This window comes from Bufo gargarizans, chromosome 1 (genome assembly GCF_014858855.1).
Source record: "Bufo gargarizans isolate SCDJY-AF-19 chromosome 1, ASM1485885v1, whole genome shotgun sequence".
Lineage (NCBI taxonomy): Eukaryota > Metazoa > Chordata > Amphibia > Anura > Bufonidae > Bufo > Bufo gargarizans.
Window position 1 is genome coordinate 737123807 of NC_058080.1, and position 137497 is coordinate 737261303.

Sequence of the window (137497 nt, forward strand, 5' to 3'; positions counted from 1 at the left end):
AAAACCAAGAAATGTAATCTCCGGAACCGCAAACGCACATTTTTCCAGTTTAGCGTACAATTTATTCTCCCGCAGAATGAGCAAGACCTGACGTAGGTGGTCCCTATGAGTTTTGAAATCAGGAGAAAAAAATCAAAACGTCATCTAGATACACCAGTACAAATTTCTCCATTAAATGATACAAAATGCTGTTCTCAAAATGTTGGAAGACGGCCGGAGCATTCATCAAACCAAAGGGCACAACCAAATTCTCGAAATGACCCTCAGGGGTATTGAAGGCCGTCTTCCATTCGTCCCCTTCCCTGACTAGGTTTTATGCCCCTCTAAAATCCAACTTAGATAAAACTTTAGCCCCAACAATCTGGTTAACCAGCTCAGGACCGCCCTATGCAGGACTGCGACCTGGCGGCGGCCCTGTTATTCCTCCTGGACGCGCCGGCGTGTCCTCTCGCGAGAGGCGAGATTTCCTGTGAACGAGCTGTGTGCGCGTGCGTTCACAGGAACCGAAGGTAAGCGAGTGGATCTGCAGCCTGCCAGCAGCGATCGTTCGCTGGCAGGCTGTAGATGCAATTTTTTTAACCCCGAAAAGATATATTAGACGCTGTATTGATAACAGCGTCTAATATACCTGCTACCTGGTCCTCTGGTGGTCCCTTTTGCTTGGATCGACCACCAGAGGACACAGGCAGCTCTGTAATAAGTAGCACCAAACACCACTACACTACACCCCCCCCCCTGACACTTATTAACCCCTTATTAACCCCTGATCATTCCATATTAGACTCCCTGATCACCCTCCTGTCATTGATCACCCCCCTGTAAGGCTCCATTCAGACGTCCGTATGTGTTTTGCGGATACGATCCATGGATCCGCAAAACACATACGGACGTCTGAATGGAGTCTTACAGGGGGGTGATCAATGACATATAGCCCATATAAACTCCCTGATCACCCCCCTGTCATTGATCACCCCCCTGTAAGGCTGGCTCCATTCATAGATCCGTATGTGTTTTGCGGATCCACGGATCGGATCCACAAAACACATACAGACGTCTGAATGGAGCCTTACAGGGGGGTTATCAATGACAGGGGGGTGATCACCCCATATAGACTCCCTAATCACCCCCCTGTCATTGATCACCCCCCTGTAAGGCTCCATTCAGACGTCCGTATGTGTTTTGCGGATCCGATCCATGCATCCGTGGATCTGCAAAACACATACGGACCTCTGAATGGAGCCTTACAGGGCGGTGATCAATGACAGGTTGGTGATCACCCCATATAGACTCCCTGATCACCCCCCTGTCATTGATCACACTGTAAGTCTCCATTCAGACATTTTTTTGGCACAAGTTAGCGGAAATTGATATTTTTTTTTATTATTTTTTCTTACAAAGTCTCATATTCCACTAACTTGTGACAAAAATTAAAATCTCACATGAACTCACTATACCCTTCACAGAATCCAAATGCGTAATTTGTTTTTGACATTTATATTCCAGACTTCTTCTCACGCTTTAGGGCCCCTAAAATGCCAGGGCAGTATAAATACCCCACATGTGACCCCATTTTGGAAAGAAGACACCGCAAGGTATTTTGTGAGGGGCATGGCGAGTTCATTTAAAATTTAATTTTTTGTCACAAGTTAGCGGAAAGGGAGACTTTGTGAGAAAAAAACAAAAAAAAATCAATTTCCGCTAACTTGTGCCAAAAAAAGAAAACTTCTATGAACTCACCATGCCCCTCACGGAATACCTTGGGGTGTCTTCTTTCCAAAATGGGGTCACATGTGGGGTATTTATACTGCCCTGGCATTTTAGGGGCCCTAAAGCGTGAGAAGAAGTCTGGAATCCAAAGGCCTTCCTAAAAGATACTCATTGGAATTTGGGCCCCTTTGCGCACCTAGGCTGCAAAAAAGTGTCACACATGTGGTATCGCTGTACTCAGGAGAAGTTGGGCAATGTGTTTTGGGGTGTCTTTTTACATATACCCATGCTGGGTGAAAGAAATATCTCTCTATAATGACAACTTTGTATAAAAAAAATGGGAAAAGTTGACTTTTAGGCCTCATGCACACGACCGTTGTGTGCACCCGTGGCCGTTGTTCTGTTTTCTGTGATTTTCTGCAGACCCATTGACTTTCAATGGGTCCGTTGAAAACTCGGAAAATGCACCGTTTGTCATCCGCCTCCGTGATCCGTGTATCCCGTCCGTCAAAAAAATATGACCTGTCCTATTTTTTTGATGGACAACGGTTCACGGACCCATTCAAGTCAATGGGTCCGTGAAAAAACACGTGTCCGTAGGCTACTTTCATACAGACGGATCCGAAGATCCGTCTGCATAAAAGCTTTTTCAGAGCTGAGTTTTCACTTTGTGAAAACTCAGATCCTACAGTATATTCTAACACAGAGGCGTTCCCATAGTGATGGGGGATGCTTCTAGTTAGAATATACTACAAACTGTGTACATGACTGCCCCCTGCTCCCTGGTAGCATCCAATCTCTTACAGGGATCTGTGATCAGCACAATTAACCCCTCAGATGCCGCACCTGAAGGGGTTAATTGTGCGTATCACAGCCCCCTGTAAGAGATCAGGGGCTGCCAGGAAGCAGGGGACAGACCCCCTCCCTCCCCAGTTTTAATTTCATTGATGTCCAGTGCGGCGCCCCCCCCCCCCCTCCCTTTATTGTATTATCATTGGTGGCCAGTGTGTTTAAATTCCTCCCCATAATGCATTAGTGTGCGGTTTATACAACTTCCTGGAGTGTGTGTGAATGCTGATCCTATTTCCCAGTCTTCTACAAGATAAGTGTTGTACATTCATTTTATGTTTGCTGGATCCCAGGTGACCCTGACTCCCTCCGTGTCTAGTGTAGGGAGCCGGTGGTCGTGTCCCCTCACTATTGTAGGGTGTTCAGGTGTTATATAGTCGAGGTACGAGGATATGCGATCATCCACCATGATCATCCAGGGAGAGTGCCAGGTCTCATGCAGGGGTCTCCCTTTTTTTCCTTAGTTTTGGATCCAGTGAGTCATATATTCATTTTGCCTTGTCTTGTTTCCTGTACACCTTCCGTGACATTATAAACCGCCAAAACCGTCTCAAGCATGGATCCGGTTTCAATTTTGACTGAACGCTTTCAGGGTCTTTCATTGGAGGTAGCTGATCTCCGTAAGACTCTTTCTCAGTTTCTAGTGACCGGTTCAGCTTGCGTTCATGGAGTTTGTTCTGAGCCTAAGATCTCGCTCCCGGATACGTTCTCCGGGGGTAGTGAGAATTTTGTGCGTTTCAGAGAGGCTTGCAAACTCCATTTTCGCCTTCTTCCCCATTCCTCTGGTGATGAGGAATGGAGGGTGGGGATCATTATATCGCTGCTCAGGGGTAACGCTCAGTCGTGGGCCTTTTCGCTGCCGGTGGGGGCACGGCCCCTCCGTTCAGTGGATTAATTCTTTTTAGCCCTGGGTCAGATATATCATGATCCGGATCGTGTTGCTTTGGCTGAGTCTAGACTACATCTGTTATGCCAGGGTAAACAATCCGCAGAGATATACTGCTCAGAATTTCGGAGATGGGCAGTTGATACTAGTTGGAATGATGCTGCACTCCGAAGTCAATTTTGCCATGGTCTTTCAGAGGGATTGAAAGATGCATTTGCCTTTCATGAGAGGCCTATCTCCTTAGACTCTGCTATGTCTCAGGCCGTTCGTATTGACAGGCGTCTTAGAGAGAGAGGAGAGATCTCTCCTTCCTGTCATACTCAGTCCAAGGACAGTGCAGCGGTCTCATTCTGTGCGCAGGGGTCTCAGTCGCTGTCAGCCCCTTCCGAGCAGGAGCCCATGCAGCTGGGGTTCATTGCCTCTGACAATAGAAGATTCAGCCCGCATGGGAAGGTTTGCTTTTGTTGTGGCGGTATAAATCATTTGTCAAATGTTTGTCCCTCTAGGAGATTCAGGCAGTTTTCTAGGAGTAATAAAGAAACAAAAAGGAAAAAATCTTTTAAAAATGTTCCATCTGTTACTATTGGCAGGGTTGAGGCGGAAATTGAAGGTTTTCCGTTTGCTTGTAGTTCCCGTTTTGTCCTGCCTGCCAGGGTGGCGCTAGAGAGCAAGAACATTTTTTGTGAGATTTTTGTAGATAGTGGAGCAGCTGTCAATCTCATTGATAATCATTTTGCGATAACTCATGGTTTCCAGGTGCGCACTTTGGGAAAGGATATTCCTGTTTTTGCTATTGATTCCGCTCCACTTTCTCAGAAATCATTAAAGGGCATAGTTCACAATATTTGTTTAATTGTGAGTGATGCTCATGTTGAGGATGTGACATGTTTCGTCCTTAGCGGATTACCTACTCCTCTTGTGTTGGGCCCTATTAATCTCATCCCAGGCGCCAAGCTGCCTAAATCTCGTTTATACAATCTTTCCCAACCTGAAAGGGTCGCTATGCGTGCTTATATCTCGGAGAGTCTGAGAAAAGGACACATACAACCCTCGAAATCACCTGTTGCCGCTGTTTTTTTCTTTGTTCTTTAAGACCTTGTCTGGATTTCAGGCAGCTGAACAGTATCACTATTCGTGACCCTTATCCGCTTCCTCTGATCCTGGACCTTTTTAACCAAATTGTTGGGGCTAAAGTATTTTCCAAATTAGATCTAAGAGGGGCATACAACCTGGTCAGGGTCAGAGAAGGAGACGAATGGAAGACGGCCTTCAATACCCCTGAGGGCCATTTTGAGAATTTGGTTATGCCTTTTGGTTTGATGAATGCCCCAGCCATTTTTCAGCATTTCATGAACAGCATTTTTTATCATTTAATGGGAAAATTTGTATTAGTGTATTTGGATGACATTTAGATTTTTTCTCCTGATTTCAAAACTCATAAGGAACACTTACGTCAGGTCTTGCTCATCCTGCGGGAGAATAAATTATATGCGAAGCTAGAAAAATGTGTGTTTGCGGTTCCAGAAATTCAATTTCTGGGGTTTCTTCTCTCCGCTTCTGGTTTTCGCATGGACCCCGAGAAGGTCCGCGCTGTGCTTGAGTGGGAGCTTCCTGAAAATCAGAAGGCACTGATGCGTTTTTTGGGCTTTGCCAAATATTACAGGAAGTTTATTTTGAATTATTCCTCTATTGTTAAACCACTCACTGATATGACCAGAAAGGCGGTAGATTTTTCTTCCTGGTCGGTAGAGGCGCGTAAGGCCTTTTCTAATATCAAGGAGAGTTTTGCTTCCGCTCCCATCTTGGTACAACCTGATATTTCTTTACCCTTCATAGTTGAGGTTAATGCTTCTGAGGTGGGTGTGGGTGTGGTCTTGTCTCAGGGTTCCTCTCCTGCCAAATGGCGACCGTGTGCCTTTTTCTCGAAGAAACTCTCCTCCGCAGAGAGAAATTACGATGTGGGAGATAGGGAGTTGTTGGCCATCAAGTTGGCTTTTGAGGAATGGTGCCATTGGCTAGAGGGAGCCAGACACCCTATTACTGTGTTTACTGACCATAAAAATCTGGCCTACTTGGAGTCAGCTAAGCGTCTGAATCCGAGGCAGGCCAGATGGTCTTTGTTCTTTTCAAGGTTTAATTTTGTTGTCACGTTCCGCCCTGGGGTTAAGAATGTGAAGGCAGATGCCCTGTCACGTTGTTTTCCGGGAGGTGGGAATTTTGAAGACCCGGGTCCCATTTTGGCTGAAGGTGTGGTGGTCTCTGCTCTTTTTCCTGAATTGGAGGCGGAGGTGCAGGCAGCCCAGTCAGAAGCTCCTGATCTTTGTCCTCCTGGGAGGTTGTTTGTGCCTCTCGCTTTAAGACACAAGATTTTTAAGGAACACCGCAATACGGTCCTTGCTGGGCACCCGGGGGCAAGAGCCACAGTGGATCTCATCGCTCAGAGATTCTGGTGGCCTGCGCTTCGTAAGTCGGTTGAGGGTTTTGTGGCAGCCTGCGAGACTTGCGCTCATGCCAAAGTCCCTCCTTCACGGCCATCAGGTCCTCTCCTTCCGTTACCCATTCCTTCCCGTCCTTGGACACATCTGTCCATGGACTTCATAATGAACCTGCCTTGTTTCTCGGGGAAGACTGTGATTCTGGTGGTGGTGGACCATTTTAGCAAAATGGTGCTTTTCATCCCTTTTCCTGGTTTGCCCAATGCTAAGACGCTGGCGCAGGCATTTATTGATCACATTGTCAAATTGCATGGTATCCCTTCAGACATAGTCTCTGATAGGGGCATGCAGTTTGTTTCCAGATTCTGGAAGGCTTTCTGTTCTCGCTTGGGGGTTCGGTTGTCATTCTCTTCTGCTTTCCACCCGCAGTCGAATGGCCAGACAGAGCGCATCAATCAGAATCTGGAGACATATCTGCGCTGTTTTGTGGCGGAGAATCAGGAGGATTGGTGTTCTTTTTTTGTCCCTTGCTGAGTTTGCTTTAAATAACCGTCGTCAGGAGTCCTCTGATAAGTCACCATTTTTTGGTGCATATGGGTTTCATCCGCAGTTTGGGACATTCTCGGGAGAGGGGTCTTCTGGTTTACCTGATGAGGACAGATTCTCCTCATCTTTGTTATCGATTTGGCAAAAGATTCAGGATAATCTAAAGAGCATGAGTGAGAGATATAAGCGTGTGGCAGATAAGAGACGTGTTCCTGGTCCGGACCTGAATGTTGGTGATCTGGTGTGGTTGTCTACCAAGAATATCAAATTGAAGGTTCCCTCCTGGAAGTTGGGTCCTAAGTTTATTGGGCCTTACAAAATCCTGTCTGTCATCAATCCTGTTGCCTACCGTCTTGATCTTCCTCAGACTTGGAAGATCCATAATGTTTTTCATAAGTCCTTATTAAAACCTTATGTTCAACCCATTGTACCCTCGCCTTTGCCTCCTACCTCCGATTATGGTTGATGGGAATCTTGAATTTCAGGTCTCTAGGATTGTGGATTCTCGTGTTGTCCGCGGTTCTCTCCAGTACCTCGTTCATTGGGAGGGTTATGGTCCTGAGGAGAGTATGTGGGTCCCAGTGACGGACATTAAGGCCACTCGTCTCATCAGGGCCTTCCATAGGTCCCATCCTGAGAAGGTGGGCTCTGAGTGTCCAGACTCCACTCGTAGAGGGAGAGGTACTGTCACAACCAGACAGCTGAGAAGCTCTGACAGATGCCTTTCAGAACCTCCTCCTTGAGCTTTCTTTGTTTTGGTTTTCAGTTCCTCATCTCGTTAGCCTCTCTCAGCTGTCTTGTAGTTGGACTGATTGCATCCCTTTAAATTCCTCCCCATAATGCATTAGTTTGCGGTTTATACAACTTCCTGGAGTGTGTGTGCATGCTGATCCTATTTCCCAGTCTTTTACAAGATATGTGTTGTACATTCATTTGTGATTTTATGTTTGCTGGATCCCAGGTGACCCTGACTCCCTCCGTGTCTAGTGTAGGGAGCCGGTGGTCATGTCCCCTCACTATTGCAGGGTGTTCAGGTGTTATATAGTCGAGGTACAAGGATATGCGATCATCCACCATTGGGGTGTTCGCATAGGCTGAGCAGTCAGGGAGAGTGCCAGGTCTTATGCAGGGGTCTCCCTTTTGTTCCTTAGTTTTGGATCCAGTGAGTCATATATTCATTTTGCATTGTCTTGTTTCCTGTACACCTTCCGTGACACCATGGCAACCAGGACGCTACTGCAGTCCTGGATGCCATTGTTACTTAGCAATATTAGAAGCATCATACTTACCTGCTGCGCTCCTACTGGTAAGTGACAGATCATTAAGAAATGCGCCGCACAGACCTGTCACTTACCAGTAGGAGGAGCTCCCGGCCGGTCACAGACAGCGCAGCTGGTAAGTATGATGCTTCTAATATTGCTAAGTAACCATGGCAACCAGGACTGCAGTAGCGTCCTGGTTGCCATGGTTACCGATCGGAGCCCCAGCGATTCAACTGGGACTCCGATCGGAACTCTCCGCTGCCACCAATGATCAAGGGGGGGAGGGGAGGCTGCACACTGGCCACCAATCATATTAATACAATAGAAGGGGGGCCGGGGGGGGCGCACACTGGCCACCAATGATAATACAATAGAGGGAAGGAAGGGGGGGGCGCACACTGGCCACCAATGATAATACAATAGAGGGAGGGAGGGCCGCACACTGGCCACCAATGATATTCAAACTGTGGAGGGAGGGGGGTCTGCCCCCTGCTGCCTGGCAGTCCCTGATCTCTTACAGGGGGCTATGATACGCGCACAATTAACCCCTTCAGGTGCGGCACCTGAGGGATTAATTGTGCGGATCACAGCCCCCTGTAAGAGATCGGGTGCTGCCAGGCAGCAGGGGGCAGTCATGTACACACTTTTTAGTATATTCTAACTTGAAGCGTCCCCATCACCATGGGAACGCCTCTGTGTTAGAATATACTGTCGGATATGAGTTTTAACAATGTAACTCAAATCCGATGGTATATTCTAACATAGAGGCGTTCCCATGGTGAAGGGGACGCTTCAAGTTAAAATATACCATCGGATTGGAGAAAACTCTGATCCGATGGTATAATAGGGACTCCTATCTTTACATTGAAAGTCAATGGGGGACGGATCCGTTTGCAATTGCACCATATTGTGTCAACGTCAAACGGATCCGTCCCCATTGACTTGCATTGTAAGTCAGGACGGATCCATTTGGCTCCGCAGGGCCAGGCGGACACCAAAATGACTTTTTCCTTCATGTCCATGGATCCTCCAAAAATCAAGAAAGACCCACGGAAGGAAAAATGAACATGGATCACGGAACTACGGAACCTGTTTTTGCGGACCGCAAAAAAAAACGGTTGTGTGCATGCGGCCTTAGAGAGATATTTCTCTCACCAAGCATGGGTATATGTAAAAATACACCCCAAAACACATTGCCCTACTTCTCCTGAGTACGGCGATACCACATGTGTGACACTTTTTTGCAGCCTAGGTGGGCAAAGGGGCCCAAATTCCAATGAGTACTTTTAGGATTAAAAAAAAACAAAAAACATCATTTTCCGCTAACTTGTGACAAAAAATAAAAAGTTCTATGAACTCACTTGTCACCACCAGACATCTGAGAAGCTCTGACAGACATTCTTCAGAACCTCCTCCTTGAGGTTCCTTTGTTTTGCTTTCGTTTTCTCATCTCGTTAGCCTCTCTCAGCTGTCATGTAGTTGCACTGATTGCATCCCTTTAAATCCCTTCCCATACTGCATCACTTTGTGGTTTATACAGCTTCCTGGAGTGTGTGCATGCTGGATGCTACTACTGAGTCTTCTACAGATAAGTTTTGTTCATTCATTTGTGTTTTCCTGTTTGCTGGATCCCAGGTGACCCTGACTCCCTCCGTATCAAGTGTAGGGAGCCGGTGGTCGTGTCCCCTCACTATTATAGGGTGTTCAGGTGTTATACAGTCGAGGAACGAGGATATGCGATCATCTACCATTGAGATTTTTGCATAGGCTGAGCAGTTACGGAGAGAGCCAGGTCTGTTGCAGGGCTCTCCCTTTGGTTCCTTAGTTTTGGATCCAGTCAGACGGATCTTCATTTTGTGTCTTCTAGTTTTCTGTACACCTTCCGTGACATCACTATGCCCATCAGTGAATACCTTAGGGTGTCTACTTTCCGAAATGGGGTCATTTGTGGGGTGTTTGTACTGTCTGGCCATTGTAGAACCTCAGGAAACATGACAGGTGCTCAGAAAGTCAGAGCTGCTTCAAAATGCGGAAATTCACATTTTTGTACCATAGTTTGTAAACGCTATAACATTTACCCAAACCATTTTTTTTTTTACCCAAACATTTTTTTTTTTATTAAAGACATGAGGAACAATAAATTTAGAGAAAATTTTATATAGAAATGTAGTTTTTTTGAAAAATTTTACAACTGAAAGTGAAAAATTTCATTTTTTTGAAAAAATTTCGTTAAATTTTGAATAATAACAAAAAAAAAGTAAAAATGTCAGCAGCAATACCTCTGAAAGAGAGGCCGTGAGGCAATTCTCTCTGCAAAAGTCACTCCAACCATTTATTTGCCTTGCTTGCCAATCAATGGTGGGGTTATATTTAGTAAGCCAGGGTAGCCCCAACACTAGAGGAGTAGGTAATCCGCTTAGGACGAAACATGACATATCCTCAAAATGAGCATCACCCACAGTCAAACGGATATTGTGAACTATGTCCTTTAACGATTTTTGAGAAAGTGGAGCGGAATCGATAGCAAAAACAGGTATATCCTTTTCCAAAGTGCATACCTGGAAACCATGTGTTATAGCAAATTGATTATCAATGAGATTGACAACTGCTCCACTATCTACAAAAATCTCACAAACAATGTTCTTGCTATCTAGCACCACCCTGGCAGGTAGGACAAAACAGGAACTACAAGCAAACGGCAAACCTTCAATTTCCGCATCAACCTTGCCAATAGTAGCAAATGGAAAGTTTTTAGAGGGTTTTTTCTTTTTGTTTCTTTATTACCCTCAGAAAACTCCCTGAATCTCCTAGAGGGGAAAACATTAGCCAAATGATTTATTCCCCCACAAGAGAAACAAACCCTCCTCTGAGAGCTGAATCCTCTACTATCAGAGGCAAGCAAACCCAGCTGCATGACCTTCTGCTCAGAGGGGATTGAGAGAGACTGAGGCCCCTGCGCACTGAATGAGACTGCTCCACTGTCCTCAGACTGAATATGACATGAAGGAGTGGTCTCTCCTCTTTCTCTAAGACGCTTGACAATATGGACAGCTAGAGACATGGCAGAGTCCAACGAGGCAGGTCTCTCATGAAACGCAAATGCATCTTTCAATCCCTCCAAAAGACCATGGCAAATTTGACTTCGGAGTGCAGCATCGTTCCAACCAGCATCAGCTGCCCATCTCCGAAATTCAGAATAATATATCTCTGCGGACTGTTTACCCTGGCATAAAATACGCAGTTTAGATTCAGCCAGAGCAATACGATCCGGGTCATCATATATCTGCCCCAGGGCTACAAAAAAATTCATCCACCGTTCGGAGAGGCCGTGCCCCCACCGGCAGCGAAAAGGCCCAAGACTGAGCGTTATCCCTGAGCAGCGAGATGATGATCCCCACCCTCTGCTCCTCATCACCAGAGGAATGGGGAAGTAGGCAAAAATTGAGCTTGCAAGACTCTCTAAAGTGAACAAAATTCTCACTACCCCCGGAGAACGTATCCGGAAGCGAGATCTTAGGCTCTGAACAAACTCCATGAACGCAAGCAGAACAGGTCACCCGAAACTGAGACACAGTTTTACGGAGATCTGCTACCTCCAGTGAAAGACCCAGCATGCGGTCAATCAAGGCTAAAACCGGATCCATGCTTAAGACGGTAATGGCGGTTTATAATGTCACGGATGATATTGCAGATCGCTGGAAGTTATGGATAAACATCCGACTGGCTTGATCCCAAACTAAGGAGCATAAAGGTGACCCCTGTAAAACCCTAAGAGCTCACCCTGACTGCTAAGCACATACAAGGGTCTCAGAGGTAGACTGTTGCATGCCCTCGTACCTAGACTGTGTGACACCTGAAAACCCTATAATAGTGAGGGGACACGACCACCGGCTCCCTGCACTTAATACGGAGGGAGTCAGGATCACCTAGAATCAAGCCAGCAAAGAAACACAATACAAGAAAGGACTTATCTAAACCAGCAGTAACAGAAGTCTCCAGCAGTGATCACTTCAATCCAGGAAGTAGTATAAACCGCAAAGTGAGGCAGTATGGGGGTTAATATAAAGGGAGGCAATTAGTGTAAATAGGTGCCAGCTGGGAGAAGGAAAGGAGATGACAAAGTGAAACCAAAACAAAGAACACCATGCAAGAGGTACAGAAGAACGTCTGCCAGACCTTCTCAGAGAGCTGGCGGTGACACAACCCTTTTCTAAAAAGGAGGTGGGGCTTAACAAAAGGGGCATGCCCTCCACAGCCCTTAGCTGGTGTAGTATTGGATTTTTGGGGCACACGGTCTTCTAAAAGATATTCCATAGTTCATATAAGACTGGAGTATAGAATGGCTCCAGTGCCTGGGAATTAACATCTGTTGAGAAAGGGTTGAGGGGACATGTAACCACTGCAGCCAATCACTGCCCATAGTGGTAAAATGTCACCTGTGTGGCATGTGACTCAGGGACATAATGAGTGGGTGACATCACTACTACAGGCAGCGATTGGCTGCAATGGTCATGTGCCTCTCCCACCTTTCCCTCAAAAGGATGATGATTCTCAGAGACCTAGGACCTGCAGAGTTAGCAATGGAACCAGGATGCATTGACACGGACAAGGTAAATATGAACCCTACTGTGGGTCTGGCAGCTCTAAAGGGGTCTATTAAAAAGTTTAAAGTTGAGAAACCCCTTTAAAATGCAGTCTAGTGAATTGAAAATAGCATTGTTCTGCAATGACATCCTGAGAAGATCTCTCGGGATGTTATTCCTGAGAAGATCCCCGTAGCCCAAAACTCAAAGTACAACTGCTGAAATTCTTAGGTCTAGAAAGGACATTCTTGGAACCACAGAAAGAAACAACAAAAAAATTTTCATAAATGATTTTTTGATAACAGCGTCTAATTTTCCTGCTACCTGGTCCTCTGGTGGTCCCTTTTGCTTGGATCGACAACCAGAGGACACAGGCAGCTCTGTAAAGTAGCACCAAACACCACTACACTACACTACAGCCCCCCCCTGTCACTTATTAACCCCTGATCAACCCATAAAGACTCCCTGATCACCGCCCTGTCATTGATCACCCCCCTGTCATTGATGACCCCCCTGTAAGGCTCCATTCAGATGGCCATATGTTTTTTACGTATCCACGGATACATGGATCGGATCCGCAAAACACATACGGACGTCTGAATGGAGCCTTACAGGGGGGTGATCACCCCACATAGACTCCCTGATCACCCCCCTGTCATTGATAACCCCCTTGTAAGGCTGGCTCAATTCAGAGGTCCGTATGTGTTTTGCGGATCCACGGATCGGATCCGCAAAACACATACGGACGTCTGAATGGAGCCTTACAGTGGGGTGATCAATGACAGGGGGGTGATCACCCCATATAGACTCCCTGATCACCCCCCTGTCATTGATCACCCCCCTGTAAGGCTCCATTCAGACATTTTTTTGGCCCAAGTTAGCGGGAAATTTATTTATTTATATATTTATTTTTCTTACAAAGTCTCATATTCCACTAACTTGTGTCAAAAAAAATCTCACATGAATTCACCATACCCCTCACGGAATCCAAATGCGTAAATTTTTTTTTAGACATTTATATTCCAGACTTCTTCTCACGCTTTAGGCTACTTTCACACTAGCGTTCGTCGGTCCGCTCGTGAGTTCCGTTTGAAGGGGCTCACGAGCGGACCCGAACGCAGCCGTCCAGCCCTAATGCAGTCTGAATGGAGCGGATCCGCTCAGACTGCATCAGTCTGGCGGCGTTCAGCCTCCGCTCCGCTCGCCTCCGCACGGACAGGCGGACAGCTGAACGCTGCTTGCAGCGTTCGGGTGTCCGCCTGGCCGTGCGGAGGCGTGCGGATCCGTGCGGATCCGTCCAGACTTACAATGTAAGTCAATGGGGACGGATCCGTTTGAAGATGCCACAATATGGCTCAATCTTCAGGCGGATCCGTCCCCCATTGACTTTACATTGAAAGTCTGGACGGATCCGTACGAGGCTATTTTCACACTTAGGCTGTTATATGCTAAAATAATGCAGACGGATCCGTACTGAACGGAGCCTCCGTCTGCATTATTATCGAACGCTAGTGTGAAAGTAGCCTTAGGGCCCCTAAAATGCCAGGGCAGTATAAATACCCCACATGTGACCCCATTTCGGAAAGAAGACACCCCAAGGTATTCACTGAGGGGCATATTGAGTCCATGAAAGATTGAAATTTTTGTCCCAAGTTAGCGGAAACTGAGACTTTGTGAGAAAAAAAAAAAATAAAAAAAAAATCTATTTCCGCTAACTTGTGCCAAAAAAAATATAAAAATTCTATGAACTCGCCATGCCCCTCATTGAATACCTTGGGGTGTCTTCTTTCCAAAATGGGGTCACATGTGGGGTATTTATACTGCCCTGGCATTTTAGGGGCCCTAAAGCGTGAGAAGAAGTCTGGAATCCAAAGGCCTTCCTAAAAGATACTCATTGGGATCCAAATGTCAAAAAATGCCCTCCTAAAAGGAATTTGGGCCCCTTTGCGCATCTAGGCTGCAAACAAGTGTCAAACATCTGGTATCGCTGTACTCAGGAGAAGTTGGGCAATGTGTTTTAGGGTGTCATTTTACATATACCCATGCTGGGTGAGATAAATAACTTGGTCAAATGCCAACTTTGTATAAAAAAAACACATTGCCCAACTTCTCCTGAGTACGGCGATACCAGATGTGTGACACTTTTTTGCAGCCTAGGTGGGCAAAGGGGCCCACATTCCAAAGAGCACCTTTAGGATTTCACAGGTAATTTTTTACACATTTTGATTTCAAACTACTTCCCACACATTAGGGCCCCTAAATTGCCAGGGCAGTATAAATACCCCACAAGTGACCCCATTTTGGAAAGAAGACACCCCAAGGTATTTCGTTATGGGCATAGTGAGTTCATGGAAGTTTTTATTTTTTGTCACAAGTTAGTAGAATATAAGGAAAAAAAAATACTCATTTTCCGCTAACTTGTGACAAAAAAATTAAAAGTTCTATGAACGCATTATGCCCATCAGCAAATACCTTAGGGTGTCTACTTTCCGAAATGGGGTCATTTGTGAGGTTTTTCTACTGTCTGGGCATTGTAGAACCTCAGGAAACATGACAGGTGCTCAGAAAGTCAGAGCTGCTTCAAAAAGCGGAAATTCACATTTTTGTACCATAGTTTGTAAACGCTATAGCTTTTACCCAAACCATTTTTTTTTATCCAAGCATTTTTTTTTTAACCAAAGACATGTAGAACAATAAATTTAGAGAAAAATTTATATATGGATGTCGTTTCAAAAAAAATAAAAAATTTACAAGTGAAAAATGTTATTTTTTTGCAAAAATTTTGATTAATAAACAAAAAAAGTTAAAATGTTAGCAGCAATGAAATACCACCAAATGAAAGCTCTATTAGTGAGAAGAAAAGGAGGTAAAATTCATTTGGGTGGTAAGTTGCATGACCGAGCAATAAACTGTTAAAGTTGTGGAGTGCCGATTTGTAAAAAAGGGCCTGGTCACTAGGGGGGTAGAAACCTGTGGTCCTTAAGTGGTTAAAAAGCATAACAAAGCCAAAAGTGCAATGTGTTGTTAAACAGTTTCTTTATTACCACCGGCCACCATCTGTTATCCATATCTATATATTTCACTGCCACTTTAAGATTGCTAATGCTGCCTTGACGATAAAACCCTACAAGACTTCAGAATGTCATTCACAATTTATTAGGGCAATCTGAGCACTGTCACTTTGGTTTGAATTTATTTGTACCCAAATGGAATCTGCTGATTTCAGAAATTTGCTCCTGCGTGACTTCTCTGATGTGTGACAAGATTCGATTTTTGTGTAAAACATTTCCCACATTCTGAACATGAATATGGCTTCTCTCCTGTGTGAGTTCTCTCATGTATAACTAGATTTGATTTCTTTCTAAAACATTTCCCACATTCTGAACATGAAAATGGTTTCTCTCCTGTGTGAATTCTCTCATGTATAACAAGATTTGATTTGATTTTAAAGAATTTCCCACATTCTGAACATGAAAACGGCTTCTCTCCTGTGTGACTTCTCTCATGTATAACTAGATATGATTTTTGTGTAAAACAGTTCCCACATTCTGAACACGAATATGGCTTCTCTTTTGTGTGACTTCTCTTATGTCTAACAAGATCTGATTTTTGTGTAAAACATTTCCCACATTCTGAACATGAATATGGCTTCTCTCCTGTGTGATTTCTCTCATGTTTAACTAGATTAGATTTATTTGTAAAACATTTCCCACATTCTGAACACGAATATGGCTTCACTCCTGTGTGATTTCTTCCATGTATAACTAGATTTGATTTATTTGTAAAACATTTCCCACATTCTGAACACGAATATGGCTTCTCTCCTGTGTGACTTCTTCTCTTATGTCTAACAAGACCTAATTGATCTTTAAAACATTTCCCACATTCTGAACACGAATATGGCTTCACTCCTGTGTGATTTCTCTCATGCATAACTAGATTTGATTTTTGTGTAAAACATTTCCCACATTCTGAACACGAATATGGCTTCTCTTTTGTGTGACTTCTCTTATGTCTAACAAGATCTGATGTTTGTGTAAAACATTTCCCACATTCTGAACATGAATATGGCTTCTCTCCTGTGTGATTTCTCCTCTCATGTATAACTAGATTTGATTTAATTGTAAAACATTTCCCACATTCTGAACATGAAAATGGTTTCTCTCCTGTGTGAATTCTCTCATGTATAATAAGATTATATTTGATTTTAAAACCTTTTCCGCATTCTGAACACTTAAACATCTCTCCTATGTGGCTTTTTTTATGTCTAACAAGATGTGTTTTATCTGTAAAGCACTCCCCCCATTCTGAACAGGAGTATGGCTTCTCTCCGATGCAAATTCTTCTATATGTAGAAAGACTTGATCTTTTTGTGAACTCTTTACCACAGTGAAACATTTCACCCTCTTTCTGGTCAAGAGAAAGTTCCTCATGATTAGGAAGATTATATGTACCATGAAGTCCTGGATGTACATTAATATTTTCTCCTGAAGAGGGCTGCATATCTTCATCTTCTACTTTATAATTTAGTGACAACAAATTTCCTTCAGAATTTGTACTGGGATTTTCTGCTAAAATAAAAAAATAAAAAATTGTGTCATTTTTAATAATCTAGAGTAGACAAATTTATAGATTTCCTATTAGGCTGGAAGTGTATCCAGCAGGAACTAGAGGTATATAGTAAGTCATGTATTTTCAAGACACTTCTGGCTTTGGTTCAAAAAGCAGCACCAAAACTGAATGTGTGACTCCAGCCTTTTAAAGTTTTCTATAACACAAAATTCAGGATTCTGGTCTACACCTAATTTTATTACCCAAATCTAGCTAAAAATCGCGAAAAACCCAACAAGCCTGTCTTTTGAGAATATATTTGACATTTCTATGCCAAGTGGGCATCACACTAATACAATAAGTTTACATAAGAGGATCTATCACGACATTCCTCATCACAAACTGCATTCACTAATAAATCAATCTTTTAGACCTGATGGACCTGGTGTTTTTACTAGTAAAATCTATACTATAATGCCCACCTATGGATTACCTGACAAGCTCTTTTTAATGTACCTCCTCCTCTGCTGCTGATATCGCACACTGCAAAACCCTTTTAACCATTATCAAAATAATAATAATAATAATCCATACATCTTTGCAAAGCCTCAATGCACAATGACAGTACACGATGGTCACTGGCGGCATGTAATTCCTGCATAAGGTACATATAACTCATCATGATATCACAGACACAAAAGCTGTGCCTGCATTATCCGCGGTGATAACTGTCAGCTGGATAAGGGGAACACTACATGATGTGATGGGGACATCTCCAATCAAAGAGCAGCACAGCAGGTGATCAGATTCTCCTTCTGCTGTGAAGACACCAAGGGCAGAATCTGAAGTCACTTTCTCCATTCATGATTCCATACCTGTGGTGATATCTCCTGGTATGTCTTCCTCCTCCTCACTCTTACACGGGGGATCACCCATCATCCTCTCTTCTTCATCCTCCACTTTAATATCAGTCAGATGTTCCCCCTGATTTGTCATCTGTAACAATTCAGTACAATACAGCGGACAGGTGGGAAATCTAACAGATCCACATGAGAGACCCCCACAATCTATGACCCCTCTATGACTGCAGGACCCCCCTATATAGATGTGTATAGGGCTCAGCTCCATCTACCTGAGGATTCTCCAGGACCTTCTCCTCTGGACAGTCCTGGGAATACAGAGGATGGGGACATCTCTCTGGTGGATTTCTCCTCCTGGATCCATCTGTGGAGACACAAGCACACAGTGACTGAATACATGGCATCCTGTAGATCTGTCTATAGATCAGACTCTTCTCTCAGCTCCTTCACTTCTAGGTTTATATATCGGGGGGAAATAACAATATTCTGTGTCTCACCACCTATGCCGAGGTCTCAGCACCTAGCAGGCCACAGGCCCAAAGTATCCTCTGGTCTATGAGAGCAAATGGCAGGCAGTGGGATGATGGCTACTTTTCCACAATAGTACATTTTAAGAATGAGCATACAGATATATATGGCTGGGGGGAGTGAATCCTTTTATGAGCCTTCTACAGCACCTGTGGACACCTCTGCTTTTGGAGGTAAATTTCAAGAGATAGAATCCACATCAAAGTACAAGGCTCACTAATGACTAGTGCGCGGAGGAGAAGACTATCTGGTCTGATCCCACAGAAGAGCTACTGAAGAACAAACTGCTGACAACATTACTGCCGACAATGATGGAAAAGGAGAGACAGACGACAGATCCTCCTATCATCTTCCGTAGGAACTTGGTTAGGGAAGAGATGAAGATCTCAACAATCATCTACTGCATCAAAAAGGGGCATCTGCACCGAGACATCCCCCAACAGCACCTGAGGGGGAATTAATTTAGCAGGAAGCCACCGGAGATCCTTCAGGTGAATGAAGCCCATCAATATGTCTGACTTACAAGGAAAATTCATGTGTAAAGAGTCTAACCTGTGGTGCTCCTCCATTACATGTCACTGCACACGTGTATACACTGCACATGACGGGTCTTATCTTGTGATATAAGAGGCTGGTGCTTCTCCATTACATGTCACTGCACACACGTGTATACACTGCACATGACGGCTCTTACCTTGTGATATATAAGGCTGGTGGTCCTCCATTACATGTCACTGCACACACGTGTACACACTGCACATGACGGCTCTTACCTTGTGATATAAGAGGCTGGAGCTCCTCCATTACATGTCACTGCACATGACGGCTCTTACCTTGTGATATAAGAGGCTGGAGCTCCTCCATTACATGTCACTGCACACACGTGTATACACTGCACATGACGGCTCTTACCTTGTGATATATAAGGCTGGTGCTCCTCCATTACATGTCACTGCACACACGTGTACACACTGCACATGACGGCTCTTACCTTGTGATATAAGAGGCTGGAGCTCCTCCATTACATGTCACTGCACACACGTGTATACACTGCACATGGCGGGTCTTACCTTGTGATATATAAGGCTGGTGCTCCTCCATTACATGTCACTGCACACACGTGTATACACTGCACATGACGGCTCTTACCTTGTGATATAAGAGGCTGGTGCTCCTCCATTACATGTCACTGCACACACGTGTATACACTGCACATGGCGGCTCTTACCCTGTGATATAAGAGGCTGGTGCTCCTCCATTACATGTCACTGCACACACGTGTACACACTGCACATGACGGCTCTTACCTTGTGATATAAGAGGCTGGAGCTCCTCCATTACATGTCACTGCACACACGTGTATACACTGCACATGACGGCTCTTACCTTGTGATATAAAAGGCTGGTGCTCCTCCATTACATGTCACTGCACACACGTGTATACACTGCACATGACGGCTCTTACCTTGTGATATAAGAGGCTGGTGCTCCTCCATTACATGTCATTTCACACACGTGTATACACTGCACATGACGGGTCTTACCTTGTGATATAAGAGGCTGGTCCTCCATTACATGTCACTGCACACACGTGTATACACTGCACATGACGGCTCTTACCTTGTGATATACGAGGCTGGTGCTCCTCCATCATGGCCTCCTTGTACAGATCCTTGTGTCCTTCTATATACTCCCACTCCTCCATGGAGAAATAGACAGTGACATCCTGACACCTTATAGGAACCTGACAACACAATGACACCGTCATCACCCAGACCCCTCCAGTGCTGTTACTGGAGAATTTCCCAGCATTCCCAGCAGTGTCACCTCTCCAGTCAGCAGCTCCATCATCTTGTGGGTGAGTTCTAGGATCTTCTGCTCATTTATCAGGGGGTGAGGGGGAGGCTCTGTGATGGGGGGAGGGGTCCTGCTCTGCCCTCCTGACTCCTGGAGATGGATGATGGGAGTCACACAGTCCACCAATGTCTTCTTCACTATTGTGTACTCCTATGGATGGAGAGAGATACTTAGAGAATAAACCCTTCAGGGGCCATGTGCTCTCCTCCGGCCCTTCCCTCCTGGGTACAACGTGCCTACTTACCTTCTCATGGGTCCTACAACATGACTATTGGTCACATGACACAGCACTCACCATATTGGGGGCTGATCTTGAGTTTCTCTGTAACTTGGAAGGTCTGGAGGCCGTTCTACAGGACCCCGGACTCTTCCTATGACTGATTTTCCCTTACTGATGTCTGACTTGTTAAAGAATACATTAAAGAGGAGAGAAATCTAGAAAAGTTTACCTCTCCGTTCAGCAGGGAGATGATCTCCAAGGTGAGGTCTAATATTCTTCTGCTGATCTCCTTCCTGTCCATCCTTGGTGGCTCATTCAGGAGAAGGAGAGAACTGGAGGAGCTGGAGGCTTCTAGTACTGCAGGTGCCTTTATGAGAAGAGAGGAAATCATCCAGGGGACAAGACCAGATGTCACCTCCAGAATCGCACTTCCTGAGACTGGAGTAGACCTGCTTCTCAGAAACCCCACGACATGGATTCCGGAGGCACCAACATGGAGATTTCTGGTGGCTCCACAGGAGATAAATGATGCAGGTCCGACCTCTGGGCTGTGCTCAGCTGTGTCCACAACTCCTAGAGAAGAGACTAAAGAGATCTCAGCTCAGGCCGGCCCCGCTCCATTCATTCTCCTCCTGAATGCAGGGGCCCCTCACCAGGACAGTCAGGGGCCAGCAAATGAGTTCAACTCCCACTATCCCCACAACTACTCCCCCCATCATACTAAGCTGAGGAGCAGAGAAGGATTCCTTGTGTGTAATGGAGGAGAATCTCCAGAGGTGACATGTCTGAGCTCTCCACCACACTGTCTCCTCACAGCTCATCTTACCTGCAGGCTGGAGGAATGGCTGATACCAGAGAGAACAAGAGCCCTGACTACCGACCAGGACCTGCCCAGTATCTGCTGCACTGCCAGAGCTGAAGGACCTGCGGTGACGTCACCGTCATGTGATCAGTGCAGGAGGCGGGGCTAGGTTGGTGAGTCACTAATCACATGACAGTGATATCATCACAGGTCCTTTAGCTCTCACAGTACATTTTAAATTGATGGGGCTTTTAATAGAATTTAGCCCCGCCCTCAAATCCTTCTGTGAACTAATGTCTAAACTTGCCGGAAAAGTCCTTCAGCCTCCATATCAGAACATCACCTCATAAAGTGTCCTAGACCTCTCCAGAGCCCATATATTGTAGGCATTACCCAGCAGCAGATACTAGGCAGGTCCTTCAGCTCTGGCAGTGCAGCAGATACTGGGCAGGTCCTGGTCGGTAGTCACTGCTGAGCCCCGCCCCCTTCACTGATCACATGACGGAGACGTCACCCCAGGTCCTTCAGCTCTGGCAGTGCAGCAGACACTGGGCAGGGTAGATGCTAGAGTGGAGTTGTTAGAACGAGGTCTGTGACGTCACTGGTCACATGCTCCTTCATGGTCACATGGTCAAGTGTGGGAAGTGCTTATAAACCCAGACTGCAGGAGCTTGTGAAGGGAGATAGGGAGCATGTGGTGTATTCTGGGGACATGGGGGGGGGGGGGGTTAATATGTGAGAGGGGCATGTGGTGTATTCTGGGGACATGGGGGGGGGGGTTAATCTGTGAGAGGGGCATGTGGTGTATTCTGGGGACATGGGGGGGGGGGGTTAATCTGTGAGGGGGCATGTGGTGTATTCTGGGGACATGGGGGGGGGGGTTAATCTGTGAGAGGGGCATGTGGTGTATTCTGGGGACATGGGGGGGGGGTTAATCTGTGAGAGGGGCATGTGGTGTATTCTGGGGACATGGGGGGTGGTTAATCTGTGAGAGGGGCATGTGGTGTATTCTGGGGACATGGGGGGGGTTAATCTGTGAGAGGGGCATGTGGTGTATTATGGGGGGTGGTTAATCTGTGAGAGGGGCATGTGGTGTATTCTGGGGACATGGGGGGGGGGTTAATCTGTGAGAGGGGCATGTGGTGTATTCTGGGGACATGGGGGGGGGGTTAATCTGTGAGGGGGCATGTGGTGTATTCTGGGGACATGGGGGGTGGGGTTAATCTGTGAGAGGGGCATGTGGTGTATTCTGGGGACATGGGGGGGGGGTTAATCTGTGAGAGGGGCATGTGGTGTATTCTGGGGACATGGGGGGTGGTTAATCTGTGAGAGGGGCATGTGGTGTATTCTGGGGACATGGGGGGGGGGTTAATCTGTGAGAGGGGCATGTGGTGTATTATGGGGGGTGGTTAATCTGTGAGAGGGGCATGTGGTGTATTCTGGGGACATGGGGGGGGGGGGTTAATCTGTGAGAGGGGCATGTGGTGTATTCTGGGGACATGGGGGGGGGGGTTAATCTGTGAGGGGGGCATGTGGTGTATTCTGGGGACATGGGGGGGGGGTTAATCTGTGAGAGGGGCATGTGGTGTATTCTGGGGACATGGGGGGGGTTAATCTGTGAGGGGGCATGTGGTGTATTCTGGGGACATGGGGGGGGGGGCTTAATCTGTGAGAGGGGCATGTGGTGTATTCTGGGGACATGGGGGGGGGGTTAATCTGTGAGAGGGGCATGTGGTGTATTCTGGGGACATGGGGGGTGGTTAATCTGTGAGAGGGGCATGTGGTGTATTCTGGGGACATGGGGGGGGGGTTAATCTGTGAGAGGGGCATGTGGTGTATTATGGGGGGTGGTTAATCTGTGAGAGGGGCATGTGGTGTATTCTGGGGACATGGGGGGGGGGGGTTAATCTGTGAGAGGGGCATGTGGTGTATTCTGGGGACATGGGGGGGGGGTTAATCTGTGAGGGGGGCATGTGGTGTATTCTGGGGACATGGGGGGGGGGTTAATCTGTGAGAGGGGCATGTGGGTGTATTCTGGGGACATGGGGGGTGGTTAATCTGTGAGAGGGGCATGTGGTGTATTCTGGGGACATGGGGGGGTTAATCTGTGAGAGGGGCATGTGGTGTATTATGGGGGGTGGTTAATCTGTGAGAGGGGCATGTGGTGTATTCTGGGGACATGGGGGGGGGGGGTTAATCTGTGAGAGGGGCATGTGGTGTATTCTGGGGACATGGGGGGGGGGTTAATCTGTGAGGGGGGCATGTGGTGTATTCTGGGGACATGGGGGGGGTTAATCTGTGAGAGGGGCATGTGGTGTATTCTGGGGACATGGGGGGTGGTTAATCTGTGAGAGGGGCATGTGGTGTATTCTGGGGACATGGGGGGGGGGTTAATCTGTGAGAGGGGCATGTGGTGTATTCTGGGGACATGGGGGGGGTTAATCTGTGAGAGGGGCATGTGGTGTATTCTGGGGACATGGGGGGGGGTTAATCTGTGAGAGGGGCATGTGGTGTATTCTGGGGACATGGGGGGGGGTTAATCTGTGAGAGGGGCATGTGGTGTATTCTGGGGACATGGGGGGGGGTTAATCTGTGAGGGGGGCATGTGGTGTATTCTGGGGACATGGGGGGGGGGGGTTAATCTGTGAGAGGGGCATGTGGTGTATTCTGGGGACATGGGGGGGTGGTTAATCTGTGAGAGGGGCATGTGGTGTATTCTGGGGACATGGGGGGTGGTTAATCTGTGAGAGGGGCATGTGATTTATTCTGGGGACATGGGGGGGGGTTAATCTGTGAGGGCGGCATGTGGTTGTATTCTGGGGACATGGGGGGGTGGTTAATCTGTGAGAGGGGCATGTGGTGTATTCCGGGGGCATGTGGTGTATTCTGGGGACATGGGGGGGGTTAATCTGTGAGGGGGGGCATGTGGTGTATTCTGGGGACATGGGGAGGGTTAATCTGTGAGGGGGGCATGTGGTGTATTCTGGGGACATGGGGAGGGTTAATCTGTGAGGGGGGGCATGTGGTGTATTTAGGGGGGTTAATCTGTGAGGGGGCATGTGGTGTATTATGGGGACATGGGGGGGTTTAATCTGTGAGGGGGCATGTGGTGTATTATGGGGACATGGGGGGGTTAATCTGTGAGGGGGCATGTGGTGTATTCTGGGGACATGGGGGAGGGGGGTTAATCTGTGAGGGGGCATGTGGTGTATTCTGGGGACATGGGGGGGGGTTAATCTGTGAGGGGGCATGTGGTGTATTCTGGGGACATGGGGTGGGGTTAATCTGTGAGGGGGCATGTGGTGTATTCTGGGGACATGGGGGAGGGGGGTTAATCTGTGAGGGGGCATGTGGTGTATTCTGGGGACATGGGGGGGGGGTTAATCTGTGAGGGGGCATGTGGTGTATTCTGGGACATGGGGGGGGTTAATCTGTGAGGGGGCATGTGGTGTATTCTGGGGACATGGGGGGGGGGGTTAATCTGTGAGGGGGCATGTGGTGTATTCTGGGGACATGGGGGGGTTAATCTGTGAGGGGGCATGTGGTGTATTCTGGGGACATGGGGGGGGTTAATCTGTGAGGGGGCATGTGGTGTATTCTGGGGACATGGGTGGGGTTAATCTGTGAGGGGGCATGTGGTGTATTCTGGGGACATGGGGAGGGTTTAATCTGTGAGGGGGGGCATGTGGTGTATTATGGGGACATGGAGGGGGGGTTAATCTGTGAGGGGGCATGTGGTGTATTATGGGGACATGGGGGGGGTTTAATCTGTGAGGGGGCATGTGGTGTATTATGGGGACATGGGGGGGGTTTAATCTGTGAGGGGGCATGTGGTGTATTATGGGGACATGGGGGGGGGTTAATATGTGAGGGGGCATGTGGTGTATTCTGGGGACATGGGGGGGTTAATCTGTGAGGGGGCATGTGGTGTATTCTGGGGACATGGGGGGGGGTTAATCTGTGAGGGGGCATGTGGTATATTATGGGGACATGGGGGGGGGTTTAATCTGTGAGGGGGCATGTGGTGTATTATGGGGACATGGGGGGGGTTTAATCTGTGAGGGGGCATGTGGTGTATTATGGGGACATGGGGGGGGGGTTAATCTGTGAGGGGGCATGTGGTGTATTATGGGGACATGGGGGGGGGGTTAATCTGTGAGGGGGCATGTGGTGTATTCTGGGAACATGGGGGGGGGGGGTTTAATCTGTGAGGGGGCATGTGGTGTATTCTGGGGACATGGGGGGGGGTTAATCTGTGAGGGGGCATGTGGTGTATTCTGGGGACATGGGGGGGGGTTAATCTGTGAGGGGGCATGTGGTGTATTATGGGGACATGGGGGGGGGGGGTTAATCTGTGAGGGGGCATGTGGTGTATTCTGGGAACATGGGGGGGGGGGTTTTAATCTGTGAGGGGGCATGTGGTGTATTCTGGGGACATGGGGGGGGGGGGGTTAATCTGTGAGGGGGCATGTGGTGTATTCTGGGGACATGGGGGGGTTAATTTGTGAGGGGGCATGTGGTGTATTCTGGGGATATGGGGGGGGTTAATCTGTGAGGGGGCATGTGGTGTATTCTGGGGATATGGGGGGGGTTAATCTGTGAGGGGGCATGTGGTGTATTCTGGGGATATGGGGGGGGGGGGTTAATCTGTGAGGCGGCGTAACATCACTTACTCATGTGACACGCCTGCTCCGCCTCCTTCATTCATAAAGTGGGCAGAGCAGGTGCGTCACGTGGGTGACATTACGCCGCCGTCAGCTCTGCCTGTTACTGGAGCGTCATTGTACGGTAAAATAAAGATGCAGTGATTAGTCTGCTGTGAGCAGCGGGGCTGTTATGGGGAGGGGGATCTGGGCACAGGGCCCCCTCGCCATAGCGGCGCGCCCCACAGGGCCCCCTCGCCATAGCGGCATCGTCCACAATTTGTTTTAATATGGCCTTTGAACATAATTTAGGCAATACGCCCTCCGATTCCGCAGCCAATAGGGATTAAAAAAATGAAGGCAAAATAAACTTCATGTCATCTGCTGTGGAGAGATGGTGACTGTCCCTGCACCGTGCTGCTGTATGAGAGGGAGCGGAGTCCATTCAGGCCCTGCATCAGACTGAGGACAGGGAGCCTAAAACTGGACCTCTGGCCGCCCTACTTTACCTGCTGAAGTAGCAAACAGCCTGAAAGAACGTCTGTCTGTCCTTTTGGAGAGCACACACAGACAGGTGAACTGATGAGCAGGACAGACAGGCCAATGTGTGTGTGGGGGTGGGGGGGGCTGTATTTTTCTAAAGCCAAGTTCAGATGACTTAGTAGAAAGGTATCCTGGCTTGTCTGTGCCGTCCCCCCAATGGCCGGGGTTTAGAAGCAGCAGCATATACACGCTGCGTAAGCGCACTGAATACAGCGACTGAACTTGGCCTCCATGCACTTGGTTTAATAACGACATCCCTCATATTTCAGTCACTTCAGCTGTCTTGCGTATGGAGGCCGGGTCACCAGGAACAAGAGGCAAATAGCCAATGTTATATACTGAGAGTATCATTAACTTTATTTTTTATTTCTTGTAGGTAAACAAACTGATCAAATTGGTAAAAGTGACATTACTTGTCTCATATGCAAGTCTGTATTTAATGTATAAAACTGTAAATGGTTCTGAAATGTTGGTAACAAACACTTTATTAATAAATGGTTTGTCACTTTTTTTCTTTGGTGTTGGGGGGCGGAAAATAGACGACCAAATGTTATTATTGGTCTCTCAGAACATGTCAACAATTTACATTAAGGTGCAGTGTTCTCAGATATACAGACACCCTGCAGTTATATCTGTGCACACACAGGACAAAGGGTATTTATTGAAAAGTTTTTAAATAAAGCATATATTTAATAAATCAAGTATGTGACTTTAATTTGTGTGTGTATATATTTCACACTGAAGGCATCAAAACTATGAATTAACACATGTGGAATTATCTACATAACAAAAAAGTGTGAAACAACTGAAAATGTCATATTCTAGGTTCTTCAAAGTAGCCGCCTTTTGCTTTGATTACTGCTTTGCACACTCTTGGCATTCTCTTGATGCGCTTCAAGAGGTAGTCACCTGAAATGGTTTTCACTTCACAGGTGTGCCCTGTCAGGTTTATTAAGTGAGATTTCTTGCCTTATAAATGGGTTGGGACCCTCAGTTGCGTTGTGGAGAAGTCAGGTGGATACACAGCTGATAGTCCTACTGAATAGACTGTTAGCTGCTTTTTTCTTGCCATAATACAAATTCTAAGTAAAGAAAAACGAGTGGCCATCATTACTTTAAGAAATGAAGGTCAGTCAGTCTGAAAAATTGGGAAAACTTTGAAAGTGTCCCCAAGTGCAGTCACAAAAACCATCAAGCGCTACAAAGAAACTGGCTCACATGCGGACCGCCCCAGGAAAGGAAGACCAAGAGTCACCTCTGCTGCGGAGGATAAGTTCATCCGAGTCACCAGCCTCAGAAATCGCAGGTTAACACAGGGCTTGACAAATTTCTTTGGAATCTAGGAGCCAGCTAAAAAAGTTAGGAGCATTTATTTTATTTTTTTACCTTATAAAGCCTTATTTTTGTCACTGAAAATAACACCTCTTAAATTAACATATAAAGAAGTCTAGAACCAAACAACATGGGCATTGTTTATTATCAGTATACTGTGACGTCACTGCGTGTATAATCCCTGCGCTGTGACGTCACTGCGTGTAGAATCCCTGCGCTGTGACGTCACTGCGTGTAGGATCCCTGCGCTGTGACGTCACTGCGTGTAGGATCCCTGCGCTGTGACGTCACTGCGTGTAGAATCCCTGCGCTGTGACGTCACTGCGTGTAGAATCCCTGCGCTGTGACGTCACTGCGTGTAGAATCCCTGCGCTGTGACGTCACTGCGTGTAGAATCCCTGCGCTGTGACGTCACTGCGTGTAGAATCCCTGCGCTGTGACGTCACTGCGTGTAGAATCCCTGCGCTGTGACGTCACTGCGTGTAGAATCCCTGCGCTGCAGCTGACAGAACGGAGATCCCTTCCCCAGGATGTTTGGTCCGGGCTCATTCATCTAATAGAACTGCAGCTATGAAATCCACAGCGTATTGCAGCAAATACCAGCAAAATGGATAAGATTTTACCAAAAATCCTCACACTTCATAAAATCCACACGGAAATGAACGTACTGTGCACATTTCCAAGCTGCACCGCGGTAATATAGGATTTCACTATGTGTAACTGATCGTGGCTTAATTCCACACGCTACATGTAGAGTTTGATAAAAATCCACAACAGGTAATCCTCTGTGGAAAATATTTCCATCGGAATTACCCCAGGAATACTGAGGGGTCTTCCAGCTCTCTCAGGGATTGTCACCAAGCTTCCTGGTCTCCTAGTCCTGAGGAGAACATCTCTAGTAAACTATAAAGCTATGCGCTCTGGGACATATGTCTTGCTCAAGGACTGTATATCTCAGATGGCATATGTTTATGTGCATGGACCCTTATTAGAATAGTGGGTGAAATAAGGTCCTCCTTCTGGAGCCAGTAATATGGTAGAATAGGAATGTTAGGAGGAGGGCCTCCTCCTGGAGCCAGTAGGATATGCTTTAGAGGTGTTAGAAGGAGGTCCTCCTCCTGGAGTCAGTAATCTGGGCCCGTTCACTATAGAATCAGCTAGAATGGAGTTGTTAGAAGGAGGTCCTCCTCTATTATCATTGCTAGAAGCTGCAGAGGTGTTAGAAGGAGGTCCTCCTTTATTATCATTGCTAGAAGCTGCAGAGGTGTTAGAAGGAGGTCCTCATCCTGGAGTCAGTAATCTAGCCTATTCACTATAGAATCAGCTAGAATGGAGTTGTTAGAAGGAGGTGCTCCTCTATTATCATTGCTAGAAGCTGCAGAGGTATTAGAAGGAGGTCCTCATCCTGGAGTCAGTAATCTAGCCTGTTCACTATAGAATCAGCTAGAATGGAGTTGTTAGAAGGAGGTGCTCCTCTATTATCATTGCTAGAAGCTGTAGAGATATTAGAAGGAGGTCCTCCTCTATTATCAGTAATATAATCTGGAGAGGTGTTAGAAGGAGGTCCTCCTCTATTATCATTGCTAGAAGCTGCAGAGGTGTTAGAAGGAGGTCCTCCTCTATTATCAGTAATATAATCTGGAGAGGTGTTAGAAGGAGGTCCTCCTCTATTATCATTGCTAGAAGCTGCAGAGGTGTTAGAAGGAGGTCCTTCTCTATTATCAGTAATATAAGCTGTAGAGGTGTTAGCAGGAGGTCCTCCTCTACTATCAGTAATATAAGCTGCAGAGGTGTTAGAAGGAGGTCCTCATCCTGGAGTCAGTAATCTAGCCTGTTCACTATAGAATCAGCTAGAATGGAGTTGTTAGAAGGAGGTCCTCCTCTATTATTATTGCTAGAAGCTGCAGAGGTGTTAGAAGGAGGTCCTCCTCTATTATCAGTAATATAAGCTGGAGAGGTGTTAGAAGGAGGTCCTCATCCTGGAGTCAGTAATCTAGCCTGTTCACTATAGAATCAGCTAGAATGGAGTTGTTAGGCCTCTTTCACACGGGCGTCATGTTTTTTGCCCGGATAAGAGGCGGGTGCGTTGCGGGAAAATGCACAATTTTTCCGCGCGAGTGCAAAACATTGTCATGCGTTTTGCACTCGCGTGAGAAAAATCGCGCATGTTTGGTACCCAGACCCGAACTTCTTCACAGAAGTTCGGGCTTGGGATTGATATTCTGAAGATTGTATTATTTTCCCTTATAACATGGTTATAAGGGAAAATAATAGCATTCTGAATACAGAATGCATAGTATAATAGGGCTGGAGGGGTTAAAAATAATAAAAAAGTTAACTCACCTTCTCCTCTTGTTCGCGTAGATGCCGGTCTGTTCTTTAGCTGTGGACTGAATGACCTGAGGTGACGTCAGATCACATGCTCCAATCACATGGTCCATCACCATGGTGATGGAGCATGTGATCTGACATCACTACAGGTCCTTCAGCCCACAGCTAAAGAACAGACCGGCATCTACGCGAACAAGAGGAGAAGGTGAGTTAACTTTTTTATTATTTTTAACCCTTCCAGCACTATTATACTATGCATTCTGTAAAAATAATACAGGGAAAATAATACAGTGAATAGACTGTCACCTAGAACCCATGCGTGAAAATCGCACCGCATCCGCACTTGCTTGCGGATGCATGCGATTTTCACGCAACCCCATTCATTTCTATAGGGCCTGCGTTACGTGAAAAACGCACAAAGAGGAGCATGCTGCGATTTTCACGCAACGCACAAGTGATGCGTGAAAATCACCGCTCGTGTGCACAGTCCCATAGAAATGAATGGGTCAGGATTCAGTGCGGGTGCAGTGCGTTCACCGCACGCATCGCACCCGCACGGAAAACTCGCCCGTGTGAAAGGGGCCTTAGAAGGAGGTCCTCCTCTATTATCATTGCTAGAAGCTGCAGAGGTGTTAGAAGGAGGTCCTCCTCTATTATCATTGCTAGAAGCTGCAGAGGTGTTAGAAGGAGGTCCTCCTCTATTATCAGTAATATAAGCTGTAGAGATATTAGAAGGAGGGTCTCCTCTATTATCAGTAATATAAGCTGGAGAGGTGTTAGAAGGAGGTCCTCCTCTATTATCAGTAATATAAGCTGCAGAGTTGTTAGAAGGAGGTCCTCATCCTGGAGTCAGTAACCTAGTCTCTTCTATACAGAGCAGGCTAGAATGGAGTGGGCAGAAGGAGGTCCTCCTTCTGGAGTCAGTAATATAAGCTGTAGAGCAGTTAGAAGGAGGTCCTCCTCTATTATCATTGCTAGAAGCTGCAGAGGTGTTAGAAGGAGGTCCTCCTCTATTATCAGTAATATAAGCTGTAGAGGTGTTAGAAGGAGGTCCTCCTCTATTATCAGTAATATAAGCTGTAGCGGTGTTAGAAGGAGGTCCTCCTCTATTATCAGTAATATAAGCTGTAGAGGTGTTAGAAGGAGGTCCTCCTCTATTATCAGTAATATAAGCTGCAGAGGTGTTAGAAGGAGGTCCTCCTCTACTATCAGGAATATAAGCTGTAGAGATATTAGAAGGAGGTCCTCATCCTGGAGTCAGTAACCTAGTCTCTTCTATACAGAGCAGGCTAGAATGGAGTGGGCAGAAGGAGGTCCTCCTCTATTATCAGTAATATAAGCTGTAGAGCAGTTAGAAGGAGGTCCTCCTCCTGGAGTCAGTAACCTAGTCTCTTCTATATAGATGAGGCTAGAATGGAGTGGGCAGAAGGAGGTCCTCCTGTATTTGCTGTGGCTTATTGAGTTAATATTGGTCCTCTCTGAGAAGTCCTTAATCTAGTCGGCTGTGACAGATAAAACTGTGAAATTAAAATACACGGAGGGTGCGCTCATGCGGTCGGCCTGGTTTTAGAAGTGGTATTTTGATTGACACTTGTGTTTTATTGGCAAAACCACAGCCATTAATGAGAGTTTTAACAAAAAATGGCCGCGCTGTGTGAACACAACTGTAAGACTCTGGATGTGATCATGTCGGCTTAGAATTACATCATTGGTGTAGGAAATGATAAATGAGCCGCCCCCCCCTCCCCCGCCATTCCTCCTTATTTAGAACTGGTGTAAGTGTCTTGGAAGTGGAAGAAGTCTTAGATTTTGCCACAAATCACCTTTGCGAAAAAATCTGCACCAAAAATACACCAAAAGGTCGTATATATTTGAAAATAAATGACCCCTTAGTTCTATTTTTATGTATTTGTGAAAACAAGCAGAATGGATTTTGTTTTATTGCATCGATAAAAATATATATAAAAAAATGATGGAGGAAATTCATAAATCTAGTAAAACAGTTTCCAGAATTAAGAATGCAAAGAATTTAATAAGTAACATGAAGAACAGGAGAACCTGCTCCTAACAACTCCATCCTAGCCGGCTCTACACTGAACAGGCTAGATTACTGACTCCAGGGGGAGGACCTCATTGTAACAACTCCATTCTAGTCTCAACCGTTCTGATATGGAGGCTGAAGGACTTTTCCGACAAGTTTAGACATTAGTTCACAGAAGGATTTGAGGGCGGGGCTAAATTCTATTAAAAGCCCCTTCAATTTAAAATGTACTGTGAGAGCTAAAGGACCTGTGATGATATCACTGTCATGTGATTAGTGACTCACCAACCTAGCCCCGCCTCCTGCACTGATCACATGATGGTGACGTCACCCCAGGTCCTTCAGCTCTGGCAGTGCAGCAGATACTGGGCAGGTCCTGGTCGGTAGTCAGGGCTCTTGTTCTCTCTGGTATCAGCCATTCCTCCAGCCTGCAGGTAAGATGAGCTGTGAGGAGACAGTGTGGTGGAGAGCTCAGACATGTCACCTCTGGAGATTCTCCTCCATTACACACAAGGAATCCTTCTCCGCTCCTCAGCTTAGTATGATGGGGGGAGTAGTTGTGGGGATAGTGGGAGTTGAACTCATTTGCTGGCCCCTGACTGTCCTGGTGAGGGGCCCCTGCATCCAGGAGGAGAATGAATGGAGCCGGGGCCCGGCCTGAGCTCAGCTCTCTCCAGTCTCTTCTCTATGAGTTCTGGACACAGCTGAGCACAGCCCAGAGGTCGGACCTGCATCATTTATCTCCTGTGGAGCCACCGGAAAACTCCATTTTGGTGCCCCTGGAATACATGTGGTGGGGGCTCTGAGAAGCGGGGCCCCTCCAGGCTCAGGAAGTGCGATTCTGGAGGTGACATCTGGTCTTGTCCCCTGGATGATTTCCTCTCTTCTCATAAAGGTGCCTGCAGTACTAGAAGCCTCCAGCTCCTCCAGTTCTCTCCTCTTCTCCTGAATGAGCCACCAAGGATGGACAGGAAGGAGATCAGCAGAAGAATATTAGACCTCACCTTCGAGATCATCTCCCTGCTGAGCGGAGAGGTAAACTTTTCTAGATTTCTCTCCTCTTTATTGTATTCTGTAACAAGTCAGACATCGGGAAGGAGAATCCATCATAGGAAGTGATAGGAAGAGTCCAGGGTCCTGTAGAAAGGCCTCCAGACCTTCCAAGTTACAGAGAACCTCAAGGTCAGCCCCCAATATGGTGAGTGCTGTGTCATGTGACCAATGAGAAGGTAAGTAGGCACGTTGTAACCAGGAGGAAAGGGCCACAGGAGAGCACATGGCCCTGAAGGGTTTATTCTCTAAGTGTCTCTCTCCATCCATAGGAGTACACAATAGTGAAGAAGACATCGGGGGACTGTGTGACTCCCATCATCCATCTCCAGGAGTCAGGAGGGCGGAGCAGGACCCCTCACCCCATCACAGAGCCTCCGCCTCACCCCCTGATACATGAGCAGAAGATCCTAGAGCTCACCCACAAGATGATGGAGCTGCTGACTGGAGAGGTGACACTGCTGGGAAATTCTCCAGTAACAGCACTGGAGGGGTCTGGGTGATGACGGTGTCATTGTGTTGTCAGGTTCCTCTAAGGTGTCAGGATGTCACTGTCTATTTCTCCATGGAGGAGTGGGAGTATATAGAAGGACACAAGGATCTGTACAAGGAGGCCATGATGGAGGAGCACCAGCCTCTTATATCACAAGGTAAGAGCCGTCATGTGCAGTGTATACACGTGTGTGCAGTGACATGTAATGGAGGAGCACCAGCCTCTTATATCACAAGGTAAGATTCGTCATGTGCAGTGTATACACGTGTGTGCAGTGACATGTAATGGAGGAGCACCAGCCTCTTATATCACAAGGTAAGAGCCGCCATGTGCAGTGTATACACGTGTGTGCAGTGACATGTAATGGAGGAGCACCAGCCTCTTATATCACAAGGTAAGACCCGTCATGTGCAGTGTATACACGTGTGTGTATTGACATGTAATGGAGGAGCACCAGCCTCTTATATCACAAGGTAAGAGCCGTCATGTGCAGTGTGTACACGTGTGTGCAGTGACATGTAATGGAGGAGCACCAGCCTCTTATATCACAAGGTAAGAGCCGCCATGTGCAGTGTATACACGTGTGTGCAGTGACATGTAATGGAGGAGCACCAGCCTCTTATATCACAGGGTAAGACCCGTCATGTGCAGTGTATACACGTGTGTGTATTGACATGTAATGGAGGAGCACCAGCCTCTTATATCACAAGGTAAGAGCCGTCATGTGCAGTGTGTACACGTGTGTGCAGTGACATGTAATGGAGGAGCACCAGCCTCTTATATCACAAGGTAAGAGCCGTCATGTGCAGTGTGTACACGTGTGTGCAGTGACATGTAATGGAGGAGCACCAGCCTCTTATATCACAAGGTAAGACCCGTCATGTGCAGTGTATACACGTGTGTGCAGTGACATGTAATGGAGGAGCACCAGCCTCTTATATCACAAGGTAAGACCCGTCATGTGCAGTGTATACACGTGTGTGCATGTAATGGAGGAGCACCACACATTAGACTCTTTACACATGATGTTAAGTCCCTGAATTTTCCTTGTAAGTCAGACATATTGATGGGTTCCATTCACCTGAAGGATCTCCGGTGGCTTCCTGCTAAATTAATTCTCCTCCAGGAGCTGTTGGGGGATGTCTCGGTGCAGACGCCCCTTTTTGATGCAGTAGATGATTGTTGAGCTCTTCATCTCTTGCATAACCCAGTTCCTACGGAAGATGATAGGAGGATCTGTCGTCTGTCTCTCCTTTTCCATCATTGTCGGCAGTAATGTTGTCAGCAGTTTGTTCTTCAGTAGCTTCTCTGTGGGATCAGACCAGATAGTCTTCTACTCCACGCACTAGTCATTAGTGAGCCTTGTACTTTAATGTGGATTCTATCTCTTGAAATTTTCCTCAAAAGCAGAGGTGTCCTCTGGTGCTGTAGAAGGCTCATAAAAGGATTCACTCCCCCCAGCCATATATATCGAACAAAAGACCGGCACTTCACTTCTTGTATCAATCTCAGCTTTATTCAAGCATAGAGGAGAAACAGCGCTGATACGAAACGTGTTTCGGCTCGAATGCGAGCCTTTTTCAAGCATACTTGAAAAAGGCTCGCATTCGAGCCGAAATACGTGTCGTATCAGCGCTGTTTCTCCTCTATGCTTGAATAAAGCTGAGATTGATACAAGAAGTGAAGTGCCGGTCTTTTGTTCAATACTGAAAGTGGGTTCTCTTACCCTGGACGCGAGCACCACGATTCTGGAAGAGGAGTGCCGACTGTTTCTATTTGATTGTAGCCATATATATCTGTATGCTCATTCTTAAAATGTACTTTTGTGGAAAAGGAGCCATCATCCCACTGCCCGCCATTTTCTCTCATAGACCAGAGGATACTTTGGGCCTGTGGCCTGCTAGGTGCTGAGACCTCGGCACAGGTGGTGAGAGACAGAATATTGTTATTTCCCCCCTGATGACTAAACCTAGAAGTGAAGGAGCTGAGAGAAGAGTCTGATCTATAGACGGATCTACAGGAGGCCATGTATTCAGTCACTGTGTGCTTGTGTCTCCACAGATGGATCCAGGAGGAGAAATCCGCCAGAGAGATGTCCTCGTCCTCTGTATTCCCAGGACTGTCCAGAGGAGAAGGTCCTGGAGAATCTTCAGGTAGATGGAGCTGAGCCCTATACACATCTATATAGATGGGTCATAGATTGTGGGGGTCTCTCATGTCGATCTGTTAGATTTCCCACCTGTCTGCTGTATTGTACTGAATTGTTACAGATGACAAATCAGGGGGAAGATCTGACTGATATTAAAGTAGAGGATGAAGAAGAGAGGATGATGGGCGATCCCCCGTGTAAGAGTGAGGAGGAGGAGATGGAGGACTTTCCAGGAGATGTCACAACAGGTATGGAATCATGAATGGACAAAGTGACTTCAGATTCTGTCTTTGGTGCCTTCTGGGCAGGAGGAGAATCTGATCACCGGCTGCTGCGCTGCTCTTTGATTGGAGATGTCCCCATCACATCATGTAGTGTTTCCCTTATCCAGCTGACAGTGATCACCGGGGATAATGCAGGCACAGCTTTTGTGTCTGTGATATCATGATGAGTTATATGTACCTCATGCAGGAATTACATGCCGCCAGTGACCTTCATGTACTGTCATTGTGCATTGAGGCTTTGCAAAGATGTATGGATTATTTTTTTTTTTTTCATAATGGTTAAAAGGGTTTTGCAGTGTCAGATATCAGCAGCAGCAGAGGAGGAGGTACATTAAAAAGAGCTTGTCAGGTAATCCATAGGTGGGCATTATACTATAGATTTTACTAGTAAAAACACCAGGTCCATCAGGTCTAAGAGATTGATTTAATAGTGAATGCAGTTTGTGATCAGGAATGTCGTGATAGATCCTGTTACGTTAACTTATTGTATGTCAAATATGTTGTCAGAAGACAGGCTTGTTGGGTTTTTCACAATTTTGCATCTAATTTTAAAACTAGATGTAGACCAGAATCCTGAACTTAATGTTATAGAAAACTTTAAATGGCTGGAGTCACACATTCAGTTTTGGTGCTGATTTTTGAACCAAAGCCAGAAGTGTCTTGAAAATACATGACTTACTATATACCTCTAGTTCCTGCTGGATACACTTCCAGCCTAATAGAAAATCTATAAATTTGTCTACTCTAGATTATTAAAAACGCCACCAATTTTTTTTTTTTTTTTTATCTTAGCAGAAAATCCCAGTACAAATTCTGAAGGAAATTTGTTGTCAGTAAATTATAAAGTAGAAGATGAAGATATGCAGCGCTCTTCAGGAGAAAATATTAATGTACATCCAGGACTTCACAGTACATATAATCTTCCTAATCATGAGGAACCTTCTCTTGACCAGAAAGAGGGTGAAATGTTTGATTGTGGTAAAGAGTTCACAAAAAGATCAAGTCTTTCTACATATAGAAGAATTCGCACCGGGGAGAAGCCATACTCCTGTTCAGAATGTGGGGAGTGCTTTACAGATAAAAAACATCTTGTTAGACATGAGAGAAATCACACAGGAGAGAAGCCATATTCATGTTCAGAATGTGGGAAATGTTTTAAAGATAAATCAAGTCTTGTTAGACATAAGATAAATCACACAGGAGAGAAGCCGTTTTCGTGTTCAGAATGTGGGAAATGTTTTACACACAAATCAGATATTGTTAGGCATGAGAGAAGTCACACAGGAGAGAAGCCATATTTGTGTTCAGAATGTGGGAAATGTTTTACACGGAAATCAGATCTTGTTACACATCAGAGATTTCACACAGGAAAGAAGCCTTATTCATGTTCAGAATGTGGGAAATGTTTTGCACAGAAATCAGATATTGTTAGGCATGAGAGAAGTCACACAGGAGAGAAGCCATATTTGTGTTCAGAATGTGGGAAATGTTTTACACGGAAATCAGAACTTGTTACACATCACAGATTTCACACAGGAGAGAAGCCATATTCATGTTCAGAATGTGGGAAATGTTTTGCATATACATCATGTCTTCTTAGACATAAAAGAAGTCACACAGGAGAGAAGCCATATTCATGTTCAGAATGTGGGAAATGTTTTGCACAAAAAACAGATCTTGTCACACATCAGAGAAGTCACGCAGGAACAAATTTCTGAAATCAGCAGATTCCATTTGGGTACAAATAAATTCAAACCAAAGTAACAGTGCTCAGATTGCCCAAATAAATTGTGAATGACATTCTGAAGTCTTGTAGGGTTTTAACGTCAAGGCAGCATTAGCAATCTTAAAGTGGCAGTGAAATATATAGATATGGATAACAGATGGTGGCCGGTGGTAATAAGCAAACTGTTTAACAACACATTGCACTTTTGACTTTGTTATGCTTTTTAAAATATAAAAAAAATCATCCAAAACATCTCTCTAATGGGGTGGATGTCTGGCAGTGTTTACACTCGGGGTGGTGTCAGAAGCAATGGCTTGTTCTGAACAAGAATGCTCACTTTTTGGGGAGCAGCAGCAGTATTGTACTGAACCTGACGGACAAGGCAGGAGATGTGCATCTGTGTAGGGGTAGTAGAAATGGGAGCAGTACAATATTATCCTGACAAAGTAGGAGATCCGCAGCGGTGCAGGGAGTAGTAGTAATAGCAGCAGGTGTAGTAGTAGTTTCAGTGGCAGATGTACAGTATAAAACATGACACACAAGGCAGGAGATTTGCGCCTGTGTAGGAGTAGCAGTAGTGGCAGTAGTAGCTGTAGCAGTACGGTATTCCTGCGGCTCGTCCACTCTGTCTACTCAGAAGGCCATGAGGTCGGGGTATGTGCTGAGGAAAGGGCACAGCACAGATACAACTAAACCTGGTTGTCCAGTTGGTGTCTATCAGTTTGCTGATTTGCATCTGGTCGGTGCAGTGGTTGAATAATCTTCCATCATGTTCAGCAATCTCTTTTGGCTGCTGCTGCTGGATCTGGGCATGGCTGTACACATATCTGTCCCTGTGGTCTGTCGCAGTGCTTGTCCCCAACTATATTCACACTGGCTGCGGTGAGCAGTGGCAGTGCTTCTCTCCCCTATGTCTCCAGTGGCTGATTAGTTAGCGAGTGCATCGGGGAGATACATGAGCCGGCTTCCATCTTCTGTCTGCAGTGTACTAAACACTGAATTTGGGTTTCTATTAGCAGTCTGCAGTTTTCAAACCAGTATCTGGATCTGGATGTAATAAAAAAAATTGAATAGCCCATAACTTCCATTCAATTTCATGGACATTCCAGAAACAGTAGGGCAGGAAATTTGTTTTTTTTAAACCAGACCAGATCTTGCAGCTTGGATCTTTGATATAGTGGCCAATAGGACAAGATCAGCCCCCCACCCATTCTAAAGATAGGTGCAGATCCAAGAGGTGGACCCCACATTTCAGATATGTCTGAAATCATAATAAAAGAACTCTGCTGTTTTCATTATGTTGCACATAATGTTATGTAGCATCGCCCTGAAGTGTCCTCCATGAATGTTTAACAATAAAGCGTTTCATTTATGGAATTTTTGGTAGTTTCTTTCTGTGGTTCCAAGAATGTCCTCTCTAGACCCAAGAATTTCACCAGTTGCACTTTTAGTTTTGGGCTACGGGGATCTTCTCAGGAATAACCATGATGTCATTGCAGATCCATGCTATTTTCAATTCACTAGACTGATTTTTAAAGGGGTTTCTCAACTTTAAACTTTTTAATAGACCCCTTGAGAGCGTCCGGACCCGCAGTAGGGTTTATATTTACCGTGTCCCTGTCACTGCATCCTGGTTCCATTGCTAACTCTGCAGGTCCTAGGTCTCTGAGAATCATCATCCTTTTGAGGGAAAGGTGGGAGGGGTACATGACCACTGCAGCCAAATCGCTGCCTGTAGTAGTGATGTAACCCACTCAGTATGTCCCTGAGTCACGTGCCACACAGGTGACATTTTACCACTATGGCCAGTGATTGGCTGCATTGGTTACATGTCCCCTCAACCCTTCCTCAACAGGATGTTGATTCCCAGGCACTGGAGGCATTCTATACTCCAGTCTTATATGAACTATGGAATATCTTCTAGAGGTCTGTGTGCCCCAAAAAATCCAATACTACACCAGCTCAGGGCGATGGAGGGCATGCCCCTTTTGTTAAGCCCCACCTGCTTTTTAGAAAAGGGTTAACAGTGTTAGAAACCCACAGAAAGTCACAAATGTGCATAAAATGATGCCTACACAAAAAATTCTGTACGAGCAGGCTTTAAATAAGTTCTTTTATAATTTATAGTCTAATACTGTCTCTTGAAGGGGTTTCCTGGGATTTGCTTATTGAGGAGCTTAGGATAAGTCAACAGTATCAAATGGGCAGAGGTCTGGCACTCCTGCTGATCAGCTGTTTTCAGAAGTTCCAGCGCTGGAAACAGGCACTCCTAATTCACAGCTCTGTCTACCATGTAGTGGCCGGGCCTGCTTACTGGCTCCTCCCCCCCCCCCCCAGGCACCATCCTCCTCTGACTCTTTAGACTCTTGCTGACTTGTCTCAGATGGAGTAGCCCCCCCCTGGGAATTCATTCAGCATTGCGACTCCCTCATCTTCCTGCTCCTCGACAGCTTGATCAATGACACAACGCAATGCAAGCTCCAGAAAGAAGGCGTAAGGTACGATGTCACTGATAGCGCCCTGGCTGCGACTGACCAGTTTGGTGATCTCATCAAATGGCCGCAGAAGTCTGCATGCGTCGCGCATGAGCAGCCACTGTCGAGGTGAAAAAAAAAACAAGCTTCCCAGAACCTGTCCTGCCGCAGAGTTCGTACAGGTAGTTGTTAACGGTATGTTTCTGCTGAAGCAGCCTATAATGCATATACAAGGTGGAGTTCCAGCGCGTCGGGCATTCACAAATCAGACGACTGACGGGCAAGTGGTGTCGCTGCTGAACATCACCTAGACGAGTCATGGCCGTGTAAGATCTTCTAAAATGGATAGAAATTTTCCAGGCCTGCCGCAAGATGTCCTGGACCCCGGGCTATTTGGCAACGAATCGCTGCACGACTAAGTTCAGGATATGTGCCATGCACATGTGTCTTTTTGCCCTGTTTCAGCGCGCTCAGCAGATTGGCACCGTGGTCGCAAACCACTTTACCAACTGTCAAATTGAGTGGGGTTACCCACTGATCGGCCTGTGACCGCAGAGCTGAAAGGAGTGCAGGACCGGTGTGGCTCTTGGCTTCCAGGCACAACAGCCGCAGCACAGCATGGCAACGCCTCACCTGCACGTCGAATAGGTTTTGGGGGGCGCAGCAGAAGAGACAGTAGAAGTAGAAAAGGAGGAGTCGGACGAGGGGGAGACAGAGGATGGAGTAGGAGAAGAAGAGGCAGCCTGCATGATATCCGTGGCGGTAACGCCAAATCCACACGGGTGCCACGGGTTACATGCTTGACGGCAGTCAGAAGTTTCTCCCAGTGGGCAGTAAAAGTTATGTGCCCGCGTTTGCTAGACCACGTGTCTGTGGTCAGATGTGTGTAAGGCCCGACACAGTGTTCCAGAGATATACTAACTTGCCGCTGAACGTGGCCATATACAGACGTGGACAAAATTGTTGGTACCCTTTGGTCAATGAAAGAAAAAGTCACAATGGTCACAGAAATAACTTTAATCTGACAAAAGTAATAATAAATTAAAATTCTATAAATGTTAACCAATGAAAGTCAGACATTGTTTTTCAACCATGCTTCAACAGAATTATGTAAAAAAATAAACTCATGAAACAGGCATGGACAAAAATGATGGTACCCCTAGAAAACACAGAACATAATGTGACCAAAGGGACATGTTAATTCAAGGTGTGTCCACTAATTAGCATCACAGGTGTCTACAACCTTGTAATCAGCCATTGGGCCTATATATATGGCTCCAGGTAATCACTGTGTTGTTTGGTGATATGGTGTGTACCACACTCGACATGGACCAGAGGAAGCAAAGGAAAGAGCTGTCTCAAGAGATCAGAAAGAAAATTATAGACAAGCATGTTAAAGGTAAAGGCTATAAGACCATCTCCAAGCAACTAGATGTTCCTGTGAGTACAGTTGCACATATTATTCATAAGTTTAAGATCCATGGGACTGTAGCCAACCTCCCTGGACGTGGCCGCAGGAGGAAAATTGATGACAAATCTAAGAGACGGATAATCCGAATGGTAACAAAAGAGCCTAGAAAGACTTCTAAAGAGATTCAAGGTGAACTTCATGCTCAAGGAACATCAGTGTCAGATCGCACCATCCGTCGTTGTTTGAGCCAAAGTGGACTACATGGGAGACGACCAAGGAGGACACCATTGTTGAAAACGAATCATAAAAAAGCAAGACTGGAATATGCCAAACTACATGTTGACAAGCCACAAAGCTTCTGGGAGAATGTCCTGTGGACAGATGAGACAAAAATCGAAGTTTTTGCCAAGGCACATCAGCTGTATGTTCACAGACGAAAAAATGAAGCATATCAAGAAAAGAACACTGTCCCTACTGTGAAACATGGAGGAGGCTCTGTTATGTTCTGGGGCTGCTTTGCTGCGTCTGGCACAGGGTGTCTTGAATCTGTGCAGGGTACAATGAAATCTCAAGACTATCAAGGAATTCTAGAGAGAAATGTACTAGCCAGTGTCAGAAAGCTTGGTCTCAGTCGCAGGTCATGGGTCTTGCAACAGGACAATGACCCAAAACACACCGCTAAAAACACCCAAGAATGGCTAAGAGGAAAAAATTGGACTATTCTAAAGTGGCCTTCTATGAGCCCTGACCTCAATCCTATTGAGCATCTTTGGAAGGAGCTGAAACATGCAGTCTGGAAAAGGCACCCTTCAAACCGGACACAACTGGAGCAGTTTGCTCATGAGGAGTGGGCCAAAATACCTGCTGAGAGGTGCAGATGTCTCATTGACAGTTACAGGAAGCGTTTGATTGCAGTGATTGCCTCAAAAGGTTGCGCAACAAAATATTAAGTTAGGGGTACCATCATTTTTGTCCATGCCTGTTTCATGAGTTTATTTTTTTACATAATTCTGTTGAAGCATGGTTGAAAAACAATGTCTGACTTTCATTGGTTAACATTTATAGAATTTTAATTTATTATTACTTTTGTCAGATTAAAGTTATTTCTGTGACCATTGTGACTTTTTCTTTCATTGACCAAAGGGTACCAACAATTTTGTCCACGTCTGTAGTTCAGGGATGCCCTTCTGGGACAAATATTTCCTTCCGGGGACCTTCCATTGTGGTGTGCTAATGGCCTCTGAGTCCACCAATTTATATGGCAGCAGTTGGCGGGCTAGCAGTTTCGACACGCCAGTGGTCAGCCGTTGGGCAAGAAGATTATCCAGCATCATCATGTTTTTTACGCTCGAACATTTGGGCCACGGAAGCTTGCCTTGACCCAGATGAACGAGACGACAGCACAGTGGAAGGTGGAGGACAAATGTGAGGAGAGAGAAGAGGCAGGATATGGAGCACCAGGAGTGTGGCTTTGTGGATTCTAATGGCGTTGCTCCCACTGGGCTCAATGATGGGATGCCAGGTGCCTTCTTAAGGTGGTCATCCCTAGGTGAGTTTTGGGCTTACCGCGACTTATGCGTTGATAGCACAGGCTGCCGATGGCAACACTATTATAAGCAACTGACACGTAAAAAAAAGCCCACACTGCTGAGCCATGTGCCGGCATCCTGGGAGCGCAAGATGTGATCGTGCATGGTGGATGGCTTCCTGTGCACTGCGTGTTCTGCCTGCTTCTCCTCATAATCTGCTGATCTGTCTCTCCCTCTGAACTTTCCTCCTCTTCCTCTCTTGTGGGCACCCACGTGACCTCCATCAACACGTCATCATCGTCACCTTCACCAACACTGACATTAAAGATCTCGGAGTAGGTAGCAACAGCTGGGACCACTTTCTGTGGGCCGATCTGGGTACTGTTGTCAGACCGCTGGGTGGTGGCCGGTGCTACCTCCTCTTCCTCATCCGATGCCAAGAATGGCTGTGCATCGGTAAGGTCTGGGAATTGATGGGAAAATAATTCCTCTGACTCGAGTGGAGGGGCTATGGTGGTGGTGGTGTCTTTGGCACAGCAGAGGGTGGGTAGGGTGCAGATACAGAGGATGAGGAGGGTGCATAAGCAGAAGGCCGAGTAAGCCACTCAACCAACTCTGGTGCATCTATTGACGTAATCGGACGCACCTTCTCCAACTACCCACTTAGGCTCCGGCCTGGTGCACCTGCCCGACCCTGTGACAAAGTCCCTATAGAAGAGCAGTATTTGTGGAAGCAGGTATATAGAACCCCTTAAGTTTTTTTTGGGGGGCAACTGGTATATCACACCAGTTGCAATTAGCTGTTCCAATAGCGTTTGTCCCTCTGTATAGCTGCAAATGCACCATATAGAAATTATATTCTAGGTATATCGCACCCCTGCCTCAATCATATTTTTTGGGGGGCAACTGGTATGGTATATCACACCAGTTGCAAGTTGTTCCAATAGCGTTTGCCCCTCTGTGTAGCTGCAGTATCGCAGCAGAACCGCACACAACTGCTGCACAATACAAATGCACTATAATATACTCTCTATGTTAGAAAGTATATTATAAGTATATCACACCCCTCAGTATGTCACACCTATCGATAGCACACCTGTATCAGTCCTTAAAAGGACTTTTTTGGCCCTATTAGCTAGCGTTTGGTGTCTCTATACTCTCTAACAGTCTGTCCCTGCTCCACACAGCAACTTCTCTCTACACTGGCAAAAACTGAATGTAAAATGGCGGCCAAATCGGGTTTATTTATATGGTAGGTGGTATGTCCATGTGCTGAAATGTCTTAATTGGATGTCCTGTCCCACCTGATGGATGTGTCATGGGTCAAAGTTCTGCACAATGCAAAGAATATGGCGCCGGCTGACATCGCCATATGTTTGCCTGTTCGTCGAACAGCGAACGAGCAAAGTTCGCCGTGAAACGACTACTGGGCGATTCGCAAGGCCATCTTTACTGGAGTGTCCTCTACTTATTGAGGTAAGGCAGATGATCTCAGTGCATTTATCAATATCCTGCTGGTGTTTGTGATGGTAATTTCACTTCCATTTCGCTGTTCTGATGTATTTCACCCAGGAAATAGCCTCTGGCCAGACTTCCCCTGATGTGGAAACCTCAAGGAGATGCGGTGACCCAAAACCTCTTGTTTCAGCCGATCCAGATACTACTTGTTGTCAAAGCGGTAGGTTTGGAAGCCTCACGGTCCCACAACCTGCCCGTGGTTCCTTAATCCCCAGTCAGGGAGAAAGGTCTGAGCACCCAGATGCCAGGTTAGTCTTCTCCAAAACTGCTTTTACTCTGAACAAGCCTGGGTGGCTCAGACAGTAGAGCATCTGAGGCATGTTACTATTTGCACAAATAATTAAAGAATTAACTCGATCTCAGCAGTGCCTCCAGTTATGTTGGGGATATAAAGCAAGTGCCTTATATCAAAGAAAGGATCAAAGGAAAAATAATTATCCTTGAAACTTTTGATCCAAGGGGGATATATAAACCCCTTTAAAAAAACTATTGATTGAGAACCTAATTATTTTGTGCAATTAGTAAAAATACGGTACCAGCGTCTATGAAAAAATATAAATGACTTATTATACCATAATTTATATACAATGAATATATGACCAATAATAATGTAAAGACAATACAATGAAATGTAGTACCCAAATTGCTGACACACCACAAATTTACCAACGCTCTCTAGTAAACCAATGCGAAATATGCCAATTCTGCTTAAATATGAAAGCTATATATCAACTGATTATATGCAGAAATTCAATAAATAAAATGACGGATACGAACCCTTGCTCTGCCAAACTATGAACAAATCTCGGGGTGTTTGGTAGTATTGCATTAAACTGTCATGCACTAGGGAGAGGGGAAGAGTAGTGCACCCACTTGCTGCCTTCCACGCCTCTGTCCCTGCCTACTTAAACTATCCGTCCTAGGCAACGGGGCGTAACTGGGCAACGGTCCCTAACTTCTATAAGTGCAGAGAGGCAAAGCGGACAGAGACAGAATATAGCCAGGCAGAGGCAGTAGGAGGGAACCCTGCAGATGGATCCAAAGTCATGTAAAGTGTCAGAAGCAATACTGAAATGCCAGAGATCAACACTAACGTAGGTGACAGGGGTAACAATGATGGCAAACAAACACGCCTAGGGTCAAACCAGGATGTCACGTCAGTACACAAGGAATAGCAAGGACGGGTGAGAGTATAAGCCAAGGGTCAAACCTGGAGGTCATGTCAGTACACAAGGGCAGGCGAGGTTGGGTCAGGAACAAAAGCCAAGAGTCAAAATCCAGAGTAGCAGAAGCACTGAGTAGTAGCAATAGGCACAGGACCAAAATCGCAAGCAACCTGTGGCCAGCAGGATGCCTGTATAAATAGTTAAAGGCTAAGGTCATGTGATGTGGCCAGCGTCACATGACCCGCTCAGACACAGAAGCCGAGCACTGAGTGGTTAGATCGGTGCTTAGCCTGATACTGTTGCCAGGGGAACGGAGGACGCCGGCCGTACAGACAGCAGGAGCGCGGTCGGGTCTGCTTTGTCCGCTGTTACCTGAGAGACGGGGACGCCATGTGCATCGCCGCTCAGGGAGAGAGGCAGGACTCTGGCGGCCCAGTGCAGGAAGATCACGTCGCCGGCGCCCTGTGACATAAACTTATAAATTATCGGCTTGATATCAGACTAGGGAATATAAAGATTCCCAACAGAGAGTTTCTTCTGAAAATCAATATAATTTTTATTCAGCAATATGCATTGTTGCTGAATAGTGATAATATTGATGTAGCAACTAATCTTATCCGTCCACAATAAGCGGGGATTGGCTAAGAATCAAACCAACTAATTTATATTAATACTACATATAACAAAAACATACATTACCCAGAGGCAGATATTTTGCAGAGTCTTAAAGGGGTTCTGCACTTTGTTTAAACTGATGATCTATCCTCTGGATAGATCATCAGCATCTGATCGGCGGGGGTTGACACCCGGGACCCTCGTCGATCAGCTGTTTGAGAAGGCAGCGGTGCTCCAGCAGCGCCGCAGACATCTCACTGTTTACCACTGGCCCAGTGACGTCACAACTAATATCAACTTGCCTGGACGCGGCTAAGCTCCGTTCACTTGAATAAAGCTTAGCCTCGCCCAGGCCAGTTGAAACTAGTCGTGACGTCACTGGGCCAGCGGTAAACGGTGAGATGTCTGCGGCGCTGCTATAGCGCCGCTGCCTTCTCAAACAACTGATTGGCGGGGGTCCTGGACCCCCGCCGATCAGATGCTGATGATTTATCCAGAGGATAGATCATCAGTTTAAACAAAGTGCAGAGTTTTCCAAGCATGTCGGATGGACGTGTAACTATGATAATGGCTGATGATGTCACTGCATTTCCCAGAATACGGTTCTGTTACTGGTGTAATGATACCTACTTACAGCTAGGTGGCACTGTTGTATAAGCCATTAGCATCATACTAGAAATGGTTAAATTATATATGACTGACATTATCCTGCATTCTATACATTTGACCTTGGTACATGAAGCCATTATAATCCAGACTTGGAGGAACCAGCAAGAGTTTCCCAACCTATAAATCCATTGTTATAGATAAGAAATACAATTGAGGCCTATACTACCACAGGTGTTGGGTATCTTCTAGCTGTCTAACAGTGATTAAGCGCTAGTAATAGAATAACACAGCTTCTTCTGAACGAATCCTCATAACGCTGTTTTAGAAAGAAATATTCTTCTAGCGAGAAATATATACAAGACACTGGATACATCAAGGTCCTTCAGAATATATAACAATATAAGATAAAGAAATATATATGTCTTTTTGATTTTTTTAAACAAAACTAAGGTTGATTATATGAATACACAGATTTTCTGCTTCATTGCTAAATACCTAACTGTACAGGTAATTAGTACCAGCTGTGTCCAGGGAATTCTTATCTCCTGTCATAAATCCATGAGATGAGGTAAGAAACACTCCCTTCCAGATTGGCTCACATCTGCAAGGAAGAACCTTTATACTCAGTAACCTTCCTTTGAACCCATTTTGGCCTAAATAAAAACAAAATCCATATAGAATAGTGAACTTGATCCACCATGGCTTCTCATAGGCCATAAATACCCCTTATAACTAGAATACTGATATATAAATGTTTACACTTATGAAAAGGCACAACAGTGTATACACTGCACATGACGGGTCTTACCTTGTGATATAAGAGGCTGGTGCTCCTCCATTACATGTCACTGCACACACGTGTATACACTGTACATGACGGCTCTTACCTTGTGATATAAGAGGCTGGTGCTCCTCCATCACATGTCACTGCACACACGTGTATACACTGCACATGACGGGTCCTACCTTGTGATATAAGAGGCTGGTGCTCCTCCATTACATGTCACTGCACACACGTGTATACACTGCACATGACGGCTCTTACCTTGTGATATAAGAGGCTGGTGCTCCTCCATTACATGTCACTGCACAGACGTGTATACACTGCACATGACGGGTCTTACCATGTGATATAAGAGGCTGGTGCTCCTCCATTACATGTCACTGCACACACGTGTATACACTGCACATGACGGCTCTTACCTTGTGATATAAGAGGCTGGTGCTCCTCCATTACATGTCACTGCACACACGTGTATACACTGCACATGACGGGTCTTACCTTGTGATATAAGAGGCTGGTGCTCCCCCATTACATGTCACTGCACACACGTGTATACACTGCACATGACGGCTCTTACCCTGTGATATAAGAGGCTGGTGCTCCTCTATTACATGTCACTGCACACACGTGTATACACTGCACATGACGGGTCTTACCCTGTGATATAAGAGGCTGGTGCTCCTCCATTACATGTCACTGCACACACGTGTATACACTGCACATGACAGCTCTTACCTTGTGATATAAGAGGCTGGTGCTCCTCCATTACATGTCACTGCACACACGTGTATACACTGCACATGACGGCTCTTACCTTGTTATATAAGAGGCTGGTGCTCCTCCATCATGGCCTCCTTGTACAGATGCTTGTGTCCTTCTATATACTCCCACTCCTCCATGGAGAAATAGACAGTGACGTCCTGACACCTTATAGGAACCTGACAACACAATGACACCGTCATCACCCAGACCTCTCCAGTGCTGTTACTGGAGAATTTCCCAGCATTCCCAGCAGTGTCACCTCTCCAGTCAGCAGCTCTATCATCTTGTGGGTTAGCTCTAGGATCTTCTGCTTATGTATCAGGGGGTGAGGGGGAGGCTCTGTGATGGAGTGAGGGGTCCTGCTCCGCCCTCCTGACTCCTGGAGATGAATGATGGGAGTCACACAGTCCCCCGATGTCTTCTTCACTATTGTGTACTGTGGATGGAGAGAGACACTTGGGGAATAAACCCTTCAGGGGCCATGTGCTCTCCTCCGGCCCTTCTCTCCTGGGTACAACGTGCCTACTTACCTTCTCATGGTTCCTACATGACTATTGGTCCCTGGTCACATGATACATCACTCACCATACTGGGGTCTGATCTTCAGGTTCTCCGTCACTTGAAAGGTCTCTAGGCCGTTCTCCAGGACCCTGGACGCTTCCTATCAAGTCCTATGATGGATTCTCCTTCCCGATGTCTGACTTGTTACAGAATACAATAAAGAGGAGAGAAATCTAGAAAAGTTTACCTCTCCGCTCAGCAGGGAGATGATCTCCAAGGTGAGGTCTAATATTTTTCTGCTGATCTCCTTCCTGTCTATCCTTGGTGGTCATTCAGGAGAAGAGGAGAGAACTGGAGGAGCTGGAGGCTTCTAGTACTGCAGGAGCCTTTATGAGGAGAGGAAATCATCCAGGGGACAAGACCAGATGTCACCTCCAGAACCGCACTTCCTGAGCCTGGAGGGGCCCCGCTTCTTAGAGCCCCCACCACATGGATTCCAGGGGCCCCAACATTGAGATTTCTGGTGGCTCCACAGGAGATAAATGTCTGTTAGATGCTAGTCCCAACTCTGGGCTGTGCTCAGCTGTGTCCACAACTCCTAGTCCTCTTTCAGACGGGCAAGATTTCCACGCGGGTGCGATGTGTGAGGTGAACGCATTGCACCCGCACTGAATCCGGACCCATTCACGTCTATGGGGCTGTGCACACGAGCGTTGCTTTTCACGCATCACTTGTTCGTTGCGTGAAAATCGTAGCATGTTCTATATTCTGCAGGCCCCATAGAAGTGAATGGGGCTGGGTGAAAATCGCGAGCATCTGCTAGCAAGAGCGGATGCGGTGCGATTTTCACGCATGGTTTCTAGGAGACGATCGGGATGGGGACCTTATTTTTATTATTTTCCCTTATAACATGGTTATAAGGGAAAATAATAGCATTGTTAATACAGAATGCATAGTACAATAGGGCTGGAGGGGTTAAAAAATGTTTTTTAACTCGCCTTAATCCACTTGTTCACGCAGCCCGACTTCTCTTCTGTCTTCATCTTTTCTGTGCACAGGAAAAGGACCTGTGGTGAAAGATCATGTGATGGTGTCACGACCATGGTCGTGACTCCTGTGTCTGCATGCTGTTGCCTGCGGTCTGGTGGTGTTGTTGAGGGCCGTTAGTATGTTGCCTCACTTGTGATTGCCGCTGGCAACATGTGGTTGTTTTGCAGTATGGCAGCCTGAGCTTATGCTGGGCAACTTGCTGCAATGTGCATGCGGTTGCACCTGGTAACCTGCCTTTATATGTGTGCACATTCCCTGTTTGGTGTGTACAGGGTTTGAGTTGTGTGCACTTCTGTCACGAGGGTATCGAGAACCACGCCTGACTCCGTTATACCCGGGGTCAGGAAGTCGCAGCGGTTGTCTGCACGCTCTATTAGATAGGGCTGTTTCTTTATGGTAGCTTTCTGGGTTTGCTTTGCAACCCTTTTGGCTCACTCAGGGATCCGTAGCTCCTTCTCCTCAGCTGTTCCTTGTCCAGCACTCCCAACCTCCTTATATTCCTCTCTCACACTTCTCTGGTTGCCAGATATAGAGCTTCCTGCCTGGACATCTATTCTGACCCACTGGAGCTGTGTTGCTGCGTTCTCTGATTGTTGATTCAGAACGCTACCCTCCGGATCCCTGTTGGACCTTTGTGGACTGCTGTGTTCGCCCACCTGGGTGTATGTGTTTGTCTGTATTTGTCTGTCCTCTCCCTGGTGTTTCCCTCTTAGTGCAGTGGTGCGGACTAGCGATCCCACCGGCCCGTTCACTATCTAGGGCTCATTTTAGGGAAAGCCAGGGTTTAGGCACGTGATCGCCGCACGGGTGAGGAACCCGTCTAGGGACGTCAGGGCAGTCAGGTGCCAGCCGCAAGGTGAGTTAGGGGTCACCACCTTTCCCTCTCCCTTTGGGCAGGGCTTTCCCTGTTTTCCTCCCTGTGCGTGACGCTGGTCATTACATTATCTCTGGCCCTTATTTTTGTGTAGGTAAAAAAAAAAAAAAACTACATAGAATCCAGTATGGATCAAATTGCTGCTCTGTCCAAACAATTTCATGGCCTGTCTTTGGAGGTGGTAGGATTGAAGGCGTCGGTCCTCCAGCAACAGCAGCAATTACAACTGACCGCAAGCCCAGCGGTTGCTACTGGTAACCAGGTTGTTGCGGAACCCAAGGTCCCTCTCCCTGACAGATTTTCTGGGGGAAGGGACAAGTTTGTGACATTCCGTGAGGCCTGTAAATTATACTTTAAACTGCGCCCTTACTCCTCTGGTAATGAAGATCAGCAGGTGGGGGTTGTTATTTCCCTGCTGCAGGGGGACCCGCAGTCCTGGGCGTTCTCTTTACCTACTGATTCCCAGGCTCTTCGGTCAGTGGATGAGTTTTTCGGGGCCTTGGGTCTCATATATGACGACCTTGACCGAGTAGCACTGGCTGAATCAAGATTACGGAGACTCTTACAAGGAGAGCGGCCGGTAGAGGAGTATTGCTCTGAATTCCGTAGGTGGGCTACGGATACCCAATGGAACGACCCGGCTCTCAGGAGTCAGTTCTGTTCTGGGTTATCCGAAAGGGTTAAGGATGCGCTTGCATTATATGAGACCCCCTTTTCCCTTGATGCGGTTATGTCCCTTTCTATCCGTATAGAGAGACGCCTTAGGGACAGGTTGAAAGAACCGGAGAAATTGGTAACCCCTCCCAAGCAGCAGTTAGTCTGTACGGACTTAGACGAGCCTATGCAGCTAGGAGGAACCACTCGTCAGGTCCGTCCTCCTGAGGTTCGCCGTAGGCGTGGGGTTTGTTTTTTTTGTGGGGAGAGGGGTCATTTCATTAATGTCTGTCCTTCTTTCCTCAGAAACAAAAGACCGTCGGAAAAACTACTAACCCCAGGCTGTGTGGAGGATGTCAGCCGGGGGGTATACGTCTCCTCCATACGTACATCGCAATTTGTGTTGCCAGCGGTAATTATTTTTGGTGATAAGACGGAGACTATTTCTTTCTTTTTAGACAGTGGAACAGGGGAAAATTTGATAGATGCCCATTTTGCCCGCACTTTGGGTTTGTCTCTCTGTACGTTACAGAGACCCATTCCCATATTCGCTATTGATTCTGCTCCCCTGTCTCAGAGAAACCTCACCCACATTGTTCATAATTTACACCTTCGGGTAGGGGACCACCATAACGAGATGCTTTCAGGTTATGTTCTGGAGGGGCTTCCCACTCCGGTAGTGCTGGGTCTTCCCTGGTTGGTAGCGCACAATCCAGTAGTGGATTGGCAGGCCAGGGAGATATTGGAGTGGAGTGAGCAGTGCAGAGAAAATTGCTTAAATAGCAATTGCTTAGTCGCCTCCATAACTACCCTACCTACATTTATTTCGGATTTTGAGGATGTTTTTTCTGAAAAGGGTTGTCAGAAGTTACCACCTCATCGTCCTTATGATTGCCCGGTTAACCTTATTCCCGGCGCAAAATTACCCAAGACCAGGTTATATAATCTTTCAGGTCCAGAGAGACAAGCCATGAAAGATTATATCTCCGAGAGCTTGGCTAAGGGACACATCAGACCATCTTCTTCACCCGTGGCTGCAGGGTTTTTGTTCGTTAAAAAGAAAGATGGGGGCCTGCGTCCTTGCTTAGATTTTCGCGAATTAAATCGGATAACCATCCGAGACCCATACCCTCTTCCTCTCATTCCTGACCTGTTTTTAACCAGATTGCGGGTGATAGGTGGTTCTCCAAACTTGATCTTAGGGGGGCCTACAATCTAATTCGTATTAAGGAGGGGGATGAGTGGAAGACCGCGTTTAACACCCCTGAGGGGCATTATGAAAATCGAGTTATGCCTTTCGGTCTGACCAATGCTCCTGCCGTCTTTCAACATTTCGTTAATGACATTTTTAGTCATCTAATCGGCAGGTTTGTGGTAATATACCTAGATGATATCTTAATTTATTCGTCTGATCTGAGAACACATGAGGTGCATGTCAGACAAGTACTGCAGGTCCTACGGACGAATGAATTATATGCTAAGATTGAAAAATGTGTCTTCGCCGTTCAGGAGATACAATTCCTGGGTTATTTTTTATCTGCTTCAGGTTTCCGTATGGATCCTAGGAAGGTCCAGGCAATTTTAAATTGGGATCTTCCTGAGAACCTCAAAGCACTACAACGGTTCTTGGGCTTCGCGAATTTCTATAGGAAATTCATTAAAAATTATTCACTTATTGTAAAACCGCTTACTGACATGACTAGGAAGGGGACTGATTTTTCTAAATGGTCTGACGCCGCTAAAGTTGCTTTTTCCTCTCTAAAAGAGAGGTTTACCTCAGCACCTGTACTAGTCCAACCTGATGTCTCTCAGCCTTTTATTGTTGAAGTCGATGCATCAGAGGTGGGAGTGGGGGCGGTGCTGTCTCAGGGCCCGTCTCCTGGCAAATGGCGTCCTTGTGCTTTCTTTTATAAAAAACTATCTGCAGCAGAAAAGAACTATGATATTGGCAATAGGGAACTATTAGCTATTAAACTTGCGTTTGAGGAGTGGCGTCACTTCTTAGAGGGGGCAGTCCACCCCGTCACTGTGATTACGGACCACAAAAATCTCCTGTACCTCGAATCAGCTAAGCGTCTCACCCCTAGACAGGCTAGGTGGTCGCTATTTTTTACCAGGTTTAACTTTGTGATTACCTATCGTCCTGGGGCAAAGAACACCAAGGCTGATGCACTATCTCATTGTTTCCCTGGAGGGGGTAATGTGAGTGATCCGGTGCCCATTCTTCAAAGAGGAGTGGTTGTCTCTGCGGTACACTCTGTTTTGGAGGGGAAGGTGTTAGAGGCCCAGGGGGACGCCCCGGTCTCTTGCCCCTCAGAGAAATTGTTTGTACCGTTGAACCTACGTTTCGAATTATTAAAGGAACATCATAATTCGGCACTTGCTGGGCACCCGGGTAGTAAAGCAACCTTGGAGCTATTGTCTCGTCGTTTTTGGTGGCCAAGTCAGGATGTATTGGATTTTGCGGCTTCTTGTTCTACCTGTGCGCGCGCAAAAGTTTCACATACACGTCCTGCAGGGTCTCTATTACCACTCGTCATTCCCAATAGACCGTGGACACATCTGTCAATGGATTTTATCACTGACTTACCTTTGTCTGCGGGTAGAACAGTTATTTTGGTAGTAGTGGACAGGTTTAGCAAAATGGTACACTTCATTGCGTTACCCGCACTACCTAATGCTAAGACTCTTGCTCAGGTATTCGTCAGTGAAATCGTGAAGCTTCACGGGGTCCCCTCCGATGTTGTTTCGGATCGGGGTACCCAGTTTATTTTTAAATTTTGGAAAGCTTTTTGTTCCCGTTTGGGGGTACACTTGTCCTTTTCCTCAGCTTTCCATCCTCAGTCGAATGGACAGACTGAGCGTACCAACCAAAACCTTGAGACATATCTAAGATGTTTTGTGTCTGAAAACCAAGAGTTGTGGTCATCATATTTACCGTTAGCTGAGTTTGCCATAAATAATCGTCGTCAGGAATCCACTGGCAAGTCACCATTTCTTGGTGCATATGGTTTTCATCCCCAATTCTGTACTTTCAAAGAGGGGGGGTCTTCTGGGGTTCCCGAAGAGGAACGTTTTTCGTCATCTCTTTCATCGGTATGGCAGAAGGTGCAAGCTAACTTGAAAAATATGGGAGGTAAATACAAATGCATGGCTGATAAGAGACGGTCGCCAGGTCCGGACCTAGGAGTGAATGACTATGTGTGGTTGTCTACTAGGAATATTAAATTGAAGGTTCCCTCTTGGAAACTGGGTCCTAGGTTTATTGGCCCTTACAAAATTGTTGCCATCATCAACCCCGTGGCTTTTTGCCTGGAGTTACCTCAGACTTTTAAAATTCATAATGTTTTTCATAAGTCGTTACTCAAAAAATATGTTCCACCTCTAGAACCATCACCGCTGCCACCCCCTCCTGTTGTCGTGGATGGTAATCTAGAATTTCAGGTATCCAAAATTGTTAATTCTTGTCGGGTCCGCCGCTCTCTTCAATATCTGGTGCATTGGAGAGGTTACGGTCCCGAGGAAAGAATGTGGGTTCCTGCGTCTGAGGTAAACGCCGACAGGTTAGTTCGGGTTTTTCATGCCTCTCATCCTGAGAGACCTGGTCCTGAGTGTCCGGAGGCCCCTCGTAGAGAGGGGGGTACTGTCACGAGGGTATCGAGAACCACGCCTGACTCCGTTATACCCGGGGTCAGGAAGTCGCAGCGGTTGGCTGCACGCTCTATTAGATAGGGCTGTTTTCCTTATGGTAGCTTTCTGGGTTTGCTTTGCAAACCCTTTTGGCTCACTCAGGGATCCGTAGCTCCTTCTCCTCAGCTGTTCCTTGTCCAGCACTCCAAACCTCCTTATATTCCTCTCTCACACTTCTCTGGTTGCCAGAGATAGAGCTTCCTGCCTGGACATCTATCCTGACCCACTGGAGCTGTGTTGCTGCGTTCTCTGATTGTTGATTCAGAACGCTACCCTCCGGATGCCTGCTGGACCTTTGTGGACTGCTGTGGTCGCCCACCTGGGTGTATGTGCTTGTCTGTATTTCTGTCCTCTCCCTGGTGTTTCCCTCTTAGTGCAGTGGTGCGGACTAGCGATCCCACCGGCCCGTTCACTATCTAGGGCTCATTTCAGGGAAAGTCAGGGTTTAGGCACGTGATTGCCGCACGGGTGAGGAACCCGTCTAGGGACGTCAGGGCAGTCAGGTGCCAGCCGCAAGGTGAGTCAGGGGTCACCACCTTTCCCTCTCCCTTGGGCAGGGCTTTCCCTGTTTTCCTCCCTGTGCGTGACGTCGGTCATTACAACTTCCCCTTTAAGTTGATGTCTTCCCTTCCCTGGTGTTGGAAGGGTTAACTTCCTTCCTAGTGTGTGTGCACTGGGTGTGTCTGAGAGTGGGTGTGGCTACATGGGCTATAAAGCCTCAGTTAAGACCTGAGTTCTGAGGGGTACTCCAGCCTTGTAGTAAGCTGGAGGCACTCTCCTGGTCCCATATACCATCTGCCAGTGAGGTGCAGATGGTCATAAATTGTGATACTGTATGTTTATGTGATGTTAAGTTCATGTTTGGTGTTTAGTAGATGCTTGTTTGGTCTCTTTGATGGTGCAGCATGTGGTTTCCTGGGTTCCTGTGTGATGTCTGGTGTGTGCGGTGTCCTTTGAGTTGTTGTGGACAGCAGCACTTGTTCTTGGGTTCCAGGTTGTGTGTTTGTGGCAGGTAGGTGTAGTACTAGTCTCACTTACCTGTCATTGCCATATGTCTGTTCATGTTCCCCTTTCTATGTAGCTTGGCCAGTGAGACTCCTGTTCCTCCGTGTCTAGGAGGAACAGGTCGTCTTACCCTGCTCCTAGTTCAGGGCCACCCTGAGGGCTAGCAGGAATATCAGGTTCTGGAGTATGAGCCCTCCTACCTTCAGGGTCGGCTCATACGGATAGGAGACAGGGTCAGAATTAGGGATGTGTAGGAGGTGACCTGCTGCCTGATTCCCGTCCTGGCCTTGCACTGACCTTCCGTCTTCTGACACCGCACGGCTGAGGGTTTTACCCATCCTCAGCCGTGACAGATGGACCATGTGATGAGTGCAGTGACGTCATCAAAGGTCCTATTCCTCAAAGAAGAAGACAGAAGAGAAGCCGGGCTGCATGAACAAGTGGATTAAGGTAAGTTAAATCTCTTTATTTATTTTTTAACCCATCCAGCTCTATTGTACTATGCATTCTGTATTAAGAATGTTATTATTTTCCCTTATAACCATGTTATAAGGGAAAATAATACAATCTACACAACACCTAACCCAAACCAAACATGCCAATTTTTCTCACGCGCGTGCAAAACGCATTACAATGTTTTGCACTCGCGTGGAAAAATCGCGCATGTTCCCGCAACGCCCGTGTGAAACCAGCCCTAGAGAAGAGACTGGAGAGAGCTGAGCTCAGGCCGGGCCCCACTCCATTCATTCTCCTCCTAGATGCAGGGGCCTCTCACCTGGACAGTCGGGGGCCACCGCATGATGACTAGCCACCACTACTACTCCCCCATCATACTAAGCTGAGGAGCAGGGAAGGATTTCCTGTGTGTAATGGAGGAGAATCACCAGAGGTGACATGTCTGAGCTCTCCACCACACTGTCTCCTCACAGCTCATCTTACCTGCAGGCTGGAGGAATGGCTGATACCAGAGAGAACAAGAGCCCTGACTACCGACCAGGACTCTGGAGAGGGTAGAGTCTAAATCCTAGGCAGCTAAAGGACCTGGTCGTACTGTTGACTAGGAAATTAGCTTATTCTATATAAAAAGGCTGGATACTATAGGATAAATTACCTGGTCCTTCTTCTGCCTAGGAAATAGCTTATAATATATACAAAGGCTGGATACTATAGGATAAATGACTTGGTCCTTCTGCTGACTAGGAAATAGCTTATGCTCCCGCTCCTTACAGTATTACAACAAAGTTTTCTACGAATCCACTTCCAATGAATCATCCGAAGTCAATTTGCTCATCCCTAGATGTTAACTTTTCATCTCTGGTGTTGTAGTACAGCACCTGTAAACCCCAAGAGTGCCATGGACAAATGTGTGATACTCTGTGTACAGCACTGCAGAGTATTGCAGCGCTATCATCATTAGTCTAATTAATTAGCTGCATGAGTTAACAGCACTTGTTACCAAACAATAATGGCTCTCACATGTAAACACTATGTAGAAGTGTGTCTTGTAGCATGCCATCTAACTTTCAGAGTAGCGTTTAACAAGTGCTGACTGATATACAACATATATATTGCTTGTATAGAGAAGCCACACTCTGTACAGATCAGTCTCTAACAGTTGCTGATGGCTCTTGCAAGTACAGAACTTGAATTACTATGATTCTGAAGAACCGAGTAGAGTACCACCTACAGTATCTCCACAGTCGGAGTATGAGGAGTATGTTCCAGAAGTAAAAAAGCAGTGAAAGTTCCCCCTTTATTAGATATGGATGCTGGGCTTTGTGCAGGTTTATACACCCTGACTTCTAGGTTTTCTCTATGTATATGCTAGACGTAATGCAATAAAGGACATGGTCCCTCTGTCTGTTATAGATCAGCGCACGTTATCTTGGAACCATAGAATCTGATTTCTATCTACAAGGGCCTATATTCTAGAAGCCAGATATCACATCCCTCAGCTCACCAGTACATAAAGTAAGTGAGAAAATAACATTCAATAGGGTCTTTTTTCTCACTCGTACAGTGTTCATTTTAGGACATGGTCAGATATCATAATCCAGTATCGTAATATCAGTGAGAGGCGAAATACTATCTGACACCGATATCGGAGTTTGACTTTGATGTCTGACTTTCTTCACAGGTCAGGGTCAAATTCACGATGAGATATAGATTTACTTTTTGAACTGTGTGATTTAGCATAAAAATAAATACCTGAGTGCAAAGTGGGTTTACTTACGTTAAATTGCATTAGCGGGTTCACTTCCTTTATAATGCAATAAGCGATTCACTTATTTTATAGTGCATTGGAAGTTCACATACTTTAGGTTGCAATAGGTGTTTACTACATGTAGAGTGCAATAAAGGGTTCATTTACTTTACGGTGCAATAGGGAGCTCACTTTAGGGTGCAACAGGGGTTTGCTTACTTAAAGGGGTTGTCTCACTTCAGTAAGTGGCATTTATCATGTAGAGAAAGTTAATACAAGTCACTTACTAATGTATTGTTATTATCTGTGACGAAAGCACCTTCATCACTGGGAGTTGGAGAGGTCTGCTTGCCAGCCTCTTGCCCTGTGACTATGGCCCCTGTGACGCAATTAACAAGCACAAGGGACATTGCCTGTGACGCAATTAACAAGCACAAGGGACATTGCCTGTGACGCAATTAACAAGCACAAGGGACATTGCCTGTGACGCAATTAACAAGCACCATGGGCATTGCTTGTGATACATTTACCAAACACATTGGGCCTTTTTAAGTTAACGAACGCCCAGCGGGGCTCGGTCATCGACCTCATGGAACTATGTCCGGCCCCTTAATCCAATCATCACCAGGATAGAGAGGAGGGATTTTACTGTTTATATGGGAGTGTGTTATATCGTACTGTATATTGATTGGTCACTGTATTTTGTGTGCCTGTCCTCCATCAGGTCCCCGGGGGAGTAGCCCTTGCTGGAGGACGTGCATTAAAGGCCGTGGCCATCATAGCTGTGGCCATCAATAAAGGAGTCCTGCTTTACCCCTTCATGAAGTCTTGGCTCATGTTTGGGGAATGGGATAACTACACTCTTGCGGATTGCTATATCACAATACTCCCCTGAGTATAAGCTCTTGTAAAAGCTTGTTCCTGCTCTATGGATTTAGGAGAGGTTCACCCACTGGAAGCTAAAGCCCGATCTTGGGTCCAGCGTGGGTGGAGGACGGCGAGGAGCGACTTAATTAGGTGGTACATAGAGCTGTGCTTGCTTCTCCTCCCATTTGTTGCTTGATGCACATGGAGGTGACTAGGAGCAGCACACCATGTGTGCGGCGTCTGCGCTCCTGAACATAGAAGCCCAACGGCTTAGGTAGGTTTAGCGTAGGACCCGCCTGACCTGAGACCACCTTGGTGTTTGTCTATGGAGGACGGCGAGACCCTAATCAAGCTGCGGCGGTTTGTGGGGTCTGTGGTGGTTATGGTGTCCGGTGGAGTGCTTGGAGCCCTCTGGAAGCACTAGGAGCATCCGTCAGCAGAAGGTGCCCAGTAGGGGTGCCAGGCGTTCCGTTACATTATCCATATTGCTTCCTTTGGTTGCTGGATTCTTTTTTCCATTGCGTTATACACTGCTCGTTTCCATGGTTACAGACAACCCTGAAATCCATCAGTGGTGGTCTTGCTTGCACATTATAGGAAAAAGCACTAGTGTATGTACGCTCCCATGGACCCGGCCACCAGAGAGGCTGATGCTTTTTCCTACAGTGTGCAAGCACGACCACCACAGATGGATTGCAGAATGGTCTTTAATCATGGAAACGAGCCGTGTATGATGTGATAGAAAAATGAATCCAGACAGCAAAGGAAGCAATATGGACAATCACATGCGCATTAGGTATTGGGAGACGCGCTGAATGCAGCGTGAATCTCCGCAACTTGGGAAGGGAGTTTTGTCCTCCTTGTTCGATACATGAAATACAGCTTTAATCTCCCAGCAAGGAGTGCTGCAGACTTTCATTGTTTATTCATCATCCTGAATCGAGGGATTACCGCGGGCACCCTTCTTCTCAACTGCCAAAGGAGTGCTGCCTGACTTTTTATGGATCTACTATATATATTTTTTTTAGGTTTGTATTGGGTCTTGAACATGAAAGCTATTAGACTTATACACAGAAACCTTATCATTGCGTTATAGGCTCAGCCTGAAGTGATCATGGATCTTCTCTAGCGATGTGATTTTCCATACAAATACACAAATTCTTTTTGAATCTGACCAGTGAGTAGTCAGACATCAAAGTCAAACATCATTTCTATTTGTCTCCTAGCTTGTGCAGCACGCCAGACCTGCAGGGTATAGCGACAGTGAGGTCACGGTATGGGCAATCGAGGGTTACTCACTTTCTGGAGGACCCTGGGCAGGCATGTAGCAGTGAATGAGAGGCAGACACTAGTTCCTCTGGGGCACACTCTGGGTGTAGAGACCTGGCCTGATGTTGGGTGAGGTGCCCTGGTTGTTGCAGGTGTTTGGAGTGCCTGAGGCAAGGTCCCTTTAAGGTACGTGACGCCAGTGCCTGTAACGGTGGCACACCGGTTTTCAGTAGCAATAAGTGAGGTACACTGATGGTATGGTGAACCAAACGTTGCTTTACTTATAACAGTCCAACTTTGTACATCAAGATGGTAATACAGTCCTTTACAGTCCCAAATGCACAGCAGGTTTATATCACAGCAGGTTTCAATCTCGCTAAGATACTTGGAGGGTATATAATTAATGCTTGGCAGTGCTATGCTTCTCTATCCCCACAGCTATTCTAGCTGGCTGGATCCCAAGGCCCAGATGCCTATTCGCTGGCTTAAATCCTTGGTATGAATTCCTCCCTCCAGTATTGGCACTTGCTTAAGGTTACAATACCTTTGTTTCCTAGTTGTCTCTCTGCTTGAGGTGACAGGTGACTGCGGGTTGCTCCCAGGAGGTGCTGTCCTACTACTGGGGTATCTCAACTGAGCTATCCTTAGCCTCAGGAGCTTCAGGCTGACGAGGTAACTTGTCACAGGACGGTGTACAGGAAACAAGGCAAAGCAACATGTATAAACGACTCGCTGGATCCAAAAACTAAGGAACCAAGGGAGACCCCTGCAGAAGACCTGGCACTTTCCCTGGCTGCTCAGCCTATGCAAAGATCCGAATGGTGGAGGTTTGCATATCCACGAACCTTGACTATAAAGCCCTGAGCACCCTACAATAGTGAGGGGACACGACCACCGGCTCCCTACACAAGATACGGAGGGAGTCAGGGTCACCTGGGATCCAGCAAACAGATAATAACAGATAAAGGTACAACACTTAGCTTTGACGCAAACAGGAGGACAGAGTCAGCGTGCACACACACTCCAGGAAGTAGTATAAGCCGCCCAGAAAAGCCTTCTGGGGAAGATTTTAAAGGGAAGCAATTAGTCCAACACATGACAGCTGAGAGAGGCTGACGAGAGGAGGAGCTGAATACCACAACACAGAAACTCAAGGAGGAGGTTCTGAAAGGCCTCTGTCAGAGCTTCTCAGCTGTCTGGTTGTGACATAACTCCTCTAGTCCCCTGGAATACACTACCACTCCCTTGTCTGGGCCTTCCTATATATATCTAGGGCTCTCTAGCTTCCTCTAACGTCTGGGAGGCTAAACTGCACCCTGACAGGCCTGACACCCAGTTAACACAGGGAAAATACACAAATGCAATAAAACACATTAACTTGTGTAGTGCCCACCTTTACCTAGTGGGACACTACACTTGGGTTTAAAAATATATTTTTGTTATTAAGGTTTCTATTGGGTCTTGAACTCAAAAACCTTTGGTTTGCAATGCAGCAATCTTAACTCTGAGCTATAGGCTCTTTTATAGTTCTATCTATAACTCATTCTGACTGACCCTGACCTGTGAAGAAAGTCCGGTGTCAGAGATAGTATTTTGCCTTATATTATTCTGATACTTGACTATGATATCTGACAAGGTCCTAAAATGAACCCTGTACACTTGGATCTTCTAGTGTTTATTGGTCCAACTGTAAATCAACGCTACAAACCAATATTTCTAAGAAAACTTTTTTATTGACAAGAAAATACAGCATAAAACAATGTTCCTTAATTGTAGTGGACATAGCAAACATTTCTAAACCATACAGAACCACTGTGTTTGTCATTAATTTTCTGAGTGTACAGTATATTACTACCTAAAATAAATAATGGTGCGCAACCATGTTTCGCATTTAATAAATTACATTTTTTTTATTACATGATTACAAAAAAATCGTATGATGCAACAGATCACATTGGAATAAAGTGTGCACCAGTAGTGAAAAACATATCTATTAATTCTAATACATTAATAGTTCATATTTAGACATAAAATATAACCAAGTGCAAATTACTATATGTTGGGTCTCAAAGAAATAAAAAGAAAAAACTAAGTGCAAATAATAATAAATACTGTATTTACATATGTATATATATTTATATCCTCATAACCTACATTTAAAATAAAATGAATGATATAAATCAGAAGTGAGAATAAAGTGCAGCGAAGTCTATAGTCACCGTTAGTAGCCAACAAAATGTCCGACACACGAAGGGGCCACGAAGCTCTACAGCAATAAGCGGGACTACCAACGATGACTAATGACCGGTTGCACTTTATTCTCACTTATGATTTATGTTAATTATGTAGGTCATTATATATTTAATTTTTTTTTTTTTATTGCACTTTGTTATTGATATGGTTATATATTATGCCTAAATATGCACTTTTTAAAGCAATGTTCTTTGTTACATCATATTATATTTTTGAATCATGTAATAAAAAAAAAAAAGATAATTTATTAATCTACTTCATGAAATATTTCTTTGGGTCGTGCACATATTTTAAATTGGTTACAGTGTAGTTTCTAATGATCATTTTCGTTCAGCAGTCAGATGCGGTAAAAGCTCTGAAAACGTTCCTTTATCCCCTGCCCGCGCTATTTTCTAGTCCAGGTAACCGCGCCCCCTTCCTGCCTCTTCGCTATGACTGACAGCCGGCAGTTTGGCAAAGTCAAATACTATAAGTGGAAATCCCTTGCAGCGGGGAGTGGGGGCTCCACTCTTGCATGAGAGCCGCTGCTATTCTAACAGCCTGGACCGGCAGGAGTGCCGATCCGGGCTCTTTAACCCCTTACATGATGTGGGCAATGGCACCCATCGCATGTAAGCGGACTGCCACTGTCTCCTATCGGCACCATGAAAATACGATTGCGGGGTGCCGATGTGTGTAAAGGCTGGCCGAGGTCTGGTATAGGCCCCACACCTGCCTTGAGTGTTGTACAGCAGGCCGTGCCTCTCTGGTGCAGCCTGCTGGTCAATGTCAGTAAAGCACAGACATTAACATGCAATGATCTATAGGGTGAATATTGCTGTTATAATCCCCCTGGGGGACTATTAAATTGGTAATTACAATGTTTTATACTAAAGTATTTATTATAGAACTAATTCTAACCTTTTCTTTGTCTTCAATTCCATGATTAGTTCTAGATGCTATTTCGCCTTCTGTTTTATTTGACTCTGTGACCAGGACTAAATGCATAATAAAACAAGGAGGATAGAAATAATCGGACACACACTGAATTACCGTAGTCATTGTTACAGTTTTATATATAAAGGGATTTTTGTGGACTTGCAGACTGATGAACCGCGCTTACAACAGGCCACAATTATAACGTAGGTGAGCCCAACCCCAATAAACACTGTATCCCCTTCATTGTTAACCACCGGCATTTTCCTATTCGCAGTAGTGGCCGCGTCCGGTAATGTATCTTAGGCTACTTTCACACTTGCGTTGTTAATTCCAGTACTGAGATCCGCCAGAATGATCTCAATACCAGAATAAAACGGATCCGTTTTGATTTGCACATCAGGATGCATCCGTTTCGTTAGGATGCGGTTGTGTATAAATCAAAAACGGAAAAAAACGGGTCAGGCACTAAATACATTGAATGTCAATGGGTGACGGATCAGTTTTTTTAGTCTCCTAGAAAACAGATCCATCACCATTGACTTATATTGGTTTCAGTGCCGACCCCGTTTTTATGACCGGACACAAAACGACAGCTTGCTGCCGGGTCACAAAACGAAAAGCTGCCGGAACGGAAGACGTCCTGAACGGATCTCTTTTCATTCAAAATGCATGGGGACAAAACGGAACCGCTTTTTTTTTACGCTATTGAGATCCTCTGCCGGATTTCAATACCGGAAAACCAGAACGCAAGTGTGAAAGTAGCCTTAGACCCATTGCCTTACATTGGACTGAGCTCCAGTGTTAGGCACAGCCGAAAAATTATGAAAATGTTTTTAGAAAACAATGAAGCAAAACAAGACAACTGAGCAGCCCTCAACTTATCATCAGGAGTCAGCTATAGACCCAGATATCCCCCCACAGAACCTTACCCAGCTATAGACCCAGATATCCCCCCCCCCCCCCCCCCGCAGAACCTTACCCAGCTATAGACCCAGATATCCCCCCCACAGAACCTTACCCAGCTATAGACCCAGATATCCCCCCCCACAGAACCTTACCCAGCTATAGACCCAGATATCCCCCCACAGAACCTTACCCAGCTATAGACCCAGATATCCCCCCCACAGAACCTTACCCAGCTATAGACCTAGATATCCCCCCCGCAGAACCTTACCCAGCTATAGACCCAGATATCCCCCCCACAGAACCTTACCCAGCTATAGACCCAGATATCCCCCCCACAGAACCTTACCCAGCTATAGACCCAGATATCCCCCCCCGCAGAACCTTACCCAGCTATAGACCCAGATATCCCCCCCCCGCAGAACCTTACCTAGCTATAGACCCAGATATCCCCCCACAGAACCTTACCCAGCTATAGACCAGATATACCCCCCCCCCGCAGAATCTTACCCAGCTATAGACCCAGATATCCCCCCCCCCCCCCCGCAGAACCTTACCCAGCTATAGACCAGATATCCCCCCTACAGAACCTTACCCAGCTATAGACCAGATATCCCCCCCACAGAACCTTACCCAGCTATAGACCAGATATCCCCCCCGCAGAACCTTACCCAGCTATAGACCAGATATCCCCCCCCACAGAACCATACCCAGCTATAGACCAGATATCCCCCCCCACAGAACCATACCCAGCTATAGACCCAGATATCCCCCCACAGAACCTTACCCAGCTATAGACCCAGATATCCCCCCCACAGAACCTTACCCAGCTATAGACCCAGATATCCCCCCCACAGAACCTTACCCAGCTATAGACCCAGATATCCCCCCCACAGAACCTTACCCAGCTATAGACCCAGATATCCCCCCGCAGAACCTTACCCAGCTATAGACCCAGATATCCCCCCCACAGAACCTTACCCAGCTATAGACCCAGATATCCCCCCACAGAACCTTACCCAGCTATAGACCCAGATATCCCCCCCACAGAACCTTACCCAGCTATAGACCCAGATATCCCCCCACAGAACCTTACCCAGCTATAGACCCAGATATCCCCCCCACAGAACCTTACCCAGCTATAGACCCAGATATCCCCCCCACAGAACCTTACCCAGCTATAGACCCAGATATCCCCCCCACAGAACCTTACCCAGCTATAGACCCAGATATCCCCCCGCAGAACCTTACCCAGCTATAGACCCAGATATCCCCCCCCCACAGAACCTTACCCAGCTATAGACCCAGATATCCCCCCCACAGAACCTTACCCAGCTATAGACCCAGATATCCCCCCACAGAACCTTACCCAGCTATAGACCCAGATATCCCCCCCACAGAACCTTACCCAGCTATAGACCCAGATATCCCCCCACAGAACCTTACCCAGCTATAGACCCAGATATCCCCCCCCCACAGAACCTTACCCAGCTATAGACCCAGATATCCCCCCACAGAACCTTACCCAGCTATAGACCCAGATATCCCCCCACAGAACCTTACCTAGCTATAGACCCAGATATCCCCCCCACAGAACCTTACCCAGCTATAGACCCAGATATCCCCCCCCACAGAACCTTACCCAGCTATAGACCCAGATATCCCCCCCACAGAACCTTACCCAGCTATAGACCCAGATATCCCCCCACAGAACCTTACCCAGCTATAGACCCAGATATCCCCCCCACAGAACCTTACCCAGCTATAGACCCAGATATCCCCCCACAGAACCTTACCCAGCTATAGACCCAGATATCCCCCCCCCACAGAACCTTACCCAGCTATAGACCCAGATATCCCCCCACAGAACCTTACCCAGCTATAGACCCAGATATCCCCCACAGAACCTTACCTAGCTATAGACCCAGATATCCCCCCCACAGAACCTTACCCAGCTATAGACCCAGATATCCCCCCCCCACAGAACCTTACCCAGCTATAGACCCAGATATCCCCCCACAGAACCTTACCCAGCTATAGACCCAGATACCCCCCCCCCCCCCACAGAACCTTACCCAGCTATAGACCCAGATATCCCCCCCCCACAGAACCTTACCCAGCTATAGACCCAGATATCCCCCCCCCCACAGAACCTTACCCAGCTATAGACCCAGATATCCCCCCCACAGAACCTTACCCAGCTATAGACCCAGATATCCCCCCACAGAACCTTACCCAGCTATAGACCCAGATATCCCCCCCACAGAACCTTACCCAGCTATAGACCCAGATATCCCCCCACAGAACCTTACCCAGCTATAGACCCAGATATCCCCCCCCCCACAGAACCTTACCCAGCTATAGACCCAGATATCCCCCCACAGAACCTTACCCAGCTATAGACCCAGATATCCCCCCCCCACAGAACCTTACCCAGCTATAGACCCAGATATCCCCCCACAGAACCTTACCCAGCTATAGACCCAGATACCCCCCCCCCCCCCACAGAACCTTACCCAGCTATAGACCCAGATATCCCCCCCCCACAAAACCTTACCCAGCTATAGACCCAGATATCCCCCCAACAGAACCTTACCCAGCTATAGACCCAGAGAGCAGTCTGCAGAGCAATTCTTAGTTATGCACCCAGAGAAAAACTCACCTGTTACATTGAAAGTGCTGATAAAACAGCTGTATGCCCCCCCCCCCCTCACTGGCAACCAAACCCGGCGGTCAGCAGCACACCGCTGCTCACTGCTCCTCCTGACCTGAAGCCGCTCCCCTCCTCACTTCGCCGGCACAGTGCACGCAGGGCTCGCCTCTCAGCCTCCGCTCCGTCCCCTAGGTGATTTTAGTGAGCAACTCAGCTGTGGGCCGCGCCGCCCGCAGGTACGGCTTTACTGTGGCTCTCCTGGCTTGAGGGGGCCCCCCTGACTTAGGGGCCCGGTCGCAATTGTGACCCCTATAGCTACGCCAGTGATCCCCACTACTATTCCCCCCATCATACTAAGCTGAGGAGCGGAGAAGGATTCCTTGTGTGTAATGGAGGAGAATCTCCAGAGGTGACATGTCTGAGCTCTCCACCACACTGTCTCCTCACAGCTCATCTTACCTGCAGGCTGGAGGAATGGCTGATACCAGAGAGAACAAGAGCCCTGACTACCGACCAGGACCTGCCCAGTATCTGCTGCACTGCCAGAGCTGAAGGACCTGCCCAGTATCTGCTGCACTGCCAGAGCTGAAGGACCTGCCCAGTATCTGCTGCTGGGTAAAGCCTACAATGTATGGGCTCTGGAGAGGTCTAGGACACTTTATGAGGTGATGTTCTGATATGGAGGCTGAAGGACTTTTCCGACAAGTTTAGACATTAGTTCACAGAAGGATTTGAGGGCGGGGCTAAATTCTATTAAAAGCCCCTTCAATTTATAATGTACTGTGAGAGCTAAAGGTCCGGCGGTGATATCACTGTCATGTGATTAGTGACTCACCAACCTAGCCCCGCCTCCTGCACTAATCACATGATGGTGACGTCACCGCAGGTCCTTCAGCTCTGGCAGTGCAGCAGATACTGGGCAGGTCCTGGTCGGTAGTCAGGGCTCTTGTTCTCTCTGGTATCAGCCATTCCTCCAGCCTGCAGGTAAGATGAGCTGTGAGGAGACAGTGTGGTGGAGAGCTCAGACATGTCACCTCTGGAGATTCTCCTCCATTACACACAAGGAATCCTTCTCCGCTCCTCAGCTTAGTATGATGGGGGGAGTAGTTGTGGGGATAGTGGGAGTTGAACTCATTTGCTGGCCCCTGACTGTCCTGGTGAAGGGCCCCTGCATCCAGGAGGAGACTGAATGGAGCGGGACCTGACCTGAGCTCAGCTCTCTCCAGTCTCTTCTCTAGGAGTTCTGGACACAGCTGAGCACAGCCCAGAGGTGGGACCTGCATCATTTATCTCCTGTGGAGCCACCAGAAATCTCCATGTTGGGGCCCCTGGAATCCATGTGGTGGGGGCTCTGAGAAGCAGGTCCCCTCCAGGCTCAGGAATTGCGATTCTGGAGGTGACATCTGGTCTTGTCCCCTGGATGATTTCCTCTCTTCTCATAAAGGCGCCTGCAGTACTAGAAGCCTCCAGCTCCTCCAGTTCTCTCCTCTTCTCCTGAATGACCACCAAAGATGGACAGGAAGGAGATCGGCAGAAGAATATTAGACCTCACCTTCGAGATCATCTCCCTGCTGAGTGGAGAGGTAAACTTTTCTAGATTTTTCTCCTCTTTATTGTATTCTGTAACAAGTCAGACATCAGTAAGGGAAAATCAGTCATAGGAAGTGATCGGAAGAGTCCAGAGTCCTGGAGACTGGCCTCCAGACCTTCCAAGTGATGGAGAACCTGAAGATCAGCCCCCAGTATGGTGAGTGCTGTGTCATGTGACCAATAGTCATGTTGTAGGACCCATGAGAAGGTAAGTAGGCACTTTGTAACCAGGAGGAAAGGGCCGGAGGAGAGCACATGGCCCTGAAGGATTTATTTCCTAAGTGTCTCTCTCCATCCACAGGAGTACACAATAGTAAAGAAGACATCGGGGGACTGTGTGACTCCCATCATCCATCTCCAGGAGTCAGGAGGGCGGAGCAGGACCCCTCCCCCCATCACAGAGACATCCCCTCACCCCCTGATACATGAGCAGAAGATCCTAGAACTCACCCACAAGATGATGGAGCTGCTGACTGGAGAGGTGACACTGTTGGGAATGCTGGGAAATTCTCCAGTAACAGCACTGGAGGGGTCTGGGTGATGACGGTGTCATTGTGTTGTCAGGTTCCTATAAGGTGTCAGGATGTCACTGTCTATTTCTCCATGGAGGAGTGGGAGTATATAGAAGGACACAAGGATCTGTACAAGGAGGCCATGATGGAGGAGCACCAGCCTCTTATATCACAAGGTAAGACCCGTCATGTGCAGTGTGTACACGTCTGTGCAGTGACATGTAATGGAGGAGCACCAGCCTCTTATATCGCAGGGTAAGAGCCATCATGTGCAGTGTATACACGTGTGTGCAGTGACATGTAATGGAGGAGCACCAGCCTCTTAAATCACAAGGTAAGACCCGTCATGTGCAGTGTATACACGTGTGTGCAGTGACATGTAATGGAGGAGCACCAGCCTCTTATATCACAAGGTAAGAGCCGTCATGTGCAGTGTATACACGTGTGTGCAGTGACATGTAATGGAGGAGCACCAGCCTCTTATATCACAAGGTAAGAGCCGTCATGTGCAGTGTATACACGTGTGTGCAGTGACATGTAATGGAGGAGCACCAGCCTCTTATATCACAAGGTAAGAGCCGTCATGTGCAGTGTATACACGTGTGTGCAGTGACATGTAATGGAGGAGCACCAGCCTCTTATATCACAAGGTAAGAGCCGTCATGTGCAGTGTATACACGTGTGTGCAGTGACATGTAATGGAGGAGCACCAGCCTCTTATATGACAGGGTAAGAGCTGTCATGTGCAGTGTATACACGTGTGTGCAGTGACATGTAATGGAGGAGCACCAGCCTCTTATATCACAAGGTAACACCGGTCATTTGCAGTGTATGAACGTGTGCAGTGACATGTAATAGAGGCGCACCACACATTAGACTCTTTACACATGACGTTAAGTCCCTGAATTTTCCTTGTAAGTCAGACATATTGATGGGCTCCATTCACCTGAAGGATCTCCGGTGGCTTCCTGCTAAAGTAATTCTTCTCCAGGAGCTGTTGGGGGATGTCTCGGTGCAGATGCCCCTTTTTGATGCAGTAGATGATTGTTGAGATCTTCATCTCTTCCCTAACCCAGTTCCTACGGAAGATGATAGGAGGATCTGTCGTCTGTCTCTCCTTTTCCATCATTGTCGGCAGAAATGTTGTCAGCAGTTTGTTCTTCAGTAGCTCTTCTGTGGGATCAGACCAGATAGTCTTCTTCTCCTCCGCGCACTAGTCATTAGTGAGCCTTGTACTTTAATGTGGATTCTATCTCTTGAAATTTACCTCAAAAGCAGAGGTGTCCTCTGGTGCTGTAGAAGGCTCTTAAAAGGATTCACTCTCCCCAGCCATATACAGGTCCTTCTAAAAAAAATTAGCATATTGTGATAAAGTTCCTTATTTTCTGTAATGTACTGATAAACATTAGACTTTCATATATTTTAGATTCATTACACACAACTGAAGTAGTTCAAGCCTTTTATTGTTTTAATATTGATGATTTTGGCATACAGCTCATGAAAACCCCAAATTCCTATCTAAAAAAATTAGCATATCATGAAAAGGTTCTCTAAACGAGCTATTAACCTAATCATCTGAATCAACTAATTAACTCTAAACACCTGCAAAAGATTCCTGAGGCTTTTAAAAACTTCCAGCCTGGTTCATTACTCAAAACCGCAATCATGGGTAAGACTGCCGACCTGACTGCTGTCCTAGAAGGCCATCATTGACACCCTCAAGCAAGAGGGTAAGACACAGAAAGAAATTTCTGAACGAATAGGCTGTTCCCAGAGTGCTGTATCAAGGCACCTCAGTGGGAAGTCTGTGGGAAGGAAAAAGTGTGGCAGAAAACGCTGCACAACGAGAAGAGGTGACCGGACCCTGAAGAAGATTGTGGAGAAGGACCGATTCCAGACCTTGGGGGACCTGCGGAAGCAGTGGACTGAGTCTGGAGTAGAAACATCCAGAGCCCCCGTGTACAGGCGTGTGCAGGAAATGGGCTACAGGTGCCGCATTCCCCAGGTCAAGCCACTTTTGAACCAGAAACAGTGGCAGAAGCGCCTGACCTGGGCTACAGAGAAGCAGCACTGGACTGTTGCATGTCATTCAGAAATCAAGGTGCCAGAGTCTGGAGGAAGACTGGGGAGCGGGAAATGCCAAAATGCCTGAAGTCCAGTGTCAAGTACCCACAGTCAGTGATGGTCTGGGGTGCCATGTCAGCTGCTGGTGTTGGTCCACTGTGTTTTATCAAGGGCAGGGTCAATGCAGCTAGCTATCAGGAGATTTTGGAGCACTTCATGCTTCCATCTGCTGAAAAGCTTTATGGAGATGAAGATGTCATTTTTCAGCACGACCTGGCACCTGCTCACAGCGCCAAAACCACTGGTAAATGGTTTACTGACCATGGTATTACTGGGCTCAATTGGCCTGCCAACTCTCCTGACCTGAACCCCATAGAGAATCTGTGGGATATTGGGAAGAGAAAGTTGAGAGACGCAAGACCCAACACTCTGGATGAGCTTAAGGCCGCTATGGAAGCCTCCTGGGCCTCCATAACACCTCAGCAGTGCCACAGGCTGATTGCCTCCATGCCACGCCGCATTGAAGCATCCTGGGCCTCCATAACACCTCAGCAGTGCCACAGGCTGATTGCCTCCATGCCACGCCGCATTGAAGCAGTCATTTCTGCAAAAGGATTCCCGACCAAGTATTGAGTGCATAACTGAACATCATTATTTGAAAGTTGACTTTTTTGTATTAAAAACACTTTTCTTTTATTGGTCGGATGAAATATGCTAATTTTTTTAGATAGGAATTTTGGGTTTTCATGAGCTGTAGCCAAAATCATCAATATTAAAACAATAAAAGGCTTGAACTACTTCAGTTGGTGTGTAATGAATCTAAAATATATGAAAGTCTAATGTTTATCAGTACATTACCGAAAATAATGAACTTTATCACAATATGCTAATTTTTTTAGAAGGACCTGAATATCGAACAAAAGGCCGGCACTTCACTTCTTGTATCAATCTCAGCTTTATTCAAGCATAGAGGAGAAACAGCGCTGATACGACACGTGTTTCGGCTCGAATGCGAGAATATTTTGAATATTTTGTTCTATATTGAAAGTGGGTTCTCTTACCCTGGACGCGAGCACCACGATTCTGGAAGAGGAGTGCCGACTGTTTCCATTTGATTGTAGCCATATATATCTGTATGCTCATTCTTAAAATGTACTAATGTGGAAAAGGAGCCATCATCCCACTGCCCACCATTTGCTCTCATAGACCAGAGGATACTTTGGGCCTGTGGCCTGCTAGGTGCTGAGACCTCGGCACAGGTGGTGAGGAGCAGAATATTGTTATTTCCCCCCGATATATAAACCTAGAAGTGAAGGAGCTGAGAGAAGTGTCTGATCTATAGACGGATCTACAGGAGGCCATGTATTCAGTCACTGTGTGCTTGTGTCTCCACAGATGGATCCAGGAGGAGAAATCCACCAGAGAGATGTCCTCGTCCTCTGTATTCCCAGGACTGTCCAGAGGAGAAGGTCCTGGAGAATCTTCAGGTAGATGGAGCTGAGCCCTATACACATCTATATAGGGGGGTCCTGCAGTCAGAGGGGTCATAGATTGTGGGGGTCTCTCATGTGGATCTGTTAGATTTCCCACCTGTCTGCTGTATTGTACTGAATTGTTACAGATGACAAATCAGGGGGAAGATCTGACTGATATTAAAGTAGAGGATGAAGAAGAGAGGATGATGGGCGATCCCCCGTGTAAGAGTGAGGAGGAGGAGGAGGAGGACATTACAGTAGATGTCATCACAGGTATGGAATCATGAATGGACAAAGCGACTTCAGATTATTATTATTTTTTTTTCTGTGATTTTTTTGTTTATGTAGTGTTTGCTTGAGGGAGTGGCACCTTCAAGTGTGAATGCGCACCTAGTATCTTGGGAGTAGCATTCCTCTGCCCTTTTGCCCCCCTCCCCTATCCAATGAGCGCCTTAATTAGGTGGTACATATGGCTGTGCTTGCTCCTCCTCCCATTGGTTGCTTGATGCACATGGAGGTTACTAGGAGCAGCACACCATGTGTGCGGCGTCTGCGCTCCTGAACATAGAAGCCCAACGGCTTAGGTAGGTTTAGCGTAGGACCCGCCTGACCTGAGACCACCTTGGTGTTCGGTAGGTGGGCTTAGATGTGTTTTGATCAAAATATATTGACTAAGTGTCTCAGACATTATCATATCAGAGTGAGGACTTAGTCCATATATAGTGCTTGCATCTACTTTACTAAGTGCATTATTATCTTATTTCTGTGGTTGACTTCAGATTCTGCCCTTGGTGCCTTCTGGGCAGGAGGAGAATCTGATCACCGGCTGCTGCGCTGCTCTTTGATTGGAGATGTCCCTATCACATCATGTAGTGTTCCACTTATCCAGCTGACAGTGATTACCGGGGATAATGCAGGCACAGCTTTTGTGTCTGTGATATCATGATGAGTTATATGTACCTCATGCAGGAATTACATGCCGCCAGTGACCTTCATGTACTGTCATTGTGCATTGAGGCTTTGCAAAGATGTATGGATTATTCAAAAATTTTTCATAATGGTTAAAGGGTTTTGCAGTGTGAGATATCAGCAGCAGAGGAGGAGGAGGTACTTTAAAAAGAGCTTGTCAGGTAATCCATAGGTGGGCTTTATAGTATGGATTTTACTAATAAAACCACAATGTCCATCAGGTCTAAGAAATTGATTTAATAGTGAATGCAGTTTGTGATCAGGAATGTCGTGATAGATCCTGTTACGTTAACTTATTGTATTAGTGTGATGCCCACTTGGCACAGAAATGTCAAATATGTTGTCAGAAGACAGGCTTGTTGGGTTTTTCACGATTTTTAGCTAGATTTGGGTAATAAAATTAGATGTAGACCAGAATCCTGAACTTTGTGTTATAGAAAACTTTAAAAGGCTGGAGTCACACATTCAGTTTTGGTGCTGCTTTTTGAACCAAAGCCAGAAGTGTCTTGAAAATACATGACTTACTATATACCTCTAGTTCCTGCTGGATACACTTCCAGCCTAATAGAAATCTATAAATTTGTCTACTCTAGATTATTAAAAACGCCACAAATTAAACTTTTTATTTTAGCAGAAAATCCCAGTACAAATTCTGAAGGAAATTTGTTGTCACCAAATTATAAAGTAGAAGATGAAGATATGCAGCGCTCTTCAGGAGAAAATATTAATGTACATCCAGGACTTCACAGTACATATAATCTTCCTAATCATGAGGAACCTTCTCTTGACCAGAAAGAGGGTGAAATGTTTGACTGTGGTAAAGAGTTCACAAAAAGATCAAGTCTTTCTACATATAGAAGAATTCGCAGCGGGGAGAAGCCATACTCCTGTTCAGAATGTGGGGAGTTCTTTACAGATAAAACACATCTTGTTAGACATAAAAAAAGCCACACAGGAGAGATGTTTAAGTATTCAGAATGTGGGAAAGGTTTTAAAATGAAATCAAATCTTGTTATACATGAGAGACTTCACACAGAAGAGAGGCCATATTCATGTTCAGAATGTGGGAAATGTTTTAAAGATAAATCAAGTCTTGTTAGACATGAGAAAAGTCACACAGGAGAGAAGCCATATTCATGTTCAGAATGTGGGAAATGTTTTACACAAAATTCACATATTGTTAGGCATAGGAGAACTCACACAGGAGAGAAGCCGTTTTCGTGTTCAGAATGTGGGAAATGTTTTACACAAAAGCCATATCTTGTTACACATCAGAGATTTCACACAGGAAATAAGCCTTATTCATGTTCAGAATGTGGGAAATGTTTTGCACAAAAATCAGATATTGTTAGGCATGAGAGAAGTCACACAGGAGAGAAGCCATATTTGTGTTCAGAATGTGGGAAATGTTTTACACAGAAATCAGAACTTGTTACACATCAGAGATTTCACACAGGAGAGAAGCCATATTCATGTTCAGAATGTGGGAAATGTTTTACAGATACATCAGGTCTTCGTAGACATAAAAGAAGTCACACAGGAGAGAAGCCATATTCATGTTCAGAATGTGGGAAGTGTTTTGCACAAAAAACAGATCTTGTCACACATCAGAGAAGTCACGCAGGAAAAACATTCTGAAATCAGCAGATTCCATTTGGGTACAAATAAATTCAAACCAAAGTGACAGTGCTCAGATTGCCCTAATAAATTATGGATGACATTGTGAAGTCTTGTAGGGTTTTAACGTCAAGGCAGCATTGGCAATCTTAAAGTGGCAGTGAAATATATAGATATGGATAAACAGATGGTGGCCGGTGGTAATAAGCAAACTGTTTAACAACACATTGCACTTTTGTCTTTGTTATGCTTTTTAAAATATAGAAAATCATCCAAAACATCTCTCTAATGGGGTGGATGTCTGGCAGTGTTTACACTCAGGGTGGTGTCAGAAGCAATGGCTTGTTCTGAACAAGAATGCTCACTTTTTGGGGAGCAGCAGCAGTATTGTACTGAACCTGACGGACAAGGCAGGAGATGTGCATCTGTGTAGGGGTAGTAGAAATGGGAGCAGTACAATATTATCCTGACAAAGTAGGAAATCCGCAGCTGTGCAGGGAGTAGAAGTAATAGCAGCAGGTGTAGTGGTAGCTGCAGCAGCAGGAGTACAGTATGAAACATGACAGACAAGGAGGCAGGAGATTTGCGGCTATGTAGGAGTAGCAGTAGTGGCAATGGTGGCAGTAGTAACTGTAGCAGTACGGTATGAAACCTGACAGACAAGGCAGGAGATTTGCGGTTGTCTTGGTGTAGCAGTTGGTGGCAGTAGAAGCTGCAGCAGTACGGTATTCCTGCGGCTCGTCCACTCTGTTTACTCAGAAGGCCATGAGGTCGGGGTATGTGCTGAGGAAAGGGCACAGCACAGGTACAACTAAACCTGGTTGTTCAGTTGGTGTCTATCAGTTTGCTGATTTGCATCTGGTCGGTGCAGTGGTTGAATAATCTTCCATCATGTTCAGCAATCTGTTTTGGCTGCTGCTGCTGGATCTGGGCATGGCTGTACACATATCTGTCCCTGTGGTCTGTCGCAGTGCTTGTCCCCAACTATATTCACACTGGCTGCGGTGAGCAGTGGCAGTGCTTCTCTCCCTATGTCTCCAGTGGCTGATTAGTTAGCGAGTGCATCGGGGAGATACATGATCCGGCTTCCATCTTCTGTCTGCAGTGTACTAAACACTGAATTCGGGTTTTTATTAGCAGTCTGCAGATTTCAAACCAGTATCTAGATCTGGATGTAATAAAAAAATTTGAATAGCCCATAACTTCCATTCAATTTCATGGACATTCCAGAAACAGTAGGGCAGGAAATTTGGCAGTTTTTTTTAAACCAGACCAGATCTTGCAGCTTGGATCTTTGATATAGTGGCCAATAGGACAAGATCAGGGCCCCCCCCCATTCTAAAGATAAGTGCAGATCCAAGAGGTGGACCCCACATTTCAGATATGTCTGAAATCATAATAAAACAACTCTGCTGTTTTCATTATATTGCACATAATGTTATGTAGCATCGCCCTGAAGTGTCCTCCATGAATGTTTAACAATAAAGCGTTTCATTTATGAAATTATTTTTGTTGTTTCTTTCTGTGGTTCCAAGAATGTCCTTTCTAGACCCAAGAATTTCAGCAGTTGCACTTTTAGTTTTGGGCTACGGGATCTTCTCAGGAATAACCATGATGTCATTGCAGAACAATGCTATTTTCAATTCACTAGACTGTATTTTAAAGGGGTTTCTCAACTTTAAACTTTTTAATAGACCCCTTCAGAGCGTCTGGACCCGCAGTAGGGTTTATATTTACCGTGTCCCTGTCACTGCATCCTGGTTCCATTGCTAACTCTGCAGGTCCTAGGTCTCTGAGAATCATCATCCTTTTGAGGAAAAGGTGGGGGGGGGGCACATGACCATTGCAGCCAAATCGCTGCCTGTAGTAGTGATGTCACCCACTCAGTATGTCCCTGAGTCACGTGCCACACAGGTGACATTTTACCACTATGGCTAGTGATTGGCTGCAGTGGTTACATGTCCCCTCAACCCTTCCTCAACAGGATGTTAATTCCCAGGCACTGGAGGCATTCTATACTCCAGTCTTATATGAACTATGGAATATCTTCTAGAGGTCTGTGTGCCCCAAAAAATCCAATACTACACCAGCTAAGGGCTATGGAGGGCATGCCCCTTTTGTTAAGCCCCACCTGCTTTTTAGAAAAGGGTTGACAGTGTTAGAAACCCACAGAAAGTCACAAATGTGCATAAAATGATGCCTACACAAAATATTGCAACTTCTGTACAAACAGGCTTTAAAAAAGTAATTTTATAATTTATAGTCTAATACTGTCTCTTGTAGGAGGTTTCCTGGGATTTGCTTATTGAGGAGCTTAGGATAAGTCAACAGTATCAAATGGGCAGAGGTCTGGCACTCCTGCTGATCAGCTGTTTTCAGAAGTTCCAGCGCTGGAAACAGGCACTCCTAATTCACAGCTCTGTCTACCATATAGTGGCTGGGCCTGGTTACTAGCTCCTCCTCCCCCCAGGCACCATCCTCCTCTGACTCCTCTTTAGACTCTTGCTGACTTGTCTCAGATGGAGTAGCCCCCCCTGGGAATTCATTCAGCATTGCGACTCCCTCATCTTCCTGCTCCTCGACAGCTTGATCAATGACACAACGCAATGCAAGCTCCAGAAAGAATGCATAAGGTACGATGTCACTGATAGCGCCCTGGCTGCGATTGACCAGTTTGGTGATCTCATCTAATGGCCGCAGAAGTCTGCATGCGTCGCGCATGAGCAGCCACTGTCGAGGTAAAAAAAAAACAAGCTTCCCAGAACCTGTCCTGCCGCAGAGTTCGTACAGGTAGTTGTTAACGGTATGTTTCTGCTGAAGCAGCCTATAATGCATATACAAGGTGGAGTTCCAGCGCGTCGGGCAGTCACAAATCAGACGACTGACGGGCAAGTGGTGTCGCTGCTGAACATCAGCTAGACGAGCCATGGCCGTGTAAGATCTTCTAAAATGGCCAGAGATTTTCCTGGCCTGCCGCAAGACATCCTGGACCCCGGGGTATTTGGCAACGAATCGCTGCACAACTAAGTTCAGGATATGTGCCGTGCACATGTGTCATTTTGCCCTGTTTCAGCGCACTCAGCAGATTGGCACCGTGGTCGCACACCACTTTACCAACTGTGAAATTGAGTGGGGTTAGCCACTGATCGGCCTGTGACTGCAGAGCTGAAAGGACTGCAGGACCGGTGTGGCTCTTGGCTTCCAGGCACAACAGCCGCAGCACAGCATGGCAACGCTTCACCTGGCACATTGAATAGGTTTTGGGGGGCGCAGCAGAAGAGACGGTAGAAGTGGAAAAGGAGGAGTCGGACGAGGGGGAGACAGAGGATGGAGTAGGAGAAGAAGAGGCAGGCCTGCATGATATCCGTGGTGGTAACACCAAATCCACACGGGTGCCACGGGCTACATGCTTGACGGCAGTCAAGTTATGTACCTTCCCTGCCCGTGTTTGCTAGACCACGTGTCTGTGGTCAGATGTGTGTAAGCACCGACAGTGTGCCAGAGATATATTAACTTGCCGCTGAATGTGGCCATATAGTTCAGGGATGCCCTTCTGGGAGAAATATTTCCTTCCGGGGACCTTCCATTGCGGTGTGCTAATGGACTCTGAGTCCACCAATTTATATGGCAGCAGTTGGCGGGCTAGCAGTTCAGACAAGCCAGTGGTCAGCCGTTGGGCAAGAGGATTATCCAGCATCATCATTTTTTTTTACTCTCGAACATTTTGGGCCACGGAAGCTTGCCTTGTGCCAGATGAACGGGACGACGGCACAGTGGAAGGTGTCGGACAAATGTGAGGAGAGAGAAGAGGCAGGATATGGAGCACCAGGAGTGTGGCTTTGTGGATTCTGATGGCATTGCTCCCACTGGGCTCGATGATGGGAGGCCAGGTGCCTTCTTAAGGCGGTCGTCCCTAGGTTAGTGTTGGGCTTACCGCGACTTATGCGTTGATAGCACAGGCTGCAGATGGCAACACTATTATCAGCAACTGACACGTTAAAAATCCCCACACTGCTGAGCCATGTGCCGGCATCCTGGGACCGCAAGATGTGATCGTGCATGGTGGATGTCTCGCTCCAGATACATTTGCAGTCTGCTTTTTGCCTCCTGTGCACTGCGAGTTCTGCCTGCTTCTCCTCACAATCTGCTGCTCCGTCTCTCCCTCTGAACTTTCCTCCTTCTTCCTCTCTTGTGGGCACCCACGTGATGTCTATCGACACGTTACCAGCGTCACCTACACCAACACTGACATTAAAGATCTCGGAGTAGGTAGCAACAGCTGGGACCACTTTCCTGTGGGCCGATCTGGGTACTGTTGTCAGTCCGCTGGGTGGCGGCCGCTGCTACCACCTCTTCCTCATCCGATGCCAAGAATGGCTGCGCATCGGTAAGGTCTGGGAATTGATGGGAAATAATTCCTCTGACTTGAGTGGAGGGGCTATGGTGGTGGTGGTGGTGTCTTTGGCACAGCAGAGGGTGGGTAGGGTGCAGATACAGAGGATGAGGAGGGTGCATAAGCGGAAGATCTGAGTGAGCCACTCAACCAACTCTGGTGCATCCATTGACATAATCGCACGCACCTTCTTCAACTTCCCACTTAGGCTCCGGCCTGGTGCACCTGCCCGACCCTGTGACAAAGTCCCTATAGAAGAGCAGTATTTGTGGAAGCAGTTATATAGAACCCCTTAATCAGTTTTTTGGGGGGGCAACTGGTATATCACACCAGTTGCAATTATTTGTTCCAATAGGGTTTGTCCCTCTGTATAGCTGCAAATGCACCATATAGAAATTATATTCTAGGTATATCGCACCCCTGCCTCAATCAGATTTTTTTGGGGGACACTGGTATGGTATATCACACCAGTTGCAAGTTGTTCCAATAGCGTTTGTCCCTCTGTGTAGCTGCAGTATCGCAGCAGAACCGCACACAACTGCTGCACAATACAAATGCACTATAATATACTTTCTATGTTAGAAAGTATATTATAAGTATCACACCTCTCAGTATGTCACACCTATCGATAGCACACCTGTATCAGTCCTTAAAAGGACTTTTTTTGGCCCTATTAGCTAGCGTTTGGTGTCTCTATACTCTCTAACAGTCTGTCCCTGCTCTACACAGCAACCTCTCTCTACACTGGCAAAAAAATGAATGTAAAATGGCGGCCAGATCGGGTTTATTTATATGGTAGGTGGTATGTCCATGTGCTGAAATGTCTCAAATGGATGTCCTGTCCCACCTGATGGATGTGTCATGGGTCAAAGTTCTGCACAATGCAAAGAATATGGTGCCGGGCAATTCGCAAGGCCATCTTTACTGGAGTGTCCTCTACTTATTGAGGTAAGGCAGATGATCTTAGTGCATTTATCAATATTCTGCTGGTGTTTGTGACTGTAATTTCACTTCCATTTCGCTGTTCTGATGTATTTCACCCAGCAAATAGCCTCTGGCCAGACTTCCCCTGATGTGGAAACCTTAAGGAGATGCGGTGACCCAAAACCTCTTGCTTCAGCCGATCCAGATACTACTTGTTGTCAAAGCAATAGGATTTGGAAGCGTCAATTTTGACGTAAATTTGTTTTCCCTTAGTCCTAACAGCAGCACAAGTGGGGTATTTGCCCCTGTGAAGCTGGTCAGGACAGGCGGAATTTTTAATGAACACAAAAAATTTCTGCCTAAGTATCCTAATTAGTAATTAATTAATTAAGCCCCTACTCCATATAACCCGGCCCCTAACTGGACGGGGTTGCTTTATAACAAGTAAATGATAATAATCACACAAGGGGAGGGAAATTTGTGTGCTGCTGTTAGGACTAAGGGAAAACAAATTTACGTCAAAATTGACGCTTCCCTTTCGTCCTAACCAGCAGCACAAGTGGGGAAGTAGCAAGAAACCTCACCCAAATTGGGCGGGCTCCCTACTCCCCTCTCAGGAGAGGGCGGCACTTAAAACGGATTGTCCAAAGGCCATTCCCTCCGCCTGTCTAGCCTCTAGACGATAATGCGAGATGAAGGTGTTCAGAGAACTCCAAGAAGCGGCTGCACAAATCTGATCCAGGGGGATCAGTTTCTTCTCTGCATAAGAGGTGGATACAGCCCTGGTAGAATGGGCGGAGACAAAAGAAGGAGGTGTCAAATCTTGGGACAGAAAGGCCAGACGGATTGCTTCTTTAATCCACCTGCTCAGAGTGGGTTTGGAGGCCTTCAGACCCCTGTTCTTCCCTGAATAGGTCAGAAGGAGGTTTTCCGACCTTCTGAATTCGCTTGTTCTGTCCAAATATATCCTAAGACCTCTTGAGATGTCCAATGTAAGGAGCTTTTCCTCCTCGGGAGAAGTCGCAGCCGGTGAAAAAGTGGGCAGACATATCGTCTGATTGATATTAGAAAAGGTCGGAACCTTTGGTAAAAAGGTTGGCAAAAACCTTAACAGGACCTTGTCCTGAAGGAATTTTAAATAGGGCTCAGAAGCCCCCAGAGCCTGAAGTTCCCCAACTCTCTTAGCTGATGTGATAGCTAGTAAGAAGGTGATCTTCAGGGATAGGAACCTCAAGTCTACCTCATTTAAAGGCTCAAAGGGGGAAACACATAACCCTTTTAGAACCACTGTTAAGTCCCACTGTGGGACTGGTCTCAGGATTCTGGGTTTAAGCCTCTCGGCTCCCTTCAGGAACCTTTTGATTAGGGGGTCCTGAGAAATCGGTCTGCTAAGGCATGCCGATAAGGCAGAGACGTGAGCTCTGAGTGTAGATGGGCTTAGACCCTTGTCTAGACCATCCTGGAGGAATTGTAGAATAGCGGGGAGAGGAGGGTCTGAGGCAACTACCTCTCTGTCATTACACCATTGCAGGAATATTCTGTAGATTCTAGAATACTTCTTGCTTGTAGATTCCGCTCTGGAGTGAGAAATTGTTCTCAGGACCTCCACAGATAACCCTCTAGCTTCTAGAAGGGACCTGTCAATCTCCAGGCTGTCAGATTGAGCCTCCTCAGATCTAGACAGGGACCTGTGTCCTGATACACAAGGTCCTGTATTAGGGGAAGTCTCCAATAATTGCCCTGACTCATCTGCATGAGCTGGGTGAACCAAGACCTCTTTGGCCAGAATGGCATGATGGCGATCACCGAGGTCTGGTCTTGCTTGATCTTCATCAATACCCTCAGTTTAATCGAAATTGGAGGGAAGATGTATGCCAGCCTGAACCTCCAAGTTATGGACAGAGCGTCTATCACTACCGGGTTGTCCTCCCTGTAAAGGGAACAGAACTTGCTCACCTTGGCGTTCAATCGGGTAGCCATCAGGTCGATTTCCGGGGTGCCCCACCGCTGGACAATCGTGGAGAAGATACTCTTGTTCAGGGACCACTCCCCTGGAACTGGTAGACCCCGACTCAGGCGATCTGCGACCACATTGAGATCCCCTTTGATATGGACTACCATTAGGTGGGACAGGTTGTCCTCTGCCTAAGAGAGAATAGAACCCACCTCCCTCAGGAGGGTTTGGGATCTCGTCCCTCCCTGTCTGTTCAGGTAAGCGACCACAGTCGTGTTGTCTGTCCGGACTCTCACCGCTTGACTGCGGATGAGAGGATCAAAATGAAGGAGGGCTAGTTTGACCGCTCTCAGCTCTCTCAAATTGGAGAGGATTTTCTCCTGGGGATTCCAAGTACCTCGTACTGGGTTGTCCTCCAGATGGGCCCCCCAGCCCAGCAGTGAAGCGTCCGTGGTCAACGTGACCCAACGAGGTTGGATCAGAGACCTCCCATCTTTTAGGTTCTTCCACCACCTGAGCGAAGAACGGACTTCTACCGACAGGGAGTGCATTCTGTCTAGGTCTCTGGGCTTGCGACTCCAAGCTGCTAAGACCTCCTCCTGAAGAGGGCGTAAGTGCCATAAGGCCCAAGAAACTGCCTCTGCAGATGCTGACATATGGCCTAACATCCTCATAAGAACCCCTATGGAGACTCGTTTGGGCGGTATAAGAGACTGTGCGGCTTTTATTACTCTGTCCCTCCTCTGTGGGGACAGGTACAGGGTCATCAGTTGTGAATCGATCACAAACCCCAAGAACGTTCTCGTGGTTGAGGGGACTAAGTGCGACTTGTCCCAATTTATCAACCAACCCAGACCGTGGAGAATCTGGAGAGCTTGATGAAGCTGACTCTGCAGGACGTCTGCGTTTGCGGCTTTTAAAAGCCAATCGTCCAAGTACGGTACGACCTCTAGCCCAAGAAGTCTTAAATGGGCGACCACAGGAGCCACTACCTTTGTAAACGTGTGCGGAGCAGAGGATATGCCGAAGGGCAATACAGCAAACTGGTAGTGCTTTACTACCCCTTGCAAGGCCACAGCAACTCTGAGATATTTCCTGTGTGCTGGGCAGATGGGAACATGAAGGTAAGCATCCTTCAGGTCTATAGTTACCATCACATCTCCTGGGTTCAGGATGTTTATTACAGAGCGAATGGTTTCCATCCGGAAACGCTTCTTCCTGATAAAACGATTTAAGTAACGTAAATCGATGATCATCCGCCAGTCTCCTGATGGTTTTTCTACCAGAAAGATGGGAGAATAAACCCCCTGCCGCCACTCGCGAGGAGGAACCTCCTCTAATGCTCCTTTCTGTATATACTGGAGAACCGAGTCTTCCAGGATTAATTGCTTGTCGGGTGCTAACGTCCTTGTTAGGACGAACTTGTCCCGAGGAAGGGAAATTAAATCTATTATGTACCCTGATGCTATCACTTGTAGCACCCAAGGGTCTGGAATTTTTTGCATCCAAAAACTTTTGAATAGCCTCAAACGTCCACCGACTGGGGAACTGAAAACTGGTCCTTCCTCTGGGACCCCGGGGGTGGGGAAGGGGAATTGACGGGCTGTAGTGTAACAGTCCTACAGGCTCACCTGTGTCAGAGGACCGCTGGCTGGAGGTAGGAGTGGAGCCCAGTGGCAAGGACCGCAGGCAGGTAGTAAGCATGGTCAGACAATCCGGATGGCAACGGTGGTAGCAGTTCAGTAGGTAGGGATAAGGCAGAAGAGTAGTCGGTAGGCAATTCCTGGTCAGCAGTGGACTTCCAGCAGTAGCAAGAGCAACAGATGAGGAGAAGCTTGATGAGGCTCAGGAGCTCAATAATCAGCAAGCTAGAGTTCAAGGGGCTGGACTTATATAGGGAAGTACCAGGTGTGGGGAATCAAGGGTGATGAGCAAGGCTTGGCAAGACTGAGGTTAACTAATAGGTTTCAGGGAGGAATGTCCAGAGAGGATGGTAGCCTAGTAAACAGGGCTACTGCCTGGGATGTGGCTGGTCATGGGTTCGAATCCCGACAGTACTCCCCCCCTTCCAAGGTGACCTCCGGGCACCGCAGGGGCAGGCTTACCGGGTGCCGTTGGTGGAACTCTTTTACCAGTCTGGGGGCGTAGACATTCTCTTCTAGCTCCCAGGAGTTATCCTCGGGAGGGTAACCCTCCCACCCAATTAGGTATTGTAGTCTTCCCCGGTGGATCCTGGAGTCGAGGATCTTTGCGACAACATATTCTTCTTCACCCTGTACCCTCACGGGTGGTGGTGGGGGCGAGTGGCGGCCTGTGAAGGTGTTCTCCACGTATGGCTTGAGGAGAGAGCAATGGAAGACAGGGTGCACCCTAATGGAGTCCGGAAGGTCGAGCCGGAACGTGACCTCGTTGATTTGTGCGGTGATCCGGAACGGACCCATGTATCTTTGGGCAAATTTTTTGGAGGGGACCTTCAATCTGAGGTTCCTGGTGGACAGCCATACCTTGTCTCCCACATGGAAGCCCGGGGTGGGTTTGCGACGTCTGTCTGCTCCCTGTTTAAAGCGCCTCTGGGCAAGCTGGAGGTTGTCTATAATGTTCTCTTGTGCCTCCTGTAGGGTTGTTAGGCGTTCGGCCACTGCTGGGAGGGTGGAGGCAACGGGTAGGTGGGGAATGAACACCGGGTGCGAGCCTGTGTTAGCAAAGAAGGGGCTGTGCTTGGTTGAGCTGTGCTCAGCATTGTTGTAGGCGAACTCGGCCGTGGGGAGATGATCAAGCCAGTCATCCTGCAGGTGGGAGCTGAAACAGCGTAGGTATTGCTCTAGGGTCTGATTAGTTCTCTCCGTCTGCCCGTTTGACTGAGGGTGGAAAGCAGAGGACAGGTTCACTTTAACCCCGAGCGCCAGGCAGAAGTTCTTCCAGAACTTTGAGGCAAATTGTACACCTCGGTCGGAGACCACGTCGTCCGGGATCCCATGCAGCCTGAAGACCTCTCTGAGAATAAGATCGGCCGTCTGTTTGGCTGTGGGTAGGCCTTTGTAGGGGATGAAATGGGCCATCTTGGTGAGACGGTCGACCACGACCAGGATGGTGTTCATCCCTTTTGAAGGAGGAAGGTCCACCACAAAGTCCATGGAGATCGAGCCCCAGGGGCGGGAGGGAATCGGGAGAGGTTGTAACAGACCCACGGGAGAGGAACGAGGAGTCTTATTGCGGGCACAGACCGCGCACGAGGAGATGTACCTCTTGATGTCCTCCTTGTATGTTGGCCACCAGAAAGAGCGGGAGAGAAGCTCCTGGGTCTTTCTTGTGCCAAAATGGCCGGCCACCTTGGAGTCATGGTTGAGTTTGAGCACTTCGAGCCGTGCGATTTCTGGTACATATAGTTGTAGGTCCTGATGAAACCAATGACCGTTCTTAAACGTAAGGCTGACATTGCCTGTGGGGTGGGAGAGGAAGGGGTCATTTTCATATCCTTCTTTGATTGTGCCCAGGAGTTCTTTAGAGTAGGTGGCCCCTACGACCCTTCTCTCGGGCAAGATGTTATTTTGGCCCTTGTTACTCCGTGAGGGCTCGGAAAACATTCTGGAGAGGGCGTCAGCCTTGCCGTTTTTTGATCCAGGGCGATAGGTGATGAGATAATTGAAGCGGGAAAAGAATAGGCTCCATCTGGCCTGTCTGGCTGAGAGTCTCTTAGCGCTGCGGATGAACTCGAGGTTCTTGTGGTCAGTTAGTACGATTATGGGGTTGGTGGCTCCCTCCAGCAGGTGTCTCCACTCGGAGAAGGCATCCTTGATCGCCAGTAGTTCTTTGTTCCCGATGTCATAGTTCTTCTCGGAGGGGGACATCTGGCGGGAGAAATATGCGCACGGGTGTAATAGCATCCTCTCCCTTGTCCGTTGTGACAAAACTGCCCCCACCGCAGAGTCTGATGCATCCACTTCGACTGTAAATGGGAGCTCGGGGTTCGGGTGGATTAGGATTGGGGCAGAAGTGAAGAGGAGTTTCAACTTGGTGAAGGCCTCCTGGGCCTCGGGTGTCCAGGAGAAGGGGACTGCCTTCTTGGTGAGTTGGGTGATTGGTGCTATGACCTTGGAGAAGTTCCGGATAAACTTCCGATAGAAGTTGGCGAAGCCAATGAATCTTTGTATCTCCTTCTCGTTTTTCGGAACGGGCCAGTTCATCACAGCTTGGACCTTCCCCGGTTCCATACTTAGGCCCTCTGGGGAGATGAGGTATCCGAGGAACTGAGTGGTGGTTCGCTCAAACTCGCATTTCTCTAGCTTGATATAGAGAGAGTTCTGTCTGAGCCTCTGCAGTACCCTGCGGACGTGTTCGCGGTGCTGCTCGAGGTCTTCAGAGAAGATCAAGATGTCGTCCAGGTAAACGACTACAAACAGATCCAGCATGTCCCTGAGGACGTCGTTAATGAAGTGCTGGAAGGTGGCGGGAGCATTGCAGAGTCCGAAAGGCATGACCAGGTACTCGAAATGACCATAACGTGTCCGGAAGGCGGTCTTCCATTCGTCCCCAGGGCGGATTCGGACGAGGTTGTAGGCCCCTCGAAGGTCGAGTTTGGTGAAGATCCTCGCTTCCCGGAGTCTCTCAAGGAGTTCGGAAATCAGTGGGAGCGGGTACCGGTTTTTTACGGTTATGTCATTAAGCTTTCTGTAGTCTATGCAGGGACACAGGGAGGAGTCTTTTTTCTCTACGAAGTAAAAGGGGGCTCCCGCGGGAGAGGTGGAGGGCCGGATGAACCCCTTCCTCAGGTCCTCGTCCAGGTACTCTTTCAGAGCCTTGAGTTCAGGCTCTGAGAGGGAGTAGATACTGCCAAAGGGTATTTCGGCCCCGGGCAACAGTTCTATAGGGCAGTCGTAGGGTCGGTGTGGTGGCAGCTTGTCTGCGTTTTTCTTGTCGCAGACATCCTGGAACTTGCTGTATTGAGGGGGTAGCAGATCCTTGACAGATAGTTTTGAGATGGTGGTGTCTTCGGGTGGAAGGACGGGTTTGTGGGAGCAATTTAGCGTGCAGAACTCGGACGGGAATCGTATGCAGCGGGTTTCCCAGTCCACCGAGGGGTTGTGGGTGGCCAACCATGGGATGCCCAAGATCACTGGGAACTTCGGGGAGGCGATCAGAGAGAAGTGGATCTTTTCACGGGGATCTGGTTCTATGAGGAGTTGTAGTTCGGTGGTCTCGTGAGTGGCCGGCCCCGAGGAGAGTGGGGATCCTTCGACGGTTTCCAGGTCAACGGGGGCTGCCTTGATTGTCAGTGGAATATTCTTTTCGCGGGCGAAGGTTAGGTCCATGAAGTTGCCTCCCGCCCCGGAGTCTAACATCGCTGAACAGGGGAGTTGTCGCCCCTCAATCTCGATGAGGATGGGGACGATGAAGTGGGATCCATGAGCCGCCGTGTTGTTATTTTCAGGGGCTGCTGGTGGGGTTGGAGTCTGTGGTTGCTCCTTTAGTTCCGTGACGGCAATAGTCTTTCGGATCTTATGAGGACATTTGATGGCAAAATGACCCGGCTCCCCACAGTAGAGGCAGAGGTTTTCGGCCAGCCGTCTCTCCTTCTCAGCTGTGGATAGAGACCTACGTAGAGCGTCGACCTGCATAGGTTCAGTTGCTGACCGGGGGTCGCGCTGGGCGGTGGAAGAGAAGGAATAAGTGGGCCTGTGGTCCAAGGACCAGAGTCTTTCTTTCTTCCTCTCGGAGAGTCTTTGATCTATCCGGATGCATAACTGAATGAAGTCACCCAGATCGTCCGGGGCCTCAACTCTGGCGAGTTTGTCCTTTATTAATTCGGACAGGCCTCGCCGGAATTGGCTCCTCTGTGCCGCTGGGTTCCAGGTGGTGTCCGTGACCCAACGGCGAAACTCAGCGGTGTATTCGGCGACGGAGCGTCTCCCTTGCCGCAGACTATGTAGTCGCGCCTCGGCTGTCGCACAGCGGTTGGGGTCGTCGAAGACTTGGCTCATTGCGGTGATGAAGTTGTTTAGGTTGTTCAGGAGCTGACTGTTAGTCTCCACGTATGGTGATGCCCATGCTAATGCTTCATCCGTCAAAAGATTGACCATGAATAGCACCTTCTTCTTCTCGGTGGTGAAGGGGGCCGGGTACATCTGAAAATAGATGCGGCATTGGTTTAGAAACCCCCGATACTGGCGTCTATCACCGCCGAATCTTGGTGGGAGTGGCATGCGGGTGTCTGCAGCCGTGCCGCGGACGTCCAGGAGTTGCCTCTGTAGTTCAATAATCTCGCTCTGTTGGCTTTGGACTACGACTTGGAGCTGGGCAAATTTCTCCTGATATGTAGTACCAAATTCTTGAAGTTCAGAGACCTGCTTACGCAGAGTGGTCAATGCGGACTCCATAGTGTGGGCTGATTATTCTGTAACAGTCCTACAGGCTCACCTGTGTCAGAGGACCGCTGGCTGGAGGTAGGAGTGGAGCCCAGTGGCAAGGACCGCAGGCAGGTAGTAAGCGTGGTCAGACAATCCGGATGGCAACGGTGGTAGCAGTTCAGTAGGTAGGGATAAGGCAGAAGAGTAGTCGGTAGGCAATTCCTGGTCAGCAGTGGACTTCCAGCAGTAGCAAGAGCAACAGATGAGGAGAAGCTTGATCAAGGCTCAGGAGCTCAATAATCAGCAAGCTAGAGTTCAAGGGGCTGGACTTATATAGGGAAGTACCAGGTGTGGGGAATCAAGGGTGATGAGCAAGGCTTGGCAAGACTGAGGTTAACTAATAGGTTTCAGGGAGGAATGTCCAGAGAGGATGGTAGCCTAGTAAGCAGGGCTACTGCCTGGGATGTGGCTGGTCATGGGTTCGAATCCCGACATGTAGAGAGTCATAGGTCAGCCCTGCGGTTCCCACGACCGCGACCCCTACCTCTCTTACTACCTTCAGAACGCCTCTGGGTTCTATCTCCCCCCTGAAATCTTCCTCCTCCTCCTCCTCTACCTCTTCCTCGACCCCGAAAGGACTGCTGGGGGAGGGATTTACCTTTTTTGTCTGCTAGGTTCTCCATGAGAGAATCTAATTCAGAACCGAACAATCTCCCCGGTTCATAAGGAAGGGAGCAAAGGTTAAATTTGGACGTGTTGTCCGCCGCCCATGGTTTTAACCAGAGTGGGCGCCTGCTGGCTGAGGAGAGCGCCATAGACTTTGCCGCTAATTTTAATTGCTGTTGGGAGGAGTCTGATAGGAAATCAATGCCCAGTAATAGAGTTTTAAATTGATCCAGGATGTCGTCCCGGGCAACCCCAGAATCCAAGTCTGATTGGATTCTGAGAGTGCGTGCACGGATGAACTCTGATACCTCAGAGCACGCTATAGCAACCGAAGCAGAGGCGGAGGCAGCCGAGTAGTTGCGTCTAAGCGTGCACTCTGCTCGTCTGTCTAGGGGGTCCTTTAGGTTGCTGCCATCGTCAGAGGGGACTAGAGTCCTTTTGGAGAGCTTTGATATGGCCATATCCACCTTTGGAGGTGGAACCCAGACTAAGGAATCCGCATCCTGTAGAGGGAACATTAGTTTAAATCTTTTTGTTAATACTGGCCCCTTCTCCGGGTGTTTCCACTCGGTCGCCATTAACTTCTCTAGAGACTCGTCCACTTTAAAGGCCCTTGGCCCCCTAGAGGTGGACTGTGGAGCTTCCCCTTGCTCAACAGCATGGTCCCTCGACCTGATGGAGCGCAATAGTCTTTGAGTCTTTTCGGCCGGAAAAAGAAAAGCCGAACTCTCTTCCTCAGAGGAAGAATTATCCTCAATGGAGATGACGTCTTCAGACATGGGTACAGGACCAGGAGAAGCCTGTCTGGGCCTCTTGTTAGAGACTGCTCCCTTAATCTCGGCAATGGACGTATCCATGAACTGTTTCATCCATGAGAACATCTCCACCACCGTTGGTTCTGGGTCCGTTGGTCTGGGTCGGCAGCCTGGGCATCGATGGAATTCGTATGAATCCGGCAATGGGGTGCTGCAGCTGGAGCAGGCGAGGTGTTTCTGCTTCTGAGTAGATTTGCCTAAGAAACAGACAATAGGATAAGAATTTGGACCCAGAAAAGTACAAAAAAAGGAGAGCAGTACCTTACCATGAGGTGGAGATGCCATCTTAGAAGGAAAGCAAGGTGACTTCAAGGAAAAACCTTCCTGAGCGCAGGAGTAGCCAAACAGTAGAAGTCAGTTGAGCTCAGTAAACTGAGAGCAACATTGACCTGCCTCACACAGGTGCCTTAAATAGCACAAGGGGGAGGAGTTTATAGTCATTCCCCCACCCAGGGGGTGGATTCCGAAGTTAACTCTATAATTTAAATAGAAATACACTAAATCCTCTACATCCCCCCGTTGGGTGCCCCAGCAAACCTGAGGACACGAATTTGAGAGGATTTTAATACAGGGAAAGCGCTGAACACAGCGCTGGAGGACTGAGCCGCGGACCGGAAGTGACGACAATGACGCACTTCCGGTACTCGCGGGACACCGAAGGAGCGCTGAAGCAATAGCTTATGCGGCACACAAGGTAAAAGCATCGATATAAATATAGATAGATGGCTCCGAATGTAATCCAGCGGAGGCATGAGAGGGCAGGACATTCTCAGGATACCTGAAAAACAAACAAAGGCAGAATTAGACATTATAATACACATTATTATAACGTTACAGATAACTATGGGAGACTCCAGTAAGGAGTCTAGCCTGTCCTGGAGTCCACAGGACAAAAAAAAGCAACCCCGTCCAGTTAGGGGCCGGGTTATATGGAGTAGGGGCTTAATTAATTAATTACTAATTAGGATACTTAGGCAGAAATTTTTTGTGTTCATTAAAAATTCTGCCTCTCCTGACCAGCTTCACAGGGGCAAATACCCCACTTGTGCTGCTGGTTAGGACGAAAGGGAAGCCTCACGGTCCCCCAACCTGCCCGTGGTTCCTTAATCCCCAGGCAGGGGGAAAGGTCTGAGCACCCAGACTCCAGGTTAGTCTACTCTTCAAAACTGCTTTTACTCTGAACAAGCCTGGATGGCTCAGACAGTAGAGCATCTGAGGCGTGTTACTATTTGCACAAATAATTAAAGAATTAACTCGATCTCAGCAGTGCCTCCAGTTATGTTGGGGATATAAAGCAAGTGCCTTATATCAAAGGAAAAATAATTTGATTGAGAACCTAATTATTTTGTGCAATTAGTAAAAATACAGTACCAGCGTCTATGAAAAAATATAAATGACTTATTATACAGTAATTTATATACAATGAATATATGACCAATAATAATGTAAAGACAATACAATTAAATGTAGTACCCAAATTGCTGACACACCACAAATTTACCAATGCTCTCTAGTAAACCAATGCAAAATATGCCAATTCTGCTTAAAGGGGTATTATCATTTCGCTCATTCAGCCTTCCCTGCAGTCACTCTGCTGGTAACTTCCTGGTTTTCTGCAGATAAGGCTGGGCGGTCTTAGGCAGCTAGAGTGAAGGCCGGCCACACCTCCTTATGACATCACACTGAGAGCTGAGTCCTGTGTGCTCGTTCATGTGAAAAGTATGAGTCATCAGTCTGGCAGCCTGCAGTGTCTGAGGCCCTTTTCCCTGCTGGGGAATCAGCTCTGCTACACCTATCTTCCCTGAACCTCTTTATATAGAGCTCAGCTACATCTGTCGTCTGTGCGCCCCGCATCACGGACCCATTCACTTCAATGGGTCTGCAATCCGGAAGATGCGGTGCACTGAGCGAAACCCCACGGAAGCTCCTCAGAGTGCTTCTGTGGGGGTTTCTGGCCGTGCCTACGCATTGCAAAAAAGTAGTGCTTGCACTACTTTTTTGCAGAACGAATGGATCACGGATCTATTCAAGTGAATGGGTCTGGGATCCGTCTGCGGCAGCTGCACGGATGTTGCCCGTGCATAGGGTACCGCAAATTGCAGTCCCCAATGCATGGAACAGCCGACACACATTCATGTAGATGAGCCCTAACGGAGAGATGGCGGGGAATTTATCCGTGTAGAGAAAGCAGAAGGGGGAATGGGAAATTCTTGCTTTGTAAAGTCTCAAGTACACTCTTTGTGCCGCCATATGGTTTTATATTGCACCATAATTCAGAAGTACTCTCTCCTAGAACAGTCCATAATGCAATTAGAGGCATGCAGAGGTAGTGTATAGCCCCATAGACTTCTATTGGAACATAACAGAGAGATGGCGGGGCATTTATAACATTTGGCATTTATAACAGAGAGATGGCGGGGCATTTATAACATTTGGCATTTATAACAGAGAGATGGTGGGGCATTTATAACAGAGAGATGGCGGGGCATTTATAACAGAGATAGCAGGGCATTTATAACAGAGATAGCGGGGCATTTATAACAGAGAGATGGCGGGGCATTTATAACAGAGAGATGGCGGGGCATTTATAACAGAGAGATGGCGGGGCATTTATAACAGAGAGATGGCGGGGCATTTATAACAGAGAGATGGTGGGGCATTTATAACAGAGATGACGGGGCATTTATAGCAGAGAGATGGCGGGCATTTTTAACAGAGAGATGGCGGGGCATTTTTAACAGAGAGATGGCGGGGCATTTATCCATGTAGAGAAAGCAGAATGGGGGATGGGAAATTCTTGCTTTGTAAAGTCTCAAGTTCACTCTTTGTGCCACCATATGGTTTTATATTGCACCATAATTCAAAAGTATTCTCTCCTAGAACAGTCCATAATGCAATTAGAGGCATGCAGAGGTAGTGTATAGCCCCATAGACTTCTATTGGAGTTCTGTTCTCTGTGTGCAGCCATATGGTGCCATTATATGGCACTATGATACAGAAGTGCCGTCATATTGTGCAAATATAGGACACTTCTATCCAGCAGTATTCTCCCCTAGAACATGTCACAATGAAAGCAGAGGCATGTGGAGGTGCAGTGTGGCCCTGTTGACTTCTCTTGGGGCCACATTACTATTTCATGCAACTTGCAGCTTGTGTGGGGTAGTTTGACATCAGCCCCTGCTAATGTCAGGAAGTGCAAAGCAGGGGCACCTTATCAGAGAAGACGTGGGGACCAGCTGTTATGTGACCTTTCAAGGGGACAGTGACAAAGGGACAGAACACATAGCAGCTCTGCTCAGTGAGAGCTGGAGGCGCTGAGCACATTCCTTCACTACCCGGCAGAGCAGAGTGTAATCGGACACCGCTCCAGCGCCTCCGCCCTCTCTCCCAAGTCTGCAGTGTAAACAGAGCATGCGCGGCTCTGTGTCAGAAGCAGCAGAAGGAAATGAACAGGCCGGCCGTGCGCGTTCATGAAAGAGAGGAGAGGCCAGGCCACTGGATCGATGTGGTTACTCGGCGCATGCGCGGCCCCTGCATTCGGCAGGGAGAGGTGGCCGTAACTAGGGGAGACACATGACAACACTGAGGTAGGAGGGGAAGGATTTTATCAAAAAGGAAGGGAATTGGCTAATACATTATATTTACAAAAATGATCACTGTTATATCATTAGCAGATTAAACAGTGATCATTGAAATGAGAATACCCCTTTAACCACCTCCGGACCGCTTAGCGCAGATTCGCGGTCCGGAGGTGGCAGCGCTGCGCAGAGTCACGCATATATACGCGTCATCTCGCGAGACGCGAGATGACGCGATTATACGGCCCGCGCATGCGCATTGCGGGCCGGCAAAAGTTAGAGGGGGGTCAGGTCACCAGCCTGCCAGCCAATGATCGTGGCTGGCAGGCTGGCGATTTTTGAAATGTCAAATCAGAAGCCAGTTAACACATCATATTAGTAAATATGATCTGTTATATGGCTTCCCTGCTCCTCTGCTGGTCCTTTTCGTCGGTTGGTCTCAGCAGAGGAGCAGGCTTCACAGTGAGTACACCAAAACACTACACTTAGCCCCAGATCACCCCCCTGCACCCCAATTAACCCTTTGATCATCCCTTGATCGCCCCTGTCAATCACTAGTGAAAGTGAAAAAAGTGATCAGTGTAAACTGTCACTTTTTTTTTTTCACTGGTATTGACTGTTTTAGGGATAGTTTAGGCCCCTTGGTTAGGTAGTTTAGCGATCGGTTAGCGCCCAGCTCACCGCACCGCAGTCACTTATTCGCTGATTAGCGTATCGCTAATCAGCATTTGTACTTTTATAGAATCTGTAAGTGATCAAAACTGATCACAGTCAGATCTACAGGGAGTGCAGAATTATTAGGCAAATGAGTATTTTGACCACATCATCCTCTTTATGCATGTTGTCTTACTCCAAGCTGTATAGGCTCGAAAGCCTACTACCAATTAAGCATATTAGGTGATGTGCATCTCTGTAATGAGAAGGGGTGTGGTCTAATGACATCAACACCCTATATCAGGTGTGCATAATTATTAGGCAACTTCCTTTCCTTTGGAAAAATGGGTCAAAAGAAGGACTTGACAGGCTCAGAAAAGTCAAAAATAGTGAGATATCTTGCAGAGGGATGCAGCACTCTTAAAATTGCAAAGCTTCTGAAGCGTGATCATCGAACAATCAAGCGTTTCATTCAAAATAGTCAACAGGGTCACAAGAAGCGTGTGGAAAAACCAAGGCGCAAAATAACTGCCCATGAACTGAGAAAAGTCAAGCGTGCAGCTGCCAAGATGCCACTTGCCACCAGTTTGGCCATATTTCAGAGCTGCAACATCACTGGAGTGCCCAAAAGCACAAGGTGTGCAATACTCAGAGACATGGCCAAGGTAAGAAAGGCTGAAAGACGACCACCACTGAACAAGACACACAAGCTGAAACGTCAAGACTGGGCCAAGAAATATCTCAAGACTGATTTTTCTAAGGTTTTATGAACTGATGAAATGAGAGTGAGGCTTGATGGGCCAGATGGATGGGCCCGTGGCTGGATTGGTAAAGGGCAGAGAGCTCCAGTCCGACTCAGACGCCAGCAAGGTGGAGGTGGAGTACTGGTTTGGGCTGGTATCATCAAAGATGAGCTTGTGGGGCCTTTTCGGGTTGAGGATGGAGTCAAGCTCAACTCCCAGTCCTACTGCCAGTTTCTGGAAGACACTTTCTTCAAGCAGTGGTACAGGAAGAAGTCTGCATCCTTCAAGAAAAACATGATTTTCATGCAGGACAATGCTCCATCACACGCGTCCAAGTACTCCACAGCGTGGCTGGCAAGAAAGGGTATAAAAGAAGAAAATCTAATGACATGGCCTCCTTGTTCACCTGATCTGAATCCCCATTGAGAACCTGTGGTCCATCATCAAATGTGAGATTTACAAGGAGGGAAAACAGTACACCTCTCTGAACAGTGTCTGGGAGGCTGTGGTTGCTGCTGCACGCAATGTTGATGGTGAACAGATCAAAACACTCCAAGGAATCCATGGATGGCAGGCTTTTGAGTGTCCTTGCAAAGAAAGGTGCCTATATTGGTCACTGATTTGTTTTTGTTTTGTTTTTGAATGTCAGAAATGTATATTTGTGAATGTTGAGATGTTATATTGGTTTCACTGGTAAAAATAAATAATTGAAATGGGTATATATTTGTTTTTTGTTAAGTTGCCTAATAATTATGCACAGTAATAGTCACCTGCACACACAGATATCCCCCTAAAATAGCTAAAACTAAAAACAAACTAAAAACTACTTCCAAAAATATTCAGCTTTGATATTAATGAGTTTTTTGGGTTCATTGAGAACATGGTTGTTGTTCAATAATAAAATTAATCCTCAAAAATACAACTTGCCTAATAATTCTGCACTCCCTGTATAATAGTATTAGTGTCACCTTAGTTCGCCCTCCACCCAAAACGCAGTGTTTGCCCGATCAGGCCTGATCGGTCGCCCACACGTGTGTTCACCCACGCCCGCCCCACCGCAGTGACAAAAAATATATATTTTTTTGATTACTGCACAATCACTTTACACGCACTGCGGCGATAAAAAAATCAGTTTTGATAGTGGCACTCTGACCCAAAGTTGGGACGAGGAGGTTGAGGTCCCTGATACCACCAGGCGTACCCGGCCCTGTGTCGCTAGACCACAGGTTGCGCAGGATCCGCTTCAAGAGCAGCAGAGTGGGGCTGGCGCTGTCGGATTACGTGATGAGGCATACACCAGCAGCGCAGCCCTCCCTGGACCTAGTACCAGCACTGCCGTACAACATGGTGAAGTGGCGAGCACCAGAAGGGCAGTTGAAGCTGGTACGGTGGCACGTGCAATAGTTACCCCGTCGCAGACACCGCACAGACGGGCCCGTAGAATCCCTGAGGTGCTGGCAAATCCTGATTGGCAGTACCCAACTTCAGCCGCACCTGTAGTTCCCCCTTTCACCGCCCAGTCTGGAGTTCGGGTTGAGACAGCTCAGATCGGTTCGGCCCTGGGATTTTTTGAGCTGTTCTTGACTGCGGAGCTCTTGGAAATAGTCGTGGCAGAAACAAACCGGTATGCCACACAATTTATAACCGCCAACCCGGGAAGCTATTATGCCCAGCCTTTCCGGTGGAAACCAGTCCAAGTTTCCTAAATTAAAACTTTTCTGGGCCTTCTCCTCAACCTGGGTCTAACCAAAAAGCATGAATTGCGGTCATATTGGTCCACGAACCCAATTCATCACATGCCCATGTTCTCTGCTGCCATGTCCAGGGCACGATTTGAGGCCATCCTGCGTTTCCTGCACTTTAGCGACAACACCACCTCCCGTCCCAGAGGCCACCCAGCTTTTGACCGGCTCCACAAAATTCGGCCCCTCATAGACCACTTCAACCAGAAATTTGCAGATTTGTATACCCCTGAGCAAAACATCTGCGTAGACGAGTCCCTAATACATTTTACCGGGCGCCTTGGCTTCAAACAATACATCCCAAGCAAGCGCGCCCGGTATGGGGTCAAATTGTATAAGCTCTGTGAAAGGGCCACAGGCTATACCCACAAATTTCGTGTCTATGAGGGAAAAGATCAGACCCTGGAGCCGGTCGGTTGCCCTGACTACCTGGGGAGCAGTGGGAAGACAGTCTGGGACTTGGTGTCACCCTTATTCGGAAAGGGGTACCATCTTTATGTGGACAATTTCTACACAAGTGTGGCCCTCTTCAGGCATTTGTTTCTAGAACAGATTGGCTGCTGTGGCACCGCGCGAACTAGTCGCGCGGGCTTCCCCCAACGGCTCGTTACCACCCGTCTTGCAAGGGGGGAGAGTGCTGCCTTGTGTAACGAAGAACTGCTCGCGGTAAAATGGAGAGACAAGCGTGACGTTCACATGCTCTCCTCCATTCACGCAGACACGACAATCCAAATTGAGCGAGCAACCCGTGTCATTGAAAAGCCCCTCTCAGTCCACGACTATAACCTTCACATGGGAGGGGTGGACTTCAATGACCAGATGTTGTCTCCGTATTTAGTTTCCCGCAGAACCAGACGCTGGTATAAGAAGGTGTCTGTATATTTAATTCAATTGGCTCTGTATAATAGTTTTGTTCTCTACAGTAAGGCTGGGAGAACAGGATCCTTCCTCAAATTTCAGGAAGAGATCATCGAGAACCTCCTGTATCCAGGAGGTTCCGTGGCCCCATCCACCAGTGTAGTTAGCCGTCTACACGAGCGACATTTCCCCAATGTTGTTCCTGATACCTCAGCCCAACCGTCACCCCGAAAAAGATGTCGTGTCTGTAGCAGGAGTGGAATAAGGCGTGACACCCGCTATTTCTGTCCTGACTGCCCTGACCACCCTGCCCTATGCTTTGGAGAGTGTTTCTGGAAGTACCACACACAGGTAGACCTAGCATAGGGATCACATCTCACCAGGATAGGCACACAGGGCTATTAGGGCCCATTCACACACAGAGCTGCTGCAAACCTCTCCTTTCACCTGGGACAAAGTGCATAATGCACTTCGCCACATCTTTGGGCGATTTGCTCTTCGCACATTGTCCCATGGGAAAGGAGAGGTTTGTCCTATAAAGGTAAAAAAAACAAATAAAAAAAAAACACCAGTAAGCAAAAAAGTTAACGTTATGTTCAAAAAGTTAAATAAAGTTTATTTGTTCTGTTCAAAGGTTATTATAAAGTTAATAAAATTTATTGCATTGCGGCCTGGTTTTTTCTTTTTTGTTTTGTTTTTTTTACCTTCCAGGTGGACCAACCGATCGACTAGCTGCAGCACTGATGTGCATTCTGACAGAAGCATTGCGCTGCTGTCAGATTACACACAAGTCGGTGTATGCGGCGCTGCAAGACGAGATTTCTCCTCTGCAGTAAAAGATACGTTTGTCGAGGCATATGAGCTGAGGAGGTGGCGGTGTTCATATGCTTTGGCAAACACTTTGTATATAAAAAAAATTAAAATAAAAAATCCCGGCAATGATTTATTCATCCACATCGATTGATGTGAATAGAGAAATCTGGTTTGCCAGGGCATACGAGCTAAGTGGGTATGGATGTTGGGCGGAGCTCCTATGTCCTGGCAGACGCCTTTCCCCTCCTTTTTTTTTTTTGGCAGAGATTTTTTCATCCACATTGATCGATGTGAATGAAGAAATCTGTGCCGTACATTTTTTTCTTTCAGCCCAGAGGCTGAATGGGAAAAATAAATCTCATTACCCGTATGCTCAATATAAGGCCTCATGCACACGACCGTTGTGTGCATCCGTGGCCGTTGTGACTTTCAATGGGTCCGTGGAAAAATCGGAAAATGCACCGTTTTGCAGCCGAGACCGTGATCCGTGTATCCTGTCCGTCAAAAAAATATGACCTGTCCTATTTTTTTGACGGACAACGGTTCACGGACCCATTCAAGTCAATGGGTCCGTGAAAGAACACGGATGCACACAAGATTGGCATCCGTGTCCGTGATCCGTGGCCGTAGGTTACTTTCATAAAGATGGATCCGAAGATCCGTCTGCATAAAAGCTTTTTCGTGAAAACTCAGATCCGACAGTATATTCTAACACAGAGGCGTTCCCATAGTGATGGGGATGCTTCAGGTTAGAATATATAAAAAAAAACTATGTACATGACTGCCCCCTGCTGCCTGGCAGCACCTGCCAGGCAGCAGGGGGCAGTCATGTACACAGTTTTTTAGTATATTCTAACCTGAAGCGTCCCCATCACCATGGGAACACCTCTGTGTTAGAATATACTGTCGGATCTGAGTTTCACGATGTAACTCATATCAGACAGTATATTCGAACATAGAGGCGTTCCCATGGTGATGGGGACGCTTCAAGTTAAAATATACCATCGGATTGGAGAAAACTCAGATCCGATGGTATAAAGGGACTCCTGATTTTACATTAAAAGTCAATGGGGACGGATCCGTTTGCAATTGCACCATATTGTGTCAACGTCAAACGGATCCGTCCCCATTGACTTGCATTGTAATTCAGGACGGATCCGTTTGGCTCCGCACGGCCAGGCGGACACCAAAACGACTTTTTTTTCATGTCCGTGGATCCTCCAAAAATCAAGGAAGACCCACGGACGAAAAAACGGTCACGGATCACGGACCTGCGGACCCCGTTTTTGCGGACCGTGAAAAATAACTGTCGTGTGCATGAGGCCTAAGGAGAATAGCAGAAACTCCTAATGCTGGCCATACATGTAATGATTGCGGAGACCCTCAAATGCCAGGGCAGTACAAACAACATTTCACTTTTTTTTTTAATACAAAGTTGTCTTTTGCCAAGATATTTCTCTCACCCAGCATGGGTATATGTAAAATGACATCCCAAAACACATTCCCCAACTTCTCCTGAGTACGGCGATACCAGATGTGTGACACTTTTTTGCAGCCAAGGTGGGCAAAGGGGCACACATTCCAAAGAGCACCTTTTGGATTTCACAGGCCATTTTTTACAGATTTTGATTGCAAACTACTTCTCACGCATATGGGCCCCTAAAATGCCAGGGCAGTATAACTACCCCACAAGTGACCCCATTTTTGAAAGAAGACACCCCAAGGTATTTTGTGATGGGCATAGTGAGTTCATGGAAGTTTATATTTTTTGTCACAAGTTAGTGGAATATGAGACTTTGTAAGAAAAAAAAAAAATCATCATTTTCCGCTAACTTGTGACAAAAAATAAAAAGATCTATGAACTCACTATGCCCATCAGCGAATACCTTAGGGTGTCTACTTTCCGAAATGGGGTCATTTGTGGGGTGTTTGTACTGTCTGGGCATTGTAGAACCTCAGGAAACATGACAGGTGCTCAGAAAGTCAGAGCTGCTTCAAAAAGCGGAAATTCACATTTTTGTACCATAGTTTGTAAACGCTATAACTTTTACCCAAACCATTTTTTTTTTTGGCCAAACATTTTTTTTTTTAATCAAAGACATGTAGATCAATAAATTTAGCGAAAAATTTGAATATGGATGTCGTTTTTTTTGCAAAATTTTACAACTGAAAGTGAAAAATGTCATTTTTTTGCAAAAACATCGTTAAATTTCGATTAATAACAAAAAAAAGTAAAAATGACAGCAGCAATGAAATACCACCAAATGAAAGCTCTATTTGTGAGAAGAAAAGGAGGTAAAATTCATTTGGGTGGTAAGTTGCATGACCGAGCAATAAACAGTGAAAGTAGTGTAGTGCAGAAGTGTAAAAAGTGGCCTGGTCATTAAGGGTGTTTCAGCTAGGGGGGCTGAAGTGGTTAAATATGAAAGCTATATATCAACTGATTATATGCAGAAATTCAATAAATAAAATGACGGATACGAACCCTTGCTCTGCAAAACTATGAACAAATCTCGGGGTGTTTGGTAGTATTGCTTTAAACTGTCATGCACTAGGGAGAAGGGAAGAGTAGTGCACCCACTAGCTGCCTTCCACGCCTCTGTCCCTGCCTACTTAAACTATCCGTCCTAGGCGATGGGGCTTAACTAGGCAACGGTCCCTAACCTCTGTAAGTGCAGAGAGGCAAAGCGGACAGAGACAGAATATAGCCAGGCAGAGGCAGTAGGAGGGATCCACGCAGATGGATCCGAAGTCACGTAAAGTGTCAGAAGCAATACTGACAGGGCTCGAGTCCTGCAGGAACGCGTGGGAACGGCGTTCCTCCACTTTTTTCTTAGCAGGAACGCCGTTCCCTTTCAGCAGGGCAGCGCATTGTGCCCCTCAACACTGTCGGCGCCCCGATCTGGCGCAGCATGAAGAGAGGGACTGAGAGGGACTGAACGCCTCCGGCCACGCTATACCCGAGGTGGGTGGGGAGAAAGAGAGAGTGACAAGGAAGGGAGGGAGGGGGGAGAAAGAGAGAGTGACAAGGGAGAGAGGGAGGGGGAGAAAGAAAGAGTGACAAGGGAGGGAGAGGGGGAGAAAGAGAGAGTGACAAGGGAGGGAGGGGGGAGAAAGAGAGAGTGACAAGGGAGGGAGGGGGGGAGAAAGAGGAGAGTGACAAGGGAGGGAGGGGGGAGAAAGAGAGAGTGACAAGGGAGGGAGGGGGGAGAAAGAGAGTGACAAGGGAGGGAGGGAGGGGGGAGAAAGAGAGAGTGACAAGGGAGGGAGGGGGGAGAAAGAGAGAGTGACAAGGGAGGGAGGGGGGAGAAAGAGAGAGTGACAAGGGAGGGAGGGGGGAGAAAGAGAGAGTGACAAGGGAGGGAGGGGGGAGAAAGAGAGAGTAACAAGGGAGGGAGGGGGGAGAAAGAGAGAGTGACAAGGGAGGGAGGGGGAGAAAGAGAGAGTGACAAGGGAGGGAGGGGGGAGAAAGAGAGAGTGACAAGGGAGGGGGGGAGAAAGAGAGAGTGTCAAGGGAGGGAGGGGTGAGAAAGAGAGAGTGCAAAGAGGGAAGGGGGGAGAAGAGAGAGTGACAAGGGAGGGAGGGGGAGAAAGGAGTGACAAGGGAGGGAGGGGGGGAGAAAGAGAGTTACGAGGGAGGGAGGGGGGAGAATGGAGGAGAGTGACAAGGAGGGAGGGGGAGAAGGAGAGAGTGACGAGAGGGAGGGGAGAAGAATGACGAGGAGGGGAGGGGGAGAAAGAGAGAAGTGGACGAGGGAGGGGGGAGAGAGTGCGAGGGAGGGGGAGAAAGTGAAAGGGAGGGGGGGAGAAAGTTGACGAGGGAGGGGGAGAAAGAGAGTGACGAGGATTGGAGGGGGGGAGAAAAGATGAGAGGCTTACAAGGGAGGGAGGGGGGGGAGAAGAGAGAGTGACGCGGGAGGGGGTAGAAAAGAGAGTGACGAGGGAGGGGGGAGAAAGAGAGTGACGAGGGAGGGGGGGAGAAAGAGAGTGACGAGGGAGGGGGGAGAAAGAGAGAGTGCGAGGGAGGGGGGAGAACGAAAGAGTGACGAGGGAGGGGAGAGAGAGGGAAACTCTTGCTGGTTCCTCCAAGTCTGGATTATAATGGCTACATGTGTTGAATTAAATCCCTTATCGCTGATTTATAGTACCAAGGTCAAATGTATAGAATGCAGGATGTTGTCAGTCATGTATAAGTTAACCATTTCTAGTATGATGCTAATGGCTTATACAACAGTGCCACCTAGCTGTAAGTAGGTATCATTACACCAGTAACAGAACCGTATTCTGGGAAATGCAGTGACATCATCAGCCATTATCATAGTTACACGTCCATCCGACATGATTGGAAAACTCTGCACTTTGTTTAAACTGATGATCTATCCTCTGGATAAATCATCAGCATCTGATCGGCGGGGGTCCAGGACCCCGCCAATCAGTTGTTTGAGAAGGCAGCGGCGCTATAGCAGCGCCGCAGCCATCTCACCGTTTACCGCTGGCTCAGTGACGTCACGACTAGTTTCAACTGGCCTAAGCTTTATTCAAGTGAACGGAGCTTAGCCGCGTCCAGGCAAGTTGATATTAGTTGTGACGTCACTGGGCCAGTGGTAAACAGTGAGAAGGCCGCCGCGCTGCTGGAGCACCGCTGCCTTCTCAAACAGCTGATCGACGGAGGTCCCGGGTGTCAACCCCCGCCGATCAGATGCTGATGATCTATCCAGAGGATAGATCATCAGTTTAAACAAAGTGCAGAACCCCTTTAAGACTCTGCAAAATATCTGCCTCTGGGTAATGTATGTTTTTGTTATATGTAGTTTTAATATAAATTAGTTGGTTTGATTCTTAGCCAATCCCCGCTTATTGTGGACGGATAAGATTAGTTGCTACATCAATATCATCACTATTCAGCAACAATGCATATTGCGGAATAAAAATTTATATTGATTTTCAGAAGAAACTCTCTGTTGGGAATCTATATATTCCCTAGTCTGATATCAAGCCGATAATTTATAAGTTTATGTCACAGGGCGCCGGCGACGTGATCTTTCTGCACTGCGCCGCCAGAGTCCTGCCTCTCTCCCTGAGCGGCGATGCACATGGCGATGCATCATACTAAGCTGAGGAGCAGAGAAGGATTTCCTGTGTGTAATGGAGGAGAATCTCCGGAGGTGACATGTCTGAGCTCTCCACCACACTGTCTCCTCACAGCTCATCTTACCTGCAGGCTGGAGGAATGGGTGATACCAGAGAGAACAAGAGTCCTGACTACCGACCAGGACCTGCTGCTGGGTAAAGCCTACAATGTATGGGCTCTGGAGAGGGTAGAGTCTAAATCCTAGGCAGCTAAAGGACCTGGTCGTACTGTTGACTAGGAAATTAGCTTATTCTACATAAAAAGGCTGGATACTATAGGATAAAGGACCTGGTCCCTCTGATGACTCGGAAATAGCTTATGCTATATAAAAAGGCTGGATACTATAGGATAAAGGACCTGGTCCCTCTGATGACTCGGAAATAGCTTATGCTATATAAAAAGGCTGGATACTATAGGATAAAGGACCTGGTCCCTCTGATGACTCGGAAATAGCTTATGCTATATAAAAAGGCTGGATACTATAGGATAAATTACCTGGTCCTTCTTCTGCCTAGGAAATAGCTTATATTATAATATATACAAAGGCTGGATACTATAGGATAAATGACTTGGTCCTTCTGCTGCCTAGGAAATAGCTTGCTCTATGTGAGATTGCTAAATCCTAGCCAGCAAAAAGGACCTGGTCCATCTGTTGACTAGGAAATAGCTTATAATATATACAAAGGCTGTATCACACAGGATAAAGGACCTGGTCCTTCTGCTGACTAGGAAATAGCTTATGCTCCCGCTCCTTACAGTATTACAACAAAGTTTTCTACGAATCCACTTCCGATGAATCATCCGAAGTCAATTCGCGCATCCCTAGATGTTAACTTTTCATCTCTGGTGTTGTAGTACAGCACCTGTAAACCCCAAGAGTGCCATGGAAAAATGTGTGATACTCTGTGTACAGCACTGCAGAGTATTGCAGCGCTATCATCATTAGTCTAATTAATTAGCTGCATGAGTTAACAGCACTTGTTACCAAACAATAATGGCTCTCACATGTAAACACTATGTAGAAGTGTGTCTTGTAGCATGCCATCTAACTTTCAGAGTAGCGTTTAACAAGTGCTGACTGATATACAACATATATATTGCTTGAATAGAGAAGCCACACTCTGTACAGATCAGTCTCTAACAGTTGTTGATGGCTCTTGCAAGTACAGAACTTGAATTACTATGATTCTGAAGAACCGAGTAGAGTACCACCTACAGTATCTCCACAGTCGGAGTATGAGGAGTATGTTCCAGAAGTAAAAAAGCTGTGAAAGTTCCCCCTTTATTAGATATGGATGCTGGGCTTTGTGCAGCTTTATACACCCTGACTTCTAAGTTTTCTCTATGTATATGCTAGACGTAATGCAATAAAGGACATGGTCCCTCTGTCTGTTATAAATCAGCTCACGTTATCTTGGAACCATAGAATCTTATTTATATCTACAAGGGCCTATATTCTAGAAGCCAGATATTACATCCCTTAGCTTACCAGTACACAAATTAAATGATAAAATAACATTCAATAGTCTTTTTTCTCACTCGTACAGTGCTCATTTTAGGACATGGTCAGATATCATAATCAAGTATCATAATATCAGTGTGAGGCGAAATACTATATGACACCGATATCGGAGTTTGACTTTGATGTCTGACTTTCTTCACAGGTCAGGGTCAAATTCACAATGAGATATAGATTTACTTTTTGAACTGTGTGATTTAGCATAAAAATAAATACTTGAGTGCAAAGTGGGTTTACTTACGTTAAATTGCATTAGCGGGTTCACTTCTGTCAAAGTAGCCCTAAATTAGAGCATTTTAGATGCACTCTGGTGCTCCAAATCAATGTACCCCCAGGGGGTTAATATCCACGCGTGGTTGAGAGACTGGACACTGACACAGAAGTTGGTCAAAGCAATCTCTAACTTTTATTACATGGGGTAAGCGTATATGCATCTTCAGAAGAGGGCAGTCCTCCCTGAGGCTTAAAACATTGTTTCATTGGTCAAAAAGGAAGAAGAGATAAGAGAGAGAAGATAGCACCCTGGCTTCTGCGCACTGGTTCCTACTTTGGAATGTGAACTAATGTAAACATCTGGTTACCATCGCCATTTTGTAATGGAGTTTATTCTAACAAGAATACTGCCTACGTCATATGTGACACTTCAAAGAGGTGCTTCTCTATAGGCAGTGAATAATATATACATATCATCGAGCCATATAATTGGCTTATGCACTCTTTCACAGTCTATATGACTCTCTATATAGCTCCCTTGTTGAGACGCCTGTACAAGGATGAGAAAACAGACACCTCTCACAGCACAGCCCTTTGCCCCCCCCTCTCTTCTCCAATCTTGAAACAAAGAGGGGGGGGGGGGTGGGCACTTGGAAGTAGAAAAAGTTAACTCATTACAATCCTAGATATACAAAATATAGAATAAAATTCACACATCTTTAACACTTCCTTTATAATGCAATAAGCGATTCACTTATTTTATAGTGCATTGGAAGTTCACATACTTTAGTGTGCAATAAGGGATTCACTTCCTTTAGGGTGCATTGCCAGTTCACATACTTTAGGTTGCAATAGGTGTTTACTACATTCAGAGTGCAATAAAGGGTTCATTTACTTTACGGTGCAATAGGGAGCTCACTTTAGGCTGCAACAGGGGTTTGCTTACTTTAAAGGGGTTGTCTCACTTCAGTAAGTGGCATTTATCCTGTAGAGAAAGTTAATACAAGTCACTTACTAATGTATTGTTATTATCTGTGACGAAAGCACCTTCATCACTGGGAGTTGGAGAGGCCTGCTTGCCAGCCTCTTGTCCTGTGACGCAAAGTTAACAAGCACAATTGACATCGCCTGTGACGCAATTAACAAGCACCATGGGCATTGCATGTGATACATTTAACAAACACATTGGGCCTTTTTAAATTAACGAACGCCCAGCAGGGCTCGGTCATCGACCACATAGAACTATGTCCGGCCCCTTAATCCAATCATCTCCAGGATAGAGAGGAGGGATTTTACTGTTTATATGGGAGTGTGTTATATCGTACTGTATATTGATTGGTCACTGTATTTTGTGTGCCTGTCCTCCATCAGGTCCCCGGGGGAGTAGCCCTTTCTGGAGGACAGGGCCGGCGTCATAACCCGGCATCCCCGGGCAAGTGCCGGGGCCCAATGCTCCTGGGGGGCCCACTGAGCTGCTATGAGCACTGCCATAAATACAGATGGAAGCTCTCACTGCTGTCATTTCACTTACGCAGTACCCCTTTGGTGGGCCCTCTGAGCTGCAGAGACTCAGAACAGCCCCCTCTACACAGGACATGCTGCCTGAGGAGAGAGACCGCAGGGCTGGAGCAGAGAAGTGTGAAGACAGTCTGTGAGTCTGCACTGTGACTGTCTCTTCTCTGTGGGACAGAAGGGGGGGGGGACTCTTCGATCTGCTGCTGCTTCATTCTATTTAGTTGTTTTACTGTTCCGTTAAGCAGTTTGTCTCCATGACACCTGCCCCCCCCCATATCCTGTCCTTTCTCATCCTCATGGAGCCCCTGCTGTCTCCTTTCCTCCCCCACGTATCCAGAGCTCCTGTCCCACCCTCCTATCTCCTATTGCTGCCCTGCACAGACCTCCTGCCACTACTTGTTGTATGAATCCCCCTCAGAGCCCCTTCCATCAACTTGCTGTGTCCACCTCTCCTGTCCATCCAGGGCCCTTGTCTCACTCCTCTGCCTCTCATTATGGTGGCATCTGAACCGCATTCACCATAAGGAACTTCTAACGTCACAGGGTCATGTGACTGTGCCCCTTTATACCCTGCATTGTGCCCTGTTACCACACCCTGTACAGTGCCCCTAGTCATCCCCTGTACTGTGCCCTCTTATACCCTTTTATCCAGTCACTGTATGGTGGTTTTATCATTGTATGGCGGTGTTATCACTATATGTCGGTGGTACCCAATAACTGTATGGCCATAACTGTATCCCTTTCCCTGCCCACGCCACTTTTTTAGACCTGGCACGAGCGAGAAAAGATACAGATTGCGTCAAATAGCCCTTACACAGCCTGGACGTGTGTTTGGGGTCATTGTCCTGTTGAAAAATAAATGATGGTCCAAATAAACGCAAACCGGGTAGAATACCATGCCGCTGCAAGATGCTGTGGTAGCCATGCTGATTCAGTATGCCTTCAATTTTGAATAAATCCCCAACAGTGTCACCAGCAAAGCACCCCCACACCATCACACCTCCTCCTCCATGCTTCACGGTGGGAACCAGGCATGTAGAGTCCATCCGTTCACCTTTTCTGCGTCGCACAAAGACACGGTGGTTGGAACCAAATATCTAAAATTTGGACTCATCAGACCAAAACACAGGTTTCCACTGGTCTAATGTCCATTCCTTGTGTTCTTTAGCCCAAACAAGTCTCTTCTGCTTGTTGCCTGTCCTTAGCAGTGGTTTCCTAGCAGATATTCTACCATGAAGGCCTGATTCACACAGTCTCCTCTTAACAGTTGTTCTAGAGAGGTGTCTGCTGCTAGAACTCTGTGTGGCATTGACCTGGTCTCTAATCTGAGCTGCTGTTAACCTTCGATTTCTGAGGCTGGTGACTTGGATGAACTTATCCTCCGCAGCAGAGGTGACTCTTGGTCTTCCTTTCCTGGGGCGGTCCGCATGTGAGCCAGTTTCTTTGTAGCGCTTGATGGTTTTTGTGACTGCACTTGGGGACACTTTCAAAGTTTTCCCAATTTTTCGGACTGACTGACCTTAATTTCTTAAAGTAATGATGGCCACTCGTTTTTCTTTACTTAGAATTTGTATTATGGCAAGAAAAAAGCAGCTAACAGTCTATTCAGTAGGACTATCAGCTGTGTATCCACCTGACTTCTCCACAACGCAACTGATGGTCCCAACCCCATTTATAAGGCAAGAAATCCCACCTATTAAAGCTGACAGGGCACACCTGTGAAGTGAAAACCATTTCAGGTGACTACCTCTTGAAGCTCATCAAGAGAATGCAAAGAGTGTGCAAAGCAGTAATCAAAGCAAAAGGTGGCTACTTTGAAGAACCTAGAATATGGCATATTTTCAGTTGTTTCACACTTGTTTGTTATGTATATAATTCCACATGTGTTAATTCATAGTTTTGATGCCTTCAGTGTGAATCTACAATTTCCATAGTCATGAAAATAAAGAAAACTCTTTGAATGAGAAGGTGTGTCCAAACTTTTGGTCTGTACTGTATATATATAGTTTATTTTTTTAGGTTTGTATTGGGTCTTGAACATTGATGTGATTTTCCATACAAATACACAAATTATTTTTGAATCTGATTTAAAAAAAAGGATAATATAGGAAATAGCTACACCCACTTGCAGTCACTAAGAGGTGCTCTAGTCTATAAGTGACTCACCCTTCACGGTTGCAAAATATATGTAATACTGGAAGACTGGCACTCTCAACACACGGCATCATATGGTTCAAATGCAGATCACACAATTTATTAGTGAGTACATAAAAGGTTAAAAGGCTAAAATATGTTAATACATATATCAAAAAAACAAAAAAATAATAAAAAATTGTACAATTTTCACAGTATGGTGCCAGTGATAACAAATAAGTCATATATTTCCCTAATCTATATTGCAGGTCAATCCTAATAATAATCCACAAATAAATGCCTGTAAAGGAAAAATGCTTATGAAGAAAATGGCAAAATGGATAGGAGAAGGTCTTTCTTTTTCTCCTTCCTAATAGATGGAAAAAGTCTGATAGTGTGGCTGTTCCGATTATAATAGACTTTGAATATAATATGTCTTTTTATACGACGTTTTGCAATTTGGCAGTTGGAATATGCCTAGTCATAACCCACTATGTGGGCTTACCTTCATTTCGTGCCGGTCAAATCACTTGGATGTATCGGGATCCCGCTGAAAGCCGGCGTCCCGGCTGTTACTTACTCAGCGTCCCACGTGAGTTCAGAGACGAGTTCGTCGCTCCGGAAGTGACGTATCGGCATTCAAAGCTTTGCTTGTTGGTTCTCTCTTCCGATTTTTGAGGCTCAGATTTTTAGTTATCACAGCCAATCGAATTTACAGTGCACTGTTTTCTCACAAGATATAAGAAGATATCGTCTTATAAGTAGGTCATGCTTGGATCTTTGGTCAGATCACTGGAAACCAAACGCGTTTCAGGGGACGCTTCTCCCCTTCCTCAGTGGGAATCCGATCCGATCAACTTTTGTTTCTCAAATTTTCTGGGACTATATATATTTTTTTCCTTTTTTTTCCCCAGGGCATGTTGTATTAAGTGGAGGACTTTTATTTACAGTTAAAGGGCACCGCCATGGGAACCAGGTTCGCCCCCAGCTATGCCAACTTGTTTTTGGCTCAATGGGAACAAGAAACCATCAATCCCAGGCTGGGGGAGGACCTGGTCCTATGGCGGCGCTATATAGACGACATTATTTTTATTTGGCGCAAGGATGAGATCAGCCTATCAAAATTTTTGGAAGATCTTAATAATAATAAATACAATCTATGCTTTACGGCTGGACTAAATACAGAAAAAATAGATTTTCTAGATATCCAGATCACTAGAAAAGGGAACAAATATATCTGTAACACTTATCGTAAACCCACAGCCAAGAATGGATTCATCCTTTTCTCAAGTTGTCACCTGCCGAATTGGCTTATGAATATTCCTTTCGGACAGTTTCGACGTATTCGAAGAAACTGTACGGAAGATAACCAATTCGAAGAGGAAGCCTCTATAATGAAAACACAATTTAAAGAAAAACTTTATCCAGAAAAATTACTGGGAGAGGCATTAGACAAAGTGAGAAAATTAGATAGAGCAACCTTTTTTGATGAAACTAAAATATATAAACCAAATCAAAATTCGGAATTTAGGATGATCTTACCGTATAATGTTCGTTCCAAACAGATAACTGGAATTATAAAACGTCACTGGCACCACTTCCTCCACGACAAGATTATTGGCCCATTACTACCAGCAAACCCCCTCATAACTTATACCAAAGCGCCTAATTTAGGCATCCAGATAGCACCGACTGTTAAAAAAAAGCAGAAGAAAACAAATCAAAATTGGCTAAAACCGGATGGCTTTTTTAGATGCGGAACTTGTATGGGCTGTAAAAAAACTAAATTTTCTAAAAAAACTGAAAAAATTTCCTCCACGCAAAATGCATTTACAATGAATATTAAGGGTTTCCTAATGTGCAACTCCTCCAGCGTGATCTATCTAATTCAGTGCCCATGTAATAAACAATATATTGGAAGAACAAAACGACAACTTAGAGTACGCATCTCGGAACATCTTAACAATATAGCTAAGAGTTGTGAAAACAATGCCTTATCTAGACATTTTAAGGAAATTCAAAACAAAGATGGCGGAGGTTTGTCTTTCCTAGCACTGGAGCAGATAGACCACGACTGGAGGGGAGGCAACCACATTGAAAAAAAGTCTAGGGCTGAATCGAAACGAATCTATGATTTTGGAAGCCTCATACCACAAGGATTAAATGCGGATTTGGAGATTTTTGGCTTTCTTTGAGACTATGGGACATTTGCTTTCCTCCGATGGGAAATCGCATGTTTAACTGTTTATCAGGACTGCGATTCCCCCTTGGAGACAAGCAGATGTACCCCTTTCTTCACTTAATACAACATGCCCTGGGGAAAAAAAATGAAAAAAAAAATATATAGTCCCAGAAAATTTGAGAAACAAAAGTTGATCGGATCTCCCTTTCCTGTCAAATGGTGTTTGATTCATGCAATATAAGTTATTGTATGAATATTTTCGGATGGTATTCATATACTCTGAATGGTCTGAATAGGATATATACCGAAAATATATATAATTATATTATTCCAATATATGGAATTAAAATAGATAAGGAGAATCACAATATACATGCAGTTCACATTTTATAACATTGTTTTTATTATTTTACAATTTTAACCAAATTATATGTTGATAAGAATGTTAACCATTATTATAATGTGATGACCAATAATATAACTAGACAAAAAGTGAATATTTCGAAAATAATGATAAAACATAATATAGAAGTCTAATTAAAGTTGATGCATTGAAATCCTTTATGGACTATATAATTCAAAGAGAATTACAGCTTCTGGCAAAAAAACGCATGTGTGAAATAAAAAACGCATCTAAAACGCAATACAAAAACGCAAATGAAAAATTGAAAAATAATTGAAAAATAACTAAATATATGGAAGGCCCGATGTAAATAGACATTAAGGATATTTGTGGAAAATGAAAAAAAGAAAAAAACAATACTTATATGTCATAAAGAGAAAGGAATGATATTGGCATATACTCCATGTCTGATTTTCGAACTTTCCGATTAAGAGTATAAAAACCAACCAAAAATGAAGTAGAGTCATTACCACTGAGGAAGGGGAGAAGCGTCCCCGAAACGCAGTTTGGTTTCCAGTGATCTGACCAAAGATCCAAGCATGACCTACTTATAAGACGATATCTTCTTATATCTTGTGAGAAAACAGTGCACTGTAAATTCGATTGGCTGTGATAACTAAAAATCTGAGCCTCAAAAATCGGAAGAGAGAACCAACAAGCAAAGCTTTGAATGCCGATACGTCACTTCCGGAGCGACAAACTCGTCTCTGAACTCACGTGGGACGCTGAGTAAGTAACAGCCGGGACGCCGGCTTTCAGCGGGATCCCGATACATCCAAGTGATTTGACCGGCACGAAATGAAGGTAAGCCCACATAGTGGGTTATGACTAGGCATATTCCAACTGCCAAATTGCAAAACGTCGTATAAAAAGACATATTATATTCAAAGTCTATTATAATCGGAACAGCCACACTATCGGACTTTTTCCATCTATTAGGAAGGAGAAAAAGAAAGACCTTCTCCTATCCATTTTGCCATTTTCTTCATAAGCATTTTTCCTTTACAGGCATTTATTTGTGGATTATTATTAGGATTGACCTGCAATATAGATTAGGGAAATATATGACTTATTTGTTATCACTGGCACCATACTGTGAAAATTGTACAATTTTTTATTTTATTTTTTTGATATATGTATTAACATATTTTAGCCTTTTAACCTTTTATGTACTCACTAATAAATTGTGTGATCTGCATTTGAACCATATGACGCCGTGTGTTGAGAGTGCCAGTCTTCCAGTATTACATATATCTTTTTGAATCTGACCAGTGAGTAGTCAGACATCAAAGTCAAACATCATTTCTATTTGTCTCCTAGCTTGGGTTTAAAAATATATTTTTGTTATTAAGGTTTCTATTGGGTCTTGAACTCAAAAACCTTTGGTTTGCAATGCAGCAATCTTAACTAAATTTTTATTTGAACATTATTTTTGTTTTTCCGTTTTGCATTTGTTGCAAAAAAATTTATCTTTTTGCTGTTAATTTGTTTGTCTGTTACTGCTATGCCTACACATGAAAAGTGCAGCCACATCTGGCATTTGTCACACAGCATCATTGCTTCCTTGGAATACAGGCGACACATGCAGAACATTGTCAAAAGAACTTTGTTTATTTTAGTTTTTTGTTCTGATGCCAAGAATGGAAAGAGTTCCAGCTTTTTTTAATCTAGGCAAAAAAACAAATGTTCCCTCATCTTGTCTTGTTCAAAGCAAATTGTACATGGGTCCAGCTTATTTGCCAATGTCAAACAATTTGCAATAGCAAATAAACCACAGTCATTTCCACCCTCCTGTTTTTTGCTACAGATGTAATTAACAGTTACTACTCTATCTACCTCTGTAAATAGTGGAGCATACATCTTTATAAGTTGTCCTCGAAGACGCTCTGCAATCCCCGAAAATTGTAGCGAGTCATAGACCGTGATCTTGTTCCCATTAGCTTCTGACATAATGTGCCCAAATGGTGGATCTGAATCATATTCTGCATTGTAACAACATTGGTAGTACTCGGAGAAAGAATGACAGTGTCCACTAAACCACCGAGTGTGGGATACTGTATAGAAAGGAGATTTTGGCACACGTTGATAATGTTGTCATCCAACCATATACCATCAATGATCTCTTTTCTTTGTGTATAAGATAAAATAATCCCTTTCACAGTAATCCACGGTGAAGTAGTTTCTGTACAAAAATCTTGTTCCGATGTCACTACAGTTTCCCAAACATCCATTTTTTGAGCTTCAGCCTTTAACCGGAATCTTTGTGCTCCAGGCTGTTTTGGCTTCCCATATTTTCTTTTTGGAAGTGGTTTAAGGTCTAGTTTTTTTTCTAGATTCGGTGGGCGGTGGAATGACGGGTATTCCATGGTCTTTTGGCACAAATGAATTAGCTTTTTTTAGCAATTCTTCTGCAGCGGATTGTAATGCAGCGAGACAGTCAATGTCTTGAATCAAATACACTGTGTCTATAACTTTTATAAATGTTTGGACACATTTTCCTACCATCTGCGCTCTTTGATTCCTCCGGCGTGGTGGTAAGGATGTTATTTCTGTAACAGGACCATGGACTGTTTCATGGACTGCTTCCTGTTTGTCATTAGTGAATGCTTCAGTGTACAAATCAATGCTGGTTGAAATGCACTCATTGTCCAAACTAAACAAAGCATGTTTTGTGTAGTTTGGATTTATTTTTTCCCACTGCCGTAGGGCGCAACGCAAAATTGCACACATGTGTTTGCATAGCAATAGGTATTTCTTCCAGTCTACACATGTACAAGATGGCGATTTCCTGTCGAAATTCTTTTCGATAATGTTCTGATCCCTGTACATTGAGTTGCAAAAAAAAGGGGGTTAGTCAGCACCTCCCAGTGCGCAGGTGCATGCTGCCATGGCAAAGACCTAGAGGAAAAAAAAGAGACAATGCAGCAGCACTCTGCAAATCAGACAAAGTACAACAATGCTTACAAAATGATGGTGCCAATACTACGCTTATTTATAAAAGCGAGATGCTTGGACAATGCATTTTATACAAAACCATCTAAGCCCGTCTGCCGAACGTCAAGGCGATCTCTGTTAGACGGGTCCTAACACTAGATACTACCTGTTATGCCATAATGACCGCCATAAAATTCAGGGAGTGTTGGACCCAACCATGTTATAAGGGAAAATAATACAATCTACAGAACACCTAACCCAAACCCGAACTTCTGTGAAGAAGTTCGGGTACCAAACATGCCGATTCTTCTCATGCGCGTGCAAAACACATTAGAATGCTTTGCACTCGCGCGGAAAAATCGTGCATTTTCCCGCAACGCACCCGCATCTTATCCAGGCAAAAAACATGACGCCCGTGTGAAAGAGGCCTAAGTGTTATTTGAAAGTTGCAATTCCTTATTTGGTTTCCTTAGCACACACCCGCACCATAGAACTATCACATTCTATTAGAATAACTTTATATGACTACACAGTATATCGGTCCTTGCTTGCCAAAGTTCTTGGTGTGCTTAAAACAAACAAAGTTTGACTTTGTATTTTCTTCGTAGTCACTTACTGCAGCCATCAGCTCATCATATGTGTTGTAGCGCTCGAGTCATTTTTTTAAGAACCAAACCTTCACTGGCCTAAAAGACCAAATAGGAAATAAATAAATCATAAAAAGGGATATTATAGACACAAAAGGCCTGTATTTTTAATTAGCTATCTATCGTTTAACCTTTAGCAACATAACGTTTTTGTTGTTACATAAACGTTTTAAAGGGAACCTGTCACCTCCAAAAACCATCCCAAGCCGCCAGCAGTGAGTTTCTAATGATCATTTTCGTTCAGCAGTCAGATGCGGTAAAAGCTCTGAAAACGTTCCTTTATCCCCTGCCCGCGCTATTTTCTAGTCCAGGTAACCGCGCCCCCTTCCTGCCTCTTCGCTATGACTGACAGCCGGCAGTTTGGCAAAGCCTCATACTATAAGTGGAAATCCCTTGCAGCGGGGAGTGGGGGCTCCACTCTTGCATGAGAGCCGCTCCTATTCTAACAGCCTGGACCGGCAGGAGTGCCGATCCGGGCTCTTTAACCCCTTACATGATGTGGGCAATGGCACCCATCGCATGTAAGCGGACTGCCACTTTCTCCTATCGGCACCACGAAAATCCGATTGCGGGGTGCCGATGTGTGTAAAGGCTGGCCGAGGTCTGGTATAGGCCCCACACCTGCCTTGAGTGTTGTACAGCAGGCCGTGCCTCTCTGGTGCAGCCTGCTGGTCAATGTCAGTAAAGCACAGACATTAACATGCAATGATCTATAGGGTGAATATTGCCTGTTATAATCCCCCAGGGGACTATTAAATTGGTAATTACAATGTTTTATACTAAAGTATTTATTATAGAACTAATTCTAACCTTTTCTTTGTCTTCAATTCCATGATTAGTTATAGATGCTATTTCGCCTTCTGTTTTATTTGACTCTGTGTCCAGGACTAAATGCATAATAAAACAAGGTGGATAGAAATAATCGGACACACACTGAATTACCGTAGTCATTGTTACAGTTTTATATATAAAGGGATTTTTGTGGACTTGCAGACTGATGAACCGCGCTTACAACAGGCCACAATTATAACGTAGGTGAGCCCAACCCCAATAAACACTGTATCCCCTTCATTGTTAAACACCGGCATTTTCCTATTCGTGGTAGTGGCCGCGTCTGGTAATTTATCTTAGGCTACTTTCACACTTGCGTTGTTAATTCCAGTACCGAGATCCGCCAGAAGATCTCAATACCAGAATAAAACGGATCCGTTTTGATTTGCACATCAGGATGCATCAAAAATGGAAAAAAAACGGATCAGGCACTAAATACATTGAATGTCAATGGGTGACGGATTCCGTTTTTTTAGTCTCCTAGAAAACAGATCCATCACCATTGACTTATATTGGTTTCAGTGCCGACCCCGTTTTTATGACCGGACACAAAACGACAGCTTGCTGCCGGGTCACAAAACGAAAAGCTGCCGGAACGGAAGACGTCCTAAACGGATCTCTTTTCATTCAAAATGCATCGGGACAAAACGGAACCGCTTTTTTTACGCTATTGAAATCCTCTGCCGGATCTCAATACCGGAAAACCAGAACGCAAGTGTGAAAGTAGCCTTAGACCCATTGCCTTACATTGGACTGAGCTCCAGTGTTAGGCACAGCCTAAAAATTATGAAAATGTTTTTAGTAAAAAATGAAGCAAAACAAAACAACTGAGCAGCCCTCAACTTATCATCAGGAGTCAGCTATAGACCCAGATATCCCCCCCACAGAACCTTACCCAGCTATAGACCCAGATATCCCCCCCACAGAACCTTACCCAGCTATAGACCCAGATATCCCCCCCACAGAACCTTACCCAGCTATAGACCCAGATATCCCCCCCAGAGAACCTTACCCAGCTATAGACCCAGATATCCCCCCCTCAGAACCTTACCCAGCTATAGACCCAGATATCCCCCCCACAGAACATTACCCAGCTATAGACCCAGATATCCCCCCCACAGAACCTTACCCAGCTATAGACCAGATATCCCCCCCCCGCAGAACCTTACCCAGCTATAGACCCAGATATCCCCCCCACAGAACCTTACCCAGCTATAGACCCAGATATCCCCCCCACAGATCCTTACCCAGCTATAGACCCAGATATCCCCCCCCGCAGAACCTTACCCAGCTATAGACCCAGATATCCCCCCCACAGAACCTTACCCAGCTATAGACCCAGATATCCCCCCCGCAGAACCTTACCCAGCTATAGACCCAGATATCCCCCCACAGAACCTTACCCAGCTATAGACCCAGATATCCCCCCACAGATCCTTACCCAGCTATAGACCCAGATATCCCCCCCCCGCAGAACCTTACCCAGCTATAGTCCCAGATGTCTCCCCCGCAGAACCTTACCCAGCTATAGACCCAGATATCCCCCCCCACAGAACCGTACCCAGCTATAGACCCAGATATCCCCCCCACAGAACCTTACCCAGCTATAGACTCAGATATCCCCCCCACAGAACCTTACCCAGCTATAGACCCAGATATCCCCCCACAGAACCTTACCCAGCTATAGACCCAGATATCCCCCCCACAGATCCTTACCCAGCTATAGACCCAGATATCCCCCCCCGCAGAACCTTACCCAGCTATAGTCCCAGATGTCTCCCCCGCAGAACCTTACCCAGCTATAGACCCAGATATCCCCCCCACAGAACCGTACCCAGCTATAGACCCAGATATCCCCCCCACAGAACCTTACCCAGCTATAGACCCAGATATCCCCCCCACAGAACCTTACCCAGCTATAGACCCAGAGAGCAGTCTGCAGAGCAATTCCTGCCTCTTCGCTATGACTGACAGCCGGCAGTTTGGCAAAGCCAAATACTATAAGTGGAAATCCAGGTGCAAAGGAGTGTTTGAATGCCAGGTAAAGGCAAACGCACTCAAATCTAACAAGGCAGAAACCAAAAAACAAAAAAATATATAGTGGCAATTCTGGAGGAGCTGCTCAGCCCCTGACACAGTGGCGTGTCTTTAATTAGGGGGAGCAGCCCGACCGCATGTGGACCGCAGTAATCGACTGACCCCAGCAAAATATGCATACAATGGAGGATGTCGGCGCGGTCCACATGCACCACAAGAGCAAACTACACGGAATGTAGCAATCATATGAAACACAGGGCGTTTGTGGGAAGCTTTGCTGCGAGCTGAATTATATCACCCCCAGACCGTGTTCACACCACAGTTAGAGCAGCGGTTAGGACCCCTTGCCATGCTGAGAACCGTGACGTGGTGCATGATGGGCTCCGATATCTCCATTACTGGAACATATTGGCAAAAGTCTCAGCTTTTAATACCTTCATTTGTGTCTTGCCAGTATAGTCAGTGTTACATCTGTTTGGTACATTCTTTTTCTGTGTTTCATAATTCTATAGGCTCCCTGCAGAGTATTACTTAGCCATACACCCACCAAGCGAAAACCTCACCTGCTACTAGCACCCCCCTCCTGCAATGCATTCCAGCAACCCCCACCCCCCTTGCAGAGCATTCCAGCAACCCCCACCCCCCTTGCAGAGCATTCCAGCAATCCCCACCCCCGCTGCAGAGCATTCCAGCAACCCCCACCCCCGCTGCAGAGCATTCCAGCAACCCCCACCCCCGCTGCAGAGCATTCCAGCAAACCCCACCCCCGCTGCAGAGCATTCCAGCAACCCCCACCCCCGCTGCAGAGCATTCCAGCAACCTCCACCCCCCCCCCTGCAGAGCATTTCAGCAACCCCCAACCCTCTTGCAGAGCATTACAGCAACCCCCAACCCTTTTGCAGAGCATTACAGCAACCCCCCCCTTGCAGAGCATTACAACAACCCCACCCTTGCAGAGCATTACAGCAACCCACTCCTAAGCCTCTGGGGAAATCAACTGTGCTTCTTGCAGACTCCAGACTAATTCTATAGGCCCCCTGCAGAATATTACTTAGGCCTCTTTCACACTTGCGTTGTCCGTATCCGTTGTGTATTCCATTTGCCGGAATTACACGCCGGATCCGGAAAAACGCAAGTTAACTGAAAGCATTTGAAGACGGATCAGCCTTCAAAATGCGTTCAGTGTTACTATGGCAGCCAGGACGCTATCAAAGTCCTTGTTGCCATAGTAGTAGTGGGGAGCGGGGGAGCAGTATACTTACAGTCCGCGCGGCTCCCGGGGCGCTCCAGAATGACGTCAGAGCGCCCCATGCGCATGGATGACGTGCCATGCAATCACGTCATCCATGCGCGTGGGGCGCCCTGACGTCACTCTGAAGCCCCCCGGGAGCCGCACGGACGGTAAGTATACTGCTCCCCCGCTCCCAGCTACACTTTACCATGGCTGCCAGGACTTTAGCGTCCCGGCAGCCATGGTAACCATTCAGAAAAAGCTAAACGTCGGTTTCGGTAATGCGCCGAAAAGACGTTTAGCTTAAGGCTGGATCCGGATTAATCCCTTTCAATGGGCATTAATTCCGGATCCGGCCTTGTGGCAAGTGTTCACGATTTTTAGCCGGAGCAAAAAGCGCAGCATGCTGCGGTATTATCTCCGGCCAAAAAACGTTCTGGTCCTGAACTGAAGACATCCTGATGCATCCTGAACGGATTTCTCTCCATTCAGAATGCATTGGGATAAAACTGATCAGGATTCTTCCGGCATAGAGCCCCGACGACGGAACCCTATGCCGGAACAGAACAATGCAAGTGTGAAAGAGCCCTCAGCCATACACCCACTAAGCGAAAACCTCACCTGCTTCTGCCCTTGTCCTCACCAGATCAAACCACTCATAAGCCCGGGAAATCAACTGTGCTTCTTGCAGACTCCAGACTGGCTCCGCCTACTCGAGTCTGGTCACATGGGCATGACATCATCAGAGGTCCTTTAGCTGGCAAGGAAATAGCATCTACCCTCCTCACACCCCTGCAAGGCAGATGGTAGACCCTACAGAGCTACAGGACCTTTGATGATGTCATGATCACATGTGTAGGAGGAGTCAGCACTGCAATTGGTCAGAAGAACTGTCTGTATAAACTGCCTCAGAGCAGTGTATGTAATGTGTACGGTGGGCCTGTGTGTGAATGTGTGTGCAGCAGAGCTGTGTGTGTAATGTGTACAGCAGAGCTGTGTGTGGGTAATGTATGCAGGCTGCAGCAGAGCTGTGTGTGTAATGTGTACAGCAGAGCTGTGTGAGAATGTGCGTGCAGCAGAGCTAGATATGTAATGTGTATGGTGAAGCTGTGTGTGGGTAAGGTCAGTGGCGTAGGGATCACCATAGCAGCCATAGCAATGGTTATGGGGCCCTACGCCACTGGGGGTGGCCGCCGGGCGCTCCTCCTTCTTGTAACTCGTCACAGGTTTGTGCAGCGCATTGCTATAAGCATAAGCACTGCGCCGCATGGACCTGTGATGAGTTACAAGAAGGAGCGCCAAGCGACCACAGCGCATGTAAGAATGCTGCAGAGTAACTGGTCATGGCAGACAGGACTTCAGTAGCGTCCTGTCTGCCATGGTAACCGATCGGAGTCCCAGGATTACACTGCTGTGACTCCGATCGGAACTGCCGCTGCGACCAATGAGGGGGAGGGGAGGTCTGCACTGCCCACTTCCCACCAATGATTTTAATACAGGGAAGGGGGGGGCACACTGCCCACCAATGATTTTAATACGGGGGGGGGGAGAGGGTGCACTGTCCACCTATGATTTTAATACCGGGGAGGGCGCACTGGGGGCTAATGGAGATGGTATTGGGGGCAAATGGAGATGGTATTGGGGGCTGATGGAGAGGGCACTGGGGGCTGATGGAGAGGGCACTGGGGGCTGATGGAGAGGGCACTGGGGGCTGATGGAGAGGCATTGGGGGCTGATGTAGAGGCACTGGGGGCTGATGGAGAGGCACTGGGGGCTGATGGAGAGGCACTGGGGGCTGATAGAGAGGCACTGGGGGCTGATGGAGAGGCACTGGGGGCTGATGGAGAGGCACTAGGGGCTGATGGAGATGGTACTGGGGGCTGATCAAGAGGCACTGGGGGCTGATCGAGAGGCACTAGGGGAAGCTATGAGGCATGGGGCTCTTATCTGAGGTCTTATTGGGGGTCATTCATATTGGGGTCTGAGCTGAGGTCTGATTAACATTGGGGGTCTGATTGGTGGTTTGACCTGAGGTGTAATGAATTTTTTTTTTCCGGAGCAGCTTGGAGAAAAAAGGCCTCACCGTCTCCCACACCCTTCTGCCTGGCCAAGCCTGTCATCACCCCTGAGGCCAAGCCTGCCAGCACCCCTGAGGCCAAGCCTGTCAGCACGCCTGAGTCCAAGCCTGTCAGCACCCCTGAGGCCAAGCCTGTCAGCACCCCTGAGGCCAAGCCTGTCAGCACCCCTGAGGCCAAGCCTGCCAGCACCCCTGAGGCCAAGGCTGCCAGCCCCCTTGAGGCCAAGCCTGCCAGCACCCCTGAGGCCAAGCCTGCCAGCACCCCTGAGGCCAAGCCTGCCAGCACCCCTGAGGCCAAGCCTGTCAGCACCCCTGAGGCCAAGCCAGCCAGCACCCCTGAGTCTTCAGAACTGTAAGTAAATTATATATAAGGGGAGCTTATAATATGAAAGAGACAAATTATGTCAGAGCCTCTCTTCACCTACCCGTGTATCAGCACTAGATATATACCCCTTACTCTCCCTTATACCCAAACTACACAAGATACATATCCCTACTAGAGATGTCGCGAACATAAAATTTTCAGTTTGCGAACGGCGAACTTCCTCAAATGTTCGCGAACCGGGCGATTCGCCATAGACTTCAATATGCAGGTGAATTTTAAAACCCACAGGGACTCTTTCTGGCCACAGTAGTGATGGAAAAGTTGTTTCAAGGGTTCTAACACCTGGACTGTGGCATGCCGGAGGGGGATCCATGGCAAAACTCCCATGGAAAATTACATAGTTGACGCAGAGTCGAGTTTTTTTTTATCCATAAAGGGCATAAATCACCTAACAATCCTAAATTTTTGGAATAACGTGCTTTAAAACATCAGGTATGATGTTGTATTGATCAGGTAGTGTGAGGGTTACGTCCGCTTCACAGTGATAGACCAAACTCCCCGTTTAACGCACTGCAAACAACCGCAAATAGTCCATTTGCACAACCGCAAACTCCCCATTTGCACAAGGTTGGATACCAAGCTAGCCATGTCCCGTTCCTTGGGGACGTGTATATGAAATCGATTTTAGGAACCGGGAGATGGAAAAAGATGCTTGGTCGGTCCCTCTTAATTCCAATTTGGGGCACTGCGTGTGCGCTGTGTAATGTACTGTGCAATCCCAATATGTGTGGTGTGTTAAGTAGTACTATTCCTATGAGTTTAATCCCTGTTACGTTCACTAGTATTATTATTATTGTTATAAGGTGTGTTAAGTAGTACTATTCCTATCAGTTTAATCCCTGTTACGTCCTTTATCAGGGGACGTGTATGGAATAGATTTTAGACAACCGCAAAGAGTTGTCAATAGTTGACACACTCATGACATAAATTTTATTCCTCTATGCGTCAATCTTGGTGTAGTGATGACTGTGCTCGTGCGCACGTTTGGGAGATTGCAGGCGATGGGGGGTTTTCAAAGCCTATGGTCGTACTGAGGTAGTTCAGTGACAGTTAAGTGACCCAGAAAACAATGATTCTGCAGTGTGGGCCCATTGTTGGCCTAGTAGGCTTTAATGATCGCCTTAGATGATCACAAAGAAAATTTATGTTTTTTCTATACAAAATTATCCAGCCGATCGCTTTTGGTCTGTTCACAATGAAGCAACGACCTTGTCATCTGGGGTGTGCCAACTTTGCCATTGCCAACACACTCATAGAGGTGGTCGCTTAATTGTGATACGCAAGCCCCTTCACCACAACAAGGTAACGATAACGAAGGGGAATTGACACATGTATGTGCCTTTTTTTTTTTGATTTTTGAAGCCACAGTGCAAAATTAGGCATGTAGCAGCGGCCAGAAAAATTGATGTTTCCCAGGCAGAAAGTGCCCTAAAACATTGCGGCTTGAACCCTAGTTGGTGGCGGATAAGTCACGCAAGTCATCCGGCATTCAGAGATAAAATACAGCAGCGTGTGGACCATTTTTAGCCCAAGGCAGCTCATCTCAGTCATCAGGGCTTTTTTAGTCGAATGTATCGCCCACTGTCAGTCCCTTCGGGATCCATCCCTCATTTACCTTAATAAAGGTGAGGTAATCTAGACTTTTTTTACCTAGGCGACTTCTCTTCTCAGTGACAATACCTCTTGCTGCACTGAAGGTCCTTTCTGACAGGACAGTTGAAGCGGGGCAGGCCAGAAGTTCTATCGCAAATTGGGATAGCTCAGGCCACAGGTCAAGCCTGCATACCCAGTAGTCAAGGGGTTCATCGCTCCTCAGAGTGTCGATATCTGCAGTTAAGCCGAGGTAGTCTGCTACCTGTCGGTCGAGTCGTTCTCTGAGGGTGAACCCTGAAGGGCTGTGGTAAAGCATAGGACTTAAAAAGCTCCTCCATCAACAACACGTCTGTAAAGCGTCCTGTCCTTGCCGGCGTGGCCATGGGAGGAGGAGGATTACTTTCACCTCTTCCCCTGTTAGTGTCACGGAAGGTGTACAGAAAACTAGAAGACACAAAATGAAGATCCGACTGACTGGATCCAAAAACTAAGGAACCAAAGGGTAAGCCCTGCAACAGCCCTGGCTCTCTCCCTTACTGCTCAGCCTATGCAAAAATCTCTATGGTAGATGATCGCATATCCTCGTTCCTCGACTGTTTGACACCTGAACACCCTATAATAGTGAGGGGACACGACCACCGGCTCCCTACACTAAATACGGAGGGAGTCAGGGTCTCCTAGGATCCAGCAAACAGGAAAACACAAATGAATGAACAAACTTATCTGTAGAAGAATCAATAGTAGCATCCAGCATGCACACACTCCAGGAAGTTGTATAAACCACAAAGTGATGCAGTATGGGAAGGGATTTAAAGGGATGCAATCAGTGCAACTACATGACAGCTGAGAGAGGCTAACGAGATGAGAAAACGAAAGCAAAACAAATGGAACCTCAAGCAGGAGGTTCTGAAGAACGTCTGTCAGAGCTTCTCAGATGTCTGGTGGTGACAGTACCCCTCCTTCTACGAGTGGACTCCGGACACTCAGAGACCACCTTACTCAGGATGAGACCTATGGAAAGCCCTGATGAGACGAGTGGCCTTAATGTCCGTCACTGGGACCCACATCCTCTCCTCAGGACCATAACCCTCCCAATGAACGAGGTACTGGAGAGAACCGCAAACAACACGAGAATCCACAATCCTAGAGACCTGAAATTCAAGATTACCATCAACCACAATCGGAGGAGGAGGCAAAGAGTAGGGTATGATGGGTTGGACATAAGGTTTTAATAAGGACTTATGAAAAACATTATGGATCTTCCAAGTCTGAGTAAGATCAAGACGTTAGGCAACAGGATTGATGACGGACAAGATTTTGTAAGGCCCAATAAACTTAGGACCCAACTTCCAGGAGGGAACCTTCAATTTGATATTCTTAGTAGACAACCACACCAGATCACCAACATTCAGGTCCGGACCAGGCACACGTCTCTTATCTGCCACACGCTTATATCTCTCACTCATGCTCTTTAGATTATCCTGAATCTTTTGCCAAATAGATGACAAAGATGAGGAGAATCTCTCCTCATCAGGTAAACCAGAAGACCCCTCTCCAGAGAATGTCCCAAACTGCGGATGAAACCCATATGCACCAAAAAATGGTGACTTATCAGAGGACTCCTGACGACGGTTATTTAAAGCAAACTCAGCAAGGGACAAAAAGAACACCAATCCTCCTGATTCTCCGCCACAAAACAGCGCAGATATGTCTCCAGATTCTGATTGACGCGCTCCGTCTGGCCATTCGACTGCGGGTGGAAAGCAGAAGAGAACGACAACCGTACCCCCAAGTGAGAACAGAAAGCCTTCCAGAATCTGGAAACAAACTGCGTGCCCCTATCAGAGACTATGTCTGAAGGAATACCATGCAATTTGACAATGTGGTCAATAAATGCCTGCGCCAGCGTCTTAGCATTGGGCAAGCCAGGAAAAGGAATAAAATGCACCATTTTGCTAAAACGGTCCACCACCACCAGAATCACAGTCTTCCCCGATGAACGAGGCAGGTCCGTAATGAAGTCCATGGACAGATGTGTCCAAGGACGGGAAGGAATGGGTAACGGAAGGAGAGGACCTGATGGCCGTGAATGAGGGACTTTGGCACGAGCGCAGGTCTCGCAGGCCGCCACAAAACCCTCAACCGACTTACGAAGCGCCAGCCACCAGAATCTCCGAGCGATGAGATCCACTGTGGCTCTACCCCCCGGGTGCCCAGCAAGGACAGTATCGTGGTGCTCCTTAAAAACCTTGTGTCTTAAAGCGAGAGGCACAAACAACCTCCCAGGAGGACAAAGATCAGGAGCCTCTGCCTGGGCTGCCTGAACCTCTGCCTCCAATTCAGGATAAAGAGCAGAGACCACCACACCATCAGCCAAAATGGGACCCGGGTCTTCAAAATTTCCACCTCCTGGAAAACAACGTGACAGGGCATCCGCCTTCACATTCTTAACCCCAGGGCGGAACGTGACAACAAAATTAAACCTTGAAAAGAACAAAGACCATCTGGCCTGTCTCGGGTTCAGACGCTTGGCTGACTCCAAGTAGGCCAGATTCTTATGGTCGGTAAACACGGTAATAGGGTGTCTGGCTCCCTCTAGCCAATGGCGCCATTCCTCAAAAGCTTACTTGATGGCCAACAACTCCCTATCTCCCACATCGTAATTTCTCTCTGCGGAGGAGAGTTTCTTTGAGAAAAAGGCACACGGTCGCCATTTGGCAGGAGAGGGACCCTGAGACAAGACCGCACCCACACCCACCTCAGAAGCGTCCACCTCAACTATGAAGGGCAGAGAGATATCAGGTTGTACCAAGATGGGAGTGGAAGCAAAACTCTCCTTGATACTAGAAAAGGCCTTGCATGCCTCTACCGACCAGGAAGAAAAATCTACCCCCTTTCTGGTCATATCAGTGAGTGGTTTAACAACAGAGGAATAATTCAAAATAAACTTCCTGTAATAATTGGCAAAAAACACATCAGCGCCTTCTGATTCTCAGGAAGCTCCCACTCAAGCACAGCGCGGACATTCTCGGGGTCCATGCGAAAACCAGAAGCGGAGAGAAGAAACCCCAGAAATTGAATTTCTGGAACCGCAAATACACATTTTTCCAGTTTAGCGTACAATTTATTCTCCCGCAGGATGAGCAAGACCTGACGTAGGTGGTCCTTATGAGTTTTGAAATCAGGAGAAAAAATCAAAATGTCATCTAGATACACTAATACAAATTTCCCCATTAAATGATAAAAAATGCTGTTCACAAAATGCTGAAAGACGGCTGGAGCATTCATCAAACCAAAAGGCATAACCAAATTCTCAAAATGGCCCTCAGGGGTATTGAAGGCCGTCTTCCATTCGTCTCCTTCTCTGACCCTGACCAGGTTGTATGCCCCTCTTAGATCCAACTTGGAAAAAACTTTAGCCCCAACAATCTGGTTAAACAGGTCCGGGATCAGAGGAAGCGGATAAGGGTCACGAATTGTGATACTGTTCAGCTCCCTGAAATCCAGACATGGTCTTAAAGAACTATCTTTTTTCTTAACAAAGAAAAAAACAGCGGCAACAGGTGACTTCGAGGGTCGGATGTGTCCCTTTCTCAGGCTCTCAGAGATATAAGTACGCATAGCGACCCTTTCAGGTTGGGAGAGATTGTATAAACGAGATTTAGGCAGCTTGGCGCCTGGGATGAAGATTAATAGGGCAATAGTACTCCCTGTGAGGGGGCAACTCCTGAACACCACTCTCGGAAAACACATCCGAAAATTCAGAGAGAAAAGATGGTACAGTCTTAGTAGAAACCTCTAAAACAGATGTCGTGAGGCAATTCTCTCTGCAAAAGTCACTCCAACCATTTATTTGCCTTGCTTGCCAATCAATGGTAGGGTTATGTTTAGTGAGCCAGGGTAGCCCCAACACTAGAGGAGTGGGCAACCCGCTTAGGACGAAACATGACACATCCTCAACATGAGTATCACTCACAATCAAACGGATATTGTGAACTATGCCCTTTAACGATTTCTGAGAAAGTGGAACAGAATCAATAGCAAAAAGGTATATCCTTTGCCAAAGTGCATACCTGGAAACCATGTGTTATAGCAAATTGATTATCAATGAGATTGACAGCTGCTCCACTATCTACAAAAATTTCACAAAAAATGTTCTTGCTCTCTAGCGCCAAAACAGGAACTACAAGCAAACGGAAAACCTTCAATTTCCGCATCAACCTTGCCAATAGTAACAGATGGAACGTTTTTAGAGGATTTTTTGCTTTTTGTTTCTTTATTACTCTCAAAAAACTGCCTGAATCTCCTAGAGGGACAAACATTTGCCAAATGATTTATACCTCCACAACAGAAACAAACCCTCCTCTGAGAGCTGAATCTTCTATTGTCAGAGGCAAGCAAACCCAGATGCATGGGCTCCTGCTCAGAGGGGATTGAGAGAGACTGAGACCCCTGCGCACTGAATGAGACCGCCACACTGTCCTTGGACTGAGTATGACAGGAAGGAGTGATCTCTCCTCTCTCTCTAAGACGCCTGTCAATACGAACGGCCCGAGACATGGCAGAGTCCAAGGAGGTAGGTCTCTCATGAAAGGCAAATGCATCTTTCAATCCCTCTGAAAGACCATGGCAAAATTGACTTCGGAGTGCAGCATCATTCCAACCAGTATCAGCTGCCCATCTCCGAAATTCTGAACAGTATATCTCTGCAGACTGTTTACCCTGGCATAAAAGACGTTGTCTAGACTCAGCCAGAGCGATACGATCCGGATCATCATATATCTGATCCAGGGCTAAAAAAAATTCATCCACTGAATGGAGGGGCCTTGCCCCCACCGGCAGCGAAAAGGCCTAAGACTGAGCGTTATCCCTGAGCAGTGAGATGATGATCCCCACCCTCTGCGCCTCATCACCAGAGGAATGGGGAAGTAGGCGAAAATGGAGTTTGCAAGCCTCTCTAAAACAAACAAAAATCTCACTACCCCCGGAGAACGTATCCGGGAGCGAGATCTTAGGCTCAGAACAAACTCCATGAACGCAAGCTGAACCGGTCACCTGAAACTGAGAAACAGTTTTACGGAGATCTGCTACCTCCAATGAAAGACCCTGCGTGTGTTCAGTCAAAAGTGAAACCGGATCCATGCTTGAGACGGTTTTGGCGGTTTATAATGTCACGGAAGGTGTACAGAAAACTAGAAGACAAAATGAAGATCCAACTGACTGGATCCAAAAACTAAGGAACCAAAGGGTAAGCCCTGCAACAGCCCTGGCTCTCTCCCTTACTGCTCAGCCTATGCAAAAATCTCTATGGTAGATGATTGCATACCCTCGTTCCTCGACTGTTTGACACCTGAACACCCTATAATAGTGAGGGGACACGACCACCGGCTCCCTACACTAAATACGGAGGGAGTCAGGGTCTCCTAGGATCCAGAAAACAGGAAAACACAAATGAATGAACAAACTTATCTGTAGAAGAATCAGTAGTAGCATCCAGCATGCACACACTCCAGGAAGTTGTATAAACCGCAAAGTGATGCAGTATGGGAAGGGATTTAAAGGGATGCAATCAGTGAAACTACATGACAGCTGAGAGGCTAACGAGATGAGAAAACGAAAGCAAAACAAATGGAACCTCAATCAGGAGGTTCTCAAGAACGTCTGTCAGAGCTTCTTAGATGTCTGGTGATGACAGATTTCCGTTGTGCTGTGACATCACCCTTATACGCTGTGTAAAGCATTCTTTTAAATTTATTTTGGAACTGCTGCATCCTTTCCGACTTCCGGTAATTCGGTAACTGTAACGGATCCCCTTCCGTTAATGGACGCTTCCTAGCTTGCGCCGAGGACCACAAGCACCGCACTGGACACCACAACCACCGCAGACTCCACAACCGCCGTAGCTTAACTGGAGCCGTGCCGTCTTCCTTCCACCCTGAATGAACCTCCAGCATTCAGGACCGTGTGGGAAAGATCTCTCCTCCAGGAAAGGGTATCCGGGACACGAAGAAAGAGATTAAAGCTCCAGGGAATATGCAGAGCATAGCAATCCCCAGCGTGATACAGCAATTCCCTCCAATAACGAGACAAGGCTACGTTTTGAGGGATCAAGAAGAACTGACCTTTATTGAGGGCTACCCGCCCGTATTTATGCAGGTCCCCATCTGGTGGCCACGCCCCTAGGGGACCAGACGGGAGACTGTGACACAGGACAGACACGCAGCACCCAGGACACACAGACACAACACATCCCCACAATGCATCATGGTTTCCTCCTCTCTGTCCTGGAGACACTCGAAGTGTAATTCAATTATCTCTCAGGATAAAGGGAAATCACCAATACACATGTGGGAACAACAGGACAGGAATCACCACCCAAACACACAAAATCCTCCCTTCTAGGGGATTATATTAAAATGAGGAAAGTCTGGAATGTTATTTCTGCTTCTTGAATATGACTTGTACAGAATATATTCTTATCTGATTATTGCAGGTAAAGTTCAATAGTATGATACTGTAACAATGTCCTTGCGATATTTGATCTGTACATGTCCATTCTTTTTCTTCCCTCAATAAAGTTTAATGAAAAAAAAAAAATAATCCTCCCTTCTGTCTGTGATATAATTATGGAAGAAGGTAAGGGTCAGCGGTGTTCGTGTATTTGCGCATCCGATTTTAGTTCCACAGAATCTTTAGTATACACCGCTGACCGCTTTTGGTCCTATTAACAGTCCAGACATGCGGCATAGTTCTGTTACACGGTTCTTGAAGGGTAATATGTCCCGGGGCCATAGTCGTAGGGCAGGAGGCTAGCCATAAGTTTTCTACAATGGCCAGTGGCAAATGGCAGTTTGTCACAGTAACATTTCAGGCACTTTCTGCTTATACCGGGGGACTAGTAGCGCGGACACCCAGTACAGGTCGTTCTTCTTCATCCTTTTTATACAAGGGTCCCTCAACAGGCATGACAGCATGAAAGACCCCATTTGCACAAGGTTGGATGCTGAGCTACTCATGTCCCGTTCCTCGTCCTCAGTGATCTCTCTGAAGGTATGTTCTTCCCCCCCAGCCACGTACAACACCACGGGTACCAGATAGGTGACAACAAGCACCCTGTGATGCCTGTTGTAGTTGGTCTTCCTCCTCCTCCTCAAAGCCACATTCCTCCTCTGACTCCTCTTCCTCACACTCCTCTTCCAGCGTTGCCGCAGGTCCAGCAAGCGATGCTGATAAGGCTGTTTCTGGTGGTGATGATGGTGACCACAACTCTTCCTCTTCACGCTCATCTACGGCCTGATCCAGCACTCTTCGCAGGGCACGCTCCAGGAAGTAAACAAAATAGGATGATGTCGCTGATGGTGCCTTCGGTGCGACTGACTAGGTTTGTCACCTCCTCAAAAGGACGCATGAGCCTACAGGCATTGCGCATGAGCGTCCAGTAACGTGGCAAAAAAATTCCCAGCTCTGCAGAGGCTGTCCTAGCACCCCGGGCATACAAATACTCGTTGACAGCTTTTTCTTGTTGGAGCAGGTGGTCGAACATTAGGAGTGTTGAATTCCAACGTGTCGGGCTGAATGTCTGAACAGTGCGCCATGGCCGCGTAGGAACGCCTGAAATGGCCACACACCTTCCTGGCCTGCTTGAGGACGTCCTGTAAGCCTGGGTACTTATGCACAAAGCGTTGTATGATCAGATTACACACATGTGCAATGCACGGCACATGTGTCAACTTGCCCAAATTCAATGCCGCCAACAAATTTCTTTCGTTATCCCACACCACTTTGCCGATCTCCAGTTGGTGCGGAGTCAGCCTCTGATCCACCTGTGCGTTCAGGGCGGACAGGAGTGCTGGTCCGGTGTGACTCTCTGCTTTCAGGCAAGTCAACCCCAAGACGGTGTGACACTTTCGTATCCGGGATGTGGAATAGCCCCTGGGGAGTTGGGGGGGTGCCGTTGATGTGGAGCAAGATGCAGCAGCAGAAGAGGACTCAGCCAAGAAGGTTATGGAAGAGGATAGAGTAGGAGGAGTAGAGGAGATGGCAGCAGGCCTGCCTGCAAGTCGTGGCGGTGTCACCAACTCCTCTGCAGAGCCACACATTCCATGCTTGGCAGCCTTGAGCAGGTTTACCCAATGCGCAGTGTAGGTGATATACCTGCCCTGACCGTGCTTTGCAGATCAGGTATCAGTGGTCAGATGGACCCTTGCCCCAACACTGTGTGCCAGACATGCCATGACTTCCTTTTGCACAATCAAGTACAGGTTGGGGATTGCCTTTTGTGCAAAGAAATTTCGGCTGGGTACCTTCCACTGCGGTGTCCCAATAGCTACAAATTTTTTGAAGGCCTCAGACTCCACCAGCTTATATGGTAAAAGCTGGCGGACTAATAGTTCAGACAAGCCAGCTGTCAGATGCCGGGCAAGGGGGTGACTTTGTGACTTTGACTTCTTACGCTCAAACATGTCTTTGGCAGACACCTGACTGTGGGCAGATGAGCAGGAACTGCTCAAGGCGAGAGGCGGAGTGGCAGGTGGTTGAGAGGGGGCAAGGAGGACAGCAATGGTTGACGTGGCTCAAGATCCTGGACCAGGAGGAGGATGGTGGATTTGAGTTTGTGTGCTGCTTTTACTCATGTGTTGATCCCATAGGCGTTTGTGATGTGAGCTCATGTGCCTTCGCAAAGCAGTTGTACCTAGGTGGGTGTTGGACTTCCCACGACTCCTTTTTCTTTTGGAACAGGTTGCAAATGACATCGCTGTTATCAGAGGCAGACACACAAAAAAAATGCCACACTGCTGAGCTTTGCAATGACTGAATTCTGGTGGTGGCAACAGCATGCGTTGATTGGCGTGCTGTCTGGCTGACCACGGGTGCCGATACATGCTGTCTGACTGTGCCACTAGCTCCTTGCGACGACCTCCCCCTGCTTTCAACTCGTCTCCTCCTCCTCTCTGTCTCCCCATCTGAACTTTCCCCCTGTTCTTCTTCTCTTCGAGCGGGCACCCACGTGACATCCACGGACACATCGTCATCATCAACCGCTTCACTTGTATCTGACAACTCAGCAAAGGAAGCAGCAGCGGGTACAACATCATCATCATCATCACACCGCTCGTCCATCTGTGTAATGCTGCCTGACTGAGACATATCCCTGTTATCTACATCCTCTTGCAATAATGGTTGCGCATCACTAATTTTATCCAACTGATGTGTAAATAACTCCTCTGACAGATCAAGTGAAGCGGCTGTGGTGCTAGTGTTGGTGGTGGCGGCAGGCGGGCGAGTGGTAACTTGAGAGGTGCCCGAAGCTGAGCTGGAGGAGGATGGTGAGTCAAGGTTCCTAGCGGAAGCTGTAGAAGATTGGGTGTCCTGTGTTAGCCAGTCAACTATGTCCTCAGAACTTTTCGAGTTCAGGGTATGTGGCCTCTGAACCCTGGGCATTATTCTAGGGCCAAAGGGAATCACAGCACCACGACCACGACGGCCCCTGCGGGGTGGCCTGCCTCTGCCTGTCATTTTTTTTTAGATTAGTTAAGTTGTACTATGCGTGCAAGCTACTGTGACACCAGATATGAATGGCGCTGAAGTGACACTATGCACTGGCACTGGGCCTTAGACACACAAACATGTGTGTAACTGACTGCTAGTTATTCAGTCCAAATTGTTGTTTTTCTTTAAATGTAATCGAATGTGACACCAGATATGAGTTGCGCTGGTGACACTATGCATTTGCAGGGCTGTGAGCCTGACACACACGCAGGAAGTACAAATGTAAAATTATGAACAGGGCACTCAAAAAGAAACCGTGACCATGTGGTTTGAACAAATATGAGCTTTTATTTAATGTTAAAATAGATAAATCGGCAATAAAAAAATTGTCATAACAACCAAACTGTTAACAATATTTAGCAATAAAAAAATCGATATCAATATTTCATATAATAGTGGTAGCAGTAGTCTAGCTATTTGGATGTTCAGTACAAAAAGTCGACTAGATATTCGATGCCAAAGGAAGCAAAGTGTTCGATATTCTTCAATATCACAACCAGTGAAATAATCGGTCCAATGGTTATGTGCAGCCCTGAAAATATACCTGAGTATCTATAAATTATATTCGAGACCAAGACCGAATGTCCCACACCTGGTTACAGCGTCCCGCCGGAACAGAGTGGGTAGCGGCGTCCCGCTACGGAATTACTCGCAAGTAAAATTCTTTACCTTATAATCGACTGAGGTTTTCGTCCAGACCTTAAGGTATTCTCACTCCCCGAATATTCCTCTATTAGTACAGCACTTGTTTAATCGGGAGATTAAAGACGGCTCTGTACATCAATTTGGCGTCACTGCTTGGGCCAATGGATCCCGGCCTTTTGGTGAAAATTCCGCAGTGGTGCTGTATCAGAGACTTTCGTCGATAAAGGGTCCACCTCTGGTCTGTTTAATGGTCGATTATTGGTACTGGGTCTTTCAGTACAAAGATGGGGGTGTAACACCAGACGTGTTTCAGGGTCCAACGTTTGCCCCTTCCTCAGTGGTATTACAGTGGAAGTACAAATTGGCGTGGTATTAAAAAGCAGGAAGTGCTCAACCCCATATGCAGTGGTGCATCTATACTGGGCTGGCAGATCGTGCACTTGTGGCACGTTGCTAATGGCAATCCCCAGCAAAATTCAAAGATTCAGCCGGATCAGAAGAGACCTTTTGTGGTTGAAGTTGATGCTTCTGAGGATGGAGTGGGGGCGGTTCTTTCTCAGGGATCGCCTAAGCTCACCAATCTAAGACCCTGTGCTTTTTTTCCCCGTAAATTTTCTTCTTCGGAGAGGAATTATGACATTGGGAATCGTGAATTACTGGCCATTAAGTGGGCATTTGAGGAGTGGAGACACTTTTTGGAGGGGGCCAAATACTGTGTCATGGTTCTCACTGATCATAAAAATCTATTGTTCCTTGAGTTCGCTAAACGTCTCAATCCTAGACAAGCCAGGTGGGCTTTGTTTTTTACTAGGTATAACTTCTCTACCACTTTCAGACCAGGAAGTAAGAATGTTAAGTCTGATGTCTTATCGCGAAGTTTTCGTGCCTTCCAACCTCCTGACACGCCTCCCGAACCCATCTTACCGGCTAACATCATCATAGCATCGGTGTCTGCTGACCTCTCTTCGGAGATTAAATCTGCACAACATCTCGCTCCTGCACAAACACCCGCAGATAAGTTATTTGTTCCTGGCCATTTCCGTGCTCTGTGGTCATCCTGGTGTTGAAGCCACTAAGGAATTGGTATCTAGAACCTTCTGGTGGCCTACATTATTTAGTGACATCAGTTCGTATGTGTCTGCCTGCGAGATATGTGCAAGGTCCAAACTCTCCTAGAACCCGTCCTGTGGGTGAGTTGCTACCACTACCTATTCCGAGTAGACCTTGGTCACACATCTCTATGGATTTTACCACTGACTTGCCGCCCTCCGAAGGAAAGTCGGTGATATGGGTAGTGGTAGACAGATTCAGAAATATGGTACATTTTGTTCCTCTAAGTAAACTACCTAGTGCCAAGACTTTGGCTTCCTTGTTTATCGATCACATTGTTCGGTATCATAGAATTCCTGAGAATATTGTCTCTGACAGGGGTGTCCAATTAGTTTCCAGATTCTGGAAAGCCTATTAAAATTTAATTGTCCTTTTCGTCGGCCTTTCATCCCGAGACTAATGGGCAGACGGAACGCTTGAATCAGGCTGTCGAACAATTCCTTAGGTGCTATATCTCTGATAACCAGTGTCTGTGGGTGAAATACCTTCCATTGGCAGAGTTTGCCATTAACAACCGGGTGAACTCATCCACTGGGTTATCTCTGCTTTACTGCAATTTAGGGTTTCATCCTGTTTTTTGTTCTTGTTCTTCCATGGCTTCTGGGGGATCTGGTTAATTCATAACTGTGCACAGTCTGGGCCCAGGTTCAGTCGAACTTGGAGAAAGCCCAGGAGGTTCAGAAAAAGCAAGCACTAAGGTAGCTAATTTTGAAGTCGGTGAGAAGGTGTGGCTATCCACCAAAAATCTGTCCCTAAAAAGGGGTGTCTAGGAAATTTGCTCCACGCTTTTTAGGACCATATGAAATACGTGACATTGTTAACCTGGTATCTTTTAAGCTGAAACTACCTGACACATTTCAAATTCATGATGTGTTCCATAAATCTTTGCTCAAAAAGTAACTTTCGCCTGTTGTTCCTCCACAGGAATCTCCATCTCCGGTGGAGGTTAACGGTCAAGATGAGTTTGTTGTTTCTAGGATCATTGATGTTAGGAAGGTCCGAAACTCACTGCAATACCTGGTTCATTGGAAGGGTTTTGGACCTGAAGAAATGTCCTGGGTACCTGCTCATAGAATACACAACGATAGGTTGATTAAGAGGTTCCATCTCGAAAACCCAGGGAAGCCATCTCCACTGTCCTTGGGTCCTGAGGCCCCTCGTGAAGGGGGGGGTACTGTCACAGGGGGCCAACGACGCGATCTTTCTGCACTGCGCCGCCGGCGTCCTGCCTCTGTCCCTGAGCGGCGATGCACGCGGCGTCCCCGTCTCTCAGGTAACAGCGGACAAAGTGGACCCGACCGTGCTCCTGTTGTCTGTGCGGTCGGCGTCCTCTGTTCCCCTGGCAACAGTATCAGGCTGAGCACCGAGCTGGCCACTCAGTGCTCGGCTTCTGTGTCTGAGCGGGTCATGTGACGCTGGCCACGTCACATGACCTTAGCCTTTCACTATTTATACAGGCATCCTGCTGGCCACAGGTTGCCTGAGATTTTGGTCCTGTACCTATTGCTACTACTCAGTGCTTCTGCTACTCCTGATTTTAACTCTTGGCTTTTGTTCCTGACCCAACCTCGCCTGCCCTTGTGTACTGATTTGACCTCCAGGTTTGACCCTTGGCTTATACTCTGACCCGTCCTTGCTATTGCTTGTGTACTGACGTGACCTCCAGTTTTGACCCTTGGCTTGTACTCTGACCAGTCCTTGCTATTCCTTGTGTACTGAAGTGACATCCTGGTTTGACCCTAGGCGTGTTTGTTTACCGTCATTGTTACCTCTGTCACCTACGTTAGTGTTGATCTCTGGCATTTCAGTATTGCTTCTGACACTTTACGTGACTTCGGATCCATCTGCAGGGTTCCCTCCTACTGCCTCTGCCTGGCTATATTCTGTCTCTGTCCGCTCTGCCTCTCTGCACTTATAGAGGTCAGGGACTGTTGCCCAGTTATGCCCCGTCGCCTAGGACGGATAGTTTAAGTAGGCAGGGACAGAGGCGTGGAAGGCAGCTAGTGGGTGCACTACTCTTCCCCTCTCCCTAGTGCATGACAGTTTAATGCAATACTACCAAACACCCCGAGATTTGTTCATAGTTTGGCAGAGCAAGGGTTCATATCCGTCATTTTATTTATTGAATTTCTGCATATAATCAGTTGATATATAGCTTTCATATTTAGGCAGAATTGGCATATTTCGCATTAGTTTACTAGTGCGTTGGTAAATTTGTGGTGTGTCAGCAATTTGGGTACTACATTTCATTGTATTGTCTTTGCA

General features: G+C 46.7%; 2 protein-coding genes across 2 annotated transcripts; one reads left to right on the plus strand and one right to left on the minus strand.

The window, feature by feature from the left end:
• Positions 1-15213: 15213 nt before the first annotated feature.
• LOC122924917 (gastrula zinc finger protein XlCGF17.1-like) lies at positions 15214-16253 on the minus strand. Its single transcript, XM_044276463.1, has one exon. The coding sequence runs from the start codon at positions 16199-16201 to the stop codon at positions 15491-15493; it is 711 nt and encodes a 236-aa protein (XP_044132398.1). The 5' UTR covers positions 16202-16253; the 3' UTR covers positions 15214-15490.
• A 19393-nt stretch (positions 16254-35646) lies between these two features.
• Positions 35647-77116, plus strand: LOC122924919 (gastrula zinc finger protein XlCGF26.1-like). Its single transcript, XM_044276466.1, has 4 exons — positions 35647-35672; positions 35790-35916; positions 36745-37524; positions 74985-77116. Exons 2-4 carry the CDS (start codon positions 35790-35792, stop codon positions 75632-75634), a joined length of 1557 nt encoding a protein of 518 aa, XP_044132401.1. The 5' UTR covers positions 35647-35672; the 3' UTR covers positions 75635-77116.
• Positions 77117-137497: the final 60381 nt, after the last annotated feature.

Excerpts from the sequence above, each read along its gene's own strand:
- LOC122924919 (XM_044276466.1), top strand. The coding sequence starts at position 35,790 with ATGACAAATCAGGGGGAAGATCTGACTGATATTAAAGTAGAGGATGAA. Across the intron at positions 35,917-36,744 it reads TCCAGGAGATGTCACAACAG|CAGAAAATCCCAGTACAAAT; the intron begins GTATGGAATCAT and ends TTTTTATCTTAG. Across the intron at positions 37,525-74,984 it reads ATGTTCAGAATGTGGGAAAT|GTTTTAAAATGAAATCAAAT; the intron begins GTTTTGCATATA and ends AATGTGGGAAAG.
- LOC122924917 (XM_044276463.1), bottom strand. The coding sequence starts at position 16,201 with ATGCATGAGAGAAATCACACAGGAGTGAAGCCATATTCGTGTTCAGAA.